Genomic DNA, 121,896 nt, shown 5'->3' on the forward strand with positions numbered 1-121,896 from the left:
AAATGTAATAAGTGGACTCGTTTTGTTGGTGGTAAAAATAAAAAAGTTAATCACATTTATAACTTTTTGTCTCATTCTATTTTTTTAATAGATAAAATATATAACATAGCCCATATGTACTATGTTATTTATGTGAAATGGACAAAAGAGGATTGAGGTGAGGATGGTCCACCCCTCACTTTGTCTCTTCAAAATTATACAGGTTTATTTTTAAATATGAATATACAATGTTATAAATTACTAAATCTTATATCTTAAATTTGAATATTCATTTTGAGAAGCATTAAAGATTTTTCCAATATGACTTCTTCTATATTTGGTGTATTTATCAAATTTTATTATGTTATTATTAAGTAATATTTCCGTGACTTTATTTAATTCATACATATATTGGAATATTAATCTAAAACTATCTAATCTACAATTAACACGTCATATGGTTAGTTGTTAAGATTAGATGATGTAGTTTTTGTGATTAAGATAATAGATGACTTTTATTTTTTGATAGGAGTAAATGAAATGACAACGAAAAAGAAAAACTATACTAAAACATATATATGTGGTGTTGGAAGGCTAGAAAATGTTGGGTTGAACAACATAATAAGCATGAGAATAGATTGAAAATAAAGTGAAAACAAACATATTAGCTGAGTGTAAAAATAATTAAGAGGAAAGTAAAATAAAAATTTAAATATAGTATTGGGAGATACCGCCATCGTACAGCAAACTAACCAGAAAATATGTTTCTTATGTTTATTTGATATTAAGACATATAATTTGGAATAATGTCCAACACATCAAATGACTCATTACAATAATGAAAAATAATTTGTTTCACATGAACTATCCCCTTCAAAAATATTTAAAGCGTTGTTTAAGGATTACAGGAAGAGGAGAAACACGACAATTATCTTTGCATACGTTTACGTTGTTGTTTTCTCTTTAAAGCTCATATCGTCTAAGACTTCTTTGAAAAAGAAAAGTTTCTTTACAAGTTTTCAGAACTACTTTATATTAAATTCATATCCTCTCTACAAAAGTTATGTTATGTTTTTGTATTTTCGAAAATACTTTGTTGTTTTCAAATTCATAAGCAAATTCAAACACTTGCAAGTTTAACTTACTGGAGTTAAACGCTCTAGTCAATTGGACTAATTTATATCAGGAGTTGTGAAACTCGTTCTAACTAGTTGAGTTAGTTGTAAAACTAAAAGTGATTAAACTCGTATTATAATATTTCAAGATTAGTAAAATCCCTTAAGAATATTTAAGAAAGAATATAACGTAACTCAGTTTGAAACGAATTAATATAAAAATAAGTTGCTTTTTTTCTAAAAGTTTTCTTAAATACTCTTTGAAATACTTAAGTGTTTAAAATTTATTACCGATCATCATCCGACTCCTTCAAAAGAGCTTTGTAAAATGTTTTAAAAACTCTATTAAAATCTCCCTTTTCTAGAATTATTCTGTATCACAATTCTTGTTATCTATCTAACTGTTTTGGTCTCAACAAATTTTAAAACTTGAAAGACAAGCTTAAATGCTCATAATTTTTTCACATATTAACAAATGGATACTACACCAAACTTCATCCTTGTCTTACAGTCTTTCAACATCGTATTTAAGTATTTGTTTAACTTTCCTCTTCGGTTTCATTTAACACCGTTCAACAGATTTTCGTTTTCACACCACATTTTCAATCTCATCCCATGTTTGTTTTGGTGTGCAACCTTGTCCCTTGAATACCATATTTATGTTTTCATTTTACTTTCTTCATTGATTTCGTTTATCCTTATCCAATAAAAATCACATGTTATATTAATCATAAAATTATGTCTTTTAATATAAAATATCATGTGAAGCAAAGTAACTAGAGCAATATCACTTACTTAACAGAAAAGTTAAAATACAAACTCAAATGAAAAATATAAAATTTTAAATCCTCAATAGACAATTTTTTTAATAAGAACTTAATTAAAAATATCTTAAATTTACCAAAAAATTAAAATTTAATTAACTTATATTATAATGAATTTTAATAAATCAATCCAAAAAGTTTCAAAATAAATCAAATCAAGGAAAAAATATTTGATCTAAATTGAACCAAACCAATTTTAACTTTATTAATGACAGAAGCAAATTTAATCAACTCATCTTTAAGTTTAAGGCCCAACTCACCTTAATAAATAATAATTATATTAAAGAGAGTTAAATATGTTTTAATTTTTAAATTTTATCATAATATTAGAATTTTTTTCTATTTCTAACACTAAATGCAAAAAACATTTTTACGGTGATATATTATACAAGTTTTATTCCATTAAGTATAAAAAGTGAGGTGATGATAATTTTACAAATTAAACATTTTATAAATATTTGACCTAAATTAAATCAAACCAATTTTAATTTTATTATTGACTTAAGCAAACTTCATCAACCAAACTTAAAAAATTTATTAAAACCTATGTAAATAAATGCTATACTCTAAAATAAATATTCACAGAAGAAAATGTAAATAAATTTACATATGTTATAAAATAAATAATATTTGTGAAAGAAATAAAAAGAATAGATAAAAATGTACCCCGAGAGCATGATACAAAACTCATGCTATATTGTTTTTATTAATAATAGATGGATGCATGCATCAGCGAAAAGTGTTTCAAGCAGAACATTATCACTAGCAGACAAAACCTTCAACCCAACATTAACCTAAAAGAAATAAGAAAATGAAAAAAAAAACAGATACGTGGCAGTTGAATAGCAAAAGCAGTCAAATCATTGATCTTTGTTACTGCTCCGTAGCTGTATGGGACCCACCACATTGACCCCTCTTTCTTCACTTCTCTACTATCTCCTCCACAACATTCATCATCTTCCATTTTCCATTTTCTCAGTGCTAGAAAAAGAGTGAGAAAGAAAACGTAGAATGAAAGATGCTGGGTCTGAGTGTAGTGTTAGAAGCACAGAAAGGTAATGCTAGCAAGAAAACTCCACAAGTGATTAGCAAAACGACGGTGCTTAGCAGCATGAACAAGCACTCTCCTTCTGCAGCGAACGCTTCTCAGCACTCTCCAACGTTTCTACATCAATGTTTTCTCTGCAGAAAGAGACTCTTACCTGGGAAAGACATCTACATGTACAAGTGAGTAGTCCTTCAATGTTACTATTAAACCTACCTTAACGTTCTCTTTCTTTTCTGACACTTTTTTTCACTTTCACTTCAAACCCAGATCTTGTTTTAGTCTATTTAAAATACTGCATGCTGCTTCTTCGTTTCTCTCTGGTTTCTGTTCTGACAAAAGCCAAGATCTTTTATGCTTTTTCATTCATACGTTAAATGGGTTTATTCTTCTCTGCTTCTATAAACATGAATGTGTGTAGAGGGGACAGGGCCTTCTGCAGCGTCGAGTGCAGGTGCAAACAGATTTTCATGGATGAGGAAGAGAGTTTTGAGAAAGATAAGTTTTTTTTGACTGCCATGAGTCCCACATCGTCTGCTTCTTCTTCCTCACAAGCTCGTGGTCATGAGAAGGGAGAAAGAATTTGAGTCGGTGGTTTTTGCTTATAGATGAATGAATGAACGAATGGATGAAGTGATGGATGACCTAGCCATGGTGGAATAGAGAGAAAATAGTGGTTGACCAAAAATGGGGGAATTTTTTTTTTCTTTTTGTGTTTTTGTTTTTTAGCTAGGTTCCTGTTTTACCCATGCTTGTGTTGTAGTAATAACTTCCAAGTTTTTGTCCTTTTGCTTCCTAGTATGAAGCCAAAATGTCCTTTCAACTTTATGTGGCTCCATTCTCCAACCTGTTTGGTTTCAACCGTACGTGTGATCCAAAATATTAATGTTTTATAGACACGCATGTGTTAAATGTTACTAGCCATCATTATCCACAGAAACAAGTAGAAAATGGAAGTGAAAAAAGATAACAAGATAAGGGTTATTATTATTTTCTCTTCATTTCTTCATTTTTTTTCCTTATTTTCTTCCTATGCATAATAAGTCTTATTATTATTATTATGATTATTACTTTTATACTATATCATTATTGTTTTTCACCTTATTCTTCTTTGTTTTTATCAATAATGGTACATAAATATCTCAGTAGTGTAGGTCCTCATTTAATAACTTTTATTCTCTTCATTTTTTTCTTCTTGTCATATCATAGCCCTTGTTACATTATCACTTCTTCCTTTTTCCTGTTTTTTTTCTCTTGTATGGACCAAAATTTAATGTCCACAACATTATTCTATCATTATTGTCCACAAACCGGAGACAGAGGTCTGTCTGACCCTTTCTTTTTGGTCACGGTTTAGGAGTGTTGAGACATTATTTGCTTTGTTGGAATGTGACTTATTATGTCAACCATGTTTCCACTAGTATATAGGGTATGACTCAAGGACTATGGTTTCTATTTGTCATGAATGTTAAAATTTGAATGAGGATCATCATGGTAGTTTTTGAATTGATGGCTTTGTTTTTAACCAAAATGACAATGCACAACTCTTGTTACTATTGCTCAACTTTTCTTTCCTGTGACTCGCATTTAGAGGATTGTCGTACAAGATTCTATAGCACGTTTGATGTTTTTAACTCTCAATAGGGGAATTTTTTTTTTTTTTTTTGTTTTTAACTTCAACTCTAGGTACATTTTTCTTCTCAGTAGCATTTCGTTTATATATCATATTTTGTAGTGTGTATGCATTGGCTTGTGCCTAGCCCTGAATGGCAAGTTTGCATATAATGCCATGTTTGCTTATCAACTGAGTACTAATCTCATTTTGGTGCTTTGAGTTTGATGTTTTGGACTTGAATGGGGGAATATCTATGATGAAGTTGTAAGATCTTTTTTGTTGTTGAGAACTTGGTTAGCATTTTTATAAATTAGAAACTATAACATTTGTTTCAATGATCGATACTTTCAGAATAAGGAGAGTACAATATTCCATGTTGAATATATTATTCTGTCATTAAAGTTTCCAATACCTGTAAGTTTTTAATAAAATTACGATATTAAAAATAAAGACGAGTTTATAATATATAATTAGTGTAAAATTTATTTTATAAAACGGTTTTGTAAGAAAGAGATAGACTTAAAATTTATTTTCTAAAATTATTATCAAAATCGTTCAAAATTATTAATAGAATTTATTTTATTACATATGTCCAGTTCTTAAAATTACCATCTCATCCAAACCTATTAGTCATTTTCGTGTAATTAGAAAGGGAAAGAGGGCAAGTAAATGATTGTCTTATTGTTTTTAACTAAATGAAGTCTTTGGAAAGAGAATGCGATGCTTAGAAGAATGCAATAATTATGAATTCAAGCCACGAAAATATCAATATTTTTTTTTTTTGTGGAAGAATAAGAAAATTTTGGATTTTTGTTCTACAGTAACTATAGTACTGCTTTGAAATTTTGTACCAAACAAACAACTTCGTCTCACATGGACGAATCCGAATAATGATAATTTGATGTGTGCCAGCTGGAGAACAGGCATATAAGTCAGTGGAATTTCTATGTTTGGAAATAAACATAGCTACCAAATAAAAACTCAAACTCAAATTCAAAAACACATAGGTTTTATCAAATATAACACTGATGCATGTAGAGGCTTCTTAGTATCAGTTAAGAGTGAACAAATAGAACTTAACTGTATTGTACTACTAAAATCTGTACCGAATTAAAAACTAATTTGTATAAACTGAACTGAGCTGTAAAACAGTTTAGACAAACTGAACTGAACTATTTTTTGTTTTATAAAACTAGACTGAACTGAACTATACTAAATTGTACTAAATTACAATATAAACTAAACTAACTACTAACTATATTAATTAGGGCTGGGCATAATTCACCAAACTGTACTGAAACTACAATTAACTGAATTATATTATACTTAAAAAAACTAAACTTATTTTAACTAAAACTAATTAAACTATTTTATAGTTCAGTTAAAACAAACTGAACTCTACATAATTTAAGTGCAGTTAATTGTGAACCACAGTTTCTCCCTAACTGAGAATTTCACCCCCAAATTGAAAACCCTTGAAGCTAGGGTTCGAAAGGATTAGGGCTGCTGTGTGCTTCTTCATGTGGCAGCCATGTTTTTCTCTGTGTGGGATCTTCTTCCAGCTCTCCAATCACCATGCCAATCTTCTCTGTTGCTGGACCGTGAAGGTCTTCTTCAAGGTGCTGGACGTCGATCTTCTTCTTGTTGCTGGACCATGAAGGTCCTTGGACAGCCATCCATGCATTCACTTCTTCCAGCTGCAATTTACGTGAAGTTTCTTCTCCTCCGTGAACATGCTGGCTGGCTTTTCCAATGAAAAAGATCACTTTCTTGGGTGGATGGATCCCATAGGACGAGACATCACTCCTCTTTGCTCCGTGTTCTTTTCTTCCTTTCAGCATGAGTTCCCATGTGTTTGTCGTTTACAAATTCTTTAATCAACAAAAGTAAGAAAAGGGGGCCATGTGTCCTTGTATTATTTTATTTTCCAGACACATCAGCAAATGAGCACAAAGTGTAATATAAATTAGTTTACTGAACTGCACTGTACTATGAGTGAACTAGTGGACTAAATATCAGTACAGTTCAGTTCACCCAAACTACTTTTAGTTCAGTTTAGTTTAGGAGAACAGTTTTATAGTTAACTGCAGATTTTTATAGTATAGTGCAGTGCAGTATACTCTGTCCACCCCTAATATTAATTTTAAACTGAATTGTACTAGTTTTTAAACTGAATTGTACTAGTTTTTAAACTGAATTGTACTAGTTTTTAAACTGAATAGTATAACAATACATGTTTTTTTAATTGAAATTTATTTTAATATTTATTTTATTTTATTCATAATTGTCTTATAAATTAACTTTTTAATTATTTATTATTATTATTTTCTATTTTATTTATATTTCTTTTATTATTATATGTGTATGAAAATTATTTTATTATTTATTTATTTATTTTATTTTATTTTATTTTATTTTATTTTATTTTATTTTTTATTTTTTTATTTATATTTATTTTGTCATGAATATTATTTTACTTTTATATTTATTTTTTTAATTTTTTATTTATATTTTTTTTATATGTGTATATAATTTATTTTATCTTTTCATCTACTTATTTTATTTTAAAATAATTTTTTATTTATATTTATTTTGTTCCCTCGTAAAATTGTTTTATTAATCAATTATTTATTATTTATATTTTATTATGTAAAAATTAAACTAATATTTATTAATTATTATAATACAATAAAAGATGATACTAGAAAAATTACTTTTAATAAACGTTTGTTAATTTTTTTGTCATTTGATATTTCTATAATATTAATTATTTTTGCTACATTACTATTTTTTTTATGATATTTCATTATATATTTATTTAATAAAATTTAACATTAAAAAATATATTTTAGTTTTAGTATGTAAAATACTATCATTTAAAAATAATAATATTGATATTTATTTTAAAGTAAGCTGATTTTTAAAATAAATAGTTATTTTAGTGTGTGCGCTTACACACATTTTAATATCATTAAAAGTTTTTTTAACATATTTTGACATATTTAATAATATGTTAAAGAATATAATATATTTAAAGTAGTATTTTTTTATATAGTCTTTTTTTTATGATTTATATTACTTAATCATTTAATAAAATTAAATTTAAAAAAATATATTTTACTTTTATTACTTAAAATAATATTATTTAAAAAGTAATATATGTTTATTGATGAAAAAATATAAAAATTTGTGATAAAAAAATTTTGTCTTAAAAAAATTCATTATTAATTTTTTACTTGAACGGTTTCTTTTATTAATATTTTCTTATTAAATAACGCTTTTTTAGCAAGAACAATTGAACAGGAACTAGAAAAGAGAAAAGAGTAGTTAACTGAACCGAAACTGTTATAAGTTTAGTTTTTAAAAACTAAACCATAAAATAGTATACTGAACTTTTAATAAAAGTGGATCAGTTTTTTTAAGTATAATATAGTATAGTTAATTATAGTACACTGCAGATAAATTATTTTTGCCCAACCCTAACATCAGTACAAGGAAATAATGAGGGTTTTTTTCATGTTAAGTTTAAGCTTCTTCAGCGTTAGACACAAAACAGCAGTGACGATTGTTGCTTGTTTAGGTTTGAATGTAGTTGTAAACTGGTTGTAGAAGCATTTCATAATGCTAGTATTGTTGCTTGGAGGTTGTGATGAGTAAGATGGAAGCATTCTTTGAAGATTTTGTTTCATATATATATATATATATATATATATATATATATATATATATATATATATATATATATATATATATATTCATGGAATCGAGATCAAGTTTTGTTCTCATAACAGTTTCAAACTTCAAGTATAGTCAAAATTTTCCCGTCATTTTACACTTATTAATGTTAGGTTGAACTGAAAAGTTATTTGTATAATGTCGTTCGATTGAATGCTAAAATTAGTAAGTGAATAATATTAACAATAAATGTATAAATGTAACTAATTTATCACAATATTATAAATTTGTATTTATAAATTTTAATATGAATTTTTAATTAATACTAACTTAATTACAATCGAATATGAACTTCTAAATAATACTAACTTGATTCCAATAAAATAGGTAATGATTTAGTTTAAGATTAGCATAATTATTCTTAATATTGACTCTAATTTTAATTTAACCGTACAGCATGTGTTATTATAAAATAATATACTAATCAACTATCTAATTTTTGGACTGACGGGACGATAATTATATATATATATATATATATATATATATATATATATATATATATATATATATATATATATATATATTATACACTTATTGTATCTAACAAATACAATAATGTATATTTTTTATTTTCAAATTTCCTCCATCCATTTATCTGAAAATTACCCTTTCACGAATACAATCTGGCGCATCTACTAAAATCGTGAAATCGTTAGATATGAACACAATAATTAGTTATGTATTTCCTCCTCTTTATATTTCGCAGATCAGCTCATCCGAACATAATCTTATACCGATAAATAATTAATGAATCAGGAATCAAACTCTTGTTTATAAAATTTTATTTGAATATGTTCATTAAAATTATTACACACTAGCCACTGATATGACCACTAGACCTAACCTAAAAGTTTTGTTTTGTGAAATTAAATTAAATCAAAATCAAAATTTTAAAATGATAACTACTGATATTCATAAATGGCTATTATTTACTATGTTAGAAATCTCATCATTCATAGTGTAACGATTAAAATAATAGAGAGTAAAAATGATTTAGTACCAGGGTTTTCAAAATCATAAGTTTCAATAAAATGGTTAAATAAATTTATTTTTTTTGGAAACAGGTAAAATAAAATTATATTTAATAATTTTGTTTTGGTATAGGTGTGATAGATATATTAATATTTTATGTATGACAGAGGCTGCAAAAGGTGTTGACCATATAGCAGATGTAACACCTATAAGATACAGGAGGAAGTTATCCCTGCACACGTTTCAGAATTCTTATCTTCAGTACACTCTTTGGCTGCTCTTTCAGAATTTCCCTTACCCAAACCTCAAAAAGTTAACTCATCCAAAAGCAATTAATTCAATAATCATATATAAACATTTTATTTATAAAAAAACATTTTTTTATTAAACAATATAAAAGTCACACTAGTTTTCTTTTTCTGATACTGTCAATATATATACTTTTATAATAATATATATTGACTTGTTTATTTTATATTACTAACAGATTACTATCCTTGATGTTTTGTTCAGTAAAAAAATTCTGCCTGAGTATACTCATCATTGTAAACTACTAAATATTGTACATGATAAAATGAAACTAAGTGCTAAAATTTCATGTTATTGTGCATAAACTAATATTTACATTGCACGTAATCTAAATTACGAAATCTAAATGTAGCATAAATATTAATTAAAACCATGAAACTCAAATATTTATTACATAATATTTCTTCTGGCCATGGCTGCTTCAGACCATCATTGCATGCCAAAGAGAATGGAGAAAGCATTAATCCTGACACGAATATCAGTGGCATGGAGGAAGCAGCCATCGCTAAAACGCAAAATCACAAATTTAATCAGAATAATTTGCTATTTTTTTTTTGTTCATTTTCGTTTTTAAAAGTTTGTTCAATACAGAAAAAAAGTAAATTACATTAGCCAAATGATGAAAAAAAAAATCAACCTTGAAACATTACAGATAAGAACACTATTATCCAAAATGCCTACAGTAATTTCCATAACCCGATTCAGACCTACTTTCATTGTTTTTATTTGCTTGAAACTGAATCAGTGCATACTTCAGAAAGATTTCTTTTTTAAGATATAATATCTTCTTTTTTGAAAACCCTTCTAAGTTAATCCTTATATATATAAATATATATATACACACACACACACACACATACATATATACATACATATATATATATATATATATATATATATATATATATATATATATATATATATATATATATATGTATGTATCCAAACCAAGAACTGGTTTACATGACATCAAATATACAAGAACAAGAATGTCCAACAAAGATTTTGCATGTCAGTGGACTTAATACAAGGAGGACTGCATGCAGCAGTACAATCACAATATAATTCCCATTTTTCTCAACATCTTTGCTACCACAATAAAGCTAGCCAGATTTGAAGAGTAAAACCGCTTTCTGATCCAAATAGAAATAAACAAAGTGGTTTGTTTCATGAGTCACATATGAGCCTGCAAAAAGGAAGACAAGTCCATGAATGCACTTTAATAGTAACTGTAACAAAAGTACAACCAAGCTAAGAAAGAACAAGAAACTGTCTTCATTTTGCATTAATCTGAATTTCATTGAAAAATAATAGTATTCAATGGCATAACATGATTATTAAAAGGGAATGCATTTATGTGAACAAGGATCCTAATATTAATAAGCTTGAGCCAATGGTATTCCTTTCTTTTGAGGGATAAGTATTTAGAGTCATGAATACATATGATTGTGGTTTTGTCTTTGAGGCTTAAAATGGAAGGAGCTCTCAAGATTCTTCATAAGAAAAACTCTATCCAACCAAACTACATTGTTTATGCACACATTATTTACCATAATGTAACACCATTCTAGGGTTAAAACCTTAAAACATTTATCAAAAGGCATGGTTGCCAGTAGTCACAACACAGATAATGGATATGATACCAGGCATAACATTTAAAACTTATAAAACCAGATATGAAAAAAACTGTATAAAAATTAACATAAAAACACAATTTTCAAATCAAAATAGTAAATCAATGTTCTAAAAGTTAACATGAGTCACTGTAAAATTCTATCACTAATCTAATAACAGTATTCCCATCTATATTGGCCTAAAAATAACAAATATATTACACTATTCCCATCAATATTTGTATAATTTTTTTTAAAGAATGCAAAACGAAACTAGGAGAAGCCAAAGTGTTTATTAGGTGTCAACAACACAGGTATTGCTACAACTCTGAATGTTAGTGCTTCCTTCTATGAGTGTCTGGTGTCTAATGTTTCCGTGTGCAAGAATGTTACATTGTTCAGTTTGAAAAGTCAAAATCTAACTAACTGATTCTTCTTTAAGAACTTATTTTCACACAAAAAATCCGTACAGTTCTTTTTAATAATCACGTGATGTGAAGATAAGACAGAGAAGTTGGTATAAGTTAACTATATCATGCAGAGAGAGTGAACAAGTTATGGAGGAAGAATTGTAGAAAACTTTTTGCTAATGGTATGAGTATAACTCTTCTTTTATTATGCTCATGGCCTGGATTATGTTTAATCATGCATCAGCACGAGTAGCAATTTAAGCTTGATTGAAATTTGATTTGTGAAAGGATTTGTTAACTGAATACAGGGGTCGGGAATGTTTATATATGGTTCAACACTTTGACATTCCCATGCAATGAAACAAATGTTCTCGATTAAAATTGTAATACTTAACAATAAACTACTTTAAAATGATGATGGAAGAACCACATTTTGAGACCATCTTACTGAAAAATTTAAAAATTCAGAATTAATTATGCTTATGTTGTGCTGTAATGCAAATCATTACATAGCTAATCCTACATTTGGATAACAAGGGAGTTATGTTATGAAGTCAAATGTAAATGGAAAACAAAGAACTTTGTTGAACTTGTATTAAAAGGACAGAAAATATGATCGTGTTAATTCTAGGTTTTACTTATAAATAATTCACAATTGGCTACAATTCCATAATCCCTACAACACAGTTTGAGTTACTTGGATCTACCATGCAGAGTAGCGATTAATGAAGTGATAGAGGAGGATATAAATCATAGATTCAAGATATATGAATAAAATGGAGGAATAAATCAGGTGCTCTTAGCAGTTTAAAGTAGTAACTCAAGATTGGATGAAAATTTCACCATCGAGTAGTAAGATCAACAGATAATGCTCTACGGCAACTAATGTTGGACAATGAGATACCATGAACATAAGCTAAGAATTATAGAGATGATAATTTTGTCATAGATAGATGAGCATAGTCATACAAAAACAGATAACACCAAGAATGGATGAATCAGAGAACAGGTATAGGCAGTGCCTGTTAAGGGAAAGAAGGTAGATTGATTTTTCGGTATTTTTGGTAGTTGGTTTGTCAGTTTAGTTTTAGCAATTGCAAATTTCCAATAGATTATATCATTTTATGAACAACCTTATCTCCAAAATGTTTGTTTTTGACAAGATAAAATGACATCATTTGATCAATAAAGCCAACCCAACCCAGCAGGAAATGGGTTTTGTTGTAAAAGAAATTCAAAACTAAACTCCTACTCATAAAATCCTAATAGCTGACCTCTGACATCAACATCACACCCAAATTTAAAATATTGAGCTAGTACCCCTATTGCGCAATGACTACAAGCGCATCGCAAAATTCAACAAGCATAGAACATTACAAAATCTATCTAATCAAATAAATAAAAAGACGAAAACTTTAAAATTCTACTCAACACATGTACCAGAAATTGATATGGAAGATTAAAACAAATGGAAAAGATAATCCGTGACAGAAAGAGCCCTTCGTTCTGCTTAAAATTAATATCAACTAGTGACTCATCTAAGAATTCATAGACTTACTTAGAACCTTAAGACTTATCATGCTCATATATTAGCTACTTTACCAGATTACGAAGAGATACAATAGTTTCACTAACATGAACTTGAATAAAAATACTAATACGTGCAATCACACAACATAAATATTTAAGCAAAAACCTCAGATTATGGACTGAACGATACTTGAAAGATTAATAGCACTGAACTCGACAGATATTTAAGACTCAGAAACCATCAATTGTAACTACTATTTCGATCTTCAAAAGGTTCTTGTTAACAAGCAGCAGGCTTGCAGAATGGAGTGTTGACATTAAGATATCCATAGAAAATGAAAGACAGACAGATAATGAGGGGAATAAGATATAACAGTAATATCCCAGCAATATGATTCGCAGCAAAACAACTCATCCAGTGATGATTTAATCAATCCTGAATTCCTAATCTCCAACTAAATATAGCTTGAAAATTGTAGGACCCTCAATTTTCCTTAGCTCATTATCAGTTAGACCGCACATTTTCCCTCAGTAAGAATACAGAGCATCAGTGAAGAACATTTCATCTAACATGACAGGCCCAACATGAATCAAGTTCACGACACTAACATGAAATATCAGGGAGCATTTGTCCCCAGCAACGCACAGGGGAAAAAATGTCTGTCACCACACACCACGGGTCCCCAGTACACAAGTAATTGTGACTCATCAACACAACGCAAATCACACCAACTAAACTAAACTAAACATACCATTTAGCTCACAATTTTCTGCTGGAGAATATAAAAAAGCAAGAAGCCTTTAAATCTTATTCCAGGATCAGAGAATCATCCATATGCCACAACAACAACAAACCAAGGTTTCAGCATCAGTTCTAAATTCCTACCATAGCAAACACACAAGGACCAACTTACATAACCTTAGATCTACTCAATTTCCACCAGAGAAGAGTCACATAAACCACGAATCCGAGTATACCCAAGTACCAAAATCATTTATAACAAGTAATAATAATAAAAAGGTACAAAATGAATTACCAAAATTACGACCAACGATGCAATGCCAAGTGGGGCCATGCCTCTTATCGAACTCCTTCTTTATCTGCTCCGCAACATCTTTCTCCACATTGTACTTCTCAAAGGCCTGATTAATCCGCAAAAAGCCAGGGCTTTACGACACAACACAGCAAGCATAAACAAACCCACAAACAGAATCCAGAAGGGTGGACCATGCAACAAAGAAAAGGAAGAGAGGAAAGTCGTAAAAACTAACGGCGACGGCGATATCAACGGCCTCCTTCTGCATGTCGGGGATCATGTCGGCGCTCTTGATGATGACCTTCTTCGGGGGAACGGCCGGTGCCGGTAACGGTTTCCGGTCATCGGCGTTGAGCCTCGCCGTTGGAGGTCCGGCAAAGTTCTTTTTCACTTCTTCACTCATTTTCTTTTTTTGCAATTTCTCTCTCTCACTCTATCTATCTATCTGTGTGTGTGATATGAAATTTTGATGATGAAGTTGGGTTTCCGGGAAGTGAAAGCGACGTGGGGGGGCTAAGCTGAGAAATGCAGAAGAAAGAAGAGAGTTGCAGTGGTAAGTGTAGAAACAGCAACACCACACCACACACACCAGAGAATGCTTCCGAGTTCAGCAAAAGGCCCACCATAAGCACTGTTTTGGAGAATATGTTGTTTCTATTATGGAATAAATAAACAAATAAATAAAATTGGTGTCTTTTGAATTTAAGAATTTTATTTTGACGAAAATAAAGTGGTGTTTTGAAGAATATGTAAAAGGATTGTGGAGCATATTTGGTGTGGTCTACTGGTGCGAATCCTTGCACGACAGAAATTAGGTGGACCAATGGCTGTGATTGATTGAATGATGTTTGAGAGGATGAACTTTGTTGTTCTGTCTTTTGGTACCCGTGCGTCCCATGCATGGCAAGGCAACACCATTTCATTAGAAATTTTGATAATGAGTTTGTTAGGTAATTGGTTTTTTAACTTAGTGCTACGCAATGTTTTTGCAACTTGTTGGTTAGTGTTTTAAGGAAAATTCTTATTTTATGTTTCAATGTAAACTTTTACTTTCAATACAAAGATCTACCTTTTATCAGTTAAATATCAGTATATTTATTTTTATTGTTCGCCTAAATAACATCATTTGGTGAAAATTTTTACTAGTTACAATGTTATTACATTATTAAGAATTATATATTTCTTCAGGTATTATACCTGAAATGTGGTTATTAAGCATGCTTAAAAGACATATTTGGTTAACTATTGTTATTTCTAGGAATACTTTATAAATTTTCAGAAAGAAATAATTAAAATGTAAGTTACATAACATTATAAAATAACTTCATGTTCCTGCAGAAATCTAACTTTCCCACCCTCTTGTCGAAGCCATGTTTCAGTATAACTTTTCTGAGAATGAAAGAAGTCCAAAACTTTTTTTATAACCTTTTAAGAAATATGGGAATAAATATTCTTACTTAATATTCCCAAAAATGAAAAAAAAAATAGTCCATGAAACAATATCTCCGAAAATATTATTACATGCATCAGAAATCATTTCTCTAATTAATATTTTCTTCTTAAAAATTTCCTGAGAAGAAAAGAACACTAATCTCAAAATGAAGTGATCCTTAAGTTCGTATCCAAACCGAGAACTAGTTTACATGACATCAAATATACAAGCACAATGATACATGGAGGACTGAATACATCAGCATAATCACAAGACAAATCTCATTGCTGTCATCTTCTTTGCCACCACAATTGGACTATCCAGACTTAAAAAGTAAAACCGCTTTCTGATCCAAATAGAAATAAACAAAGTGGTTTGTTTCATGAGTCACGTAGGAGCCTGCAAAAAGGAAAAGAAGCCCAGGAAAGCACTTCAATAACAAACTGTGTTGTTCTAAACATACAACACTTACAAGAATACAACTAAGCTAGCAAGAAATAGCAATTTTGTCCTTATTTGCTTTAATTATCTGAATTTCATTGAAAATAATAAATAGTGTTGGGTACTGGATGGGGTAAGATTGTGCATCACGACAGTATTCAAAATTCTGGATCTCATCATCAAGAATATGATGTGTTGACAAGAAAATGTAATAAAGTAGATCATAAATCATGTCAATACTCAGTTTTTCTAGCGCTAGTATCTGTGGTTTCAATAGCATGAGTTTCATTTTCTACTTGCTGTCTTGGCTGTCCAGATCCAGCCATCTTGTCAAACATAATCTCATAAACGAAACAAGCATCTTTAGACAATGACAAGAAAATAAAACATGCATTAAAATGCTCGACAAAAAAGTATGAGTACAAGCACAACTCAGTACATAGATATGAAATACCAAACACGAAAAATTTTAAAAATTACAAGATATGACATAAATTAGTATAAAATCACCATAAATAAAAAGGCAGTTTTTAAATCAAGAGGAAATCAATGTTTTAGGCTATGTTAGGATAAAAGTTGGAAACATGCTTTTGGGATTTCCAATGTCATTCCCAAATTCCAAGGTACAAAATGAAGAAGGAAAATTTAGTTACTTTGGAAGTAAAAGTACTTTTGAGCTCCCCCAACCGCATCCAAACATGCATAAATGTCAAATGCTGTGATTAATCTAATCATAGTGGCATTCTCATCTATATTGGCTTAAAAAATTTTAAAAATAGAAAAAAGAAACTGCAAATAGGATCATCTGTCCAAAAAGTGATTCTTGCTAGAGAAATTATGTGTATACAACTTCCCGAAATTTTGTAACAATGGGATAAGACAAGAGTATGGAGATAAGTGATGTGATGGAGAGATATAGAGTGAAAAAGTAATATTGTAGGAAATTGTTATAAGAATAGTAACTCTTCTATTCTGCTCATGGCTGAGACTATGTTTACGCGTATAATAGCATGAGTAGAAGTTTAAGCTTAATAAAAGCTAGGTATTATGAAAGGACCTGTTAGAGTAGGAAAGTATATAAATAATTCAGCCCTTTGGGTACTCCTATGCAATGAAACACTGTTTTCTTCTTAAATTTAGTTCTTAACAATGTCTTATAAGCAATCTGAGAACAAAAGTCAAATAACATGTTCTGAAATTTAAAATAAAAAAGAGAGCAGTAACAAGATGGAGTAGAACTTTTGAAAGAAAGACGGATGACAAAGGAAGATTAAAAAAAACAGGTACAAAAAGAGAAAATTAAAATAAAAACTCGGTATTCAAGGTTTTGGTTGTCAGAGCTAGGTCATTGCTGCAGTTCAGGTCGCTAGGCACAAAAATGCTGAAAGGGCACAACAGCTACCGGAAATGAAAATGCTCGGAGAGAATGGCAGTTGCCAGAGAGAATATAATACCACAGCGGATATTGTACACCCGAGAGAGAGACAAAGTGACAGAGCCAGGACCAATGTGTCTACGAAAAAGGTAATTTCCCAACAGCGAATTACTAATAAAATATGTCACAGAGGATGGTATGGCTTTGATAGCATATTGAAAGAATTGCTTGTAGTTGTGTGTAGTGTACACATGAGTATTCTTATTTATAATGAAAGAGATACAATAATAAGAAACAAAATCAATAACTAATAATAAGAAATATCTGCCAAGATATTTCCTATTTGATGAAATAAAATCATATCATATTTTTCTATTTAATGTAATTAAATCATATATTTAACAAACTAGTTTTGTAATCAAATCATATCGAATCATTTTCCATATAAACACGCGTTATCACAAAATCGTAGTGGCTGACAATGAATCTGAACATTACATTCAAGTTTGAAATATTGAGCAAATGCAACTGCTTATATGGATGTTAGAAAATTTTCACAACCACATTGGATGATACTGAACATTAGAAAGTCTTTCTAAGCAAATGTATGAAAAACTGAAAACTATAAAATTCTACTACCATACATGCTAGTCTAGGTCTGCAATTTAAATAGCACTTAGTTAATAGTAGAAATAATAGTTTCTTTCTATTGGCAGAAAAGAGTACAACTGACTCCCTGGACTCCCACAACATGAATTTTGGTAGAAATCAAATTGAAACAAAAACAGTAATGAATATTTATATAAGGAGAACACTACCACATAAGGATGGCTTCCTCAGTACAGAGAATTTAAGACAAACATGAAGAAAATTGTTAAACAGTGATGGTATGGAGCACTGCTCCTTACAATATGAAGACTGAGTTTCTAGCTACGAGTGAAAAACTGCTAAGAGAGAACCAGTTGCTCTCCTAACCCCAAAACCATCCTTGAAACTTTTCAAGAATCTGTTCATACCCCCTCCATTTTGTTATTTTCCCCCCCAGATAACATTTCTCTATCTCTTCTTAGCATGATTACCACATCCTTCTCACATTGCCACCAGTCAATTGTCATTTGGATCCCACTACTCTTTCCCTCCTTATTTTCCACTTGTTTCTTTCACCTCATACACCTATAGGCCTATTTAGGCCATCAATACTAACCCTCTATAGATTGCACCTTGTCCTCAAAGTGAAAATCAGGGAAAAGCTTATCCAGAACACCGCTGTCTCCCATACATTCTCATGATCAAGGAGTTCAATCCAGTTAACCAACACAGGTGTGGTTTCATTCATCAACCTATGCACTTGCACTATCTCTTCAGGAATCATCTGCAACTCCCACCACTCTGCAAGGAATTTGGGACGTTGTCAACATGGCAAGGTAAGACAACTTACCCGTGCAGGCATGTCCAACTTGTAAGCTTCTTGCCCAACCATCCTCTCCTTAACTTTCAAAAGGACTTGTACTTATAAGGTTGTGCCTTCAAATACACCATCTCTCTCCCCCCATGTCAAATTTGGCTTACCTTCTTTTCTTATCCACCAGCAACTTCATAGAATTCTGAGCCTTGCATAATTGTTCTTCAAATCTTCTAGGACTGCATATCTTTCTAAAAAAAGGGAACCACTTGAAGTGTCGAAGTTCCAACCAGATGATACTAGACTATGGTGTGTGGGGGAGGGGGGATCCCTCCCATAAAGTGCCTTAAATGGAATCTATACCAAGAGATACAATGTGAGAACAATTTTAAACTAAAATTCCTCCTACATATAATCCACTCCACGGGTTTAGGATAGCCATTCACAAAAACATCTTAAATAAGACTCAATGATCCTGTCAGTGACCTACGTCTGCCCATCCATTGCTTTTGCCAGCCATCTTAAATAAGTACTTCTAGACACTCGTGATCGCCCATACCTATCCAAAGCAATGGAATTCACAAAACCATGAAGGTGAATGATCTCTGAAATTAATACATCAACCCCTTCTATCACTGAAAATGGATGATTCAAAGGAAGAAAACCTGCTGATTTAGTTAACTTGTACACAGCCACTTATATAGTATCTTTCCCTTTTTGTTAAGAGATGAATTTCTCTCTTAAGCACATTTTCGATACTTCTATCTCAAGTAAGATATTTCATGAAAGACAGAGCACTTCATTCGCCTAGAATATTAATATCAACTAATATTTTTCTTAAAAGTTTAAAAAGCAGAATCAAAAAGAGATCAAGCCATATACCTACTCAAAACCCTAAAGCTTTATCATACATACAGGCTAACTACTTTGGCAAAACTATTTGTAAGTTTAATTAACTTGAATCATCATACAACACGATTGCATAACATATTGGACTGTGAATGATGCTTGAAAGATTAATTGCACTGGATAATATTTATGAATCAAGAAAAAGCATAAGTTGTAAATATTTCTTCAATCTAGAAATATGCTGTTAACAAACAGCAAGCTTGTTAGCCTGCTGACATTGAGATATTCAATGAAAATGAAAGACAAGCACGCACTGCAGGAAAGAGGTTATAATAGAAACAGTGCCTTCATTTGCAGCAAAACAACTCATCCCGTCATAACTTCTTCAAGCTTGAATTCCTAATTTCCAACTAGATACTACTAGAGAATCCCCGCACTCCCTAGAGTCATTAGCTCTTTTTAATCTAAGCGATAGACCACATATTTGCCCTCTGTACAAATGCAGGTGAATTCATCCCACGTGGCTGGCCCTCTCCATGCGTTAAGTTTGCATTTGAGTAGCAAATATAACTAGGGTCTGTTTGGACGTTCGTTTCCATAAGGTCTTTTAACAAAGAAAAAATAAAAAAATAACTTTATCCATAAGCTAAAATAAACCTACTTTTTTTGGGAAAAAGAAGCTTGTCGAAACAGACCCTGGTTATTATAAATTTTGAGGGACCAAAATCATAGGACACTAACTTGAAATATCAGGGAGCATTTGTCCCTGTGTAAAAATGCAAATAGTCAATGTTATATTCAACCATTTTCTCCTCCACTAACCACTAATTCAAGAAAAGACTTCTCAAACCAATAAAGGAAAACCCCATCCTCTACAGATTATAGGCACAATCAAAGTGGAACAAATTATCTGTCAAAAAAGTACATAAGTCATGCTGACTCGTCAATACAGCACAAACCAACCAACTAATCTACATATTCATATACCAGTCCGCTAGATAATCGAGCTAAGAAGAAGGCTGCAAAATCTTATTCCATAACTAGAAAATCAACTATATGCACACAAAAACAAAAACCTAGGTTTCAGCATCACTTCTAAATTTCAATCATGCAGAGAAGCAAACGAGGATTAACTTACACAGATCTACATCTACTCAATTTCTAGTAGAGAAGAATCACATAAACCACAAATCAAAGTATACCCGAGTACCAAAATCATTGAATACAAATAATAACAATTAAAAAAAAGAACAAAAGGAAATACCAAAATTACGACCAACGATGCAATGCCAAGTGGGGCCGTGCCTCTTATCGAACTCCTTCTTTACCTGCTCCGCAACATCTTTCTCTACATTGTACTTCTCAAAGGCCTGATTAATCAACAAAAAAGTCAAGCCTTTACGAAACAACACAGCAAGCACAAACAAACCCAGAAACAGAATCCAAAAGGCTGAACCATGCAACCAAGAAAATGAAAAAGAAAACTGTTAAAACTAACGGCAACAGCGATGTCAACCGCCTCCTTCTGCATGTCGGGAATCATGTCGGCGCTCTTGATGATGACCTTCTTCAGAGGGACGGCCGGTAACGGTGACGGTTTCCGGTCATCGGTGTTAGGCCTCACCGTTAGAGGTCCGGCAATGCTCTTTTTGGCTTCTTCACTCATTTTGTTTTTCTCTATCTCCGATTGAGCTCTGGTTAGCTTTTAGGGGAAGTGACGGAATTAGGTGGTGTGAATTTTGAAACCGTATCAGAATAATATATATTTTTAAGCCTAAAAATTAATTTTAAAATGAAACTTTTTAAAAATTAATAACATTATTTTAAAAAAAAACTATAATAATATTAACGTGTATCATTACCTTAAGTAATTATTTTTTGGGTTAAATATGTTTTTAGTCCCTAAACTATTGGTCGTTTCTAGTTTTCGTCCCTCTTTCAAAATAAGGTACAATTTGGTCCTCATTCTTTTCGAAACGTTCGTTTTTAGTCCTCGAAAACTAACACCGTTTAAAAATTTAGTCCTCGAAAACGAACGTTTCGAAAAGAATGAGAACCAAATTGTACCTTACTTTGAAAGAGGGACGAAAACCAGAAACGGCCGGACTAAAAACATATTTAACCCTTATTTTTTTAAATATTATTGATAAATAGAATTATATATTTAAGAGACTTAAAAGGAGGGTTTTATTAAAGTGGCTCTCAGATGTTCCATACTTGTTAAAAAGGACTTTGTGTCCATTGTTTTATTATTTTACATTACAAAAATAAAATTTAGATTTTAAAAATAAAAAACACACATTTCTCAGAATCATCTTTAAATCCTAAAATATATGCAATGACTTATAAAACAAAATTTAACACTTTCTCTTCTTATTTTTTTTCTTTTAACAAAATGAGGAAAACTTATATGCCTTTTTTCATTTTTTTGGCAGATATATATCTTGGAATAAATAAAGTAAAATTGGTTCTTGTGAATTTAAGAATTTTATTTCAAAAAATAATATATATATATATATATATATATATATATATATATATATAATAGTGGGATTTTGATAAATATGTTAATTTAATTGTGAAGAGCACCTGTGAGAATCTTACAGTAAACAAATTAGGTATTGTGATAGATTAATGTTTTTAAAATTGGTTTGGTAGTTGAAATGGTGAAGATATTGATTCAATGTTTAGTAGTTTAAATGCTTGTAATTAAGCACTTTAACCTTAAACTTAATTGACAATACATGAAAAAAGAGAGAGTAGAAGTTATTAAAAATCAATTATTTTTTAAAACTTATCCGTTTATATAAAGAAATTTACGCTTGAAGATAGCAAATATATAATAACATGTTATTTTTCTTGTGTGTCATTTGTATATATCAATATACAGAGACAGGGAATATTTAGTTAGTTAAATCTTATATTCATTTTATAAGATGTCACACTATGTTTCTTTGAGCAAATTCTTAAAACTTATTGAATGTTATAAGTGACTTATCTATAAAAGAATATTATTTATGGATAAATTATAATTGTCATAACAAATTATTATAAAACTCAATTTTTACACTATTGCTGTGGTGATTTTTTATTTCGATTTTAGTTAGATTCATATTGGTGAGTTGTCTTTCTTTAACGTTTATTTCTTTAAATATTTTCCTCTTGCATCAACTTTTGAATTTGAATTATATTTTATTTTATTTTTTTTAACTTTTAATGTTAAAATGTGAGATATAATGTTAAAATGTCTTGATTGTTTAAAATTAAATTATTGATATTGCATAGTTAGGAGTTAAGTGTTAGCACTTGTTTCAGATGTGTAGGGCTGTGTCGTCCAAAGTCTTCACGTTCTCCTCTGCTCGTACTTAGTGTGTCCGGTCCTCCGTACTTGCTATTCAATTTCTTCCTCAATCCGCGGGTGGGAGACCTGCGAAAGATTCTCCGATGCCAAAGTCAGTTGAGAGCAATGGTGTTTTTTTATGTGCAGTAAATGCAACCTATCTAGCACTCAGCTGGATCTGTATTTATAGTTTTCGCTATGGTGTTGGGATTAGTGAAAAGTTAATCACGGCCCAAATTCAGCCCAATAGCTCTTAACCTCAACTTACCTTAAACCTGATTAATTAGCGGTGTGGCTGGTCGGTCTCCAAAAGTTCGGCTTGTGGACCAGCCGACCCCTATAGACGGCACGTGTAGCAAACGACGTGTCCGACCGGCCTTTTAGTGTGTCCGGATGACGGGGTAAGGTCGCGTGATCTCGGACGCCTGGGCGTCCGGTTTTTTGCGTCGAACCTTCAATGATGAACCAAAGAGTAGCGTGTTTGGTCCAGTGCAAACGTCCGGCCTATCTGGCGTCTACAACACCTGTGTTTTTAGATTTTCTTTAAATTTGAGTTTAAGTTTGGGGAATTTTATTTGTGTATTAGAATGGGTGAATGCTTTATTAATTTTCATTCAACTCGTGTGACAAGCAAATAAAAAGTATTGCGTTTTAATAAGACTCGATTAATTTATTATAGTATTTTTTTAATCGTTTAGTTTATTTGTTTTGTTTTCCAAATTTCCTGATATAATTCCAGGTTCATTATTTGGACTTACTCATAGTCTTTTGAAATTACTTAGTTTAACGCATTTCTTGATTTGATACTCTTTTCTCTATTTTTAATATTTCTTATAAGTTTTCCATTTTCTCAACATCTTGAGTTCACGATAAATTTGTTACATCTGTTGTTTTGAATATACATTTTTAGAAGGTTGATTCAGAGTTATTCCTTAAAAATTTAAAAGAATTCTTTCAAAAGTAACACGAGATAAATAAAGAACCAAATATACATATGAATGAAGATATTTTAAATATTAAGTTCTTTACTTTTAAATTTAATAAACATTATATGGACTTTAAAGAACTTTTATTTTTTAAATTTGATAAATATTGATTTGCATGGGAGTTAATTAGTTGTGAAACTTGTTCATAGTCAATATGATTGTTGTTTGATATATATTTTCTATAAACTGATATTTGATTTTAGAGAAAAAATTATAAGCATACTGATAATTAAAATATTTTTTTTTCATGTGATTCAAATTTCGATATAAATATAATTCTTCTATAATGTTTCGGTATAAATGTGATTCAAATTTCGATATATATTACTTTAAATTTGAATTCATGAAACATTAATCTTTATTTGCTTGTAGGTAAATAGTAACTAAATTTGAGCAATTCTCTAAGAAAAGAAAATATAATAAGTACTTAAACAAATAAATAAGAGGAAACATAAGAATAGAATAATAATTTTATATTGTTTTATGAAATCTTTGTTGAATTTGTGTATTTATTTCATTTTTTAGTTAGAAACTTTTAATCAACATTATTTTTTATTAATTGATCAGATTACCTATTAAATGAATTAGAAGATGTGCAAATCAATCTTAATATATAATATAATATATTTAATAATTTTTACAAGAATTTTTAGACTTTTTTTTAATTAAACTTTCAGTTTTAAGTAAAACTTTTTATTCTTACATTTAACTTGCTAATGAAAGGTAACAAAAAAATTTCCTTTGTTCAAGAATTCCTGGTGATTATTACATTTTCTCCATCTTTCATTTTTTTTTTCTTATTTTTTTTAGTGAAAATTATAGGAAACAATTATTCTTCTTATTCATATTAAGAGTCCGCGAAGATAAAGAAAAAAAAATAGTAAAAAAGCAATCCTTAGTTAAAAGAAAATCAAGTAAATCCACATCACACCCAACTTAGTTAAAAAAAAAGGAAAAGATAAATCCACTTAGCACCCAATTTAGTTACAAAATATTTTGTTTGAAAACAAATTTAAACATCTAATTTATCATGTCTTGATTTCTACATCAAACCGATAAATAATGTAAATTAATTAGTTTAAATGACCTAAATAAATTTACTTTTTCACTAATGCCAAAGTAATTCAATGCATCTATTATTCTATTAATAGTAATAATGACAATACTAATAAGAATTTATTATTATTATTGTTATTATCAACCATTTTAAATATTTTATTGTCATAAGATTACAATGGTAACTTTTTATTATAATAAGCATATCATATATTATATTAACATTTTTTAATTAAATAAAAAAATAATTGAAAAAATAGAGTAAAATTAATTAAGATATAAAACAAAAATATTTAACATAAAAATAAATTAAAATTATATGTAAAATATCTTAATCTTCAGCAGGAAAAAACTTTAAATTTATGAATGTTTAAATACTAAGTATTCTAAATATATATTCTTTAAATTGTCATCAATTTGATATATTTGTTATAGTATTAACGATATTATTTTGAAAAATACTTTTTGAAGGGTGATTGCATTAATATTTGAAATGATAATTGATTTTATGATATTACATATTTAAATTGATTAGAATTTTTTATAAGATTATGCTTATTGTTAATTTGATTTGGACAAATACTTAATTGAATTTTCCTTTTTTTGTTGTCTTCTTTAATGGTTAATGAGACGATTATATGTGTAATTGGACTCTGATGTATTGGCGCACTTTATAAAAAAAACTACAAAATGTTTTACTCTTTTGGCATAGAAAGTGTGGATGGAGAAAAATTGATTTGGTTAGAAGATGTGTCACTAACTAAAACTTTGATTTTTTAGAAATTAATGTATGATATTTTACCTATTGATTTAGATGTTATAAATAATAATTGATTTTATGTTTTGTGTGTTATTTGTGTGGTAATAATGTTTAATTTTTCTCTTATTTATTTTTTCATTGTTTTATCGATAAGTTTGAAGAAAATTTTTTAGGGTTTGTATATTTTTTATTTTGATTTAATTGTTCGATTTATGAAATGTTCTTTTAATTATTTGCTTAAAGTGACTGTTATTATTATAGTTATTTGGATAATGATTTAGAAGATAAGAAATTATAGTGAATTTTAGGATCCAATTAAATATCTTTTTATTTTCTTCAATCTAAGAATTCAGTGCATATTATTGAGAATAAATCTAAGAAGTATGTGAATAATAACTTTTGTTTTTTTGTGCTATAAAGTTTTTCAAAATTCAAATTAGAGAGGATAAGGTATTTTCATTTACAGATATAGCATGACAAGTTTAATTTACTAATTGGTTTAAGGTAAATAGTGTGTAATCAGAAATTGTCCTAATTTGGTTTCATATTTTAATATTTTTAGAAGTCAAAATGAATATGTTGGTAATTTTTTAACTTTTTTAAGAAAACAAACTTCTACTTGTAAGAGTTTATAAATGTCATTTATATTTTATACTTTAAGCATGTTTTGGTTGAAATTGAATTCTTCTTTAATTTATTATGTTTTCGGACAAAAATAGTTTCTTAAAATCTTCGAAAAAACTTGCCTGTATCTATATTTCGTTCAAAGTTTTTCATGAAAAAAAATAATATACTAATAAGTTATCTAATTTAATTTTTATTTATAAATTATAATATAAATGATTTAATAATTTACTTCTATATATTTATTTATATATTTTTATAATAGATATAATTTGTTTATCTCTTATTAATGAATTTGTGTTCTTAATTTGTGTGATTTTCCCTATTTTATGTTTTTTTTCATAAATTTGTATATAATAATAAATAATTGATAAATAAAATGTCTTGAACCTAACCTAAATATGAACTTAAAAGATATAAAAAGTTAATCTAAATAATCTTCCGAATTTAAGAAAATTAACAAAACAACAAATATAAAAAGACTTTTTTTAGTACAAATTTGACAAGTGTCAGGGTGACAATTTTTTTCATGCATAAGTTGTTTGGACAAGTTTTAACATACATAATAATATTTGATAACATTTGTTAGAACATTTTTATTGATTCAAAATTATTTTATAATCAATAATAATCATAAACACCAACATACATCAATAAATCATAAATTTAACATATTATAATTAATTATAAAATATTGTTATAAGTATCATTATCCTTTAACATATTATAATTAATTTCATACCTACCATTTTTTTCTTAATTTAAATCAATTTTCTCTTGTAAACATAATCATTTTCCATTTGAATATCAAATCTGGAAAACAACGGCAATCCGCAACCATCTAGCACGTTAATTATTTGGTTGATGATTTTATAATTTTCTTTTTGTTTTTAATTTTTCAGCGGATTTTTTTAAAATATTATAAATTTTATAATTCCAAAGATATTACTAAATTCAACACGGATTCTAGTTGAAATCACTATTACTTTAAATATATAAACAAAACAAGCACTTAAAGCGTATACTCTACTCTAAAATTAAATAAAAGATATATATATATATATATATATATATATATATATATATATATATATATATGGAATAAAAAAACTCTTTAAAGTTGTGTAAAAAGATAGAGACACGTGTTTTTTTTTCTTTCTCTATTTATATCACGAAAGTTTGTGGTTCTTAATTACTTGGCCTTTTTTATTCTATGAAAAGACGTGAGGCAAGCATCATACCAAATCAATGAGACAGACATTGTTAACAGTGTTACAATTAAAATATCATATACAACAATTATTACATAACTTATTTAAACTTTCAAGTAAACTTTATCTTTTTCTAGTTTACTAATTAAAATATAATATGCATTATTAAAAAGTTATTGTAACAAATAATTTTCCTTGTGAACCTGCATTCAAATTTTCATTTAAGTTATAGCAAGAACGTGTAAGTGTTAAAAACAACACATTTTGAAATGGAAAAGAAAACTGTCTGAACTAGTGGCCATAACTCCACCGGCTACTGGTTTTGACGTCAACTTCTTCTTATGATATTTTCGTTCTCAAGTTTCAATTCTTGTCTAAAACAGGTTACGGTCTTTCAACACCTCTTTCTCACCCATCTTCTTCCATAAATATATGCAGACACAACCATTCTCAAAAACATCATACTTTATTGTTCTGCAGAACATCGTATGGAAGACCTCAGCTTCTTTTTCGGAGTCATAGGTAACACACAACAACATAGTACACTCTCACATTTTCCCCAGTTTCTGTGACAGTCTTGGTTTATGCTCCCAAATACAAAATAATGACTTTTCTTTTCTTTGTTTGATGCAGGTAACATCATCTCAATTCTCATGTTTCTTTCTCCTGTGTTAGTTCTCTTATCTCTTCAGATTATATATATATATATATATATATAGATATAGATATAGATCGATATGTATATATATATATATATATATCTGATGTGTATTGCTAACTGATGCAGACCAACATTTTGGAAAATAGCGAAGCACGGATCCACTGAAGATTTCTCATGCCTTCCATACATTTGCACATTGCTTAACTGTTTTCTGTGGACTTACTATGGAATCATAAAAGCTGGAGAGTACTTAGTGGCAACTGTTAATGGTTTTGGCATCTTGGTAGAGACAATCTATATCATTCTATTTCTCGTATATGCTCCAAAAGGGATCAGGGTATGTTGTAGAATGTTATAATCTTATATTGTTCAATGTTAAAAATTTTACTGATATCTAACATAATCTTATTTGTATGGTTCAGAAGTTCATCAAAGGATAATGAAAAGCACAATAAACCAGTTTCAATAGTTCAACTCAGAATTATTAAGTGGTGTTGTGATGCATATTAATCTGATTGGATTTCAGGCTAGAACTGCTATTCTGGCTGTGATTTTGGATGTGGTGATCTTTGCAGCAGCGGTGGTTACAACCCTTTTAGCTTTGCAAGGAGATTCTCGTAGTGGTGCAGTTGGTATTATGGGAGCAGGTTTGAACATTGTTATGTATTCTTCACCTCTTTCTGTCATGGTAAGTTTCACCAAATCTAGTTTTCTATCTCTATTTTCTTGAATTCATAAACAGAAACACAAATTCAAACTTATGTGTGATTGATTAATATTCACTCATACCTATAAATATAAACAAGTTTCTTTATAAATAGAAGCTGCAGAAGACGGCAGAAATTTAAATTTAGCTGATGCAACAAAAATAGGCAATCTAATGTTGTTTTTGATTGAAGGATTCGATTATTTAAAAGGTTTTTTTTTCTTATGTTTTTGGAGAAACCTCCAAAATGTCTTGTTCATGATACTGTTTCTCTTTTGTTTATTTATATGCATTTTCTTCTTTGTGGAATTTGTGTCCCACTGGTCATAGATTTTTTGAACAGCATCTCCCACTTGCTCATCAATAATGGTGTTTTTGTTGGATTAGATCCAGCACGTGATAAATAGCATTGCACCTACTAGTTACACCACTGACAACTACATCATACCACACCCACTTGTTTTCATCCACTTTTCTTCTCCATTCTTCGGAAGCAACAATTTGAAGCAAAACTAAAAGAGTGTAAAATATATTTATTTAAGAAAATCTTTTTTTATTTGAGATTTTTAAAACTGGACATTTCTTTATCATTTTTATTTTAAAACTATTGATTATACGTAAAAAAAAAAAGCAAGACAAATCAATTAAAAAAAAAATAACCCTCTCCTTCTTTGTCTATGGCTGTAATGTGTACATGGTTGTTGTTATGTTGAAAAAGTATTCAATTAGAGAAGGTATTAAATGATATATAAGAGAGTATATATATATATATATGTGTGTGTGTGTGTATCTTACACAAACTATTTTATGAAATTTGATGTAAGAAATGAATGATTTTTTTTTCTTAACTATACTAGAAGATAATTAACTGTGTTATTAACCAACTTTGGGATTCATTTTGCTTTTTTATAGTTATAACTATTTGAGTTTTCATTCTTTTAACTCTTGTCTTCTTATATATAATTTCAGAAAACAGTAGTCACTACGAAAAGTGTGGAATATATGCCATTCTTGCTTTCATTTTTCTTCTTCCTAAACGGTGGCGTTTGGTTGTTGTATGCTGTTCTTGTTCGTGATGTTATCCTCGGGGTAAGTTTGCACTCTCATAAACTTAATTCTAATATAAGTTTATTAATATTTATAATAACCATATAAAAACGAGTAAATTGTGATTTCTAAATATATAAAGAAAAACTTGTTTTTAGAAATTGAATTAAAAATGTCAAATAATTTGTACTTAATAACGAGTATTTTGTTATATTGAAAGGTGCCAAATGGTACTGGATTTGTACTGGGGACGATACAACTGGTGCTATATGCAATTTACAGAAATGGTGGAAAAGAAGTGTCAAAGAACAGATTGGAAGAAGGGTTGCAACATGAACCACTGATCTCACAGCCAAATAACGAGTCATATCAGAGGGAACACAGGGCCACCTAGTTTGCTTTAACTTTTATGCAACCTTCATCATGAAAACCTCTTTTCTTTCTTTATTGTTTCATATTTTCAAATTATATATGATAAAGTAATTCAATGTTCTATTGGTTTCTTAATTAATCCAAAGAGCTTTTCAAACAGAGAGTGTTTCAACCATGTGAGATAAATAATGTTATGTTTTTTTATATATGTCATAGATATTATATAGACAGCCACAGTTTACATCTATGAGTGAATAATGCTAAATTTTGTCTCTCTTTTTCTATATATGTATAAGAGGAAGTTTCTTCAGTTTTATTATTGTTATCTAACATATTTTTTAAAAAAATTAATAAGAATATATATCTAAACTATATTTTTTTAATTAATATTTTATTCAGAGTTGTAATGGGATAAGATTGGCAATCGTTGATAAAATTGTCAGAAATGGGATAAGATAAGAAATGGTGTACGGATTTGATCCACACAATGTCCTTTATCCACTTATCTTTCTTCCATGTTTTCATTTTTTTTCTTTATATTGTGATAATAGATATATTTATCAATTAGCTTTTAAAAAAATTCAACGAAAAAATAAATAAAGTTAAAATTAGTTTATGTATAAATTAAAATCAGAATTTAGAAAAGAATTAAATGATTCTTTTTACCAATTAACATAGTTTTAATTTACAGAAAAGTTTGTGATGGTAACGAATAGGCAACAACTACTAAACTACCACAATTAATAATAACTAAGCTTAAAGTGAATTGTAAAGAGTAATATTTAAAAATAAATAAAAAAATGTTAGAGAGGAATTTGATGACTAAGTTGTTGAAAATTTATAAACCAATAAATGCAAACAGCAACAAAGTCATCATTGGTTTTTAATTGAGCATCAATGTAAAATTAAAAAAGAAATATTTTTCCCTTTTTCCTACTTTTATTTGAAATTGGATGATTTTAAATACCAATATCTAATAATCAACATTCCACCTAAGAGTCATCTAAGGTTCTTTATTATGTAAATGGTTATAACGATTGTTTAAATTTAAGTAATATCTCTTAACAAAATTTATTCTTAGAGAAAATTATGTGACATTATATTATAACCACAGTTGTTTGAGAGAAAAAAATAATTTAAATTAGTAAAATTGATGAAGATGATGTTTTAAGTAATAAGAGTTTTCTTTTCGGAAAAACTTATAAAATTAATTTAAATACTCTAATAATTTTAATGTGACATTATAAAGCCACGTCAGCAACAAATCCAATTATTAAGTATAGACTATATATCATTAAAGGAGTATTGTATTAAAGGAAATTTCGTTAGGATGGTATTACCTTTTATTTAGTTTTAGCAAACATAGTCAGATTTAATAAAAAAAGCACACTTGAAAGTTACATTCTATGGTGTGGGTGTTATATTTAAAAATTGCTCTTCCTTTAACCGTTTTTTCAAGTTATTGTTTTAGTCTAGTTACTTAGATATTCTAGGGTTCATTGTCTTGAAATGAAAAGTAGTTTTTAAATTTGTACTAATATCCCAGTGTCTTTTTAGTGATTTATTCAAAGATCAATCAATATTCATCTTACCAAACATCAAATTTTGTTAAGAGTAAATTTTAAGCTTAATACAATTTTACAAAATTAATTTGTAAAGTAATATCTATACAACTTATGTATTATGAATTAATTTTATTTATAGTTAATGTGAAACTTTTAACCATGAGTACAATATATAATATGGTTCTTATATCCAAAATATTAAAATCTCATATTAAATAAAAATGAAAAGTTAAACATTTTATATACAAATTTATTACTCAAGGTTTTAGATTGAACTTTTATTTGTGGTGTATCTTCCTAATTAAATAAAGTTAATGGAGTTGTTAAAGGAATTTTCCAAGTTACTTATCAAATGATTTTGTAAGTGATTATTACATATGTCCATTTCTTTTTCTAAAAGCAACTTATGAAAAATTTTGTGAAGTGAGTGTGGTTAGTCTCAAACCTCAATGAATCTAGTGAAATAATTAATTTCTACAATTATAATTTTATGTTCACCTTTGGACATAGGAAAATATCCAAAGATGTTTGTTCTTGAAATGGTGAAAGGTTAGAACATTCACATGCAACCGCTTTTGAGGAAAATTGCACATGGAACCAAATTGTTAACATTTTGCATTTAAAAAAAAACATTAGCATTAGCCTATATTTGATTAGTAATAATATCTTGTGTGAAGTACTTAATCAATGTTTCTTGCTTTTAAGTGTACTTTTGCAAATTACTTTATACAACTTGGTGAATTACGATTAATATTATAATCAGGAATTTAAGTAAAGTGGGTCTCGATCTTCATTTGAAAAGTTCATCGTTATATGGATGGTAAATAACGGTACATCATTTGTTTTCTTTGTTTTAAGTGCATCATTTGGCATAATATCTTGAGAAAGATATTGGACAACGACCTTGTCTATATTGATTTTTTGAAATTGATGTGCAACATTATTGTCTTACCTTAAAGAACTTAGGTTTTAATAAATGAGTGTTTGAGATTCTTCTAATTTTTCTGTTTGGCCATTCTATATAAGATATCAATGTTGGGTTTATTGAGGAAGGAGGTTCACGTCTGAGTCGGCTACCTAAAGCAACTATTGACTTTGATATCACTGTTGGGTTTATTGAGGGATGATGTACACTTGGGAGATACAAAACCAATGAGACCTGAGTTCAACTACATTAAGAATTGACACATCTCTCAACTCAAAACCTTAAGGTAATGATTTATGGGTCTTCATTTTAATACGATGTTTCACTTTTTCATTTAAACATAATATGAGACTTAGACTTACACTTGGATTCTTAATTATCAATTCGATCATGTTTTTTTTTTCTAAACATGTGTTTAGTTGTAACTCTTTGATAACAATGAGATCGTGATCTTCGACAAGTGCTGAAGCAAGAGCTATCGGTGTCTGGTAGAGCTTTGATATGCATCTTTGTTGGTGGTTGGTGGTGGAGGTGTTGTAGGTTGTGGCTATGAGATGAGATCCAATGAGGTGTTGCAAATTGTGTCATGGTTATGTTTTTAGAGACAAAGATGAAATCCTAGGTGTTGTGACTGTGAGAAAATGGAGATAAAGAGAGACACATCACACTTTTTTTTTTGAAGAAAATGGAGATGGAGAGAAAATGTTGGATAAAATATTTAAGTGGGAAATTTGTCACTTTTTATCAACAAATTTTTCTGTTGGTAAATAAAATATGCGTTATCGATGAATTTACTAATGAAAAAACTTGTCAATAAACGAGACATACAATATCGACGAATATGTTAATAAATGAAACATGTATCAATAAATTTATTGACAAAAAAAATTCATCGATAATACATCTATTTAAAAATTATTTGATAATTAAAATTTTAAATTCCTATAACATAAATTTATTGAGGAATTTATTTTTGTCAATAAAAATTCCATCTATAATTTTATATATTTTAGTAGTCAAAATTCTAATTTATAAACCTGAACACAACTAAACTTATTTCAAACATTAGAAAATTAAGTTAAAGTTAATCCATTACTATGCACGCATTATTATATCAGCTCTAGTAATCTTATACGTTAAATTCATCATTATATTAAATCTTATGATATTATTAATGGGTTAAATATGTTTTTAGTCCCTTAACTATCAAACGATTTTGAGTTTAGTCCATATTCGAAAGTTTTGTTCATTTTAGTCCTCTTAGTTTTGAACTCTTATAATTAGTTCTTAAAATTGGACAACGTTAACTTTTATTTGATGTGGCAAACGGCGAGCGCACTCATCTTCCCTTTTTACTCTCTGTCACGTTGCTTTTCTTTTTAAAAATCAGATTAAGTGATTGCATTAGGGTTCTTAACTTACTTTTTTTTTCAATTGCAGTGCTCCTCTCCCTCATCACCAGCTACGTCCTCTCAAGGCCCAATTCCCCCCCTCAAGCTTCTCTACTGCACGCGCACTGTCCACGAGATGGAGAAGACACTCGTCGAGCTCCGCCTCCTCCACAACTACCAGCTCCTGCACCTTGGTCCTGCCGCACGGATTCTCGCCCTCGGGTTGTCCTCCCGAAAGAATCTCTACATCAATTCAAGAGTTCTTGTGGCGGAGAATCGCAACTCCGTGGATGCTAGCTGTCGAAAGCTGACCGCCTCTTGGGTCCGGGTGCTCGTCGCGGAGAACCCCTCTGTGCCGACGTGTGAGTTCTTCAAGCAGTATGAGAGGGCGGGGTCATCCGCAGTTCTACCTCCCGGGGTTTATACTCTCCAGGTTTGGGTGTTTCTTTCCTGATTGGGAAATATTTTAAATTTATAGTGGTTTGAGTGAGTGAAAAGGGATTTGGATTAAGGATTTGAATTGTAACTACAATTGTGATCTCATTTTGATACTTGGTATTTTGGACAAATGTGGTCAATGCAGCTATAATTGCTTTGTGATGATGTTGGGTGAACAAAAAACCTTGATTTTATGGTCAAAATCACCGTTGTAGATGGAGTTATTGTTTGAAGTTATTGAAAAAAAAGTAAGTTAAGAACCCTAATCCTAATCTGATTTCATAAACCAAAACATGTCAATCACTTAATCTGATTTAAAAAATAAAAAGCAACATGACAGAGAGTAAAAAGAAAAGCTGGCATCAGATGTGAGCTCGCCATTTGCCACATCAAATAAAAGTTAACGCCGTCCAATTTTAAGGACTAATTATAAGAGTTTCAAAACTAAAAGGACTAAAATGAACAAAAGAAACTAAACTCAAAATCGCTTGATAGTTAAGAGACTAAAAACATATTTAACCCTATTATTATTATTAAATATATAAGAAAACGTAGCTAAATTATCAGAGTTTATTTTAATAATTATCAATTAAATATAACGTGTTTATTAGACACATTAGAAATACATTACACTGAATAGTTTGGTTTTCTATATAATTTAGTATAAGATTTATGTAAAAAATATATAAACGTTAATATTCCATCTAATTAAAGTTATTATAGTTTATTTTTTTATTGAAAATTATTTAGAGAATTTATATTATATTTCACACAAAAGAAAATGTGCAAAAGTCAACGTCGATATTATTAAAAATATTTTATGAACATTCGTGGAGTAGATACCAATTTTTAATATAATTTAATACTTCTAATACGACATTAACTTTTTAGTATTTCTTTTGGTAATTTCAATACGAGAAAAATGTTAAGACCATTAATGTGAAATTAAGACTTGCTGTTAGCTAACAGTTAAAGTTTATGAGATTATAACACGATGCTTTTTATTTGATCTTCTTCAAAAATCGTTAATAAATAGAACTTAAATATAAAACGTAAAAGTTATTCCATATTTTAAGATTTGTCAAATAAGTTGTGAATAAAATAAAATAACTTTATATGCATTCGAAATAACGAAAACTAAAGAAATGAACATTTTATAAGAATCAATTTAAGTAATATTTAATTGAATATGCGATTTTATCTTATCACTATTATTTTTCTAAACATTTTTTTTTTATGAATCATTTCACTTTCAATGAAATTTAACCTCTATATTCATTTCCGTATCATTTTTTAATTTAAGCATATGTAAATTAATTTTCCAATCAATTTTAATGAGGAGCAAAGATTCACGAAACAATCCACAACAGTATTCATGTGTATACATATTCGTAAATATTTTAATATTACTGACAATTTAGCTACAAATAATATAATAATATTTATTATTTATTTATTTAAATTGATTTATTTTTAAATTGTGAAAAAATAAAGTTAGAAACTTGAATTTGAGTACGTGATCCTGGTGATTATAAAACAGAGTTTTGCAGTGTGTTTTGCTAATTGTGTTTAAGTTACACGAAGCACACCACTTTCACGTGCGTAGATTTTGGGCCAAACAATATAGGCCTTAGGGTTATATGTTTAGAGTATGGTAGCTTCTTTCTGCACCTCCATATATATATATATATATATATATATATATATATATATATATATATAATATATATTTATTTATTTATTTAAAATTTAAAAGTTAAAAATAATTTTAAAATTAAGTAATTTTAAAGTTAAAAATAATTTTTAAATTATAATCCAAAAATTGTTTTGTATTTTTAGATCACACAATTTAAAAATATTTTTTATTTTTAAATTATATAATATAAAGTCGTTTTTAATTTTCAGGTTATAAAAATTTAAAAATTATTTTTTTTCTTTTTCATAATGTATTATTAAAGAAATAAAATGAAATATATTTTTATATAAAGTATAGTAAGAAACACAAGCACACTTACTTACTGTACCTAATTATCTTACGTTAGAAGTTAAAGTAGATTAAATATTTTTTTTATTTGAAACGTCTTATAAAGATGAAATTGTAATAAAATTCTATCTCTAAAATAAATAATACTTTAACTAGTAGAATTCGACAAATTTGGAATTAGAACAAGAGAGTTTCCTATTGAAATATTAGTTTGTTCTTTAAGTTTATTAACACAATTTCACTTACAATGTTTTGTTAGTGATATTGGTTCTACAAATTTTCACAGATACTATGAATTATTTTCAGAAACTACAAACTCAATATTATCTTGTTTTCCAATCTCTTCCTTTTTAATTTTATCTTTAGTCTTTTATGATTTAGTCATGATGTTCTTGATATTTTGACAATAGTAATAAATAAAATTAGTAAATTCAAGTATTAATGTCACATATATTTATATTATTACATATGTATATAACATGCATTGACCTTGAAAGTAAACTCATATCATTCTCAATTTTAGTTTAATCGTTTTCTAATGTTATTATCGATTTAGATATTCTTTAAAAATGTGAGGTGATTAATCATTGAGCCAAGATATTTTGTATTGAGAGAGCTATTATAGCCACTAATTAGACACCAACTATTCAATTAATATATCATTGATGGATTAAGTTTCTTTAAATAAAATTTTAAACTTAACAATATAAATAGAAAAGACAATTAAAATAAACAATTACTTAAAAATTGCCAAATGTTTCTAATAAATATTTATTAAAAAATTTACCGTTAGATCAAATCTCATTTTAAAAATTGATTTTATTATATAATTGAATTAAAATAAAATTTACTTATTAATAAAATATAAAATTACTTAAAAATTTATTATAATAATATTTATGATTTTTTGAACTTATAACATCATTAATTACCAAACCTAATATTTGTTTGGAGCATATGAGTATAAACCAAAAGACATTACTTATCTTAATTTGCAAAGATAATATAAAATATGAGAAGATTGAATCGAAAGAAGAAAGGTCCTTTTTCAGTCGTGCTTTTCTAGATTTTAGATGGCAACATCTGAAAGAGAAAAAGCAAAGCTAAAATCACCCAAACTTCACCAACTTTTCTTTGGTTCAATGAAGAAATCACCCAAACAGTTTTATATTCACACTAGTGAAAAAACAGACCTATTATAACGTAATCATAATAAGTTGATCGGTGACAGAATTGTAATAAACGTAAGGCATATTATAACGGAGTTTGAAAAATCAGTCATAATACATAACACGGTGACAAACTTGTAAATAATTTCAAAACGTAGCGGTGGCAAACTTATAAATAAGTTTTAAACCGTATTACAACGTAATCTTGGATAACTGTTATAATATACGAGAAGGGTGAAAAATTTTAGTAAGATATTATAACTGGTTTTAAATATCAGTCTTAATATCTCTCTAAATTGATTTTCCCCTTTCTCTCTACAATTTTAGTCCCATAGTGTCGCAATCTTTCTCAGTGTCATCAAACCCTAATTATCTCTCAGAGTCCAGTCCACTGATGGCTTCGCAAATGGCGATCTTCTTCCGCACGCGATCTACAAATACATAATTGAACACACATTTTTAATAAAATTTATTTATTTTAATTTAATTTTACTAGAAATATCTCTCTCTCTCTCCAAAAGAAAAAGACTGAAATTACACCTGGCCAAAATAATTAAAGACAATAGGTGACACAAAAAAGAGAAATGTGGGTTGGTTAGGGTTCATCAGCTATTAAATTAGGATTAAAAGCCTATGAATTTGTTAGTCAACGAAACAAACATAGGCTTACCTAGATGTTAAAATGAGTCCATTTTCGATATCTTATCTCAATAATGAGTAACTATGGAAACTAAAATTTGGGAGTAAAATTAGTTTACATTCCTCAAAATATTTATTTTAATTTCGGTAAAAAAATTAATACACTTTTTTTTCTTTTATATATATATATATTAAAAGAATGTATATTATTAGTCTTTTTAAAGAATAAAAATACAGTATTTTTCCTCCGTGTTACCAAAAATAAAGTGTCATTGGACGAGTTCTCAAAAAATACAATATGAAAATCAGTGTCTTGCTTAAGTATGATTCACCAAAAAAATAGCACATTTCTTATTTTTCTTCAATATATGTTTGGGCCTTGAATAATTTAAAGTAATTTTAATTTGCTTTTCTATTACAGTCCTTAAACACAATACTAAAATATTATCCGCGAAAAATTTGAACACTTAATTTTATGTTAGGGTCCAATGAGGAATTCTTATTTAAGAGTATTTTGGAAAGAAAATAAATCTAAATTAAATCAAGTAATCAAGAGTTGACGGAGAAGAAAATTAATAAAAAACATACGAGTATAAAGTAAGAGCTGACATAATTAACGAAAATAAAAAATTAATTTAAAAATTAACAAAAATCAAGACTAAAATTGTTATTTTTAATTTCAAAGTTTTGTATAGAGATTATTTTCAATTTCGTATAATAATATGTTTAATAATATAGAGAAAAAAAAACATGTTTAATCCAAAAATTAATAAAAATTATTATATAAAATATTTTATATGCATTAATTAACAATCATTATTAACTAAGATTAACCCAGAACACATGAAACTAAAAAGAAACTTCCCAATTTGTAGTAAAAGCAATTTCTAACTAAAAATTTTGTAACAGAAAATAGAGATTGAAATTAACTTGTCATGAACAACTAAAATTTAGATTAGAGACCAACATGTTTCTGATGGAAATTAACGATGCTTTTCTTCAACTTTACCATGGTTATGAAAAGAAAATAAAAACATTACATGGAACACCTAAACCAGAAACAAATTTAATCACAAAAACCGAAATCAAACATTACATATGATTCATTGAAACCACATGTTTTAGGAATGGTTCAACCATGAAATTAAAAATCTAAGAACTAGTGGAACAAATCAAGAACAACATATTACAAAAGATGGAAGAGAATAAAGATGAGAACACAAGACCCTTATTTTCTTAATATTATTCTTATAAACAAACAAATTGGAATTTCTTTTTGAAAGAAAAATTAAATATATTTTTTACATTTTTATTTACAAATAAATTTGAGAAAATACTGAGAGAAATATATCTTTAATATTCTTTTCCAATCTTCTATATATTTCTGCTATCATATTTTTTATGCTATTTTTTAATCTCTTCTTTTTTATTTCTCTTCTCATATATTCTTGTACTTACTCCATCTTCTTATGACATAAGTATTCCACATTCCGTGATATCATTGTTTTTAAATCTGAAAAAAAAACACTCAATATAAAATTATGATCAGTTAAGATCAACCTATTTTTCATATATATATAAATAAATAATCATCTCACATATTTAGAGAGAATATAATTAAAAAAAAATCCTTTATAAAAGAATTAAAAAATATCTTATTTATATACAACCTTACAACTAAAAATAATAAAATACTATTTTTTCATATATTATATATAATATATATATATATATATATATATATATATATATATATATATATATTTTATTTTTTTTTAATAGAGGTAGTTGAAAGGTAGAGTTCACATCCTATCAACTTGACATAGATGTTGTATCGGGAAGAAAAAAATAAAAAGGATATCGATGTTGAAGAATTAGGGTGCATTGATTGGTGGGGGAGTTCATCTTCATGCCATCATTTTAATAATGCAAACTTGTTTCTGCGATTGCCATATCAAACTCATCACCATGATATTATGAGTTATTACCATCTCCTTCTTCCATTTGTCTCTTGCTTTTGGATCTACTTTGCCAAATTAATCACCACCTACAATGCCAAACAATTCCACCTTTTTCTTTGGAATGAAAACTGTTCAACAATCACTCATTACTAAATTATTACAAGTAAGTTGTCATATAATCAATAATTAACTTTCTTTTTCATTCCATAATAATACCCTTTTTTAAGTGCTCCATAAAATTGTAAAAACTTTATAAATGAACTATAAAGGATGACTTTTTTTTATATACTATCAAAGATTTGATGTTTTATGTCAGACATATATATGATATTTTAATATCATGTAAGAATGTGATGTGAATACGAGTGAGTGACGTAGATTTACATTAAACAAAATATTTAACGCAAACTTACATCAAATATAATGATATCCTATTCGATCTAATAAGGAGGAGGTTCACTGGAAGATATAAATACCAGTGAGATCTGAGTTTAATCATATAAGAGATTGGCATCACTTTGTACCAAAAACCTTAAAGTAATGGGTCTTTTATTTTTATATAACGTTCTACTTTCTTATTTCTATCCAATGTGAGACTTAGACTCACATTTGGATTTCCAACAATCTCCCTCTCAAGGATGAGTCCCTTCCACATAGGTACACTCCTCCTCCAGCGGAAGCATTCCCAACTAACCATAACCATGAGTAACCCTTTCTATGGGTCGTTCATCCACATAGGTACACTCCCCCTCTAGCGGAAGCATTCCCAACCAACCACAACCACGAGTAGCCCTTTCAAGGGCCGTTCATCTTAACGGGACTTGCTTACCTAAATATTGTCAGGAAGACTTTCGGTACAGGGATCATTATACTTATCTGAGTCGGTCACCAAGATAAACAATCGACTCTGATACCATTGTTGAGTCTATCGAGGGGGGTTCGGGGAGACACAAACACCAATACCATTGGAGCCTAACCATATAAGGGATTGACACCATTCTTTACCAAAAACCTTAAGGCAACGAGTTAATGTGTCTTTCATCTTCATACAGTGCTCTACTTTCTCATTTATATCCAATGTGAGACTTAGACTCACACTTGGATTCTTAACCGATCCAACGTAAGCTTTTGTGTGTGTGTGTGTGTTTATTTTTTAAAGTTTAATTGGTTTTGTAAATCAAAAGCTTGAAATAAAAAAAATACAAATATTAATTTACATACAATATAGTGTTATGAAAATCACAATTTGAATAATCGTGTAAATAGTAAAACCACCAAAATACAATAAATCTTAGAATATGAAAAATAAAACTATAAACAAAAGTAAATTAGAACAAAATCAATGGAAATATTAATGTATTCACTAGTAAAAAAAAGAGGATTTTAACACGCCTTATATGTTAACCGAAACATATCAATACGCGGTGGCATTTTCGTAATTATTACGAACTTATATGCCTCAATTGAGGGGGACCCGAAGCGTAAGAGGGATATTACCTCGGTTATAGGGGGAACCGAGGCATCTAACCCTACTGAAATCTCTTCTCTTTTCTGCAAGTCAGACTTTTCATCTGACAAACTTTTCGAAAATGGGCTATTACCTCGGTTATGTAGGAGAACCGAAGCGTATAACCCTCTGCCAACTCAGACTTTTCATAGGAACAAGTTTCTTCTTCCTCTTCACGCAAACTCTCCTTCCTCTCCACGAACACCCCCAAACAGTTCTTCCTCTCCATGAACACATTACTTCTTCTTCTCCCTCGCCGCCCCGCACCTCTGCCTCCCTCTCTCGCGCTGCGCCTCTGCTCCTCGCTCGCGCCAACATCTTTGTCGCCGTTTTTTGTGCCTCCGCCTCCGTCTCCCTCACAGCGCCTGCGACTCTGCCGTCCGTCGACGTGGCGGACAACTTTCAGGGAAAGTCATGACACTCCTGTAATTCCAATTCCAAAACCGACAAGGGTAAGCGAGCTCCATTCTTCTTCTTTTTCTTTTTTTTAAGATTTTCGTAGAGGACATTCGATTAACTGTTAGGTTAAATTCGCGGATTGAAAAGGCGAAAAAAATAATTAAAGCAACTTGCTTGATCTTGGCGTTCTTGATGCAATCAGATTCGTTATCGAAAAAGGTTTTAGTGTTCACGGAGGAGGTGGGGGAAGAAGAAGAGGAGGATTGCGCAAGATGGTGGCGGAAGAAATGGACCGAGGCTAAGGAGAAATTGATTGATGGCGAGGAGAAATGGTGGCGGAAGAGGAGGTTTTGGTTCCTGATGATTCCTCCGAGGCGGAAGAAATGGACCGAGGCCGAGGAGAAAACCCTAATCGACAAGTACAGGGAGATGGTGGCGGACTGTTCGCTGGCGAAGATGCGAACTCGCGAGAAGAAGTTCAAGTCGATTGCTTTTCGATGCACCACATGCGTAATCCTGTGGCGTACCTTTGGTAGTGAAGTTGGAAGGACGTTTTTGGGGATGGGGATTTTGGGACTGCTATGGATGGTGTTGACAATTAGGTGATGGGGTTGGGGTTTGAGTATGAGGCGGAAGAAGGGAAGGTGAATTACAATGGGAGTGGTCGAGAGAGGGAAGATGCGGCGGAGAAAGGTTGGTGCAAAAGCAGAAAAAAAAACACTCTACTACCTCGATTTAGGTCTCAACCGAGGCAGTAGAGTCCACAATACTTCCTCGGTTCACAACCGAGGCAAAAAAGAATAGACTTTTTTACTCGCCTATATATGTCTCGGTTCAAGAACCGCTGTCTATGAGCCAAATCAACCGGTGTCTTTTCCTTAACTGAACTAATGATTATTACGTTTCAGATTTCCAAAAACGATAGCACAGTGAATTTCAATACTATAGCAATATAACCACATACTTTAATCAAGCTTAATTCATAAAAACTCCATTGGAGAAAAACATATACCATTCACTAAACACTCATGCAACAATTGTTTTAGTTTATTAAATTCTATATTTGTGGCCCTTTCAAATTTACATATATTTAAAAAAAAATACACTCCCTCAACGAATGAATGAGAAAACAAGGGGCAGAAATTGTAAGAAAAAAAAATTAAGAATCTTAATTTAAATAATTTTACATTAAAATGTTAAAAGTATGACTTAGAACTTAACATTTATATCAAACTGTATGTTAGTCTAACATAAAAAAGTTCTAATTATTTATAAAAATATCACTTAATATTTCATTTTTGTTTTTTTCTTGAAGTCGAACGTGTGTGACGTGAAAGGTTAATTTTTAACACTAATGATATTTAGTGCTTGTCGTTTATAATATCTAAATAAATTATTAAAACATCTTCACCACAAAATTATTCTATTTTAATAACACTTTTAATTAAAAAACGTTCTTATATATTACGTACTAGTATTTCGAATAAAACTTTTCAAAATAGTTTACATTTTCCTAATTTAAAGTAATAAAGATTTTGGAATAAATTAAAATATTTTGAAAGCATATATTAAATGAATCCGAAAAAAAAATTATTTACAAACTAGGAGGAGTTGTTATGTACTAATAGATAAGTAAATTACGTAGTATGATAAATTTGTTGATTCTTTTTACAATTAATGTTTAAAAGTCATATAAACATTGACAACATAAAACGTCATATACTAATTAAGTATATCCCATCATTCTACAATACCTCTTATCAATCTTAATATTTATAAGAAATAGAGCAACAAATGAAACGAAATAATATAAATTTTTTATGAGTTACATCTGTAAGTAGTCCTGCTCTATTGTTGTGTACATACGTCAAATTGACCTATTTATTGCTGTAGTCTAAACTTAAAATATAAATAATAATAATAATAATACTAAACTCACTAAGTTTGATAATTTTACCACCGTTAAGTTTCAGCCAAATTGATCCCATTATTAGCGGACTTATACCTATATATGATTCTTCCTATAACAATACTGAAAAAAATCATAAACAATGTTTTCTTTATCATAAATAACGTTTTTAAAAAAACATTATCTATTAATGACAGATAAATAAATAACGTTTATTTAAAAAAACACTATTTATTAATATTTAACGATAAACAACGTTTATTTAAAAAAAACAATCCCTATTAGTGGATAAAACAAGTGTTGTCCTCCAATCACATATAGACAATTTTTTTTAAAAATAGTATTGTCTGTTAGTCCAAATTTTTTTAATAAACATTGTTTTTTTAATCTTCCACTATTTATTGATTCTATTACGTAAAACAAATATTTCAAAAAATATAAAAAAGACAAATGTTCATTATTACTTTAGTGTATGAATTATTCTGTGTTTTTATTTATAGCACCTATTTAAAATAGCACGGCGTTTTCTATTGAAATTTTTGTAATGTGTAATAATCTTTTTCATGCAATTGTTTTTTACATATAAAATATTTTCAAAGTGTAAATACAGAGTTATTGGTTGTGGTAGGGTCTGGCACGGGTTGTCTCATTTGCAATATTTTACACACTTTGAAGTCAGTCTTCCACGTGCTTCTGGGGACTCTCCCCACTTTCACTTCCACAGCTTCGTTACATATCTCTCTCTTCTCTTCTTCCAACACCAAATTTCAGTGCCATTTTCTTCTCTCTCTCTCTCACACACCTTCCACCTGTCACCAAAACCAACTCCAGAATCAAGCAACAGTGCTGCAGACATGGAAGAAGGAGCAAAGCTTGGTGCATGCCACAACAACAACAATGAAGTTGGTGATGGAATGCAATGCATTCATCACCCTCACCACACTAACACCACCAGCCCTGGTGCCATCTGTGCCTTCTGTCTCCAAGAAAAACTAGGCAAGCTTCTCTCTTCTTCTTTCCCTTCTCTTCCTCCTTCTTCTTCTTCTTCTTCTTCTTCTTCCTCTCCTTCTCCTTCTCCTTCTTTCACTCCACCACCTCCTCCTCTCTCACTCAAAACCAACCACCACACTCGCTCCCGCATCCCTTTCCTCGTACAAAACAAAAACAACAGCCTCAGCACCAAGAACAAGAAGCCCTCTACCACCTCCAACTGTTCCTCTTCGGGTAACATAATTTTCAAGCGCAGCAAGTCCACTGTCACATCCACGAGGAGTCACGGCCACTTCATTCACCATGACCACGACTTTTTCAGTCCCAGGAAAAGAAACGGTTTTTGGTCTTTTCTGTATCCTTCTTCGAAGGAAGCAAAGAGCCCAAATGGGAAGCAGAGACAGACCCAGAGAAAGAGTGATCACGTGATTATGGAAGAGGAAAAGTGTTTCGGGTCTTCATCCTCTAAGGTTTCGAGATCTAGATCTGTTGGGTGTGGTAGCAGGAGCTTCTCTGCTGATTTCTTCGAGAGGATCTCTTCTGGTCTCGGCGACTGCACTCTCAGGAGAGTCGAGTCTCATCGCGAAGGAAAACATAAGGTTGTAGCTTCTGCTTCTTCAGCTTCTTCTTCGTCTTCTTCTTCTTCTGGTGCTGGTGGCGTTGTGAACCATTGCATGAAGGAAAGAGTGAGGTGTGGTGGAATCTTCGGTGGCTTCGCCGTGACTTCCTCGTCTTCTTCTGCGTATTCTTCTTCTTGGGTTTCTTCCACCGTGGATGATGGCAGAGGAAGGAGTTGGGGATGGGCATTCGCTAGCCCCATTAGAGCTTTCACCACCAAAGGATCTTCTTCTAAGAGAGATGCTTCTGATAAGAACGCCACGCCAAACTTATCTGCCATTCCTTCTTTGCTCACTGTCAGAGGCTGAACTCAGATTATGCAGAAAAAAAGTGGTGTTTTGCAGGCATATTATTTTTTGTTTATGCTATATACATTAGCATTCTTGTTCATCTTCGTTAATATAATATTGTAACACTTTCAAGTTGTAATTTTCCCGCACATTCTTTCTTTTTCTTTGTTTATGACACTGGATTGTTGTTCATAATAATTATGATTAGTTGAGTGATTTTTTTTCTTTTTATGATCATCGATAGACTATGAAATTCTCTTTCTGTACCCTTTTTGCCACCATATTTTATGTAGTTAAAAAAATAACATTTTCATACCTTTTTGTTGGTATTATTTGCGGAAAATGATATTTGGACAACAAAAGTTTGACACAATTTTGACAACGGCGACGTGGCAGCTGTGCATTGGCTCAGTGAATTGAAAACAAACCAGAAAAAACCCAAAATACCCCTCACCTCGGTTCACTGAGCCAATGCACAGCTGCCACGTCGTCGTTGTCAAAATTGTGTCAAACTTTTGTTGTCCAAATAACATTTTCCATTATTTGCTACCTGCATCTCGATCTTCTTGTAATGCAATGTCATGACAGAGACACGTAACTGTAGTTTCTGCAAAATCACTGTTCACACTTGTACCATGTTTCACCGGTGCAGACGCAATGAGAGAGACTGATAGAGCATCTCCAAATCTAAGAGATCTTAATCATATACATGGCTATATTTTTTCTAATATGGTTTTCTTATCGACATTTTCCTAAGATGGTAGGGTAATGCTTATAATTTCATAGAAAAAAAAATATCAGTTAGAAAATCAGAAAAAACTATCAAAAGGAAAATACTTTGATACAAAATAGTTTCATTAAAAAAAATCAACTTAAACTATATTAGTTATGTTTTATTTTATATTATTATTAATAGATGTTCTTGCAAATTATCAAGTATCCCTAAGTATAACGATATGTTTTATTTGAGTTTAATGGGACTTTTAATGTAAAAAGGAATTTAAAATTATATTTATCCTTTTAGTTTTTAGTATCATAAATATAATAACATCAAACCAATAATTAAACATTAAATCAATCCTTTAAACTTTATAAAAATATTCGTGTTACGAGTATTTATTATCTTACGATAGGTATTTTGAAATTAATTCATATTTTATAAAATTAAATTTAAAGAAAATCAAATTTGAATTTATATTTAATTTAATTTATATAATATTTTATATATTTTATTATAATGTTTTATGTTTTATTTTAAAAATTTATAAAATACTTATTTTTTAAATATTCAGAAATATTTATAGATACTACAAATTTATAAATTTTTGTAGGTATTTTTTAATCAAATATATAACAGATAACAAAACAAATAATGAATAATTCTTTTGTTACAGATAAGGTCGAATAGAAGGAGTAAGTATTATTCATACTCAGTTCGTTGTTATTCGTAGCTTTAACCATTATGATACTAAAAACATTTCTTAATAGAAAATTTGGAGGATTTTGGTATGGATAATGATACTTTGACAATATTTTTTTGATAATATTTTAACACTATTTATGTGTTATTCTGTGATTAGTCCATGTAGGTATTTATAGTTATTATTATTGATTGTGGAGTAATTTTGTACCAATCACAGAATGACACGTAAATAATGTTAAAATGTTGTCAGAAAAATGTTGTCAATGTATCATTATCCGGTTGGTATATGGCAAACATGTGTGATTTGTGATAGCTTGTCTAGAATCATTATCCACATGCATTCACATGTTTGGGTGATGCATGGAGAAGGGAAAAGATATATAGAATTACTAATGGCCATGTTATAGATGTTTTGTGTTATCTGAGTTATAAGAAGTGTGAAAAGCAAGTTGATTTTTCCCTTTGGATTCGACTATTCTCTTAATATTTTAGTTCTTAATAAAATTTTCTTCATATATCTGACCATAGTTTTCCTGAATAGTCAAATACATGAACATGGTTGGAGATGAAGTTTGAGTGGTCCCAAGATTTCATTCACCAACAAGATCTTCCATTCACTGTTTCTCACATTTATTATAGTGCCACTTCTTCCCTTCTTTTTTAACATTTTCTCATCACTCATCCATCTGCACAGCTGTATATAAACCCTAATACTTTATTCTCATCACTCAATCCCAAAAATTTTCTTAAAGGAATTTCATGTGTCAACAATCTCATGTAAAACTCTATTTTTTCATAAAGAAAAATTAAGGTTTCTTAATTTTATTTTCTTTTTATATTTATTGTACGTGAGGTTTACATTATCTTATTTTTATATGTAATCTTCCACGTATCTTTTCACAATGAATACTCAAACGTAGCAAAAAGAGATAAGTTTTTAATCTTAGAAAATAAGTTTTTTTAGAAAAATACACATCCATTTATATAATATAAATTTATTTTATTTTTAATTGATTTCAGATTTTTAATATTTAAATAGAAATTATTTTCTTTTAAAGTTATTTGCTTTATTATTGTTTTTTTAACAGTTTTTCAATTGGAAGTACATGTTAGAAGTATTTTGATGTTAGAGGTAATTTGGGTTTGATTGGTTAAATGTTGTAATAAACGTTCAATAAAAGTCTTAATTTATATTTATAGTTTTTTTCAACAATCATATATTTAATTTGTATTTATGATTTTTTTCATAAAATTTTAGTCATGATTAATGTAATCATAATCTAATTTCATTTAAATTTGATTATTTACCTGTTTAAATTAACTACGTGGTCTTTTCCATATTTAAACAATATGTTATGTTATTTCGATCAATATCGTGTGATATTCGTATAGTACAAAAACTTTTTTAGTATAATTTACATATTTAGAATATTTCATCTCTTAAAAGTTAAATTTTATGTTGTGCATTAGATAAATAAAGGAGTGGTTATTAAGATAATATGAAGAAAAGTAAATATTTGGAAGAAGAAAAAAAGGTGAAAATATTGATATTATTGATTATAATTGAAATGGGAAACAGTGATGTTGATGGATGGTAATATACAATGAATATCTGGGAAGATAAGATGTGGGAAAATATGATCGAGACAATTGCCTCGATCAAAAAGTACATAAATGGAACAAGACACAGAAAAAGCTGCTTCAAAGACACAACCTATTCTATTTATAAGATAAAGAGAAAATGGTCATTTATTATTTATTTTATGCTTTTACTTTTTTTTCTTTTATCACCTTATATTTACATTTTTTTTCCTACTCGAGGCATAGAGAAAATAGCTTACTTAAAATTATAATTTATTTATTTATTTACTTACTTAAGACATTATATATAGAAGACTATGAATGATTTAAATTTAACATGTTTATTTAACTATTTTATTTTTTAAGTAAAATTTGACTCATGGAGTTTTATTTTACACTATATTTGAGTTTATTGAGTTATTAATGCAGCCGAGTTTGATTTAATATGTCAATTCGTAAAACGAATTATGTTAATTATATAAAGGAAATTATTATATTTTTCTTTTTATTGACATATTTTCTTTTTATTCCAATAATGGACACACTCTTAATATTAAAAAAGAAGCGTGTATTTATAACAGTGACACTCTCATAAATATATTTTAGTTGGTTGTTGGTATAAATATATATTTAAGAAATAAATTTTTTTATTGTGAGAATTGAAAGTTTTGTTTGTTATAAGTCATAGTCTCTATATCAATGTTAGCATTGTTTGATGCTTTGATGTTACTGGCCTTCTAAACTCGTGTATTTACTATTGAGTGTTTCATCTATACCTTCAACATTTCATTTTTCATTTCCAAAAATTTCATTTTTAATCTTTTGACATCTACACCTCCAACATTTCTAAAAATTTTATTTATTAATAAATATATTTTAAATAATAATCAGATATAAAAATTAATATATTATTTTAATTTAAAATTTGTTAATCAGATATAAAAATCCGATAATATATGAATTGAATATGGATATTTTCTTTTAAATGTTGTTTCTTATTTAATTTTAATAATTATTTAATTTAATTTAATAATTTAATATAATTTAACATATTTAAATATATAAAATGTGATTTTAAATATTATTATTATTATTATTATTATTATTACTTTTAGTAATTTTAATAAAACTATTATAAAATATATATTATATTTTAATAATTATTAAAATATTAAAATATAATAAATAATATTATAATTTTCAATTAAATTAAATATTTATTAAATTTTAAATAAAAAAACTGTTAGCATATTTAAATTTTTTGTTTCTATTTAAAATTTAATAATTGTTTAATTTATTTTAATATTTTAATATACTTTAATATATATTAACATATCAAATCAAATTTTATATTATTATTATTATTATTTCATTTTTTTATTTTTAATTTTTATTATTGTTATTATTTTAATTTTTTTTTATTTTTTTAATATAACTATTATTATAATATAAATCATATTTTAATAATTATTAAAATATAAAATTATATTTAATAATATTTAAATTTTAAATTAAATTAAATTATTATTATGGTGGTGTAGAGTGTGATTTTAATAAAATAAAAAGTAAAAAAAATATTTATTAAAATGTCTTTAATAACAAAGAAAAAAAATAAAAATATATTTATTAAAAATAAAATTTTTAGAAAAGTTGAAGGTGCAGATGTCAAAAGCTTAAAAATAGAATTTTTGGAGATGCAGATAATATGTTGAAAGTGTAAGATGAAACACTCTTTACTATTTAGAACATGTAGTGTGTGGGCCCATTGGGCCCAGTACTTTTTTCTTGCTATATCATTTCTCTGTCCTTGGGAAATTGGGCTCAGAAATAGAACGCAACTTTTCAAATTATATTGTTTGTACTTTCTAGGTCCTTTTTTTTTTAATTTTCAATAGACTATATAATATATTTATTTACATAAATAGCAAAGTAAAAATATTGGACCTTATGTTGCAAATCATATAGCATGTATTTTCTTCCTCAAAGCATTTGATAAGGACACAAATGCAGTTAGAGTTCTTTTATTGGAAATACATTATCAACCTTAATTTCACCGTGAATGGTAATGCATGCTTAAAATTAGATGAAAATTTTGAATGTACGGGTGAAATCAGTTGCATAAAAGATTATAATCCAATTACTCATCTTTTAGGTTTACGTTAATTACTGATTATAATATTAAACGAATATAACTTTTGCATCTTTTCGTATTATATTAAATGGCGTTAACATCTACCTATAACAGTGATATAGTCTAGTAAACTAATTTTAAAAATTAAGAAAATAATAATAAATATCTTTAAGTCTCTAATTAAGTTTTAAATAAAATTAATTTTAAAAATAATTTATAAGTTTAAAAAGTCAATATATTACATAAATAGTAAATTTTTTAAAATATAAAAAATAAAATACGTGAAAAAAATATAATAGATTCTCTAAAAGTATAAAGAGTATGAAAGAAATATATAGAATTCACAATTAAAAATATAAATTAATGATTGAATAGATTAATGTAAGACTCTTTTATTCAATAAACTCGTTCAACATTGTTGTTGTACTCGTTTTATCCGTATATCAATATAGTATATTATGAATATATTTGTCCAATATTTTTTTGAGAAAGAATTATAATTGACTAATTTTTTTTATCCATTATTTATAATTGTGAAATAAGTTGATTTGAGGAATAATACATAAAATTTAATGTGTACAAAATAGGATAATAATGACAAAAGTGATATTATTGAAAGAATATAATGCTTCATATACAAGAAGTATAAGGATGGATAATTTTATTATAGAGTTAGAAAAATTTATAATATTTTAGATTCTGTTGATACATTAGATCATATAAATAAAAGTGTCATACAATAAAAATTGATAGAAATTTGTAACATCAAATTAGAAATGAATAGTCAATTACACTTAATGATATCTATAAAAAGTATTATATATATATATATATATATATATATATATATTAATTTTAATAGACTAAATACAAAATAAATAGTTTTTCTTTTCTGTATCTTTAATTTTATAGTTAAGATAAACCTTTTGTCTCTACAAAATTTCAAGACTAATAATAGCCATGAAAGTTTTGGACTAATTCAATTGAGTTTTTCATATTACATTACATTCTAATAATTGCAACAATTATTATATTATTGCAATCAGTGGTTAAATTTCACGGTACTAACAAACTAATATAAGCCCAAAAGATTATCCCAAAATTTGCATACTGTTCCACTATAGTACTAATCTTTCGATGCTTTATGAGAATTTTAGTTTTGTTTCATACAATTTTTTTAAAATAACTGTAATTTTAACTGTTAATTTTTTAACATAACTGATGTTTCCAGGTTTTAAATAAAATAATATGTTTACTTCAAATATATTATTTTAATATACAGCAACAAAAATGTACAATAATTTTATTTAAATAAGAAAGTTCAGTTATATTTTTTCTTACTATTTATTTATCAACTTTATTTAATTTACATTAAAAAAATAATTAAATAATTACCAATTTTAGAGATAAAAATAATTAACCACCGTATTTAATAATTTAGATATACGTTTTAAATTAAAAATTATTGATATTTAATATAATCTTCAAATAAAAAAATTATAGTTGATTAGTGTCTAAATTAATGTCTTATATTAACTATTAAGGTAATAATATCTAAATTAATCTATAATTTTAAATTAAATACTTAATTTAAAATCAATAATAATAAACAACTTTTTCTTTTTTTGTTTTTGGGCCTTTGCATCCCTGCATTCTTAATTATGTATATATTTCTCTTATGGAGAGGGCCACATCTATATTAGAATATCCCATAAGTATTATATCATATCTATTATATTTTTTTACTGATAAAAAAATAATATTAAGTAATATTTAATTTTAAAATTCAATTTAGATTTTAATTCACATATTAATTATAATTTTTTATTCATAATAAAAACTATCAATAATTTTTAATTTATAAAATGATATGTAACTTAATAAATATAACCATTAATTATTTTGATTGACAAAATTAATTACTATTGAATAACTTTCTTGTAATATTAGTTTCTCTAACCTCACTCCACAATATTATAATTCATTAGAAGTCACGTTGTGTTTTTTAATTTTTAAAAATATAATAACTTAAGTTTTTTGTCCGTCAAAACTAGTAATTAATCTTATAAGTTATCGTCAGGTGAATTGTCTAAATTGTTTATCATTGTTGTTAAAGAAAGACAATCAGATTTTTATATTCATACTTTCATTCTATTTAAATATTACAATTTTAAACAATATATACTCCTGTAAGAATAGCTAAAAAACTGTATACAATAGTTATTTTTCAAATAAAGAACATATATAAGGTTGTAAAGTATGAATATAATTCAAAAATGACATAAAAAAAATTAAAAGAATATAGATCTCTTAATAACTTGAAAGCAAGTAACAAAAAATAAACACAGACAGAAACGATAATGTTTATAATTGTAAAAGCCAAACAAAAACCAAATCTACTTTGTTTATTTGTTCATGATGCATGAAAAGGATAAAAAGAAGATTCCAGACATAGATAAAACCACACAACACAAGATTTGATTGAAACGAGGTTTGTGTTGTGTTATGTTTGTGTTCCCTCTCTCTACGATGATTTGCTTTTGTGGTTCAACAGCATCTTTCGGAGCTCCACCGGGTCAATCTCATCCCTGTGATTGACGGGCCTGTAGTATCCCGTCACTGGGTCTGGGGCCCAAGCCGATGAGGCCCCCGATGGGCCTGAACCATTCTTTGCCACACCCTTTTCTATTCCGCTCATACCTCCTCTCACCGAGGACGAAGAAGCAACACCAGACGCCACTGCGTACCCTCGCCTGTACCAGTGAACATAACACCATAATAAATAATAAATATAAAAAAAAGAAATTGATTAACTTACGTGCTGAATTACTATTTTTATTTCATATGATAAAATATGTATTGCAAATTTAAAATGAGAAAAACATGGGGACATGCAAGAAACAGCAACGGTTTTTTTTTTTCTTGCATGTGGGTGGAACAAACCGGTTAACGGCAAAGGCAAGGGCGCGTTTGGCTTGTGAGATAGATTGTGCCATTTTAAGGGTTGGATTATTGCTGCTGCGAAAGGTGTTGGGCGCAGAACGCTTCCGCAGCAGCTACCACCTATCAACTCTTTCTCTGTATGGAGGCGCAACACACGTTAGGGTTTGTTTGGCACCTCTTTATATATGAGTTTGCTTCGTCTTTCATATTTTAAAAGAGTAAAATATTTAACAGTAGATAGTACATTCATTTTTATTTATAATTAAGAAAATAAAATTATCTTTATGCATACAGACAGAAACAAAGGTGATAATGTTATTTTTTTTGTCCATAATTTTATTTCTTAGCCAACGTTTATTATTAATATATTAATTAATGTGTATATTAATTTTAAATTTAATATATAATTTACGTTGTTTTATTTAAATATAGAATATTATTTAAAAGATTTAAATATTAGGACGAGTTTTGACGTTTATTTGGAACATGTACAATTTTTTTTCTACATAAAATAAAAAAAGATGTATAAAGAAATAAAATGTGTTAAAAAAAAGATATATTAAAGTAAATATATATTGCAAACGGAAGCGTGTGTGTTGAAAGGTACACGGGAACAGCGGATGCAAACACACCGTGGCTGTGAAACCCCGTTTGTAGCGTTTATTATAAAATAGTTTAATAAAACCTATTAAACCTCTTTATTTATTATTAAGAAACAATTTAAACTTATATTTATTTATAAAAAAAGAAAAAGAAAAAGAAGAAGAAATTAATGAGACATAACATGACTTTATTTAATTAAAAGTACTTAATTGTCATGGTATACATTTAATAATTTAGTCATAATTATTAAGTGGAGGGCACATAGTGAAATCCGGAGGGAATAATCTTAGCAATAGTTGGAGTTGCAACAATGCTTAGGTTTGAAATGAGTGTCCCTGAAGAAGGAAGCTTTGTGTTGCAATTGGAGAGAGGAGTGTCAACCACTAAGTTGCAACCATTCAGCAATGAAGAAATATCTAACAGCAATGGATCCATCGTAATAGAAAACTTTCCATCAGCATTAGTTGTAGCTTTTGAAAACTCCTTTTCTCCACAAACTAGTTGCACTTCAGCATCTGAAACATTCCATACTTTATTTTCACTATGATAAAATATGATAAAATGACACATTTATATTAATACGATACATAAATTATTATAAAAATAAATAAATTTTTATATTTTTTAAATGAATATCAAATGAATATAAAGAATTTGAATGTATCAAAGTATTATTTCTCTTTCATTATATCACATTTTCTAACACTGTGCATTGTATATACTAAATATGTCCCGTTCAAATGGAGTTGACTTGGATAGTTGAACTTCTTTACATGCATTTTTATAATTAACCTACTAATACTATTTTCATTTGTGGAATACATATAGTAAATGCTTTTATAATAAAACTACATATATCTTTTTCAAATATTTTTTTTATTATAAACATAACGTTTTTTGCAAAAAGAAAACGAAATAAATTATTTTAACAACAAAAGATTACATATAAAGAATACATTAGTTAAGAAAAATTTGCATATATATGAATAAATAATTTGTGGGCTTACCTGGAAAAACAGGGTTTGAAGGAGCTTTGACAGACACATTATCCTTGGAAGTGCAAAACACAGTCCCTTGAATGTTACTTACGGAACCAAGAAGACCACTGAGAAACCCTAACTGAGCTTTGGTTTGTGGAATAGCCATTGCAGCAATCAGAAGAAACATGATAGAATGTTTCAAACCCATGATGTTGTTAGGTAATCTTAGGTTGTCTTGCATGTGTAGATGAAGAATTTATACTATAGTGAAGTGTCATGTTACGTTATTCAACATTATTACCTCTCACCAATTTGGAATTTGCGTATTCGATCGTGTGAAAACCTACATAGCTATGAACGTGTTCTTTTTAGAGTTCTCGAGTTTTATTCTTTCTGTATTTACACTAAGGTGGACATTGTGGGATGAAATGTGAAAGCAATGAAACCTTTTTTTTTTTTATCAAATTTGTAAAATTCTTTGATATTCCAACTGAATTGAAGGAACCAAGAAAAATATAGTTACAACATCTAATTCTCGTCAAGTTATTAAGTATTTAAAATGACATTTATAATGAATATATAATAGAAAACTGATTAAATATTTTTTAATACTAGTGTGCATTTATAATAAAATAAATTAGATATATACTGTTATAAATAAATATTTAATTTTCATACGAGTAAGAATGAAAATATACTCTAAATTCGAACATGAAGACTTATCGATAAGAATGTTGAGGTGAGTGAATCCTATTTAGATGAGTTTCACTTATTAAGTTTTAAAAATAATTTAATTTAGACCACTTTTTAGTGAGTTGAAAATTTAATAATTTTATTTGATTAATCAGTTATGAGTGAGTTAATGGTTTAATTCACTTAATAATATTTTATATTTCAAAATTATTTTATAAATATATTATAGTACATTCAAAGTGAATTGATTCTACTCACTTTTGTATAGTAGTATAATCAAGTATTAATCTATTTACCAAGTATTATTACAAAGATATTAATTAAAAATTATAATGTGAACTACATAATTAGATAAACAAATAAATTAAATATATAAATTGTTTAAATATTATTGAATAACATTTTAGTATTTTAAAAAAATAAATTATCATTAGAAATAATAAATAATTATAATAAAAAAGTTATAAAAAATTATTATTGATGGGATAATAATAAACTCACCTTCAAACTTAAATATATTTAATTTACAGTTTAAATGAGACGAGTTCATAAGTTTAATAAAATATTAAAAACACTATTTTTTAAAGCAATTTAACTTCAACTCCAAATTAACTCTAGATATTTAAATTCATTTTGAAATCATTACTTTTATATATATATATATATATATATATATATACTCTTTTGTGGGTAAATGTCAACTATATTAATTCTATTTAAAGACAATGACGTGGTAGAGAGAAAAAAGAAAGAATGTTTTGAGTTTGTGATAAAAGAAGTAACTGGTTAGTGGAAAGTGTGTGTGATATTTAAAGAAAAATAGTTGAAAATTTGATATGTAATCATGATTCGCATTATCTCATATCACATACCTTTTGTTTCCACCGTCCATATCATATCATTACTTTTTCCAGTGGAGACTGAGTAAAATTACACTACTATACTCTCTCTACTCTACTCATCATTTTTCCTACATTTTAACTACTATTTAGGTGTATTTTATGGAAGCTTTTAGACTTTTATAAACTCATAAAAAATTACTAAACAAAATAATAGATGTTAATATCATTAATAATGAATGTTTTGTTAAATTAAATAAATATTATCATAAAAAATGAGGAAAACTTTTAGAAAATACAGAAAAAGATTAATATTTCAGCTTATAACAAACAATGTATTTTAATTTCATAAAGTCAAGGTTTTAACTTAAGATTTTAAAATATACTATTTGAAAAAAAAACGAATTTAAATTCTAAAAAAAAATTCCCCGCTTCATCGATAATTAGTTTTTATAGAAACATACTAACAATCCTAAAATCTCTCTTACGATATTCATTAACAAAGTTAAAATATTTATAAATCAACCCTAACACCATTAATATAAGCTCACATTAATGTAATAAAAGATATTGTTTCGGTCTCTTAATCATGAAAGTGGCACTAAAGTCATGATTTCACAAAAAAGAAAGACATCGTTTCACACACAAACTTTGAAAGAAAAATAATTATCATTTATAAAAATAAGTTGATGATGGATATCTATATATAGATAACGTGTGTGTAGATTCTTGTTTAAAGGACTTTAAACATAAACTTGTACTTTCTAAAAATTCAACCGAAAGTCATGGATTAAATAAAAAAACAAAAACGTAAATTATGTTGAATTATTAAATGTGAATCCTAAACATAATGAATATCATAATCTAAGCACAAACAATAGTGTTAAGGAAGAGTAAAAAAACAGATTGATTATGTTGTGTTCATTTATTTAAAAAAAGAGTTTATTTAATCAAATCATTATATTTTTATTTTTTTTACGTTTTTGTTTTAAAAATAACCAATTCCTACTTATTTTGATGAGAAAATCTTATTTGTTTTAACCAATTAATTATTTTAAAATTATTTCTTCTAAAAATACTTAGTTATTTATCCAACTCATAAACTGGCTACTACAAAATATTTGAGATATAACATTAAACCATCATTACAAAACATTTTGACCTTTAAACATACATAATATGAATTATCCAATTACATGTATTTGTGCATCAGAAACTTAAATACATTTGAACTGTTTTTGAGATTATTTTTTGCCTTTCTGTATATATAACTTGTTCAATCACCTTTCTTACACTAGTTTCTTTGCTAAATACTCTTTCATAGCTACCATGTTTCCTTGCAGAATTTTCACTAGCCCCTGCAATCTATTGCGATCCTTTCACAAAGCACTATATAAAATATCACTTTTGGTAGTATTTTCATCTCCAAATTAACTTTTAAAATAGTGCTATGTTGACTTTCCACTTTGAGCATGTGAATAATTGCACAGGGTGATTTAATTTGTACTTTTTCACTTTATTTATTTATTTTTTCTAATTGTGTTTTCTTTTTATATTCAAGTATATTTCACTTCTCTAAAATCACTCAAATCTCACACTTTGAATAAAAGATTTTGAGTGAATGATCGATAAATATGGAGGTCCTATTAAATTTAAAGAAGAGGATTTTTATTGAGGAAATAATGTTGTTAATCTTAGCTGAACACATTTACCTAAAACTCTTATCAAGAAGACTTTTGATGTTGGGTTTATCAAGGGAGAAGTAAAGTGAATATTGAGATAGTTGAAAGACACTTTAAAAATGTTTTACTTTCTCATTTTTTCACTCGATGTGGAACTTAGACTCACATTTAGAATTCTAACAGGTCCAACTTGAAACTATTCGTTTTTGAAAGGATTATGAGACGGGTAAAAAGTTCTTTTGTTAGATACTTGAGAAATCGAGAAATTTGATAAACAAGAAAGTTGAGAAATTTAGATGTTTTTTTCAACTTTTTCAATTTTTTGAAAGTATTGATCAGAAGATTAATAGTGGTAGAAGAATAAACATTTTGTGACTTTTGTAACAAGATAAGAATATATCTTCATATTGCTTTTTAGAGAAACCAAAGAGGGCATCAGTTTTGTCATTTTTCAAAGTAGAAAGATCAATAACAGTGTCAATCATATTAGCAGAACTCAAGCCTACAAAATCGACTTGATTTGTAAGGTGATCAGAAGAAATAGAACACATCATGGGTGAAATTGTAAAGAGAAGGTAAAGGGAGAAGGTGTTTAATTTTGATACCATGTGAATGTTTGAAAAAACACAAATGAGAGAAAACTTAAAAAGAAATATTTATATTGTAAGTATGAGAACTATGGAAGGTGTATAATTTGATACTATGTGAGTATTTGAGAAAACACAAGTGAGAGAAAAATTAAAGAGAATTTTTTTTATTAAAAGTACGAGAACAAAGTTATTTTAAAAAGTGAATTATGATTGAATATAAATGAAAAATACAAGTAAGAAAAAATATGATAGAAAACCTAATACAAAGTCATAATAAAAACCTAATCGAAAATCATAACATAAAACTAAAAGAATATAAATAAGCTTAATAAGAGACTGACTTAATTAGATGTATGAATACAAATTAAAAATATAGTGGTTGAAACTTTTGCGATACATTTATTATAACATTAATTACTAAACTATTTGGACAATGAACTAACTTAAACATAAATATCTTTAACAAATAATTCGTTCAAGTAGAATACACTAAAAAAAAAGTTAAAAGTAAAAATTAATTGAAGTCAATACTCTCTTCCATATATCCTAAAAAATCCATTCTTTCTGTGCATTTCCCCTCAAATAATTTTTTTTATAAAATTTATAAAACAATCAAGCAAATAACAAAACTACTTGAATAATAACTAAAATAAATTGTTTTTCTATTATTAATATATACTATACACACAATGAGAAAAAATGGATTTTACTTTCGTGTAATTTTTTTATAAATTATTAAAATGGACAACTTTTAAAAACTTTATAAATATTAGTAAATCATGCATTACACAATTTCACTAGGAAGACTTTGAATTTCTAAAAAGAAAATCGGGTTAGTTTTATACTATTTGTAGGTAAAAAGAAAAGTTATGTGAATCAAACATAACTTTGATTTTTTTTTAATATGTGCAATACTACATCAATTTAAATCAAACTATACTAAAATTGTCACTTTAACGCTACTTTAATTCAAATAAAAAAAATAATCAAAATTATATTTAGTTCTTTCTTTCATCCAAAAGTCTTATAGAAAGAACACACTCTTTAGCCTGAAGTCATGTCATGCCTATATATACGAGTAATGTCATGCAAACACGAATGGTCTATGTTCTAAAAATTTGAGGAAGTTGTCCATTCGATAATTTACAAACAAAATTGCAATCTTAGAATAAAAAAAAGACCCAAAAAAAATCTACACACTTTTTTTATTTATCATTGATTAAAATTTATTTTTAAAAGAAACCTATTAATTTGGTGGATTTAATTAGTTTCAGTTGTTCCAATTTCAATAATTTCATAGTGAGACTGTTTGCAGTGTCAAACCAATGTGATGTTCTAAGACATTAATCCTTAATTTTCTCCCAAGAATACACCCGTTCATTCAAAAGACAAAAAAAGTTCTTAAATCATGGATGATGAATGAAATGCAAAGATGATAAGTTGTCGACATAGAAGTAACAAGTTTGGTTGTTTTGGTAAATCATGGAACAATGTTCATTCTTCCTTTCATTCCCTCTCATCATCTTCATCATCAACATTTCACAGTTCAGTCACAGCCACAGGTACCCACACACTCTGCTATTATCATTTCACACTTTCAAGTTGAAGGGCACTGTCAAAATCGCATTTTTTACACTACAAAACCCTTCATTTAATTTTTTTCTTTTTTCCAGATCCCGAAGTACTCCACCGAGTTCTCCAAAGCTGCAGAGGTTCTATGGATTTAAAAACTGCCACTAAAACCCATTCGAGAGTTGTTGTACTTGGCCTTGCCACTTACCCTTCTCTTGTGTCATCTCTCATATCAACCTATGCTCGTTGCCACCAACCCCAGATTGGTCTTCGCGTTTTCTCCAAGGTTTTGGACCTCTTCAGCAGGAATCTGGTGATTGACAGTTTGATGAAAGGGGGACAATGTGATGTTGCCAAGAAGGTGTTTGTCAAAATGCCTGTCAGAGATGTAGTCACTTGGAACACCATGGTTGGAGGTTACGTCAAAAACTCGCGCTTTTTGGATGCGTTGAACCTTTTCCGGAGGATGCTGGGTTGCAAGGTTGAGCCTGATGGGTTCACCTTTGCTGCTGTGTTAACTGCATGTGCACGCCTTGGGGCTCTTTGCAATGCCGAGTGGGTGCATCGTTTGATGGTTGAGAAGAGGGTTGAGCTGAATTATATATTGAGTGCTGCTTTGATTGACATGTATGCTAAATGTGGTAGGATTGATGTTTCAAGACAGGTTTTTGAGGAGGTTGTTCGTGATCATGTGTCTGTTTGGAATGCTATGATTACTGGGTTGGCAATTCACGGACTTGTAATGGATGTGACTCTGCTTTTTTCAAGGATGGAGATAGAGAGTGTTCTGCCAGATTCTGTTACTTTTATTGGGATTCTGACTGCTTGTAGCCATTGTGGATTGGTTGAAGAAGGTCGGGAGTATTTTGATATGATGCAGAATCGTTTCATGATTCAGCCAGAGCTGGAGCATTATGGAACCATGGTTGATCTACTGGGACGAGCAGGGCTAATGGAAGAAGCCTATGCTCTCATTAAGGCGATGCCTATGGAGCCTGATGTTGTTATATGGAGAGCACTTTTGAGTGCTTGTAGAATACACAGAAAGAAAGAACTTGGTGAAGTTGCGATTGCAAATATATCTCGCCTAGAGAGTGGAGACTTTGTGCTGTTGTCAAATATGTATTGCTCTTTAAAGAACTGGGATAGTGCTGAGAGGGTGAGGCAGAGGATGAAAATGGGAGGGATTCGGAAAAACCGTGGTAAAAGTTGGATTGAATTAGGGGACAGCATTCACATATTCAATGCAGCTAATCATTCACATGCAGAAATGAAATCAATATACCGAGTGCTGGAAGGTTTGGTCCAAAGAGCTAAGTTGGAGGGATTCACACCCTTGACGGATCTGGTTTTGATGGACGTGTCTGAAGAGGAAAAGGAGGAGAATTTAGCATTTCACAGCGAGAAGTTAGCCTTGGCCTATGGGGTCCTGAAAAGTAGCCCTGGAACCAAAATCAGGATTTCTAAAAACTTGCGAATCTGTCTTGACTGTCACAACTGGATTAAAATCATATCAAAAATATTAAACCGAGAGATAATTGTGAGGGATCGAATTCGTTTTCACCAATTCGAAGGTGGTATGTGCTCTTGCAGAGACTACTGGTAGAGTTAATTCTTGGTTGCATGGTTGAGTGACCATCAACATATGATCGTACTGATTTAGAAGAAAGTGTCTAAGATGTGTGAGAAAGGTGGACCTTATGCACCAAAGTAATATCATATCTCTCCACAAAGTACAAACACCAAAATATTATCGACTTACATCTTTTTAGCATACCTGTTAGCTCTGAAAAAAAAAACATTTTGGACATAATTTTTGAGTCACAGTTATTCTAAGTTGCCACGGACTTTTAAGTCTCGGTGAAATGCCTAAGACAGGTGGCATAGCTCTTAATCGCACGTTCTTAAGATTCAAGGTACATCGGGGTAACTGGTGGTGGAAATCCTCTTCTCCTTTTTGGTCGAGCTGCTCCCTCATACCTTCTTCTGGATTCCCAGTGATAGCTGTTGTGTCCTTCTCGATTCACTTTTGACCTTCTAGTGACCAATTAGTAGAAAAAGGAATAATATTTAAAATTGCATAACTAGTTATATTGTGATGACAGCGTCAATCATTTTTTATTTTCCCTTTGTTCCTTTTACTTTCACTATAATAAATGGCATTTGTTCTGATCATCTGGCCAACAACAGAAGTAGGGCTTGTTGCATCAAATGGAGCTAGCCAACGTCAAATTAATGATCTGTTAGGCATTAGGTTCATCAACCTCTTACGGAAACATTCAACTTTTATTGCCCACGCTGGATATTGAGATTTCTTGTACTATCATGGTATCAAATGTTATTGTGCTGCATAAGCTAATAATTTTGAAAGGTTTTGTTTGGTTCTGTCTGTAAAAATTTGGCCACTTTTGAGATTAGAATGCACTAATTGGACTGGTTGACTCTCCTATTGGTTTTGATCATCTGTAATAACCTGTTTTACTGATGTATCCAATTCATGAAATTACCCTTAGATTTGAGGCTGCGTACAAAGAGAAGTATGTGTTTTGTTTACTTTATTTTGAAGAAATAATTTTTTGTTTTTATTAGCTTCATAAGGGCTTCTGTAAAATAAACTATGATTACTCTTCATGTAAGTCGAATCAACTATCTCTTAAGATGAAAAATCTGTGCCATTCACTTTGCTTAGTAAAGGTAGGACAATCAATCTCAAAAGTCTCAAAAACCCTAAACCCTAATATAAAAGAAACCACATAGTCCGATGATTATGTCAACTAAACCCTAAACCCTAAGGTGGCAGCATTACCAACCTCTCACTGTAAGTTTTACCGATTCTCATTACTTCCATCTTGTTCATCCCTCTGGATTTTGACTCACATGAGTATTATCTTTTGGACAGTACCAATACGTTTAAGAGTTGTATATGTTAGGTTTAGTACAAGAAATAAAGAAATAGAAAATATTCTTTCTTTTAGTTTAGTTCTATTCTATACAACTGAAAAGAAAAATAAAAGTGTATAAAATCACATAAATATCCTAATTAAGAAAAAAATTATATAAATAATGGTAATCATATTTTGTTCTTTTTATAAAAGAACTTGAGACTTTTCTTTTCCTTGTATTGCATCCCAACCCTCTTGTGAAATAAAGGAAATCTTAAATATTGAGAGTATTAAAAATACATACAAACATTAAAAACTATACATTGGGAGAAATAATTATTAAATATGAAGTGAAACCCATGCAAAATTTGTAATTTCAGATAAAGTTTAATCAATAGCAGGTTCGAAAGATAGTGTTGTTAGCATTTCTCTCAAATATTTTAGTCAAAGTTGTTGTGGTGAAGGATGTGCTAATTAAGACAAATTCACACTCATTTTTTTATGAGTACATAATACATTCTTAGCAAAGTTTTAAGTGTATCATGGAATTTTATTAATTGTTGGTAAATGATTAGTGTGTACTTATAATTTACAAAGAGTCTTTGTAAATTATTTTTTATTGGTTGGTAAGATAGGCATGTAGCTAAGTAACTTATTGAATTATTGTATGTTGATTCAGGAAAAAAAAAAAAAGAGGTAAGGTTATCACTATAGGTTGATGATTCTCTAAATAATGAAAAAATGTTTTTTAATACAAAAATTGGACATCATAATATTTTTTTATGTAGCTTTCATCAATCCCACCCTAGTACTTTGTTTGGCTTCAAGTTAAGAAAGTTAAGGAAAACAAAAAATAAGTCAAATTTCAATTAAAAAACAGATAAAAGGAATTTCCTTTAATTTTCACCTTAAGTAACAATTATTCATGTTTTCGCCTTTCTATAGTCTCTTTCTTTGTATCCCAATATACCATTAAAAAATTAGATTAACTAGAAAGTCATTCAACAAGACTATGTTTCTTTTTAAGGGAATAAAAATGGACAACAACTTGCATGACATGATTTTACCGGACACAACGCCATTATTTATGAAAGCACTGAAAGAATGGCATGCTAAGCTCCATCCACATTTTCCTTTTCCACTGGACTCTCTCTTTTCATGCCAAACCATCATCCACAATCATAATATCTCATAACTCCATATAATCATCACATCACAAAGATCAATCTCATACGCCTAAAACAAATCTAAGAAAATGGAACCTCACAGTTTGTGTTGCTCATTGGAAATATTGACACAACATATGAACACTGTCACTGAGCTTATTATCTCACCTTGTCATTGTCTTGCAGTGCTTTTGGTTGCGTGTGTTGCAACCCTCTACGCTGCATGCAGAAGAAAAACACCAATTTATTTGATAGACTTCAACTGCTACTGTCCACCCAGTTCTTATAGGCTACCGCTGGCCATGTTTGAAGAGAATCAATTTTATGATGACATGGACCCAGAGGCTGTTGCTTTCCAATGCAAGATCATGGCCAAATCAGGATTCAGTGAGCTAACGTCCATTTCTCCATCTCTTGCACAGATACCCAAAATCAAAGCTCTCTCCTTTGCCCTTGAGGAGGCCGAGACAATCATGTGTTCAGTGATAAAAAACCTGTTTGAGAAGAACAAGATAAACCCTAAAACTATTGACATACTCATCACTAATAGCAGTGTCTTCTGCCCCACCCCGTCTCTCAGTGCCATGGTGGTTAACAGGTTCAGAATGAGGAGCAACATCATGAGTTTCAACCTATCTGGTATGGGATGCAGTGCTGGAATCATTTCAATGAGTCTAGCTAAAGACTTGTTGAGAGTTCACAAGAACTCACTAGCTTTAATAGTAAGCACAGAGACGCTGAGTCTGAATTGGTACACTGGTAAAATCCCTTCTATGCTGCTATCTAATTGCCTATTCAGAATGGGTGGAGCAGCTATATTGATGTCTAGTAGGGTCCAAGATAGGCACAAGGCAAAGTATAAACTACAGCATATTGTCAGAACAATCACTGCACAGGATGATGAATCTCATGGCTGTGTTTACCAACAAGTGGATCCAGAGGACAAAGAAGGTGTATCCATATCAAAGAGCATAGTTAATGTGTCTGGAGATGCACTGAAGAAAAATATAGCTTCACTAGGACCATTGGTTCTGCCTTTGAGGGAGCAATTCTTGTATTTATTTTCCATAGTTTGTCGAAAAATGTGGAGTACAGGAAGAATAAGCATCTACACTCCAAATTTCAACCATGCTTTTGAGCATTTCTGCATACATTCAGGGGGAAGAGCCATCATTCAAGCCGTTGAAAGAAACTTAAGGCTAAGGAAACAGGACGTGGAGCCATCAAGCATGACTCTCTACAGGTTTGGAAATATTTCATCATCTTCAATTTGGTATGAGCTGAGCTACATAGAAGCAAAAGGGAGGATGAAATGTGGGGACAGAGTGTGGCAAATTGCCTTTGGAAGTGGATTCAAGTGTAACAGTGCAGTGTGGAAATGTGTTTGTGACATGAAGCCAGACACCTCCACTGCATGGAGGGATACAATTCATTCGTACCCAGTGGATATTATGAGAACAAACTGAGGATACAGATCGCTGTACACATTCAAAAAATAAAACCTTATATTCCTTCCCAAGAATTAATATTTGATTTGAAAAAAAAAAAGTTCTGTATTAACTGTCATCGTTAAGAATTGTTTTAAATAAACGATGTCACTTTTTTCGTACAAGAGTAATTTCCTATCTACAGATGCTATGAAATAGCAACATGAGTTCAAAAACAAAGGTCCATGTAAACTACAAAATGAACCGAGTGACACATTGAAAAAAAAATAATTCAAGCTCAAGATTTCTAAAATTGTTCACCAAATTAGTATAGTGCTCAGAGCGCTTCAACTTCCTCATTCGCAGAGTTGGTGGCCAAATTAAGTTGCAATGCTTTCTAGATTAAATTAAAACAAACCCTATATTTCAGAGTAGTAGATGTATTTCTCTAGTTTGAGATAGTTTAAACAATATAAACTCGTTCAACATGTTCAACAAGGATGGAAAACATAAACACCACCAGCCAAGATCAATGGCGACAGCGGTATAATGGTATTAATCAGACACTGTATTATGGTCATCCCAAACTCGCAAAATAAAAAGCCAGAGATTTATACAAATGAAGAAGCCCATATTGGGACAACGTCAGTGGCCAATTTAGTTAAGTTTTTCAGCAAATACGTATCAAAAAATAAATTAAAAAAATTCAGAGTTAAAATCGATTTATGTACTACTTTTAACTTCATCTAAAGCTCTCATTTAACTTCTCCAAAACTCAATTACATGACTCAATTCAATTCTACAAAGAGTCTATTCAACTAAATTGCAAAGCTATTAAGATACACATGGATCTATGTAGGAATAGTCCTTAAAAGCAATCCAATGATACAAAATTGACGACAAAAGGCTGTTAAAAGAGAACTCAGAATCACCCCCAACAAGGGTATTTAGACCAGAACCTCCAATCTGTGAATTGGCAGAATGAATAGCCTGAGATGAGATACGAAGAGAATGTCTAGAATCGACGGATGTCTTTAGGAGGCCTAAAGTTAAGAGGGTGGGTTTCTGGGGTGGCACTCTCATCTTCCTTCCACATTTTTATCGTCTTGTCAGCTTCGCATGTTATAAGCCTTGAACCAGTAATATCATAGGTACAAGCATAAATACCAGCTTCACTGTCCAGTGATCCTGTCGGGGAAAGAGGAAAGAAAATAGAATGTTAGACTTGCGAATCTCGTGGGTAGGATAGAACTACATAGCATCAACTAAAAAATGCATACCGGGCTGCACAATGGTTTGGGCTTGCTGGAAATTGTGACCACTCTTCCAATCCCAGAACCACATACTTCCATTGTCACCTTCGACCAGGAGAAAAAAAGGGCATAAATATTAATGCAAGGGTCATAATATCCATATCAAATTCTTCAGTATGACGCAACAAGTCAAGATTAGGGAGCATTACTCCCTAATATCATGGCCATGAAAAATTGGGCACGGATTAGTTGAATTTATTCTATTAAACTTTTTTCCCAATAGAGTTTTTTTAACTTGTTTTCTTACCTCCAGTAACCATCACACCCTCCTCATTGACAGCCATTGCATTGATGATAGTTTTCTGTTGAGAGCTGCAGATAAAACAGAATACCGACAAGAATCCATTATTTCAGTAATATATTTCCAATCAAATCTATCATGAAGTATAATTGAGCTTGAATATTTAAACTGATATGAACAAAATATTCCTGTCTTTGCGTTTTGTCCTCCAAACTACCCAAGCATTAATTAATGATTCCTTAATAACATAAATTTGGTAAAAATAAGTTTATGAACTCACAGCATATTGTGAAAAAATTCTCCTTTTGGAAGGCTGAACTTTTTAATATTGTCAGCTGAAGCAGATGCAAAAGATTGCCTGCAGGCAACAAAAAACAAAAGACAGTGAGAAGACAATAGACAAATTTAACTAAATACATATCTTATCATTCTACAAGAGACAACTGATGTCAAACACATACTCTTTGGGATGTTGGGCCATTGCACGAACAGATTTTTTATGGTTTGTGAGAGTTAACATTGTTTTACCTGGATGAATGCATCACATGTCAGACTGTGCATATAATCACTAGACGGGTGAGCAAGAACTTGAAAAAAATAAATCCGTAAATTACCATATCTTAGGTCCCACATCTTGATGGTAGTGTCGTGTGAACCCGTAACAACTTGGGGATCCTATAAACAAAATAAAAGCAGAATAAGGACTCTGAAGAGCAGGTAAAAATAGGTTAAAACATAAGCAAAATTAAGACATCAATCTTAATGACAGTTTGCTTTAACATCTATCATATCAAAGAACTGGGGCCATACAATCTGATAGTCTGCATACCAGTCTTGCAGATACTAGTATGTCGGAGTACAAAACTTGATAGCATGCATATAGAATATGCAATATTGTGTCACAACTACATATCAAGAAAAAGAAAAATGACATGGGCAATGGTAGAAGCTGCATACCGTCGGCCGCGTAAACACAGAGCATACAGTGTTATCATGACCTGAAAGGGCATGAATCTGCATTTTGCTACGTATATCCCAAACCTGAAAATTTAGCATTAGCAAAGCATAAATATGATTTTTCTATTGCTCAATAGCACCTTTGAAAAATAACCATAATGTAACTGTCAATAAAATCCATACCCGACAGACAGAATCACGTCCACCAGTTAGTAAAACATCAATAGTGGGATGGAGTGCCAAGCAGTAAACACCACTCAAATGACCATGATAAGACCTAATAACCTACACACAATATCAAGTATTTTAGTAACCAGTTATTTGATGGAGTTCCAGCAATTGCTGAAATATTTAGCCCAGAAAAATTAGCATTGAAATGAAGATTTGACCTTATTCTGTTCAAGGTCCCAGCATTTAACTTGTTTATCGTCACCAGCAGAGAACATGTATGTATGCCTGTTGCTAACAGCAAGTCCTGTTAAAAGAAGACATTGTTATTATTAAACCTATTCACAATTGCTGCCACCACCAATAAGACCTTGGTATCTTACCTCTAATTTGTTCAATATGGCCTGTTAATGTGAGTTTTAACACTCCACTTGCCAAGTCCCATATCTGCCCAAATGAATAACTTAGTGAAAAAAAAACATCTAAAGTTTTGAATAGAACATAAGATCATATACTTTTAGCTTCAACTGCATGTTCAGGGTAACAAAACCCACCGATAGTTTTAATAAATAAATAATTAGAAAAAGTCAAAATAATTTTGCGAAGGCATTGAAGATGCTCTAATTTCCAAAAAAAACAAACAAACAAATAGGCAGCAAATATAAATTTGAGTCCAGAAACATTTATAAAAAGGAGACACTAAAATATAAAGAAAAGTAACCAACAGAATTAACAATTCAACATGGTCCACTAAGTTTCCCATCTTATAATCAAGCTTCTCATAACAAGCAACTATAACATGCCTTTTGTAATCAAAATACCTTGATAGTACGATCTGCAGAACCAGTACAAAACCATGTGTTACTGGGATCAATTGCAATAGATCTCACCCATCCTAAGTGACCGCTGATGACCTAAACAAAACATCAAGGTTCAGATCATTCAACTAAAACTATATCAAAGGTACTACAATTTAAAAGGCCTATTTAAATGATGTAAGTCAGACCGCATTAGAGCAAAAGGCTATACAAATCAAGAGAATAACATAGAAACCAATTATTTTTAGATATTGTGCCAGAGTTCGAATGGCTGAGAAATGCTTGAGAAATTGCATTCCTACAGCAAAAAGAACTATATCCAGAAAATTGCATTCCTACGCTTCAAATTTATTTAAAGCATTATTCTTCTTTACCATGTAGCGCATTCACAACAATCTATATAAACAAAGGGTGATCTGTAAAAACATATCTCCATCTAAAACGAATTAAAGAGATAATGGGTTGTCATGCGGCACAACCCTGACAAACTGAGCTAGGATTATATTTTGTTGGTCTTTCATCTTCAGATTTCTCTATCATCACAAACAATGGTTAATAGAGTTGACCTTCAGATTTGTAAATAAAGAATACACTTGAAATAAGTGATACATCCCAGATTAGAGTTGTTGAAGTAATCACAACCATAACTGGGTGGTAATAAAAATACACTTTGCAAGTAATCACAACCATAATTGGGTGGTGATAAGAATACACCTTGCAAATTCAACTAAACAACCATGAACTTTAAGAAATATGTTATGATTTAAATTCAACTAATTCTAGTGAGCACATCTTCGTAGATGTAGTCTGTTTTCACTAAAAAAAATGAAAGAAAAAAAGAAAATAAGTTCTAAGATTCCCTCGTTGTATGGAATTGTCCAACGTATCATATATACAAATGACATACCGGGATTTTCTATGTATTGCTCTACTTTATCTTGCAAATTCAACTAAACAACCATGAACTTTAAGAAATATGTTCTGATTTAAATTCAACTAATTCTAGTGAGCACATCTTCGTAGATGTAGTCTGTTTTCACTAAAAAAAATGAAAGAAAAAAGCAAATAAGTTCTAAGATTCCCTCGTTGTATGGAATTGTCCAACGTATCATATATACAAATGACATACCGGGATTTTCTATGTATTGCTCTACTTTATCTGAGCATGTACATCCAAGGTAACCTTGCACAAGTTGCAAGAAAAAGGGGGCAACAGTATGATGGAACTAAGCTGAGGTCTTCCTCAGCTAAACTACAAGCTAATGCACCATACATGGCCAATTAAATTTTCCTTGATTCACATAATCTGAGGATGAAAATGAAAATAAATAATACCAATACCACTTACACATCATTAAATGTTAAGTATAACCAAAAAAGGGTTGAGGTTTGTACCCTGTAATTTTTCCATGGAGCATGCCATATAGGACGTGGCCATTTACTTGGCATTCTTTCCATCAAAGCAGATGTAGATAAGTTCCTGTAATGTAGAACTCATATCAGTTTAGTCAAAATGTCCGTTCGAATGTCAATCCTAAATACATACATCCAGTCCTACATTGGCAGGAAAATGCATAAATACATACATCCAGTCCTACATTGGCAGGAAAATGCATAGACATATTGAGAGAAAAAATACAAGATCATGAACAGAACGAACAAAACGAGCATTACACTCTTAAAAAATATAATGTAACAATGAGATCTACAAGTCACAAACTAACTCTGTTGGAATCCGGTTAAACTATAAAAAGCATCAAGAGAAAGCATGGACCTCTCAGAAGAACCAGAGGCAGAAATGATTGCTGTACTTTTGCTCTGAAAGCCAGTATCATTCCTGTAAAGGAAAGGAAGAAGAAAAACATTAAAAAGAAAAGTCTTCAATAATAACAATTCAAAAACATAGCATGCTGTGAGACACAATTCAAGCTTCAATTTTATAAGCTATTGCTATCCTTTCTACAATGGCACAAAATTACAATGCATGTGACTTCAAGAAATCGTAGTAAAATCTCTGAATATAAGCTAAAATAAAAAATGAAAGAAAAGACAAATGGAACAGTATATTTCCCAACATGGAATCCCAATTATTTTTCTTATGAAAATAAAATGTCACATTAGCAAACTTTGAGACATTTTTTACAAAGTAAACAAATTCTTGGGATATTGAAACTGGCATAGGTTCTTGAAACAATATTTTAGGATATTCATGACTTATCATTCATTATTAAACTTCAGCAAGAAGAATATATAATTCAGATGTTACCTGTTATATAGAATGATATAATATGTCAAATAAATTTTCAAATAATTGAAGAACTATAAATATAAGAATCTGATAAGTATGAGCCAAACAGACTATTTGTGAATAAAAGAAGCTCCAAGGGTCCAGATGCAAAAAATTCATGAAAAGATGGAGGAAAATATTATTACGGTGCTGTGGATGGCATAGAAGGACCAACAACCAAGGCATTTTGCGATCCTCCTTTCTGAAAATCTTTGGAATCTCTGGGACCTGTTAAATATGATTCTCTAATTATGGAGGAATAATTACACGGGAAAATGCAGAAAACACTACAGATGGCACACTAAATTTTCTAGTAATAGAGGGAGATTACATTTTGGGGCAAGGCAGTGTTGTAAGAAACATAATATACAAGAAGGAATACCAAACACCTCCCAAATGTAAAAATTGTGTATATGATAATATAACAAACAAGGGGGGAAGAAAAGCATCAGCTCAAGAATCAAGAGTTAGGTAAAGGCACACGCAACAAGAGTTTGCATTCTTTAATATATAGTTATGAATGATTTTCATAAACACTTTTTAACAGTGATCACAACAAGGACATCATTAAAAAATCACACACAACACAGAAACCTTGTTCTCAACAAATCTTCTTATGAAAGGATTTTTCCTAACTCCTGATACTTAGGGTCAGCATGTGTATACATATTTCATCCCCAAAAACCAAAATATATACTAGTGTATACTACAGTAGTAATATGCCAGGAAAAAAAATGTAAACTCAATTGTGCAATACAGACACAGCAACATTACAATCACAATTGTGCAATACAGACAATGACAATGACATAAGAAACTATAACTCAATCACATATACAAAAAAAAATGGCTAAGAAACTATACACACCCTAAAATCAATCCAAAAACTATCCTACAACTAAATAGCCGAACACATATCCTTAGACCAGTAAGGCACCTGGAAGAGCAAGAACATTAGAAGACCCTGCTTGCTGAGCGCGATCCTGTGCAGCAGAATTTACTTGACGAGCAGGCTCATTGGCAGTGCTTTTGATTCCAGCATACTCCACGCTCACCTAATTTTCATTCCAAACAGCACAACATAACTACCACAGTTCACAATCCAAACATTCAAACCGGCGAAAACATTCACAATAGCAAATCCACATTCACCTCTGTACTTTAGGGTTTAAGTAGAAAACTGAACGAAATCAAACGAAACTCGCAAAAGCATTTTAAAGACTCGAATTAACTAACAAACTAACTAACCTTATGGCTAATGCGAATTTTCTTGCTGCAAAAATTGGAAGCGCGAATCAGTGTTAGAGTGTGAGAGACTGCGGAAAGAGCGAGAAGAAGAGAAAGAAGCGAAACCTATCGGCATCTGGAGGAGCGAGCTGAGCGTGAATGGGAGAGAAAAGATCGAGACCGCGCTTTAATGACTTGAAGCTTAGCTTCTTGAGGGACTGTGGCTCCACGGACTCCACCTCCATCTGGTTTCCGTCTAGGGTTTTACAGAAAAAACGCTCTGGAAGGGAGTGTTGCTAACCCCGCTGGCTAGCCACCACAGCTCGTCTTTCTTAGTTAAACATAACACTCTTTTTTGTTCTTGGTTGGGTCGACTGAGTTTTATTCATAATTATTTAAAAATAATAGTATTATTTTAGATATAATAATTATTTTATAAAACAATTTGAACAAAAATTATTTTAGATATAATTATCTGTTTTGCAGATTGTTGGATTCATACCTTGAATCAACCTGTTTTGACAAATCTACTCGGTGAAGAGATTGGCTTGTATTACAAAAATAAAATGGTTTATGAAACTTTTAATTTTTTGATTTGAAGTATTTTGTTTCTTCGTATCCATTTGTCTTATTCTTAGTACTACTCTTTTTTGTTTAGTTTAGATGATTAAAGTATCACATTAGGTATCTTAATATTAGTTTTATAATTTTTTTATTTCACATTTTTCTTTCTTCTAATTTTTTTATTTGTTTTGTATTAATGAAATTATTCAAATTAAGTTATCAATTACAATAATCAAATACTTTTATGTTCCTTATTTGAATATCTTTATTCCTTTATAATATTTTTACTTATTTTTTTAATATAAAATATATGTGTATTAATTTTAAGTACTCAATCACATGAATTCTTCGTTGGTAAATAATAATAAAAATGTATCTCTTTTATTATTGACCATTGACTTTTGTTTAATTCCAAAAAATTTTGTTTTACTAAATCAATTTTCATGTTCAATTATTTTGGTATTTGAAAATACTTTTTAGATATTTAAGATACTTTTGATCTTATTGTATTATTAGTTATACATTTGTTTTGTTTTATGTGATTTAATGGAAAATAACTTTTACTTCTTTTTAATATCTTTATTTATTATTTATTTTTATAATATAAAATATTGTTTTGATGATTTTTTTATATAATTATTTTAATTTTTTAATTTATTATTATTAGTCTAATTTTATCCATGCAATTATATAAAAATATTTTATTTATTATAATATAATAATTTAATATTTTTGGTATGAATTTTGTTTATCATCGTCAATATAGATTAATTCAAAAGTTGAAAAATTTATACTAAATTTCAATCCTTATTAGTTTAACATTTTGTTTTTATCTTTTGCAATTTCATTCATATGATGTATCACAATTTGTTATTACTATATAAAAATACGTTTCAATAGAATTTAAAGTAAAGAAGTAAAGAGAAATTTAAAATATTTTTAAACATGATATTTGTTTTTTATAATTTGTTTTATTTTTTTTTTAAATTTTATCAATCTCATTAATATTTTAAAAAATAATAAATATTTTGGTTTTTATGATATTTTATTTGGTAATATAATTTTAATTGCATACAATTATAATTATAATTTTTCCTAGATATTTAATATTAAAAAATAAGAATACATCTGATTAAATATTTAATAACATTATGTTTCTTTTATTATGATTTTTAATTTTTTTATAGAATTTAATGAATTGATATTAAAATATGAAATATATTGAATTTTCCGAAAAGCTCATAGAAAATATTAGCAAATGTTAAAGAGGAGGCATTTTATAAAATCTCAATTAGATTTTCCGATAAGTAAGTTTTACCAACTAACCACTGTTTTCCTCATAATGTAATTTATTCTAAACTACATACTTGAATACTCTTACAAAAAAGAAAATTTTAAATATCTAATTTTTTTCTCAGTAAGTAATGCTTTATTCTTTTAAAAAACTACAGTTATTAGTAAATTAAAAAGTTAATATTGTGTATCAGGGTTATTGCACTTGTTTTAATTCTAAGCTTTGTTATGTCATAACAAATTAATAGACTTTGAGATTATATGTTTTGAAAGGAATATCATCTTGCTCTAAATTTGCCAGCTCATGATTGAAAGGAGCAATATCACCTTGGTATTTGATATACAACATTTCCTGTACACAGAAGACAATCAAAACTATTCACACTGGTTTTCACTCAAAATGTATATTAATATATATATATGCTATAGTCATCCCTGATGCAAAATTTGTTCTTAAGCTAAGCCTTTGGCTGTTGCAATCTTATCTGCATCACAAGGTAGTTTTGCAATGGCATCACAGCATGACTGCATGAAAGATCCTTTGTTGTAATACTTGGCCAAAGGGTTGGAACTTGAAAGGATATGTATGTACAAACAGCAAGTTGCTCTTCCTACAGAGGGATCCAACCCTGTGGATCATATAATTGAGGAGTTTGGATGAGAACAATGTTACATGCAAACGTTGTGTTTGTTGAAATGAATAAATACAAAGAGCTGTTACCTTGATTAGTCCTGTCTCAGTACCACAAAAAATGATGTCATTGGCTGCAAGGATGCTTGTTATCTTGCTTCCTGCTGATATTCTCCCCAACTTTTTCGGTGCCCCTCTCAACCATATCTGGTTTGGGAAGGTAATTTCAGATTAAGGAGTTATCTTGATGTCATTTGTTTAAGGGGTAAAAATCAAGGTGAAAATTCAATGTTTTATTGGGAATTTTGGCATGTTTGTGTGGTGTTCTACTTAAGTACTTATAGAAAAGGGAAATAAGAAAGCAAATCAAAATTAGTTCATTATATGTTCAATTCCATCTAACTATATTAGAGCAAATCGTCCAAAATATATAGTTCCGGGTATGATTTGATGCTAGCATATTATCTTGCAACCCTATCAGTTCTTTAGGTACCTGAATATTGTTTGGTGAAGAGCTGGAGATTAGGTACAAGAAGTCTTCTACCACTTCCATGGCCACCACATTATCTCCTTTGTCAGTAAGAATTGAAAGTTTTGGTTTCCTAGTTTTTTTCCATTCCTGTGTAATCCATCCATGTCAGGAGAAGTCAAGGTTTTTCTTGAGCTAAGGTTGCAATTCTCACCTTGAATGTTGTGCCTTCAACTTGCTTATTTGCACTGTAGAGCCAGTCTCTATATGCTACAACTGCATTGATGGGCTTACTTTTCTTCCTCCAGCTCCTTGTAGGGGGTTTGATCTCTAGTTCGCGGTTGTGTGTTGTGGAATACTCCTGAAACAAAATGTCATGTGATGCTACCTGTTTATGTGGTTCTAGAATGTATGTCAAACAACAAAACACTAACCTGTATGCTTGAATCTGTGCATCCAATGTATAACTTTCCTTGAGCCACCGTCATGCACTTCACATGCTTACCTTTGAGAATATCTCTGGTCACTCTTGATTCATTAACTAGCTGCAAATGGTGAAAAAGATAAAACAAACAGTCCCAAATTTTGTCTGCTGGCTATACATGGAAAGTTTTGAAGCATCACCTTTAGTCCCTGGCTTTCTGCAACAGCAAAAATTGTTTCACCATGTGCTCGCAAATGATGAATTGGTTCCTTCAATGCTATAACTTCAACACATTCCAGCTTTCTCTGGATCATTTTCCACACCTATTTTATGTATGTTATTATAAGATAATCAGTTCATTTTTGTTACTAGAGGTCTTGGTAGAGAAATTGAAAGTGGTGACCTTGTAAAGGGTGTAATCTTACCCTTATGGTTTTATCAGTGGATCCGCTTATTAGGCAGTCAGATGGTTCATAAAGTGAAAAGCATGTCACAGACTTCTTGTGCTCCTTAATGTCCCATATAAGACTTGCTGAGTGTCCCCTAATATCCCAAACCTATGACTCAATGAATGTAATGACATTATTTAGCATGTAGTCTATAGTTACTAAACATGCACCACACGAATCAGATCATGTGCTTTTTTACCTTGATTGTTCCATCTGAATACCCACTGAACAGCAAGCCCTTGAAGTAGATGAGGGAGCAAACTGCTAAACTGAAGCTGCAACCTGCCTCAAGGATTTGTGTGTGAACGCAAGAAATACGCTGCTCTTACCACCATCATGATTTGGGTATGCCACAAAATAAATCATTTAGTGCTAACTATGCTAATTAAATAGGTAGCAAGATTGTAAGAATTTCAAGAATGTGCTCCCAAGACCAATATCATAACTCATTTACTTTTACGTTAGTCCTTTTTCAACCCTCACGGTGTTTATTTTACCCCACAGTTGCTATAATTCTTTAGCTTGTTCCCCATTTGTATCTTTTACTTAAATGCTACATACTTAAACTATTTTCTATTAGCTTCAAAAGTCCTTATATTTTGAGTTAAAATGGAGCTGATAATGAGAACTCCCCCCCCCCCCCAAATCAAGTTGGCATTAGGCTGCTAGCACCATAGTTTTGGCATCAAAATCCTAAAAATGTCGTGATATTAATGGAATAAACCAAATCTCTTGCTTACTAAATCAATGGTGGAGCATCAATTATGTTAATTATGTGAAATTTACATAAATTCTGTAGTCATAGAATATTCATGAGAGTGTTAAACTTAGTACATGAATCAGTACTCACTGATATGTTTGGGAGCAAGAAATCGGCTACTCTATGTAGTTCCTCAGCCATCCAAATAACATTTGAAAGGCGCCTTAGTGATTCCTTTACTCCTTCGGAGAAATGCATCAGTTTTTGCTTTCCTACATGAAAAGCAGTGTCTGACTTAATGGAGAAAATTGATAATTCAAAGAAGTACTCTATCATTCATACATTCATTCATTTTTTGTTTAAAATAGAGTACGTGATTTTTTTTTTCTCTAGTCAATCCTCTGACACAACACTCATTGGAGTGGTGTCAAGTGCAACATAAGAATGAGAAATACAAATATAGCAAAGATTTCATACTTATATAATCATCATGTACAAAATGTCTTTGTTTATAACCATTTTGTGTTTATCAATAGGGTATGACATGGACCTTGTTGAGAAAAATACCTTTTCCGGAGGCATAATTAAACATGCACATACATGCTAGAATTCTTTCCTCCAACTCCATCCCAGGATGCAGAAAATGCTCAACTCCACTTAGTATAATCTCAGATGCAGAATAACTGATGCTGTCTGGATTTTTTGTTATATGACATCCAAGCCATGCAATTGCTACAAGGCAATCTCTAGAAACCCTCTTTATCTTGCTTCTAAGAACCCTATCTAAAGTATGGAAGACAGAATCCCCAAGGCTTATGATACATTTTGCAATTTTACTGCACCACAAATCTGTGCTAGTATCCTGCATGTAATAAAATTTATTAACATCCTTAAACATGTTAGACAGCACGGTTCATGCTGTCATGCATATACTTTGAACATTCAGACACACAAAGCATTTAGGAAGCTTACCTGTAGACTCGGATCCAACCAGTTGAAGTTCCTTATCATATTCTGGTGATAGGAAGAGGTCAAACCTGTCTTTCTCAACAACCATGCAGTTGTATATGGCTCTCCTGTCCAAGCATACGTACCAGCCAGATTTGATAGAATGGATGCAGATAATATCTGCTCTGAGCTTTCTTCTGATGTCATTGCCCTGAGAAGGATTTGCACTGCTTCTTCTCTAAACACACCTTTATCAGGAGAGTTCTGCAGTATAATTTTGTTCTGTTAGTGATTAAAGGCTTCAAGTTTCACATATTATCTTACCAGAGTGATTTGGCCAAATTATATATATCCAAGTCTAAGATGTTCATGAAAATAAAATTCTAAACTTCAAGTAATTTCAATTAGAACTGAAAGATATGTTTCAGTGACTTTACCAAATGTATCATTGAGTGACTTCAAAGTTACAAACTTAAAAATTTGTGAGATCCACGTGATATATCCTCCTTTTGGCAAATATTTTTGTTGCTCATTATTAATTATGAACATCGTGTAAATTAATGAAATGGAATGGAATGGAATATTCCTGTATATGACTTAATGTTTTTGTTCCATTGAAAGAGTTTCGTGATTGAAATTCATGAACTGTAGACTTGTATTTTTCTGAATTTTAGCAATTACCAGTATGTCTAACTGAAGCAAAATATTTGCTGCTAAAAGCTGGTGATCAGGTTGTAACTGATGTGCACAATGCATTAGTGTCTGCATAATATTGATGCTTCTTTCTTGCTGTACTCGTTGCAGCAGACTAATAGCCGACGATCTGGAAAAGAACTGAAAAGAGTTACTGAAAATTCTCTGAACAAGGATTGCAACAAATATATGAACAAACCATTGGATCAATCTGTTAAATACATATTTGCTACAAGTACTACTCAACTACATTCAGATAAAACACGAATTGAAGATATGGTTGCATAGTTATATACCGTGGTATACAAAGGATTTCATGAAAAAACTCAAGAGCCGTGCTTTTGGCGCGGATATTTTCTGACTGCAAAAGGTGGATAAAGGGAGCAAGTGGAGTGAACTGTGATACATACTGTCTGCACTGGGCATCATATTGCATGCATTTTATAAGAATGGTGGTTAAAGAAAAAAATTCTTCTAGGTTATCATTCCTGGCAACTTCTAGAAATCCACTGAGAACATGAGGAGAACTGATGGTAGCCAAATGCATGTTATTTGTGGCATAGTCAAATGAAGTTACTAGCTCTTCAATGATCATCAAGGATGCTGCATGAGGTGTCAAAAGAAGTGACTCTGGCCTATTCTTGTAACTATTTGAAGTGCATACAATCTCCACTAATATTGGCAGAAGTTCCAATGTTTTTATATCTATAGGTGAAGGATTTATCAAATAAATTAGAATTGCTGCCTCATGGACATTTTGTTTTAGAGCACTTGCCAGATCACACAACCTTAAACCTTTCTTCTTGACATCTTCTATGATTGACTTGTTCCTTGAAATTATTGTTGTCAGAATAGACACTGATGCCCTTATTTTTCTTTCCTCTTTGGAAGTAGAGATAGCTATTAGCAGCTCATCCAAAATCACATCCTTTAAGGAAGCATAAGTAGCGCCGGATGAATTAATCAGGCTCTCATAAATTGATGCAATGTCTACAGTATATTCTTCATCACATTTTCCTAATACCTCTGAATAGTGTAGTTCTCTAATCCTCCTTTCAGTCAGTTCTGACAAGTCTTGCAGGGAATATCTTCTGGAGCTTGGACAAAGTTCATCAAACTTTGATAGGCTATACACTCTTTGTGTCTCGGAATTTTCCTGATTTTTCTGGCTGGGCCTATGTTTGCAAGCAGGTGTAAATGTTACATGATCGAACAATTTTTTTGGCTTCAATGCTTCCTCATTTAATTCATCCTCTCCAAGACAATTTAAGGGAGTATTTCCAGTTTTATCTCTGTATTTTGAGATAGATAAAGTAATATCTTCTATGGACCTGTTGAATCTACTAGAATCAAGCTTAATTATGTTTTTCATGTCCAACTGTTCTTGAATAGGATGTTGATGAGCTTGAGGCAAACCAGAGTGTTGTTGTAGCTTCCTGCGAAGGTCAATTACATGAAATTCCATGAAACAACTATAAACAATAATAGTGAAGAACTACATTAGATCTGAGATGAAGTTTGAGAAAAACAAGACTGTTAAGGGGCCAAACCAGTTGTGGATTTCTGGTGGTAGATCATCTGCTGTAGTTATTGTGGTCTGTATATAAATTTTTCTGTCATCCACACTTTCCTGAATATGAAGAGATGTGAGTTAAAAAATAAAAAACTTCTGTCTGGCTTATAAGGTCAAAATTTGACGAACAAACACATTTTGAAGTGGTTACGTGTCAATAAGAAATTTTCTGAAAAGTTATCACTAACCATGTTCTTTCTGGCTCTAAAATCCTTATAGAATGCATCCACTGACACCGGTGTCTTAGAGTGTGCCTCTATCATCATATCTTTGAAATCTTTGATACTTGAAATTGTTTGGATCTCTTTGTCGTGATACTCAACTGACTTAAGTTGTTTAAGGGCCTTCTTATCACCTTCGTATTCAGCAATATCCATGAATTGATTTGATTCATTTTCCATTATATGCATCACATCTTGAGAATCAAGAGGATGAACTTTTTTATACTGCATATCATGACACAGAACTTAGGGGAAATAAAAAGGGAACAAGAAAGAGAAGTTGTTGACGCATCTATGATCTAACATTGTAAGTTTCCACTTGTATATAATTGAAATGAATTTGCAATGTCATTGCCAGTAATAGAAATAAATTAAAACAAAGCTTACCATATTGCAACTTTTCAATCTTGATTCATGTTGAACTGAAGTTGGAGAAACACAGCTAGTATTTGGCACATCCCTGTTCGGAATAGTAACTTAATTTTAGATGATACAGTTCCATTTCAAAAATCTAATGTCTGGACTTCAACAAACAGTATCTTATGTCAGTTTTGTATTTCTTTCCATTGATATTCCTACTTCTTTTATCTGTATTCTTTCTTTAGTTATTAGAAAAACAATTATGGATTATGACTGATATTATTCTATAACATTCATTAAATATGTAACATTTTTCAACCTATTTCACCATTGAAATAAACAGCAATCTTACTGTTTCTCTTCAAACTCAACCATTTGTCTTTGGAATAGTACTGTTTTAGATGGAACTGTTGTATTAATCACCTAATGGCCAGTGAAAGGGATGGAACAGAATGGAATTGAATAGAACCCCCTTCTCATTGTTTGGGCCTGTTTACAATGGAATGAAAAAAGAGAAAGAAAAGAGTGGTTCCATTCCACACCCACAAATTGCAGAGCAGGAAAAAAAGGAGATTTTCCATCCTATTGTACACAAATTAATATAGTATCATTCTATTCCACCCCCTTTCATCAATCCAAACATAGCCTCAAAGTCTAGCTCTCAGGTCTTAGAACTTCACGTGGTTTACACTTTTACTGCATAATTTTTGCCTCTTTTGGTTGAAACGTGTTTGAGAGAGGAATGTACTGTTTTGGAACTCTAGTTCACGTGATTGAGTTCACATGAGTATTTACCGACATTACATTGGCTAAAAGTCCTCGTCAAATAGAAACTTGAATTTTGCTAAATGCCTAAAAATCTAGCCACTTTTCTAAGCCACAACAAAGAATTGTAAGGTTTTAAATCCTAGTTTTTTCCTCGAACTATTGGACTTCAGAACACACCAGGTTCCACCTATTGAGCATTGTTTGAATGTGCATTAATGTTGAACAGCAAGGATTAATCTTACACAGAACGTGGTGATTGTTTGCTGCAATAACTGCGCCACCATGGAGTTTCTCCATAAAGCATGACCTGGTAATACACCAGACATTCCTTGTACCTCCTTGCCACCTCCCTAATTGCTTCATCCATTTCATCTTCAGAAGACACAGATTCCAAACTTCTATTGCTGCAGTTACCCTGCACCATGCGAATGCTCGATTGGGGGAAAAGACTTTCACAAAGTTGTGCTGCAAATTCTGTCCAAACAAGCCTTGGTGATACCAACACTGCTTGGAGAAAATGCAGTGCTGCCTGCCACTCATCTCCCTGGAGCTTCCTAACCACCGAGAGGTAAAAGTAGGAGCAGCACACCAAGTAACGGTTTGGAATTGTGGCTGTGACCTCTTCCTCATCAAGCATTGCTGGCACCTGAAGCATTTGTTCTGAGTTCATTAGCCTGAAGGATCTATCTTCTGGCTGTTGAGCTTCAATGGCGGCCTCAATGCTGTCAATGCCCCAGTAAAGATTGGACAACACCGACTGCTCAGAGAATTCAAAAAACTCCTGCTTTTGAATCCTTAACTTGGAGGTGCATCTCAATTTCAGACCATTCCTGGTCTTCTCATCTTCCAAGGTGTCTTGAATGAACCTGTTGATAGAAACAAGCACCCATATGTTTTTGAGGTCTAACATCTCATCTAGCGTGTTTGGAAACCTGTTCAGAGGTACAGAATCACGTTTAGAACGCGAAAGTTATGATTTTTAGCTTCCTAAAATCACATCTGAAACGTGAAACCAACTCTGATAACAGTCCTGAGAGAGGAAGATGAAATTGAAGAGGAAGTGGGAGTGCTGATAAGTACTTTGGTGTTGAATACGAGAGAGGAGTTAATGCAAGTTGTGTTTGTGATTAGATTATAGGTAGAAGTTTAGCATCAGGTAGCAGGTTCCTCCCGTGACTGTTTTTAGCAAGATTCCAAATTTCATTGGACCCTTTAATCTTCTATTGCTTTCAGACAAAAAAGAGACCGTTGTCTTTCCTACAGTGGAAAAAGTTCCAAAATAATTAACATTATAGTGCTCCACTTCACGTGTACCTTATCACCAAGCCTTTTCTTTCTCTTTACGTTTTTTTCATTGCCGACTTTCTATCATGCTGAATTCTCGTACATGGTTTCATACACTTGTTCATAAGTGTAGGTGTATGTATTCTTTGCCTGTGTTCAATCATTAATGTGTCGTGCTTCTACAGTAGACACACATCACATGAAAGAGGTGAAATCTAGTACACGCTAAGAATACTGTAGGAAAACTAGGTTGTCATGTCATCTTAGGTTTAATTATTTGCTCCCACTACTGCTTCATTTCATGATCAGACATGCACAAACTTTGTGCTAAAGGCCTTCAAAGTTAAAATATTCAACTCACATTTTTCTAACATGCATTTTCAAATTGAATTCTCAACACAACTTTTATTATCTTCTTAGTTTTTCGCAAACTGATCAATCCTTTGAGATGGCACTGTTGTAAGATTGTTCTTGGATTTCTGTACCTTTTACCTGTGGTCCTGTGAACATTGAAAAACCGCAACATGCCAAGGATATAGAGTCATAGGCTTAATTGGGGTTTGAGTTAACAGCTAATTAAGCACTTATTTAGGGTAAACTTAACCAAACACTTACTTTAAGGGTCATATGATAAAACAAACTAGAAAAGCACCTAATTAGGAAGGTACTACTACTTACAACATGATATTTTTACTTTGAAAGTAAATTTGGTTTACTGATATGGTAATCAACATATACCAACATGCCTCCAAACATGCAAAACAAATCTAACAAAAGTTCTTCTGAAAGCTTCCTTAAATAGAGTTTGTCCACAATGTACCAAGTTAAGATGAAGTTACCCTTTGAACAAGAGTACAAGTAGACATTGGTTTAGACAGAAATTGAGAATAAGGTTCATTTAAAAGAAAGTTACCATTAACAGAATGCAGTGAGTGGTAGATATGCATCTGCAGACAAAAAGATTAGTTGTTGTTATGTCAATTTAGAAGTTGGAAGTATTGTAGTGAAATCTGTGTCTAAGGTGAAATTGCCATGAAGTTGATTCTTTGACAACTGTGTTCTCGTGGCTCCACAGAGAGTATGTTGACCTGTCAGGACAAGATTCATCATGATTTGGAATCTGCTGGACCATTTCCTCTGTAATCACTCATACTGCCATTTTTACTGCAACATTCTGCATATTCACGGGACATCCAACACACTTTTGCTTATTCGAAATCCAAATTAGTATAAGTTTCAAATTGGATAAAAGATATATAAAAGAATTTATAAATTTATTGTTTTAAAATTTTGGATGAAAATTGTTCATTGTTTATATAATATCTTCCTATTATTATACAAGATTAGTATTGAAAGGAGAAAAAAAATATTAACTATGGTTTTTCTTGTTGAGTTGTTGTTTAATTGTTAAAACAAGCTATATATAACAATGTAACCTAAATACACTTAGATTTTTTATTATTTTTTGCTTGTGTTATCTGATTATTGACTTTCATGATGATTATGTAATAGTCATACTTAATGTATTATTTCATATGGACCCTCACAGAAAATATGTTGTCTTTTTTTATAAGATTATAGTGCAGTTGAGTGAAACATTAATTACTATTTTAAAATATTCATAAATATTTGATAGTTAATAGTAAGTAGAGTGCAAAAAGTTGTGATAGATAAAAGTAATATTTAAAACTATATGGTGTATTTGATAAGGAACAAATGAACAGATAAATAAGAAAATATGTCAGAGTTATATTAAAAATAATAATATTTAGCTTATTTATATATATATAATAAAAATTAATAAAAAAATATAATACATATACATGTAACTTTTCTCAAATAAATATCATAAATATCTTTTCTCACATTTTACTACCTCTATAATTTAGTTATTTTTTGTAATTTAGAATTTTTAACCTACAAGTACAAAAACATTAGGAAAAACATTTTATTTAGGTACAAAATTATACCTGATTTTATATGTTCATAATTTTGTTTAGCTTCCAAAAATTATCATTTTTCTCCTTTATAATTTCATTAATTATTTACTAATTTTAAACATTTTCAACAATTAATACATGATTATAAATTTATAGTTTAAGGATAAACAAATGTATTAATATAATATTATAAATATTTAGAAAAATATATACAAAATCGCGACAACATGAATAAAGCATGTTTCTCCATTATTGGAAGGTGATGTCATGAGAAAGAATTTTGAGTTTACATGATGTTTTGTATAATAGAGTGATATAAATATGTTGATTTTGTTGTCTATATTAACGCCAAATGTGATATGATAGAGGTGGTATTCATTTAGTTATTTTAAATATATTTTCACATTAGAATAAAAGTTAAATTCTAATAAATAATTAGGTGTAGATTTTATTTTACAAAATCATTTAATTAAATTTAAATTTTAGTTTCTATTATTTTATATATTTTAATTATTGATTAAATAAGTTATTTTGGTGAAAAAAATCTTATAGTTTTCAAAAGTCAAATCAAAGTTAAAAATTAAAAAAATAAATAGAGAGAGAGAAGTTCACATCAAATTGTGTTAAAATGAATTACAACCGTTAGAATAATGTTTCCAAAAAATTAATTTAGAATATTTTCAATTATACCATGATCTGTAACGAAAAGGACCTGACAGTTGGGAAGTGATGAAAAAAATCAATTTATTTATATATATATATATATATATATATATATATATATATATATATATATATATATATATATATATATATATTTATTAGAATAACACTGTAAAGCAACTCATTTTTTCAAATTTATAAATCACTTGCAATAAGCAAATTTGAGAATAAGATACAATTTTTTTTCTCTAAGTTAAATATAGGATAACTCATATTAAAATTACTTTTAACTTTAAAAAACAATTTTATTTTTTAATAATTATAATAGATAAATTTATCCAAAAAAACCTTAAATATATGCTATATTTCAATTTAACCGTGTTCTATAAATTTAGTGAATTCATAAGGTTATAACATAAGTCTTACTTTTGCTATTTAAAAAGAAAATGTACAATTCTTTATTTTTTCCTTTCTTAAGCTGTCAAAGGCTTTAATTTGTATTTCTTTAAACTTTGAAAAGATAATTTTTTCCACAACTTAAATCTAATGTTTGTATCATAAAAACACTAATTTTTTTTTCACTTTTTTAAATTACAGAAATATGTTAATTAAAAGTAACTTTTAAATTAAAAGAATAAACACAAATAAACCGTTGTGCATAACTTATTACAATTTTGTATATGTTAATGATTTTATGCATCAAAAACATGCTGCAAAATCAAAAACGTGTTTTAAAATAGGTTTTTTTTTTCAAGTTGTTTAAGGCTCTTTTTAAAATATTGAAAAATGTATAAAATGTTTTTGTTAGATTTTAGTTTCTTTTTGCTTTTAAAGGTGTGTGTAGAGAAGTTAGTCCAAACAAAAAATAATAAAATTATTCTTATGAAATTTGTGATAACATAAATAGGAAAAAGAAGTGGAGAAGTGACATTATCATAATAATAAATGTTAGTGACCTAATAATACCATGTTCATGGTAGTGAAAGTAATGATCTAATAGTTATAGTAATAATGATATTGAATGGAAATAATGATAACATTAATTATATTAATTATGATTTGTATTTTTCCTTTCTTTCTAAGTGTAGTTTAACATTGTCTTGAAAGAGTGCGTACAAATGTAATAAATGCTTTTAACTTTAAATAAATATTTATTTACAAATTTTTTTTCGTTTTTATATTATAATAAACGTGTATATCTCTATATAAATCACTTTAAAAACTAAGATATGAACAATAAAGTGATACTAACTATTATTTTTTAAAATAAAAGTAAAAAAATTATAATATTTAAAAATGACCGAAAAAGTAACAATAATGATGATCATCACATTATTAACATTATTAGAATGAATTAGAACTAGTGTTAATCATGAAAACTTGCAATAATAGTTATCATAATATATATATATATATATATATATATATATATATATATATATATATATATATATATATATATATTATTCTGTCACTTTTTCTCGTATTTAGGGATGAAAATTGTTGGGTCAAGTACTATTCAATGTAAAAAAAAATTATTCGTTAGCAAGTCGAATGTTTATTTAAAAAAATATATGAATATTTAAAAAAAGAATATTTTATAAATTTTTAAAATAAAATAACAAAAAAATAATATAAATTCAAAATTAATTTTAATCTAATAAAATATAAATTAAATTTTTATTTTAATTAAATTAAATTTAATAAAATATAAATTATATTTTTATTTTTATTTTTATTTTTATTTTTATTTTTATTTTTATTTTTATTTTGTTTTCACAAATATGAATAGTATGATACCAACGTTTTATCTATTTATTAAGAAATATTAAAATACTTGTTATATGCTATCAACAAATAATAAAATTTATGGATACTAATTATTTGCTACAAATTTTTATCTATGCATACTTATAACACGTGTATTTTTACCATCTACTCTTATTAAAAAAAAACCTTTAATATGTTAGGATTGGTGTTTAATAAATGATAAAATACTAAAGTTAAATAAGTCAAACAAAAACATAACAACAAATTTTTGAAGTAAACAAATCCAAAAGTTAAATTTAAATTACTTTCATCTATGAAGCAAATTTGAACACAATGTGTGTTGTTCATAAATAAAACTGAAAATTGAAGTATTAAATTACATTCACAAGCTTGCTTTCCCAATGATCTTATTATTGAGTAAATCCAAAGATCTTCTGGTACAACCCTAATAATCCGATTACACCCTTATTAAAATATCAAAGATCTGGAAAATACAAGTTGATTTTGAAAATTTTCAACTCTAGATTTTGTCAGAGTTTATTTTTTATTTTAAAGTTTTCAATCCATGTAATCTCACTTCATTCATGATATCTTAAAAATATTTTTCAAATACCAACAAAAAGATTTCATTTGGTCATATTTCAATCAAGTTTAACTTGATTTTAACTAAAATAATTTAAGTTTTACTTCAACCAAAATAATTTTTCTAAACTTAAATTATAACATATGTATTGGGAGTTGAAATAACAAACTTTATAATTACCTTTAACATCACTTTATTTAAAAATTATGTTTACGTAATTAGTTTTGATCTCAACGTATATAGGTAAAAAATTACTGTTAATGTCTAAAAATATATATGATCTCAACGTAGTAGAAGTTATAAGTTAGAGATTTTATACTAACTAGAAATAAAATAAATATAAAAATAATCTTTTTTTTTTTTAAGAATGAAGTAAAAAAGACTGTTTCAATTAGTTTACTTTAAAATTCTAACACGTGAATATTTTGAAATATAAAACTAAAACTTGAAAAAGAGAAATGGACGAAAGAAGGAGGAAATTGGAGGCAATTAATGGCACAACGCAGCATTCAAGATGTCTTCTTCTATTTTGTCCACCTAATTAATTTCTTCACATTCTTCTCTCCTTTCCTCCTTTTAAGCACATGCAAATCTAACACGACTTCCTTCCATTCCACACACGCACCATAAATAATACTTTCTCGTACAGATTACAAACATCTTTATGCCAATTTTTAAATATTGCTATTAGATCCACTAAATAAACCAGTACTATAGTTGAAGTATTTAATAGATGCACCCTAACAAATCTGGATTGTCAAACCAACCCCGCTATTTAAACCTTAATTTCAATACCGAATTAGATAATTAGAGTTTTAAATCAGAGCAAGGAATACTCTGCTCAGAAACGGCGAGCACGCCACCAGAATAACCATCAACAGCGGCAGAAGCAGAACCAGAAGCACAAAATCGTTAACCTGACTCCTTTTGGGATTCTCCATGCCGCTGGGCCGAGGAGGAGGACTGTTGGGCCGAGGAGGAGGACTGGTCCTCCTCTGCCTCGGCCCGTTGGTCTGGTCATGCGTGCTTCTAGAATGGGCATCCTTCAAACTCTTGTAAGCCTCCGAGATTTTATTGAACGCGTCTTGTGAGCCCCGCGCTTTGTTCTTATCGGGATGAACCTTCAGCGAGAGCTCCCGATACGCTTTCCGAATCTCTTCGACGGAGCAGCTCTTCTCCAATCCAAGAATCGCGTAGTAGTCGCTCTTTCCTTCGATTTCCCTAATCAACCGAACGTCATTCTCCGTGTAATTCGCGTGACTCATCATCTCCCCGTTGAAATGACTAATGATGCTGAATGAAATTGATTGAGCAAAACCTGATAACTTAAGATCGATTCATTGAAGTTGTTGAGAAGCTTTATTGTGGATAACTTGGTGGGTTTGCTATCTAGTCAAGTTTAGCTCACTAGTGCTCGTATTGTGTGATAATTGATTGATGGGTTAGTTAATTCTATTTTATGTAGAAATAATTGACTATAATTAAGTTTGTATTCCAAATTATTAATACTGTGTGCTTTTGTCTAACTTTTCGTAGTTTAATATTTGAACTTTAGAGCAATTTACATAATAATATATATAGTCGTATTAAATATAATCAATATATTGAAATTTATTATTTATGTATTATGTAGTAAATATAATCAATATACTGTAGAGATGAAAATATAGAACGACCAATTATATTAAAATAAGAATTTTTTTTTTTTTTACCGAGTAATTTCTCAGGTGGATTGACTGAATTATTTATCTATTTTGAATCCTAGAAAGGAAAAAAAATTATTTATAAAAACTCTTCGATGTTTAAATTGATAAGGGATTTTAATTGAATATTTGTGATTAAAATTAATAAAGATGGATTATAATGACATATATTTATCGTTTTTTTAGGTCTGTAGATATAAAATGTATATTAATATATAAATATTACCAATGAATTATGTTTCTATCATATATCACATATTATCACATATAAATTAAATATTATATATATTTTTATTTTATTGCAGGGTGCTTAAAATATATCTAGATTTTATATTTGCATTCTTAACTATTGGACTTATTTAGACATGATAACATATACAATTAATTGTAATAATGGATCAAGTAGGTACATTTATACTAGTATATAAAGATATTTCTTCTTTGATATACACATTTTCTTTTCGATCGTATCCTTTAAGTATTTTTTTCGTTTTTTTTTCAATTTGTTTTTCTTCCTAAAATGTAACTATTTTTAAAACTAAAATAACTATTATAATAAAAAAATCATCTATAAAAATAATTAAACGTTACCTACAATAATATTTTAAAAATTATTTAAATTTACTTTTATAATTATACTATTATATAAAAAATATTCTCTCTTTTTTAAGTACACATTTTATTTTCAATTTTTCCTTTTAAGTTTTTTTAATCAAAATAATTGATTTACCAATTTTACTATTTTAAGTTACTATTTTATTTTCAAAATTTAGTCCTTTTTTCTCTATTTGATTGTTTTTTCAAAAATTTAAATATTCTTTTGAACTAAAATAACTATTTATACTAAACATTATCTAAAAAAGTAAACATTATCTATAATAAAATTGTAAAAATTACCTAAATTTACTTTTATAATGATAATGATACTAATTTTTTCATCATAAAAAAGTGAATAGCTACGTACATGTGTTTTCATTAATTATTAATGGAGAAAATTGATCTTGTTTTTTTGACATTGTATAATTTAATATATTTTTTACTCTTAAATTATGTTTAGTAGATATGTTTAATTGAAGTATAACTTTATTTACGTTTTGGAGGTAATTAATACGTTTAACAAGTATTGGAATATCTATTCTTAATTTAAGTCTTAAAATCTTAAAGTAAAAACGAAAATGCTAAACTTCATATATATATTTTTTTTTATAAATTTATTGTTTTAAAGTTTTTGGTTAAAAATGATATAAATCTTATATGTGAATTAAACTCATATTTTTATTAACAGGTCAAAGTCACACTGAAGTTAAACATACCACATTAACCTGTTAAACACTCCTAGTAGGACTGATATCAAACTCTGTAACTTCCATCATATTTTAATTCTCATAATTTTTATTTTAATATAAATGAAAAGTTAGGCCTACCATTTATGGAAATACATTTATTTATTGCCGTTACAGTAGCACAGAGATTAATTTTGCCATCTTTTTTTATTTGTCAATTTTATTGTTCTTTTATATTGTCATTTGTACTTTATATCTAATTTATAATTTAAAAAATGAAAGATAATAGTAATTATTTTTATGGATATGTTGGAAGAAAAGTGGAGATATGTTTGAAGAGGGGGCAAACAAAAGTGGGTGTGTCTATTTGAATATGGAAATGAGAAAAGTTGCAGAGAGAATGGTGGTGAACCTCAGATCTCGTGTCGGTGATGCCTTCCTCTAACTTTTTGACTGTTCACCTCACAAGCTTTTTATCATGCTTTTCTTTGCTTTCTGCCCTTCCCTATACTATATTTCAGCTTTCATGTCGACCCCTCTCTTGTTTATTTGCAGAAAGAAACAGAGCACTCTTATTAGATGCCAAAAAAAACCATAACTTTTTGACGTTGACCATTAAATGTCTTCAAATAAAGTAAAGAGTTTCCAGATCATTTTATACTAAATCAATTCTGCACATTTTCATGGGGCAGTTCTGCGCAGTTACGGAAAAAAAAATGCGTGTTGCTTAGTTTTCTATATGGGGACCACATCAGAGACAATGTAAAAGCAACCATTAGTTGCATTTAAGATAAATCCAAGTACACTATTTGTCTCTCAAATCAAGAGTTATGCCAAGCATCAACAAAGGGGCAAAAAGAATATTCTTCATACAATAGATAGCAGAAAACGCAAAAACAAGCCCACAATCCCGCAACCCAAAAAGAAAAAAGCCACAATCTTCCCACCTCCAAACAATATATACCCATGGGCATGTTGTTTATTTCTCAATAACTTCTACAGTAGCTCAATAGGAAGGTTGTTATTACATAAACTATTCGCTGATGTACCAAAGAAAACAAGCATAGACACATTGGATTTCCATCTTATAATATATTCATCACCCAAGCGATTTTCATTCTTTTATTCATGTGAAACATTAGACAAATATTTGTCTAAAAAAAATTAAACAGATCATATGAAATCTTAGAACACTATCCTGAGGTTTGGGTTGTGTACACTAATAGACCTTAACTGTCTAAGGTGCTTTACCGTTACTTAGCCAAGCCTCCCCTTCCCATATCTGGGCATTGCCTTTCCTCGCAATCAATTATTTACCATTAAAAAAAACCAAAAGGACAGAATTTAAACGAGTTTCAAAAAAACAGTTGGTATAAACAAGTTGTTGACCATGCAAGAAAGTGACCGGAAAACAAAAACTAGAAATAGTATAAAACTACAATGTGTCAATACTGTGTTAGATAATAGAATACCAATTAATGAGCCACGAAGCGTACAAATTTTTAGCAACATGGAACTAGAAAAAGTAAACGTGAAAATGTGTTTGAAGATTTGAAGTCCAACTACGTTGGATTATTTAAACCTATTTTTCACATCCTAATCACTTGAAAGTTTCATATATTGAAAAGAGATTCAGAAACGGGAAGTGCACGAAATTGAAACTGTACGAGTAAGTGATAGGTTTGGAATTGTTTATAGGAGGAGAGATGATAGGTATAACTGAATATGACAGTTATAACCTCCGATAAATGTTCTGTTTTTATTCTTGTAAACTGTTTTTTTCATGTAAACTGCCTATTTTTAAATGATCAATGTAGGGGGAGGGAAAAAGGTTGTTGTTTTCCAAGGAAGTAAAGGGTTGAGGGAGTTGATGACAACTCGAAAGTCCTTCTGTGTTTGATGTTTTACTGTCTTCTACCACATTGGCAGAAACAATGCTGTTCTAATAAAACTTTACCAAGAACTTGTCTTGTTGGTTCTTTAATACTGGTTGAATTGGTATCTAGAGCACGATCTTGATTTTATGGAAGACGCACGTTAGGGTATGGTGCATACCAGAATGGAATCACGCATGGATACTGTCAAAAAGATGATGCAAGAACTGGTTCAAGGTCGTAACTGCCAGGAAAATGAATATAGTGGGAGATTTCGACTCTTGGAAGACATGATTCGTGGGCTAACTGTGGTGGTGGAGCAAATGTCAGAAGCAAAGATTACGTCTGACAATAATTCTGGCATTAACAAAAGCAATGGAGGGAGCAGAGAGCAAGTTCAGGAGCACGCAGCATCCTCCTCAAGATGGAGGAAATTAGACATTCCAATTTTTACACACGAGGAGGCTTATGGATGGACAAATCGATTGGAGAGGTATTTCAGATTAAAGGATGGAGCTTCCATCCCTAACCTTAGACCCTATAAGTATTCCCACAATCAGAAAAATGAGTTTGAGAGGTTGATTGGAGATATGTTGAAGGCTGGTTAGGGATGGAAGATTCAAAAGGATGTGAAGATGAGTGCCGTTATGGAGGACTTGCTGGTAGATCCTACAGCTCATAGCCTTTATGAACTCCAGAAAGGACGGCTATATTACCACGACAAACTGGTTTTGCCTAAACATTATAGTAGAATTCCCACTATAATTCAAGAGTTGCATGAATCTCCTCTAGGAGGACATAGTGGCTATTTTCGCATTCTCAAACGAATTGCAGGAGTGCTGCATTGGGAAGGTATGAGAAAAGACATTAAGGCATTTGTGATGCAGTGTGAAACCTGGCAGAGGAATAAAAGTGAAATGCTAGCTCCCACTAAAGCTAATGGGAAGGATACCATCTTTGTAGTGGTAGACAGACTCACTAAGTATGCCCATTTTTTGCATTATCACATCCTTACACTGCTGCGGATGTGGTTTTTATCAAAGAAGTGGTTAGGCTGCACGGGTTTCCTTCCACAATCATTTCAGATAGAGACCAGCTGTTTTTAAGACAATTTTGAAAGGAACTATTTAAACAGACAGGCACAAAGTTGAAATACAGTGCAGCATACCATCTACAGATGGATGACCAAACAGAAGTGGTTAACCATTGTGTAGAAACGTACTTAAGTTGTATGACAGGGTCTCACCCTAAGATTTGGCCTACTTGGTTACCATGGACTGAATTTTGGTCTAACACTAATTACAATGTGTCATCCAAAATGACATCTTTTAAAGCTCTATATGGCCGTGACCCCCCACTGGATTTGAAAGGGGCAACTATTCCTTCTAAAGTTGCCAGTGTAAATCAATTACAAGAGGAGAGAGACACAGTTTTGAAGGACTTGAAGTACAACTTATGCAGGGCTCAAGAACAGACCAAACTTCAAGCCAATAAACATAGGAGATATGTTACCTATCAAGTGGGTGACTGGGTGTTTCTCAAAATACAACGTTATAGATTCAAGTCGCTAGCTAAACGACCCAATGAGAAATTAGGTCTGCGGTTCTATGGACCTTAACAAATTCTGGAACAAATTGGCCAAGTTGCTTATAAACTGGTCCTTCCTGCACACAACCGCATCCACCCGCTATTCCACGGGTCCTTACTTAAACCCGCTATAACTGCAATGCCCACGTCTCAACCTTTGCATATAGGAGTAGGGATAAGAGGTACAACTGAATATGACAGCTATAACCTCCTGTAAATGTTCTGTTTTTATTCTTGTAAACTGTTTTTTTCATGTAAACTGCCTATTTTTAAATAATCAGTATCGGGGGAGGGAAAAAGGTTGTTGTTTTCCTAGGATGTAAGGGGCTGAGCGAGTTGAGGACAACTCGAAAGTCCTTCTATGATTGATGTTTTACTGTCTTCGACCACATTGGCTGAAACAGTACTGTTCTAATAAAAATCTACCAAAAACTTGTCTTGTTGGTTCTTTAATACTGGTTGAATCTATCAGTAAGTAAGAGGCATTAAATTATTATTTTGGCAATTTTTTTACAGTAAAATGGCATTACCAGAGTCCCACATTTCATAACCAATCACACACAAAACAAATAATCTTAGCAGAGAGAAAAGGAAAATTCACAAACCTGGTCAAAATCAAATTCAATCAGATGATTGCAAGACTTCCTTAATTGGCGAAATAGAAATTCGCCTTAATGAAGCAATATGTTGGTTTCCTTTATCACATATACGCCTACAACTATAAATAACCTCTTACCCTCAAGTAGCTCAGAAAACTCGGGTCTTGAGCTTGTATATAAATGTCCAACACTGATGATACTTTTATGACTTTGACTGGTGTAATTATATGCTGACTTGTTATGCGTCATTAATAATCGCATATAGCATAATAGATAAGCGCATCCATATATCCCTCAAACAATACAAACACATGCTTAAGCACATTCATCAGAGACTTCGCACAGGAAGAAGTGTACAGCAATAGACTGGAAGCTACTCAGTTAGGATACAGCCTATAATAAGAGCCACTCCCACGGATATATTAGATATCCTGAAAAATAAAATGAGCACAAAAACTCAGCAAGGGACACAATACTTCCTTAAGCCATGAAAAAATTACTGATGCTGTAACTTAAGCTGCAAGGAAAGGACACAACAGAAAAGAACAGAGAAAAAGTACATCAAAAGGTGCTAAAGGAAATACAGCCATTTTGAACAATGTATTAAAGACCCTACTTTAAATATATAATATGATATGAAGATTTTAATTCGTTCTTATTACTTTTGTTGAGAAGGGGCAGGGATGAGAATTTGCATCTGGCGTGGCTTGTCAAGGAACTATAAACAGCATAATTATAAAAAGAAGAGCATGACGGTGATAAATTAGAATTGGAATGATAATTGACAACTCAACACAACCATGAAGAAAAGATAAATATAAAACGTTCAATAGTATGTTTTGGACAGAAGTGTTTAGAGTGGAGATACCAAATAAGAGTTTAGTTGTTAATTTTGTTATTTTCAGTTCATGGTCCTAGTTATCTCCAATCTGATGGGGGGTTTTCTTTCTCTTTCCCTGACTGGTCTTTTTACCCTATGCATTGTATCAGAACTCTATAACAACATCTGATTTGTATATGGGTTGACTACCCATTGTACCTCAATTATCAATATATTTCTCTCTTTGCCGATAAAAAAAAAACTCTCACCTATTTGCCTTTCCTCCCAACCAAGTTATGAAACAAGAGGAAATCTATCAACAGTAGCTTCTCTATCCCTTCCCTGCCCTTCTTTAGTGTTGATAATTGAATCATAAGCAAAAGCCTCTTATGTATCTTGCCAATTTGGGCACAAAAATTCGAATCCCCCCTCCACCTCACTTTGGAGGAAGCTCTGTAAAATGGACAGGCTGAATAGGGATAATAAGAATAAACAGAGGAAGAGGACTCTCCCACGTACACCAGGCTCTTGGCCCTCTGATCATGCACAATTGAACCAGTATGGGGGGATATACTTATAAGGGTAAAGGGGAGCAAAAGTAAAGTTTGGTGATCGTAAATTAGTTCTTTCGCATTATTTTCTATGAATTTATATTAAAAAATAGCCAAATCAACACGCAAGAAAGTTCACCACACCCTATAAATCAATGCAAAAAAAAGCTAGGAACCCTGGACCGCAAGCAATAAAGTTATTTCCTCTTATCTCATCCTCACAAAACTTCTCTCGCAGTTCCAATGATTCTTGCAACCAGTAACACACCATATGAATGAATTTATCCAAACCGCTTTTAAGTTCAAAACAATCATAATCCGATAAAAAACAGTGATAAATAAACACATTCCTACCCATGAAAAACTAACCTAATCCGATTAATTCCTTGACCGAAACAATGTGAATAGACAAAACAGTTACCTTCATGCCATGACTGCAAAGTTCTGCAGCTTATCACAGTGAGGAGTGGGCAGCTTCCTATTCCAACTCCGTCTCTGCATCTCCACCTGACAGTATCTCCGAAGCATACTCCTGTAATCCTTTAGCACACTTTCCTCAACCGCCACACGAGCATCACTCCCCACCGGATAATTCCCTTCAAACTCCTGCGATTTCACAAAGAACTGCACCCCGTGCAGCTCAGTCGTTTTCGGAATCTGGTAGTTGTAATGCTTGTGCAAGGAATACTCAGGCTCAGAAAACGGCAAGTACGCGAGAACAATAATAATCAAAAGCGGCAAAAGCTGAATCAGAAGCATAACATTGTGATGCCTCCCTCCCGATCCATCGTTAACCTCAGTCCTATGGGGATTCCCCATGCCGCGGGGCCTGAAAACATGGTTCCTCCCAAACACATCGGAGTGTCCGAAGAAAGCCCTAAATATTTCGTCCGGATCGAACTCGTCTTCAAAGAAATCACGCGTCGTGGTTGCCGTCGTCGTCCTTCTCCGCCTCCGCCGGTAAGCGTTCACCTCGCCGTGGTCGAAATCATCGACGGTTCCGGTCTGGTCATACATCCTTCTAGAACCGTCATCGCTCAAACACTTGAAAGCCTTCGAGACTTTCTTGAACGCGTCTTCTGAGCCGGGCGCTTTGTTCTTATCGGGATGAACCTTCAGCGATAGCTTCCGATACGCTTTCCGAATCTCTTCGACGGAGCAGCTCTTCTCCAATCCAAGAATCGCGTAGTAGTCGCTCTTTCCTTTGATTTCCCTAATCAACCGAACGTTCTCCTCCGTGTAACTCACGTGACTCCTCTCCCCGTTCAAACGTTCTCCCCGCGAAGAAGTACCAGTAGCCTGCGCGCCATGAGCGGCAGTGGCGGAGGACTGAGAATCAAGACCCTCGCACTTCTGTAGCAATGATTGAATCGGCAAATCGCGGTTTAGCCGCTTAGCGATTCTGAGGAATTTGACGGCGCGGTCTTTGTTCCCCGACGCGATTGCTTCCTCGGCGATCCGAACGCAGCGCAATGCTTCGTCCTTGTTACCTTCCATTGCGGAAACAGCTACTTCCCTTACTAACTCGGAATTTGAGTGGAACAGTAGCACATGCTGAATGAAATTGATTGAGCAAAACCTAATTACAATAAATTAAGATCGACAGACATTAAACGTTGCTGTGATTTGTAAATTTTCTGGGGAGATTGTGTTGTTTGCTCGGCACTGAAGGAGAATCTGTATACCAAAACTTTTTTTTCTGGAAGAATTTTTCGTTTTACACTGATAAGTCATTTATAACATCTCACTCACTGCAAATACATTTTCAATTTTTATTTTTTTTAATTATTCGAGCAAGTATGGTTAATTTTATCATAGTAAAAGTAAGAGAATTTTTATGTAATTATTGACAGTGTTTTGATAATGATTAATAATTTTATTGAAGTTGTTGAGAGGCTTGTTGTAGATAACTTGAGTTGGGATGTGAATAATTTATTATAAATTTGGTACGATTAATTGAAATAATCAATTTTATCTCACTAGTGCTCGGATTGTGTAATAATTGATTGATACGGGAGTTATTTCTACTTTATGTATAAATAATTGACTATAATTAAGTTTGTATTCCAAATTATTAAGATTGTGTGTTTGTATCATCTAACTTCAAGAAGTTTAACACGTGAACTTTTTAAGGCAGTTTGCACTGTGATAATGATACTTTGTCAACAAAAATTTTATAATATTTTAACATTATATACGTGTTATTATGTAATCGGTTCATATTAATGTTTATGATTATTATTATTATTGATTGTAAAATAATTTTGAATGGATCACAAAATTACACCTAAATAATGTTAAAATATTATAAAAAAAATATTGTTAAAAGTATCATTGTTGTAATAATATACTGTCGTAATAACTATAATCAATATATTAAAATTTATTATTTATTATTATGCTCCGTGAATTTTAGTTGCTTTTCTGGGTGTGGAGTTAGGTACTACATGACAAGTATAGGTTGTGGATGTTGGGTGTTGTATGATTGGTGTGGTTGTTTTGTAACAGTGTCTCATAATGTTTAAATGTTATTTCATGAAGGCATATTTGTTGTGGCTACAATGACCCAACGACACACTTAATTTTATTTCATAACAGGATTGGCATTTTAAAGAGCACACGGACAAAAAACTTAAATGTAAGGTTTTTTTGTAATGTTTTCTTCTTCTGCTTATCAGCCTTTTGGTTTATGAAATTGTGATTTTATTATTAGGAAACTAATGTGATGACGAAGTTAAATTTATAATATTAAATGAATATGTTGCCAATGCATATTACATCAAATCTAGTCTCCCAAGAGGAAACTTAATAGATAGAGAGATTCAATGTCACTTGAGAGTAAACGTTTACATGAGAAATTATCATTTACTTAAAGTCACTTTCAGTGACCATATGATCCTCCTATAAGGAATCTCATGTGGCTATATTTCACTGTGATTTAATTTTACATAAATAAAGAAATGAGATAAATATATTTTTAACTTTTAATTTTAATACAAAATTCTTTTAATCTTAAAACCAAATTGAAATTTGTCCTATACAAAATTTTGCTATATTTTAATTTTTAAACTTAAAAAATTAATAAATATAACTATTTTAATCCAATTATATTAATCTTTTTTATACATGAAATATATGTTTTAACTAAAATTAAAACAAAAACATGTTAAATGATATAAACATTGAAATCTTAATATAAAAGAAATTTGATACGTCCAAAACATATAATATAATTAAATTAAAAACAATTACGTCATTTTATTTTTAAAATTTGAGAATTAAAATATATCAAAATCTAAAAAATAACAAATAAGAATTATATTTGAAAATTTAAGGACCTGAAAGAAATACGTACAGCTAACAATAAAGTATCATATCCTTAATTGGTTATTATTTTGCATTCTTAACTTTTATTAACAAAGAAAATTTCTTTTGTCTGAACAGTTATTATAAAGTTCTCATAATACTTACATTAACATATTTGTCTGAAAAGACTGATCTTTCATGGTGCAATGTCGCATATAAATGCGATTTTGGTATGCTAAAATCTAGAATAAATGTTTATGTTAGTTTTCTTCATCAGAATCGAAAGACTGTTTTTTCCTTACAGATTGTATGGCATCCCTGCGATTCACATCTTTGGAATTAAACATACCAGTACGAGACTTGACTTTAGGAACACTACAAGAACGAAGAGGTGGTGTACCCGTTCCCTTGTTTATTTCCCTGAGCACAGAACGAGCTGTTGCTGCAGCTGCAGCATCTGCCATTGCTGAAGCGACTTTTGAATCACTTGGAAGCTTTTCACTTGCCATACTTTGTCCAACTGCTTGTCCTTGTGTCTTGGTCAGGCTCTTAGAACCATCAGGTGATTGATTTGAACCTGATTTTGGCTTGGTTCCAACCACGGCTTCAGCAACTTTTGCTTTAGCTTTTGCAGCTTCATATTTTTGAATATCATAAATAAGCTCTTTCTGCAGCTGTTTATCAGCAACCAATATGTCGTCAATCTCATTCTTGTAGTCCTTTAGAATAATCCGGAGGCACTCCATGAGAGAACCTATCAGGGGACTATTCTTGGTTTCCAACAGACGTTTTAATTCTATGAAGATGGGGACTGTATTTTGGATAAGGCTCTTCTTGACTGCCTGAGTTACGGCCTTTCCTCTAGCTGCAGATCCATTGTCTCCTTCTTCCTCTATGTCTGCTGACTCTGATGATGCTCGAGTAGATGGAATGCGTATCTCTTTACAGCCAAGAATTCCAAAAGCATCCTGATCCCACAATTAATGTTAGAGTTAGAACATAAATTACACATGAAATAAGACTATAGTAAAGGCACTGCTGGCTTCTTTCCTATTCCAATACATTCGCATTACCAAGAGTTCACACACACACATATGCTTAGCATTAATGACAACCCGGAGACCACAGCTGGTACATATTAATACCTTTAGAACAGACTGTGCAGTTGCATCTTCTATATTGAGCATACCATCAGAAGCTGCAGCTAGAATTTCTGCACATAACTTGGCAAAGGTTGCTAGAAGATGCTCCGGAGCCATTTGTTTCAGTAAAGAGACATAAATGTGCATCCTTTTGGACCTTGGCTCTTCATCAGTACCCCTGTAAACAATACAGACTTGATATGAATATATAATCTGAAATAAATAGCTGTGTTGCCAATTGCTAATTCGGGGTTCCATTACCTGATGGAAAAACTTTGACTTTCCTTTCGTGACCCATGGGACTCACGGTGTCCATTATGGGCATGACAATCGTTCAGTACAAAGACAGCCTCGACAAAACTATTGTATGCTAAAAGTGGAGACTTGACTGTTGAAAGAAACAAAACAGCTAAAGTCCAATGACAAAGATACTAAATCAAATTATATCACTGCAAACGTAACTATCAAGCTTCACACCTTTCAAAATATTTCCAAAAAGAAAATCCGCTAGCTGTCTTATCTTTTCTGATTCGTCAACAAGTGACAAAAGGAACCGAAGAAATAGCACTCCTCTCCATTTCACATAGTCCCTCTAGACAAAAGAGAAAATATGTTTTAGCAAATAAATAATACTATTACTCCTCTTCCCGTTTAGAAGAGATAAAGGAAAACAAGCCATAAATTAAAATTATTTGACTCAAAAAATACCTGCAACAATCTGGATAGCAATATGAATGTTTGCCTTCTCACGAGTTCACAAGGATCTAAGAGGCACCTTGTGATCTTTGTTATGTAACTGATAACTTCCATGAAAACAGATTAGAATGACAAGAAGAATATATATATATATATATATATATATATATATATATAGACACACACACACACGTATGTATGTATGTATATAATAAAATTTAAATACTTTGGACCTCTCCCCCAGCTCAATACAAAAATTACTCCTTTGCGTAGTGTACAGTGTGCTACGTGTTTACCATATTGAACAAAAAAAACCTACAATACTATACCCTTTCAAATTCAAAGTCACGTAAAGGCAGTAAAAAGAAGCTTACCAATCAACAAGTGCGGTGTACCGGACACAAAAATCTGCCATCATGACCACAATGTTGTTGCGAAGTGCTGCAGATTCGCTCTTTTCAAGCTCCTACATATATGTATTTTGTAACAGACAATATATTGAGAAGTGAGAAAAAAATATAATAGTCAATGAGGCATAACATAAACATCAATGCAACAGGAACTACCTGTACAAACAGAGGAATATAATTCTTGGCTAGCTTCCCATCAGCAAGGCAAAGCTTGCCCATGGAAAGCCACCCTTGAATATAAAAAGAAGGAGCTTCATGTTGTAACGAAGTTGAAGGGCCAGGTAGGTTATTTAATTTAGGACCAGAACTCCCAGAAGTAATGATGGTATGCATTAGGGGAACTACATTGCCCATATCAGCAGATGGGCAAACAATAGCCAGAGACCCAACTGTATAAATCGCTGTAACTGCTTTAGACAATGCCTTGGAAATTGCTACTGATTTCCTGCCTTTCCTAGTCCCACTTCTGGGAGGAGTGAAGAAGCTTCCTTCCGCATTTTTTTCTGAATTATCTGAAATGAATTTTTCTATTATTGCAGAAGCCCTGGCGAGAACTTGGTCGATCCATTTCAAGATTAATGATTCTGCCTCTTCGAGATTTGAAGCTTTCCGCTTGCATAATGTTTTTAGTGCTTTTAAATGAGCGTCAACCTATCAAGAAAAATTAACAATTCAATATGGTATACTGTTTAACTATATGATTTACATAGCGTCAACCTGAACCATTACCATTCTGTTCTGCCTCCCCACCTGAGTTTAACTTGTCCAGATTTATTAATTCGGTTACCAACTAATTTTTTCAATGAAAATAGTAGTTCCATTTACTATTAATAAATCTATTATGCCAGCGCTGTTCCATATACAAGTAAGATAGCTTGGCTAATTGCCCAAGAAACTAAGATAATCATGGAACTAATATTTCTTTATTCAATGAAAATGCTGTATAAAGAGTTTTCAGTTTTTTTCATTGTGGGGCTAGGAGTGTAAGTAGAACAAAGATAGGACATGAAAATAGAACTCAGAATGATATTTACACAGTTAAGACCATGCAGAAGTGTTAGTTTTAAGGCAACTGTCAGTCCGGTCTAGTCCACAAGAAATTACCATCATAAAGAGATTTGATACCAAAATATATTATAAGTGTTGAGAAATTACAATATATGAAGAAAAATATGATAATAAGGAAAAGAATCCAGGGTATTCGTTAAGAAATTTTAAATCTGGTGGATGAAAATGTCTTGATTAACATCCAGATAATCGTTTTAAAATGATTAGAACTTGTTGAATGCAATGATTACCTCCGTTGAGTGCATGTTGAATGCTTGAACTCGTTTGAGCAAGTTATGAGCTAAATCAGCTGCGGGTTCAGGGGGCAGCTCCACAGAAACATTAGAAATTGTTTGTAAGAGGAAAACTCGGTCACTAGCCCAGGCAACAGTATTGCATTCTGTGCTTTCTTCTTCAGATGATTCTTTTCGTGCAATTGGGCTTTTGAACTCACCTTCCACTTCATGTTTATCAAGAAGCTGCCAATGATGATGAAGAAAACCCCAGTCTACTGCTTTTGAAAGGAATGTTGACACCTCTGACAAAAGAAACCAAGCACCTGGCGGAGCAGTCCACTTTTCAATAGGCATGGAATGACTCATCCAGATAGATTCCGATTGCCTGATTATATTTTGCAGTGCAATAACAATTTTCTGATTCATCCGTTTCTTTTTTCCCAGGTTTGTGCAAATTTTCTTTACCCAAGGGCTCACCTGCCCGTTGCAAACCTCTCTTAGGAGATACAGAATTCCGTCGGGAAAAAGCATCTCCATCTCATTGTCTATAAATTTTCCTTTCATCTTTCTATGCGAAGATACAGTATATGAAGAAGAAGCAGATGCAGCTCTAGATATCCGGTCCAAAACAAGTTCTTGAAAAGTGTTCTCACATTCGTCTTGGATGCTTGATTCATTGTCCGTTATAAGACGGGGAACTGAATGTAGCCACTCGGTTATTACTGCTTCAGAAGAGAACGTTCTGAAAGCCTACATTTTATTAAATAAATTTCATAAATTAGTTCTCAGTTTTTACATATTAGCAAAAAGGAACCAAGAAAAACATATTAGGGGACGATCAGTGAGATACACAACAAATTACGTTTAATAAGACAATAGAAATAAATTTTCAATCATAAAATTCTCCAAAACCATGTCAGGCAGAATTCGATAAAAATACTGGGCAAACTAAGGAACCATCCAAGTAATACCTAAGAATTTGACATAAGTATTACATTCGGAAAAAAAATATAGTCCGAGTGGAACAAACTTATCACAACAGACTGATACGCGTTCTCCATGGATGTAGCATTGTTTCCTTACAAAAGAAACTCATCTTTCTAAGCAACAATGTAACTCAATTTTATCTACTCTACCTAACAATAGATGGTAGAGAATAAAACATAAAGGCTGTCCAACATGAGGGAAAATGAAGAGTTGAAAATTCGTGCATTGTAGTCTTTCTATTCTGACAGCAACATAACAACACCAACCAAAACCTACAGTTCTCATGACAAGATTCTTCCGTAACTACTCAAGTAAAATGAAGCCTATACCTCATATCTTAAATTTTCATGTCAAGTCACTAATTTAAGATAAACTCTCGTGTCTGTCCAATAGATCATGCACACAAAAAAACATGTTATAACTTACGAAAAGTAAATAAACTACCTGTGAAAGAGCTGCAATAGCGGCTTTCCGCATGCTGATAAGTGGATCCGAACAAGCCATGCCCATTGTCTTGAGAACCACTTCATCAATTGCACCTCCGAGAAGAGAAGTCAGGTTAGTAACTAAAAGCAATGCGGCTTTCCTCACAGCTGCCTTATCATCCATACACCTTCTCCTCAACATATCATTCATTGTACCCTCAACATTCTCACCACCAACATTTCCAAACCCCAAAAACTCCTTCAAAACCACACTAGTCCTTTCACCACGGGACAACAAACCCACAAGCTGCGCCAAGCTGGACAAAGCCCGCGCCCGGATCGCACCACTCACATCAGAACACCTCTTCATCAACGCCTCCAAGCACCACAATCCCCACGCCTCACTGCCTTCACTCTCCACACCTAATGGATCCTTCACAGAAGTCATCAAATTCAGTATAAGATCAACCGCCAAAAGCCGAAGATTCGCCTTCCCCTGAGTCATCTGCACCACGTACTTCACAAACGCAATCTGATCCTCAACTTCCACCGCCCTAACAACCTCAATGATGGAGTCCACAGCCAAGGCTCTAGGCTCGGCCCTCTCCGGGGCCTTCTTAACCAAATACCTCGGAAAATTAACCAGCGCTTTCTTAACCCCATCGCACCGTTCACCAAGACTTGTTACAAATTCAAGAGCAAAGCTCCGCGCCTGTGACTTCGCCATGAGAACAAGCGGACAGAGAGACTTCAATACCTCAGCGGCAGAGTTGGAAGGTTCCCCATGCTCAGGTTTGAGAACCTCCCTCAGCACGCGAGAACACAGGTTGAGCAACTTGCTATACTGCGCCGCGTTCCCGCACGCGTCGAGCGCAGTGACGGGGATTTCGGCGATGGTTTGGACAAGCGACCGTAGAGTTTCCGGAAAACGGTCCAGGTGGATAAAGTCCATTACCCGGACTAGCTTCTCCAGCACGCGGAGGAGCAACTTGGGGTCGTGTTGCGAACTGGAGTCGGTCGAGTGGTTGTCGTTTTGGGGATTTTTGGCACGGATCCGTCCAGCACGCTTTCTCTTGCGGTTTTGCGAGGTCTCTTGAGCCGGGCCTGGGTTGGAGTGAGCTTTGCAGGAACGGCGGAGGGAGCGGAGGAAGGAAAGGAAGGATATGGGAGTGAAGAGGGTGAAAACGGGAGCGTTTCGGGCGAGGAGGAGCGAGAGGAAGACATCGGAAGCGAGTAGAGAGTGGTGGGAAGGGGAAGAGTCCATTGCGGAAGCAATTGGAGCGATGAGAGCAGAGGGAGAGAGATTCTTCGATGGAAGCTCATCGTAGAGGCTCTCCGATAGAGAATTGTTGAGGAGAATTTGTAGATCCCTTAGGGTTTGTTCTGAAAGCGGTGGTTGTTCATGGCTTCCGCGGAATTCCTCTATCTCAGAGATTACACGAGCCACAGTTTCCTCCATTTCCATCGTGCTGTGTCTTCCTCCGCCACTGCAAGATCTGTTCAAAATCTATTCCCGCTCAAAAGAACTGGTTTTAATATTGGGCCTATTTTTCTGTGGGCCGAATTACAAGCCCAACTCAAAAAGATTGAAAAGATAAAGCGCATGAAGAGAAGGGTTTTTTGGTAATTGTAAAAGCGCGAATCTACAAACCCTGGACTATATATAGTAGCTGCGTAATCAGGTTAACTCCTTCTGTCTCGCGTCGCTCCGTTCCAGCCTTCATTGCACAAAACCCTCCAGTCGTCGGAGCGATCCGAGAGAAATTCTGCAAACATGTTGGTTTACCAGGACCTCCTCACAGGTAAACTAAACGAACTTTAATTTTTAGATTTGATTTTGCTTCTGTGTTTAGATCTCTGGATTTTATTTTTGATGGTAAAGTATTGAACTTTTTTGGATTACTGGATCTAGATGATTTTTTCGATTTGAATTGATTAATAGCATCGTGTGTGTAATTCAAGAAAATCTGATTTTTTTTATTTTTAAACTTTTATTACCATTAAAGTTTGTATATATAATTCTGATTTGAATGTTTGGGGAAGTCATGTTAGCAGTGATTGTGATTTGCTGGTTGGTATGTTTGTGTGATTCTTATTATTTTATTATTAATTTAATATAGTTTTTTGATACCTTTTGTTGAGTATATTATAGTTGTATCAATGGATTGATCATGTTAACTGTCTTCTGTAGGTGATGAGCTTCTCTCTGACTCCTTCCGCTACAAAGAAATTGAGAATGGAATGTTGTGGGAAGTTGAGGGAAAGGTTAGTCGATTGTTGTGCATTTACGCAGATTTTATGTTACGGATGCATATTTGTTATGCAGATTTTTCTTGTTTATATGCCAAACGTATTATTATTTTAAGCAAAGACGTGCTTATTGGTTTTATGTTGCGGATGCAATTTTTTTACATTCCTTGTGTGTTTTTCAGAAGCTAATGAACTTCTTGTTTATATGTTAAACTAAACATTCTAAGTTCAATACTCCCGACGTGGTTGGATTCATGTTGCGGATGTGATTTTTTAATATGTATTATGTGCTTTTCAGAAGCTATTGACTTTATTGTTTACATGTCAAACGTAATATTCCAATTAAATTCTGCTAAAGTTTTGTTCCATGTCGTAGATCCAATTTTTCTGTCACGTTTTTTTACATTTTTGGTTGCGTGTTGCGGATGCTTTCTCACATTTTTTTTATGATTGTCCGAAGCTAATAATGATTGCTTATGTGATACTTTCAGTTTCACCAAACTTCCCAAACCTTTTTGTTTTGTATTATTTTGTTTCTTTTCATTCTTGTCATATTTTGGATACTTGTATAAGTTAAATCTATATATTTTTCTTCTTTTTGATCTGCAGTGGGTTGTTAAAGGAGCAGTTGATGTAGACATTGGGGCAAACCCTTCTGCCGAAGGTGGTGAGGACGAGGGTGTTGATGACTCGGCCGTCAAAGTTGTAGATATTGTTGACACCTTTAGACTCCAGGTTTGGCAAACCTTGTACCTCTTGTATATTTTCTTATATATAATTTATATTAGTCATTTATTAGATGGTTTAATAATATAGTTATTTTCATCTCTGTAGGAACAACCTACTTATGACAAGAAAACATTTATTGCCTATATGAAAAAATTTATTAAGAATTTGAGTGGCAAACTTGAAGGAGAGCAACTGGAGTTGTTTAAGAAACACATTGAGGGGGCAACCAAATACTTGCTCCCTAAGCTTAAAGAATTTCAATTGTGAGTATTACCTTCAGCGAAATGGAGTTTGTTGTGTTTGATTTTAAATTCTTGTTGGTAGTGCTTAAGTAAAATACTTATGTTGCAGTTTTGTTGGGGAGAGCATGCATGATGATAGTTGCGTGGTCTTAGCCTACTACAAGGACGGTGCCACCGATCCGACATTCCTGTACTTTGCATCTGCCTTGAAGGAGATTAAGTGCTAAGTGGATCGGTATACAAGGCTTATTTACCATCATTTTATCTTTTTCTTTTAAGTTACTTGGAACTTTGCCTTGGTAATTTTGATTTAATGACTAGACATTTGGTACTTATATTTTCTATTAAATTTAAATATTATGGATTGTAGTTTCATTAATTTATGCATTTCGAATGTCGGTGAGAAGGACTTTTTGTTTTTGATGTAATAAATTATTTCCTTTTTTATATCTGTATTTAATTTTGTAATTCCGCATTACAGCATTTTTCAAAATTTTACCAGATAAAGTAGTTGTCATGATCAAAAACTAGTATTTACGACACAGAAATCTACATTATGCAGGGGGGGGGGATGAAATTATTTCTAAATTATTCGCACTTTGGTTGGCTAGCTTTGTCATCTTTTGTTTGTTCTTTCTAATGATTAGACAGAGGAACAGATGTTTGTTATCATCTGTTTAAATGGGGAACAAAGTAGGGAGAGAAAATGAAATTTAAATTAAAAAAATGAAGGTATTTTACCATTATTAATTTTCAGATACGTATAATTATTTGTATCTATGTTTTTGTCTTATTCTTGCCTTGAAGGTTTAGATATGGTAATTTAAGGATGAGATAATGCTTTGAAATGTTTAGATATGGTAATTTAAGGATAAGAAATGATAATAGAGGAATTTCTCTGTACTAAATTTGGATGTCTACTATTAACCATTAATTCTTCTAGATGCCCATTTATTGTTCATAAATAGATAGATCTGAAAGTTTAGACACAATTTGCTATCATAGTTCAAAGTAACTCCGACCTTATATTGTCTTCTGAACAATGCAATTCAAACAACACCAACATAGATTGTCTCTTTGATGTGAAATGTGACCTAACATTCAACTCTGATCCTATTTTACGGCAAAAGCAAAAGCAAGTAATACGATTCCAACCACTCCTTTAGAGGCAAGATCACTAGGATTAAAATTGACAGAAAAAGAGGAATTGTTGGTATATTATAAAATTTAAGTCTACATATTTAAAAGTAAATAAATGGTGCCTTGAAACTTTTGTGAGTTTCAATTTTCTTTTTATTTCCCAAATGTGATTCTTTTGTATGTTTTTCATGTTGTATTGAGATTGAAAAATTTTTGTTCACGAAATATTCGCTTTTAAGAAAGTAATTAATTTTTTTTTAATTTCATCGCTACATAATCTAATTTCATTTTCGAATATATAAATAGAAATAATTTTTTTATTTGTCTTTTTTAAAGTAATCTATACTATTAAATTGACAATTGGAAACACCTTAGACTATCTTAAGTGTTTCATAGATTTTAGGTAAGAAAGATAAACAATGGGTTCATATTTAAAAACACATTCGGCCATCTTAAGTGTTAAATAGATGTGTTCATTATATTTCTTCAATTGCCAACAATGACCATGGTTTCATTATAAAATTTTTGTTTCGATATTTAAAGCAATTCACTCACTCTCTGTATACATGGCAATGTCCAACCTTTACTTGTTATTTGTTGCTTGAGTAAGTTGATTTAGAGGCACACTCTTGTTTTGCATATTAATTTTATTTGTTATCATTTCTAATTATGTATTAGGTTTTCTTATAAAGATATTTTAACTTTGAATAGTATATGTGGTAGTATAAGAAGGAGCAAATCATACTTTCTTAATGGATCTTAAGAGAAAGAATCATTGAGAAAACACCAATTAAACATGAGTATAACACATATATAAGAAATTAACAGTTATTCTAATCTAAAATCTTATGATAACGAATATATGACTATTCATCTTATATGATGTTCAACTTTTTTTTATTTGTATGAAACTTAGATTCATAATTAAATTCCCAACATAATTAAATAAAACATAATTTTAGACTACATTTAAAATTATATTTAATGAGTTAAGAATATCATTATAGATCATATAATTTAAATTATATTCTAAAATGTGTAATTCATAAATGTTTAAAATTATAACCCTTATTAGAGTATAATTTTGAAAAAGTTGTTCCGTATTATCTAATTCTGCGTTAACTTATTTGAAACATGCAATGTGAGAGATTCTCGGTATATCATGAAAGGCGTGAGGTTTTTTTGTTTAAACAATAAATAAAGCAACGGGGTGGAAAAAGAAAATAAAAAAGGAGGAAGCCATGTCCAAAAATAAGGTTTTGGGTTACAAGGAGCTGAGGTTGTTCGTAGTTATATCATTTCATCATTTTTAAATAGTTATTCTAAAATAAAGAAATCAAGTCAAGAAATTATTATTTGATTAAAAAATTATAATTTAATTACCATTACTAATAAATTATATGCAATATAATAAATAATACCATTTGCTACTAAAGAATGTGTTGAGTATTTTTCTTTTTCACTTTCTACCTATATTAAAAATCATACCTTGAAATTGATCTTTGGTAACTTCCAACCCCAATTAAAGAAGAAGAGATATTTTATAAGGGTTTGGTAGAACTGTAGTTCAATCATTTGATATGTAGGTTTTTGAGAGATTCATAATATGAGAAAATGGTATGTTGTTGTGTGATGTACATTTAGAAATGATAGGACAACTAATTTGGTCAATGGATCCATCTTTAGTTTAAATTTGTGTTCCTTCTTAATCCTACCTTTAACTTCTCCTCTCATGCTTTAAGCAAAAGCAAACACTTTTTGCTAAACAATAAGTGAATTGCAATCAATACATGGCAACAAGTTATCTTTTAGATTCATGTGCCTCATAAATGTCACCAAAACAATACACTATTTACTTATTTTAATTGAAATAGTATATAAATTCAATTAAAAATTAAAAGTATTTTCTATTGCACCATTATCCTCATTGCTAAATTTAATTGAAATAAAATTCAATCAAAACATACATATCTCGATTTTCAAAATTATAAATCATAAAATCATAATATACATGCTACGATCTTACGATTTACAATTTTGCAATTCTTTCACTATTCTAATTATATTAGTAATTTTAACCGTTTTTTTAATACTTGATAGAGAGCAAATTTAAAACTCTATAAATACTATAAAACATATTGTGAAGCAGTGAGAATTTATTCAACATTTAACGATTCAGGAGAAATTATATCGATAATAATTATACACCCACCAAAACAAAGTATAACATTAACGTTATTTATTGCGAATGTACTGTTCTCATCATCACTTGCGGTACCCTGTGAATAAATGCTTTGGTAATTATGGATCTTATTTTAAATGTCGTAACACATTTAATAGTAGTAGCGTGAAAATAGGATAAAATATATTAGTCAATCTAGTCTATTATAAGTTAGGATTGGGTTAGATTTAAAAGATAAATAAAATTTTAATATGAATTGATTTTGAATTTAGTGTACTAAAAATTTGACTTAATTTGATTTAATTGGATTAGTTGATTAATTTTTTTTTCTAAATTATATTATTATATTATAACATTTGTTATTTTTTAGATTATTAATCATGGTTTTAAGTTATATTTTATTTAAATTTTAATTAAAAATGTTATCTTTTAAAGAAAAAAAATTGTAATTAAATAAGTTACTGAATCAGAATTAATCTCTTTTTATTGTATTACCTAATAAGTACCGTATGGATCAGGCGTTTCAAAAGTAGCGTCGAAACTTAGGTGACCACCGATGTTTCTTTCATCTTTTTACTCCCGACAGCATTGTCCGATGGTGTAACTCGACCATTCGTCTCTCCACTCCGGTGAGTAGTGCTGGTTCACCGTACGGACGGCGGATCAAGACCAGCCGATTGCTAAACCAATTCGTTAAGACGGAGATTAAGGTAAATAAGGATTAGAGCTATTGGACTGGAATTGGGTCGTGATTAACTATTGACTAATCTCAAGCCCATAGCAAAAACTATAAATATAGGTCAGAGGTAAGTGGTAAACAGGTTGCATTTACTGCGCATTCATTACTATTTCATCAAATCGCCAACAGTTTCTGTACTGACTTTGGCATCAGAGAATCTTTGACAGGTTCTCCCGGACGGCAGGAGTGAACAACGGAGTTTGGAGCGAGACCGGACGGCAAGAAGACAAATTGTGAAGGCGTTTGATGACTTAGCCCAAATAACCGAAACAATCTTATATTACTTAAGAATCAAAACTTAAAATATTTTTTTCTTTTATTTTTGAGACGTCTTTTAACCGTTAAACTATAACAAAACTTTGATTTTCAAAGAAGAAAATGCCTATGGCAATTGATAATTTTATTTGCATAAAATTGAATTCTTAATGTGAAATAGTATATCGTATTGAAAAACAAGTTGAAACACCTACCTACCTGGTATTTGTGGGAACACCTACTTCTACCACATAGTAAATGGTTGTACCTAATCTTCATGTAAAAGTGTTGGTCCTGAGATTTCGTAGCCTTTACCTTTTGGCGTACCCATATTTATTACAACCCTAAAATCAATGTCCAAATCTATAAAGAAAAATATGAATGCTATAATTATTATCTTTTACAAAAAAGCCATATGTGATATATTTAAACAAAGATATATACTATATTATGAAAATATACTTTTATTCGTCTTGGGTAAATAAATACCACTCTTATATAATAGTTATTGTTGACCAAATATATCTATTTTTTTAGTTCTATATGAACATTTTTTTTATAAAGAGATTTTTTCTCTTCGTTATGTAACAGTGCTCTTTTATCAAAGTACTATTTGAAAATAAATTGAAAAGGAGTAAAAATAAATTGGATGTACGCAAACAAATTTAAATAACATTATTTTCACTTCCCTCAACATAAGGTTATAATGACAGAAAAATATCATTTCAAATAATTTGCAAGATATATTAGATTTCACTTTAAAGAGATTTGATATAATTGATAGTTTTTCTTTTCAAATATATATCTTTAATTTTATTTTTCTATCAATTTTTTTACTATAATATTTATACAAATTAATCGTCACAAAAATAATAACTAATACTATAGTCTATAACTGACTAAAGTTCACTGGATTCTCGAAAACTGAACGGTTATTAATAAATAATTACTGACAGACCGGTAAATAGCAAGCAAATTAAGTATATTTAGAAATAAAGTATGTTTATCAACTTTTTGGTTATGATTAGACCTATGTTAATTAAAATCTTCTTATAAAATTTATAAATATTAATTTAAAATAATAAATAAAGTGATTATAATTAATTCTTACCAAACTATTATATATTGACTTAAGAATTCGAGTATTTTTACGAATAATTCTCTGCATGATATAAAAGAGTACTAAAATGAAGACTTAGATTACTAAAGAGTTTGGAGATTGTTTGAGGTTTATTTGGAATTTGGTCTCAACCCTATTACCAAAATCAAAGAATTAAAATGGCATCACCCAAAATCAAATTCTAAACCTCATAATCAATAAACATATTAAAGACAAAAATAAAATTATAAAATATAGTCACATGTAAATCAATCTATATAAATAGAATCAACTTAAATTTAAAAGTTTATTTCTTTTACCGTCAATAAAAAAATACAACATAAATATAATTAAGGCAATGAGTACAATATAAAAAAAATTATTGATATTCATGTATAAGTAAACCATAATGTGAATGTTTACCACTCGTTTAGTTAGTTTATATATATATATATATATATATATATATATATAAACTAAATATAAAAAATTAAACGTGGTTCGTATTCATCTGGTTTAAATTTAATATAAAATTCAAACCTAAGAAAATCACAGTATTTTGTGTATTGATTCGAATAATTTTTGTGAGTTTTCTTATTAATAAAATTGTGTAGCATTTTATAATAAAATTTGTAAAATAGAAAGAAACGTGACAAAAAAAAAGTCTACGTAATTGTTATTGTATTCACATATTTTTATTTTTATTTTCGTATTATTTTTAGTTTAAGTTATAAATATATTACAAACAATCTTCAAAAGGAAATATTTTGATTTACTGAACTGTTTGATTTATTCTTTTATTTTCAACCTATATATCTGAACTCAGTCGTTTAGTTAAAAAAAAATCTAATTTTTAGATACTTTTTTTAATTTCTTGTTATTAATTGGTTTTCAACTAGCATAGTGGACATTGGATCTGCATATCATATTTAAATATAGGAAAGTAATCAATAGTCCTCACGTTCACATGCATAAGTTTCAATGTTATTCGATGTCATATTTAAATATTTAGGCGTGAATTTAAGTTTATATTATGTTAAGACATAAAAATAAGAAATATTTATATTAAGAATGTTTTTTCTTGAAATTAAAATATTAATTTCAAGAGACTTATACTTAGTAGAAAAATCATTGAATATTCAAATATAAGTTTAAGTCTCTTATATAATATAATTTATTATAATGTAAGAAAAGATATAAGATGGTAATAAATTTACTTCATTATTTATATTTATTTTTTTCACAAGTGTCTAAAATTTCAGTTTTTAATTTGTCAATGCTAACTTTCTTTATTTATATTTATTTTTTGGTCATGTGTATAAAATTATTTTACCTTTTTAACTATTTATTTTATTTTTAAACACATTTTTTCCAAAAATAAAAATATATTTTTTAATATTTTCTTCTTTTTTAATCTAACTCTTTTACAAGAATAAATTATATTTAAAGTATTAATTTATTATATTATTTATTTCATTTTTAATTTTATGTTTTGTGATTTCTATTTATTTGATCATTTACTATATAATATAATCAATAAATTATAATTTTAGTTCTTAAGTAGCATTATTAGTTTTTTAAATTTAAAATCTTCATATCAATCTCAAAATCGATAGTATATATAAAGTTGGAATTATTTTGTTCATCTCCAAATCGATAATATGTGTAAAGTTGGAATTATTTTGTTAATCTCCAAATCGATAGTATATATAAAGTTGGAATTATTTTGTTCATCTCCAAATCGATAATATGTGTAAAGTTGGAATTATTTTGTTAATCTCCAAATCGATAGGATATATAAAGTTGGAATTATTTTGTTAATCAATTTATATTATATTTGAAAAATATTTAAAAAATTAGTTGATTTTTAATACATATTATATGAGTTTATTAATATACATTAGAGGAGTATGTTTATACACTGATTAGACGAGTTTAACAATATGTATTAAACGAATTTATCAATACACTGATTAGACGAGTTCAGTAATATACCTTGCATCAGTGTGTTTATACACTAATTTGTATTTTTAACAAGTTTACTATCATATTTCTTCATATCCTCTATATTTTTAGGTAATCTACTATATTTTTTCACATGTTTTATCTTTTATATTTTTATAAAGTCCATTATTCATAATTTTATAGACATATTGACTCTTTAAATACAAATAATTTTTCTGGTTGATTATATTAAAAACTTAGTTATAAACTTATAATATTTTTTTTCTCAACCTCTAAATTTATTTTAATAAAACACCAGTTTAAAACTAGGTGAGTAAAATATAAAAAAAGTTAAACAATGTATAAAATATGAATAAAAATAAAAAATTAAATAATATATAAATAAAAATACATTAAATATGATTATTATTTATACACTGTATAACTTTTTTATTTTTATTAGACTCATACTTATATACCTAACATAAGTGATTTCAAATATTAGATCTAAACAACTTAAAGAATCTAAGAAATTACAAATTTAAAAGTTGAATAAAATCATTCAATTAGCTATCTGATGTGGATTAAAAAAAATTGTATGATTTAGTAATTTGCAATCTATGTTAATTTTGTAAACACACTATTGTTTATTGAGCTTTATATTAGGCTGAGTTTATTCCTTTCTGGAAATTCATGTGACGCCCATATGTACTTTCACAGGAAAAAACATCTTTGGTTCTATATCCGAACATAACCAAAGCATTCAAATTACAAAAAGACATAAAATAGTACAAATGTAACCTGCTAGACAAAAGAATTGTCCCCAATGGCTGTGAAATATCTTCAAAAATTCAGTTGCCCAATGTTAACCTCACTCACTTATCAAAACATATTTTAGATTTTAACTTTCCAATAGAAAAATAAGAATCAAACTTTGTTTTATTTCATATTCAATAACCCTAAAAATAAAAAATTTACTAAGAATACATTAACAACATCTCTACAATAATACATATATAGCTGTAATGTCAAAACACAATTGTTTCGGTTTCGAAGTTGAGTTACTCCAAATACTTTCACAATTTGCTACTCGACGCCGTTCAATTTCGCTCTCTGGTCTCCTTCTTCACCTTCATTAAACAATCCAATCGCTAACTTTATATCACTAATAAATTAACAGTAAATGCGAACCACCTACCTCTTACCTTTGACCTGTATTTATAGTTTTCGCCATGGACTGGGATTAGTGAGATCTTAATCACGGTCCAATTTCGGCCCAATGACTTTAATCGCTACTTACTTTAATCTTTGGGTAAATGATTACAAGATCTTTACGGTCGTTCATCCTTAACCGTCCCGTCAGATTTGTCATGCGGTAGTTATATGACTGTTCGGCTAGATTAGCCACACGGTAATTCTATGACTGTCCGGCCCATCTGGTACAACAATAAATGCATAACACTTCATATATTGATGAACGATTAAATAAACTTTCGCATATCCCATCAAAATTCATACTGCCCCAAACTCATTGACAAAAGAAAACAATCTTAATCTACATCTTAGTTATTTATTATCTAGATTATTTATCGTGAGTTTTTTTTTAAAACATGAAAACTTACATAAATATTCTTTATTAAGTTCCCGTGTTACAAAACCGGAAATTCACATGTCTTTAACACAAATTCTTGCATAATCATGTAGGGTTCAATTTAGTTATTATAAGAACAAGAAACACATGTTAGATGCATATTCTAATTAATAAAACTATGAAAAGCTAAAAAAAAATAGTTACTCAAACAATTATGTTTAATCTTAATTGATTATATCAATGTTTATGTAAAACTTTTTTATTTGCAATTAATTAATTGAGTTTTGAAAGAAAAAAAAAACACTTGGAATTGATTCAGAACAAAATTAGTAGATTAATGTTTAAATATAATCTATTAAATCATGCTCCCTTCACTATTATTCTCTTTTGAATTCTTTACGTATTATACTCATTTCTAACTCTCATATCTTTTCTTTTGTTTTTGAAAAAAATAATCAAGTTAAACATAAACTTGTTATCTGTGCTTTCGTTTTTTTTATCTCACGAGTTTTTGTGTACTTATTTTTTATTATTATAGAAGAAAATTTTATCTCTTATATGTTTTTTCAAACCGGCTTTTAGTTGTGACTTGGTTATCACAATTTTTTTTAATAATTATATCTCTTAATTTTTATTATAAGAGTTTATTTTACTTATTTATTATTTAATTCGTCTTATTTTAATTTTTTATGTTTCTATAGTTATAACAAAAAGATTATTTTTTTCAATTATTGAAAATCATAAGACAAGATTACTAATAAAATGGAAGATGAATTTCTTGTAAACAATATAATTATTTATATTGAAAAATAAATAGTTGAAAATTTTAATTTTAATTCAATTATTGACTAGTTCAGTAATTTAAAAGAATGAAGGATAATCCTTTAAACATGTATGATATTTTTTATAGTTACATAATTATGTATTCATTTTTATTGTATTAGTAATATAATTAAATATAAAAGATTTGAATTTATTATTTTTGTTTCTGCAAAATTATTGGTCTGTCACGGTATACTTATAACCGCTTTTTACTTTAAATCACTCCACTTCTTAGAATTAAAAAATATTTTTAAAAAAAATATACATAAACGTGAGAGAAATTAATCAAAAGTATTGCAAATGAGTTTTTGATCTTTCAAATCAAATAAAGATTCTTCTTTTAAAACTATAGGTGTTCTTATACTCACAATCCATGGGAGTTTGTTCCTTTTTCTTTATTGTATTTTCATGTATTTGAATTTTGCACCCAATTGGTGTGTTATAGGTAATTATAGCTAGCCATTACCTAGTATTTCTTTGTGTATCTTAAAGAGTTTTTCAAGAGAATGTTAATACATATTCAATCAATATTGCTGTAATAAAACTGGACGTAAAATCTTAAAGAATCTAACTATTATAAATAATGGTGTAATATTCTCTTATCATTTCTTTTAATTTTCTTTTTTTGTTTAAAGAGTGTCATTAAAAACTATAATAAGAATTTGTTATGATTATCAAGAACTTTTTCTTTTTATTCCAAAAGTAATATATATATATATATAGGGGTTTGCTAACGCGCGTACGTCTGTTTTTCAGTTGGTACATTTTAGCAATGTGTACCGGGTTTTAGTAGACAAAAATATCCCTATATATCATGGATTCTAAGTTTTAAGGTTAAGGGTATTTTAATAATTTTCATTCTCAAAACTAAAAAAAAAAAAAGAAACCCCCAAACCCTTACTCACCTCTCTCATTCCTCTCAACCCTTTCTTTTTCCTCTTTCTCACCCCAATCTTTTCTCTGTCATCCCTACTGTAGCTCCAATTGAAAAAATCAGAAACACTTGCCCTTAAACCATCTTACGTTTTCATCTTATAATTATTGTCTTATTTAATTTTATCCAATTTTCACAAGTATAAAGGAATTGGTAATTGACCTGGAAAAAATCAGAAATACTCTACTGTTAAACAATTTCTTACAAAAAAATGATTTTATAATGAGTTTTTATTTTATAATTTTTGTAAGGAATTGGTAATTGGCTTGGAAAAAAATCAGAAACACTTGTTGTTAAACAATTTCTTACAAAAAATAACTTCATAATGAGTTTTCATTTTATAATTTTTGTCGTATATAATTTTATCTAATTTTCACAAACATAATGACATTCGAAAGAAATGGTAACTGGCCTGAAGGGATTTTTTAGAGATGATGACATATAAAATTAGAGAGGTTAGTGGAGATGGTGAAATTGAAGAGATCTTGAAGGAACCTTTGCCTAAAGGTGAATATGTCAATGACTCAACTCTTTACAAAGGCAATTTTTTTAAAGACAAGTGTTTCTGATTTTTTCAATTGGGGTACAGTAGGGATGACAGAGAAAAGGTTGGAGTAACAGAGATGAAAGAGAAAGGATTGAGAGGAATGAGAGAGGTGAGTAAGGGTTTGGGGGTTCTTTTTTTTTTTTAAGTTTTGAGAATGAAAATTATTAAAATACCCTTAACCTTAAAACTTAGAATCCATGATATAAGAGTATTTTTGTCTACTAAAATCCGGTACACATTGCTAAAATGTACCAACTGAAAAACAGGCGTACGCGCGTTAGCTAACCCCATATATATATATATATATATATATATATATATATATATATATATATATATATATATATATATATATATATATATATATATATTAAAAACAACTAATTCACCTCCACAGTTAAACATCTGGTTTCTTTCTTTTAACACAAGTCAGTAAAATATTTATGAAAAATATAAAATATACCCGTGTATTCAGTGAAAAAACTTAAGTGAGAATTTTTTGTAATATTATAATGTATTTACACGTTTTTTTTCTTAAATAACTAAAGATATATTACATAAATAATATGCGAAGCATGTAAAAATATTAATTGTTTAATCAAATAGTAGTGGTAGCATGACACACTTTTATATTCATTTGGCACAAAATACAACAATAAAACAATCATTTGTAAAGATTTGTATTTAAAGAAGAATAAAAAATAAATAAAGATAATGTCAAATGAATATAAAAAATTTAAGAGTGCTTCTAGCTGTACCTTACCAGTCTCATCCTACCCCTCCCAAATGTTTTATTATTCCAACTCTGCCCCTCTCAGAATGTGGATAATCTTTTGACTGTTGTTTGTTTGTATGTGTTGTTTGTATGTGATATTTGTATGTGATGTTTGTTTGTATGTGCTGGGATGCATTTCTGGGTTGGATGTCATTTTGAGTTGGATGAGATGGAAGTCGAGACCTTAACTGCAATGGTTGAAAGGACGTCGGTGCTGGGTTGGATGCATTTATGGGTTGGATGGGATAGAGGTCTGGATTGAATGGGTTGGATGTGACGAAGGTCAAGTCGAGACGTGGTTGAGAGCACGCCGGCAAAAGAATGATTGCAGAGTTCAGCGAAAAAGCAGTTACAGAGGTTGCTGCACTTGGAAATTGGGTTGAGCGTCAATCGTAACCACAATTGAAGTGCGGTTCACATCGCGTCGCAATTGAAAGCGCAGTTCACACGACACCGTGGTTGGAATTGTGGTAACCGCACTTGAAAGTGTGGCTCGTTTGGACACAACTGGAAATGCGGTGAATGTTTTTTATTCTCTTTCTTTTTGTTTTGATTTACTATCTTTTGAATTTGATTTGTTTTCATTTTTCTTATTAGTTTAAAAACTAAAATTTACACATAATAAATATCTTTTAAATAAATAGATAATTTCAAAAAAATTGCATATTAACAAACAAATATAAATTTCAAATTAATTATATTATAAATAATATTTAAATAAATATCAAATATAATAAAAATTAAAAATGTTAACAATTCAATATAAAAAGTTAAAAAAAACCACAAAAATACAACAAATTAAATTTAAATTAATAAATGAATAAAAACAAAAAATACACAACAAATAACTAAATAATAATCCATATTAAAAAATAAAATATTAATAAATAA

The 121,896-nt window shown here is 30.2% G+C and overlaps 15 protein-coding genes across 16 annotated transcripts; 7 read left to right on the forward strand and 8 right to left on the reverse strand.

Moving 5' to 3' along the window:
- The first annotated feature begins 2,893 nt into the window (after positions 1 to 2,893).
- On the forward strand, positions 2,894 to 3,860 carry LOC124826787 (FCS-Like Zinc finger 6-like). Its single transcript, XM_047299724.2, has 2 exons — positions 2,894 to 3,145; positions 3,385 to 3,860. The coding sequence occupies exons 1-2, from the start codon at positions 2,937 to 2,939 to the stop codon at positions 3,548 to 3,550; spliced, it is 375 nt and encodes a 124-aa protein (XP_047155680.1). The 5' UTR covers positions 2,894 to 2,936; the 3' UTR covers positions 3,551 to 3,860.
- A 6,713-nt stretch (positions 3,861 to 10,573) lies between these two features.
- LOC124826791 (uncharacterized) lies at positions 10,574 to 14,843 on the reverse strand. Its single transcript, XM_047299729.2, has 3 exons — positions 14,423 to 14,843; positions 14,188 to 14,293; positions 10,574 to 10,783 (listed from the first exon to the last, which is right to left on the reverse strand). Exons 1-3 carry the CDS (start codon positions 14,588 to 14,590, stop codon positions 10,701 to 10,703), a joined length of 357 nt encoding a protein of 118 aa, XP_047155685.2. The 5' UTR covers positions 14,591 to 14,843; the 3' UTR covers positions 10,574 to 10,700.
- Positions 14,844 to 15,679: 836 nt separating this feature from the next.
- Positions 15,680 to 21,420, reverse strand: LOC124826790 (Dynein light chain type 1 family protein). Its single transcript, XM_047299728.2, has 3 exons — positions 21,185 to 21,420; positions 20,951 to 21,056; positions 15,680 to 16,018 (listed from the first exon to the last, which is right to left on the reverse strand). Exons 1-3 carry the CDS (start codon positions 21,350 to 21,352, stop codon positions 15,936 to 15,938), a joined length of 357 nt encoding a protein of 118 aa, XP_047155684.1. The 5' UTR covers positions 21,353 to 21,420; the 3' UTR covers positions 15,680 to 15,935.
- A 6,499-nt stretch (positions 21,421 to 27,919) lies between these two features.
- Positions 27,920 to 30,570, forward strand: SWEET17 (Nodulin MtN3 family protein). 2 transcript variants are annotated; one of them, XM_088105764.1, is made up of 7 exons: positions 27,920 to 28,046; positions 28,144 to 28,185; positions 28,297 to 28,333; positions 28,451 to 28,661; positions 28,851 to 29,012; positions 30,000 to 30,119; positions 30,298 to 30,570. In XM_088105764.1, the coding sequence occupies exons 2-7, from the start codon at positions 28,152 to 28,154 to the stop codon at positions 30,469 to 30,471; spliced, it is 738 nt and encodes a 245-aa protein (XP_087961890.1). In that variant the 5' UTR covers positions 27,920 to 28,046; positions 28,144 to 28,151; the 3' UTR covers positions 30,472 to 30,570. The 2 variants fall into 2 exon arrangements, with proteins under 2 accessions (XP_087961890.1, XP_047155707.1); XM_047299751.2 differs by having other exon boundaries at positions 27,929 to 28,185.
- A 14,444-nt stretch (positions 30,571 to 45,014) lies between these two features.
- Positions 45,015 to 46,461, forward strand: LOC124826792 (uncharacterized). The gene has a single exon (XM_047299730.2). The coding sequence runs from the start codon at positions 45,191 to 45,193 to the stop codon at positions 46,250 to 46,252; it is 1,062 nt and encodes a 353-aa protein (XP_047155686.1). The 5' UTR covers positions 45,015 to 45,190; the 3' UTR covers positions 46,253 to 46,461.
- A 7,255-nt stretch (positions 46,462 to 53,716) lies between these two features.
- On the reverse strand, positions 53,717 to 54,478 carry LOC124826788 (late embryogenesis abundant protein Lea5). Its single transcript, XM_047299725.2, has 2 exons — positions 54,313 to 54,478; positions 53,717 to 54,122 (listed from the first exon to the last, which is right to left on the reverse strand). Exons 1-2 carry the CDS (start codon positions 54,363 to 54,365, stop codon positions 53,894 to 53,896), a joined length of 282 nt encoding a protein of 93 aa, XP_047155681.1. The 5' UTR covers positions 54,366 to 54,478; the 3' UTR covers positions 53,717 to 53,893.
- Positions 54,479 to 55,085: 607 nt separating this feature from the next.
- On the reverse strand, positions 55,086 to 56,132 carry LOC124826796 (phylloplanin-like). The gene is made up of 2 exons (XM_047299733.2): positions 55,923 to 56,132; positions 55,086 to 55,430 (listed from the first exon to the last, which is right to left on the reverse strand). Exons 1-2 carry the CDS (start codon positions 56,101 to 56,103, stop codon positions 55,162 to 55,164), a joined length of 450 nt encoding a protein of 149 aa, XP_047155689.1. The 5' UTR covers positions 56,104 to 56,132; the 3' UTR covers positions 55,086 to 55,161.
- A 4,733-nt stretch (positions 56,133 to 60,865) lies between these two features.
- On the forward strand, positions 60,866 to 63,656 carry LOC124826794 (Tetratricopeptide repeat (TPR)-like superfamily protein). The gene is made up of 2 exons (XM_047299731.2): positions 60,866 to 61,261; positions 61,373 to 63,656. The coding sequence occupies exons 1-2, from the start codon at positions 61,132 to 61,134 to the stop codon at positions 62,875 to 62,877; spliced, it is 1,635 nt and encodes a 544-aa protein (XP_047155687.1). The 5' UTR covers positions 60,866 to 61,131; the 3' UTR covers positions 62,878 to 63,656.
- Positions 63,657 to 65,284: 1,628 nt separating this feature from the next.
- On the forward strand, positions 65,285 to 67,000 carry KCS21 (3-ketoacyl-CoA synthase 21). Its single transcript, XM_047299732.2, has one exon. It carries the CDS (start codon positions 65,409 to 65,411, stop codon positions 66,783 to 66,785), a length of 1,377 nt encoding a protein of 458 aa, XP_047155688.1. The 5' UTR covers positions 65,285 to 65,408; the 3' UTR covers positions 66,786 to 67,000.
- A 468-nt stretch (positions 67,001 to 67,468) lies between these two features.
- PRL1 (pleiotropic regulatory locus 1) lies at positions 67,469 to 74,112 on the reverse strand. The gene is made up of 17 exons (XM_047299735.2): positions 73,884 to 74,112; positions 73,779 to 73,803; positions 73,468 to 73,585; positions 72,677 to 72,758; positions 72,018 to 72,080; positions 71,639 to 71,723; positions 70,247 to 70,339; positions 69,809 to 69,872; positions 69,647 to 69,732; positions 69,441 to 69,542; positions 69,258 to 69,341; positions 68,915 to 68,975; positions 68,762 to 68,828; positions 68,581 to 68,658; positions 68,307 to 68,371; positions 68,027 to 68,104; positions 67,469 to 67,934 (listed from the first exon to the last, which is right to left on the reverse strand). The coding sequence occupies exons 1-17, from the start codon at positions 74,000 to 74,002 to the stop codon at positions 67,762 to 67,764; spliced, it is 1,443 nt and encodes a 480-aa protein (XP_047155691.1). The 5' UTR covers positions 74,003 to 74,112; the 3' UTR covers positions 67,469 to 67,761.
- Positions 74,113 to 75,897: 1,785 nt separating this feature from the next.
- Positions 75,898 to 84,047, reverse strand: LOC124826798 (Transducin/WD40 repeat-like superfamily protein). Its single transcript, XM_047299736.2, has 17 exons — positions 83,093 to 84,047; positions 82,110 to 82,182; positions 81,690 to 81,947; positions 81,479 to 81,558; positions 80,225 to 81,364; positions 79,917 to 80,058; positions 79,260 to 79,499; positions 78,855 to 79,149; positions 78,438 to 78,559; positions 77,787 to 77,906; positions 77,564 to 77,695; positions 77,339 to 77,461; positions 77,149 to 77,259; positions 76,929 to 77,075; positions 76,739 to 76,864; positions 76,336 to 76,452; positions 75,898 to 76,243 (listed from the first exon to the last, which is right to left on the reverse strand). The coding sequence occupies exons 1-17, from the start codon at positions 83,758 to 83,760 to the stop codon at positions 76,226 to 76,228; spliced, it is 3,912 nt and encodes a 1,303-aa protein (XP_047155692.1). The 5' UTR covers positions 83,761 to 84,047; the 3' UTR covers positions 75,898 to 76,225.
- Positions 84,048 to 94,597: 10,550 nt separating this feature from the next.
- Positions 94,598 to 95,568, forward strand: LOC148203215 (uncharacterized). Its single transcript, XM_088107152.1, has 2 exons — positions 94,598 to 95,048; positions 95,189 to 95,568. The coding sequence occupies exons 1-2, from the start codon at positions 94,598 to 94,600 to the stop codon at positions 95,566 to 95,568; spliced, it is 831 nt and encodes a 276-aa protein (XP_087963278.1).
- A 578-nt stretch (positions 95,569 to 96,146) lies between these two features.
- LOC124826799 (DnaJ heat shock amino-terminal domain protein (DUF1977)) lies at positions 96,147 to 99,216 on the reverse strand. Its single transcript, XM_047299737.2, has 2 exons — positions 97,929 to 99,216; positions 96,147 to 96,567 (listed from the first exon to the last, which is right to left on the reverse strand). The coding sequence occupies exon 1, from the start codon at positions 99,002 to 99,004 to the stop codon at positions 97,931 to 97,933; it is 1,074 nt and encodes a 357-aa protein (XP_047155693.1). The 5' UTR covers positions 99,005 to 99,216; the 3' UTR covers positions 96,147 to 96,567; positions 97,929 to 97,930.
- A 1,717-nt stretch (positions 99,217 to 100,933) lies between these two features.
- LOC124826802 (binding protein) lies at positions 100,934 to 107,352 on the reverse strand. Its single transcript, XM_047299741.2, has 9 exons — positions 105,776 to 107,352; positions 104,360 to 105,094; positions 103,218 to 103,712; positions 103,026 to 103,117; positions 102,664 to 102,751; positions 102,433 to 102,547; positions 102,217 to 102,343; positions 101,959 to 102,133; positions 100,934 to 101,781 (listed from the first exon to the last, which is right to left on the reverse strand). Exons 1-9 carry the CDS (start codon positions 107,219 to 107,221, stop codon positions 101,074 to 101,076), a joined length of 3,981 nt encoding a protein of 1,326 aa, XP_047155697.2. The 5' UTR covers positions 107,222 to 107,352; the 3' UTR covers positions 100,934 to 101,073.
- Positions 107,353 to 107,401: 49 nt separating this feature from the next.
- LOC124826803 (translationally-controlled tumor protein homolog) lies at positions 107,402 to 109,424 on the forward strand. The gene is made up of 5 exons (XM_047299742.2): positions 107,402 to 107,558; positions 107,948 to 108,021; positions 108,616 to 108,741; positions 108,841 to 108,998; positions 109,087 to 109,424. The coding sequence occupies exons 1-5, from the start codon at positions 107,531 to 107,533 to the stop codon at positions 109,202 to 109,204; spliced, it is 504 nt and encodes a 167-aa protein (XP_047155698.1). The 5' UTR covers positions 107,402 to 107,530; the 3' UTR covers positions 109,205 to 109,424.
- The last annotated feature ends 12,472 nt before the right edge of the window (positions 109,425 to 121,896 follow it).

The sequence above is a fragment of the Vigna umbellata genome, chromosome 2 (genome assembly GCF_029865625.1).
Source record: "Vigna umbellata cultivar VRB3 chromosome 2, Vumbellata_1.0, whole genome shotgun sequence".
NCBI lineage: Eukaryota > Viridiplantae > Streptophyta > Magnoliopsida > Fabales > Fabaceae > Vigna > Vigna umbellata.

Excerpts from the sequence above, each read along its gene's own strand:
- LOC124826787 (XM_047299724.2), top strand. The coding sequence starts at position 2,937 with ATGCTGGGTCTGAGTGTAGTGTTAGAAGCACAGAAAGGTAATGCTAGC. Across the intron at positions 3,146-3,384 it reads AAAGACATCTACATGTACAA|AGGGGACAGGGCCTTCTGCA; the intron begins GTGAGTAGTCCT and ends GAATGTGTGTAG.
- LOC124826791 (XM_047299729.2), bottom strand. The coding sequence starts at position 14,590 with ATGAGTGAAGAAGTGAAAAAGAACTTTGCCGGACCTCCAACGGCGAGG. Across the intron at positions 14,294-14,422 it reads CCGTTGATATCGCCGTCGCC|GCCTTTGAGAAGTACAATGT; the intron begins GTTAGTTTTTAC and ends CGGATTAATCAG. Across the intron at positions 10,784-14,187 it reads CATCGTTGGTCGTAATTTTG|GCTCATATGTGACTCATGAA; the intron begins GTAATTCATTTT and ends TCCTTTTTGCAG.
- LOC124826790 (XM_047299728.2), bottom strand. The coding sequence starts at position 21,352 with ATGAGTGAAGAAGCCAAAAAGAGCATTGCCGGACCTCTAACGGTGAGG. Across the intron at positions 21,057-21,184 it reads CGGTTGACATCGCTGTTGCC|GCCTTTGAGAAGTACAATGT; the intron begins GTTAGTTTTAAC and ends TTGATTAATCAG. Across the intron at positions 16,019-20,950 it reads CATCGTTGGTCGTAATTTTG|GCTCCTACGTGACTCATGAA; the intron begins GTATTTCCTTTT and ends TCCTTTTTGCAG.
- SWEET17 (XM_088105764.1), top strand. The coding sequence starts at position 28,152 with ATGGAAGACCTCAGCTTCTTTTTCGGAGTCATAG. Across the intron at positions 28,186-28,296 it reads CTTCTTTTTCGGAGTCATAG|GTAACATCATCTCAATTCTC; the intron begins GTAACACACAAC and ends TGTTTGATGCAG. Across the intron at positions 28,334-28,450 it reads CTCATGTTTCTTTCTCCTGT|ACCAACATTTTGGAAAATAG; the intron begins GTTAGTTCTCTT and ends TAACTGATGCAG.
- LOC124826792 (XM_047299730.2), top strand. The coding sequence starts at position 45,191 with ATGGAAGAAGGAGCAAAGCTTGGTGCATGCCACAACAACAACAATGAA.
- LOC124826788 (XM_047299725.2), bottom strand. The coding sequence starts at position 54,365 with ATGGCACAATCTATCTCACAAGCCAAACGCGCCCTTGCCTTTGCCGTT. Across the intron at positions 54,123-54,312 it reads CTTGCCTTTGCCGTTAACCG|GCGAGGGTACGCAGTGGCGT; the intron begins GTTTGTTCCACC and ends TCACTGGTACAG.
- LOC124826796 (XM_047299733.2), bottom strand. The coding sequence starts at position 56,103 with ATGGGTTTGAAACATTCTATCATGTTTCTTCTGATTGCTGCAATGGCT. Across the intron at positions 55,431-55,922 it reads TTCAAACCCTGTTTTTCCAG|ATGCTGAAGTGCAACTAGTT; the intron begins GTAAGCCCACAA and ends GGAATGTTTCAG.
- LOC124826794 (XM_047299731.2), top strand. The coding sequence starts at position 61,132 with ATGATAAGTTGTCGACATAGAAGTAACAAGTTTGGTTGTTTTGGTAAA. Across the intron at positions 61,262-61,372 it reads CAGTTCAGTCACAGCCACAG|ATCCCGAAGTACTCCACCGA; the intron begins GTACCCACACAC and ends TCTTTTTTCCAG.
- KCS21 (XM_047299732.2), top strand. The coding sequence starts at position 65,409 with ATGGAACCTCACAGTTTGTGTTGCTCATTGGAAATATTGACACAACAT.
- PRL1 (XM_047299735.2), bottom strand. The coding sequence starts at position 74,002 with ATGGAGGTGGAGTCCGTGGAGCCACAGTCCCTCAAGAAGCTAAGCTTC. Across the intron at positions 73,804-73,883 it reads GCTCCTCCAGATGCCGATAG|CAAGAAAATTCGCATTAGCC; the intron begins GTTTCGCTTCTT and ends CAATTTTTGCAG. Across the intron at positions 68,372-68,580 it reads GAATTTTTTCACAATATGCT|CTCTCAACAGAAAACTATCA; the intron begins GTGAGTTCATAA and ends TTTTATCTGCAG.
- LOC124826798 (XM_047299736.2), bottom strand. The coding sequence starts at position 83,760 with ATGTTAGACCTCAAAAACATATGGGTGCTTGTTTCTATCAACAGGTTC. Across the intron at positions 81,365-81,478 it reads CCACCAGAAATCCACAACTG|GAAGCTACAACAACACTCTG; the intron begins GTTTGGCCCCTT and ends TGACCTTCGCAG. Across the intron at positions 77,907-78,437 it reads TCTTGCTCCCAAACATATCA|CGTATTTCTTGCGTTCACAC; the intron begins GTGAGTACTGAT and ends TGGTAAGAGCAG.
- LOC148203215 (XM_088107152.1), top strand. The coding sequence starts at position 94,598 with ATGGAGGACTTGCTGGTAGATCCTACAGCTCATAGCCTTTATGAACTC. Across the intron at positions 95,049-95,188 it reads ATTTCAGATAGAGACCAGCT|GGTCTCACCCTAAGATTTGG; the intron begins GTTTTTAAGACA and ends GTTGTATGACAG.
- LOC124826799 (XM_047299737.2), bottom strand. The coding sequence starts at position 99,004 with ATGGAAGGTAACAAGGACGAAGCATTGCGCTGCGTTCGGATCGCCGAG.
- LOC124826802 (XM_047299741.2), bottom strand. The coding sequence starts at position 107,221 with ATGGAAATGGAGGAAACTGTGGCTCGTGTAATCTCTGAGATAGAGGAA. Across the intron at positions 105,095-105,775 it reads CTATTGCAGCTCTTTCACAG|GCTTTCAGAACGTTCTCTTC; the intron begins GTAGTTTATTTA and ends AATAAAATGTAG. Across the intron at positions 102,344-102,432 it reads TTTTGGAAATATTTTGAAAG|TCAAGTCTCCACTTTTAGCA; the intron begins GTGTGAAGCTTG and ends TTCTTTCAACAG.
- LOC124826803 (XM_047299742.2), top strand. The coding sequence starts at position 107,531 with ATGTTGGTTTACCAGGACCTCCTCACAG. Across the intron at positions 108,022-108,615 it reads TGTGGGAAGTTGAGGGAAAG|TGGGTTGTTAAAGGAGCAGT; the intron begins GTTAGTCGATTG and ends TTTGATCTGCAG. Across the intron at positions 108,742-108,840 it reads TTGACACCTTTAGACTCCAG|GAACAACCTACTTATGACAA; the intron begins GTTTGGCAAACC and ends TCATCTCTGTAG.